This window comes from Periophthalmus magnuspinnatus, chromosome 12, assembly GCF_009829125.3.
Source record: "Periophthalmus magnuspinnatus isolate fPerMag1 chromosome 12, fPerMag1.2.pri, whole genome shotgun sequence".
In the NCBI taxonomy this organism is placed as follows: domain Eukaryota; kingdom Metazoa; phylum Chordata; class Actinopteri; order Gobiiformes; family Gobiidae; genus Periophthalmus; species Periophthalmus magnuspinnatus.
Genome location: NC_047137.1, coordinates 3998415 through 4121307, shown reverse-complemented (window position 1 = coordinate 4121307; position 122893 = coordinate 3998415). Strand labels below are relative to the sequence as shown.

Here is a 122893-nt window from a genome sequence, read left to right as displayed (position 1 = left end):
TCTAGATAGCATAGATTGTACAAGTCTGTTTTTAGTCCATTTTATCAATGTAAATCAGCCACTATAATCGGACTCCAAATGCCTGCAGGCTTAGGACACAACTTTACTCCAAAGTGGAACTACATGGGTTATATCTATTATGCAACATAAGGTTTTTAGAATTAAAGACACCATTTTGCATTCCCTCAAACTAATACCATCTCCACAGATTAATCTAATATTATCTTAGAAAACATCTGCACAGCCCACATTTAAAGTAACAGCACATAAATGTATTTCAGTAAAGATTAAAAAACACACACATATATTAATAAAAAACTTTAAGAGATCAACATTTCATACATCTTATTAGGTATTGTTACATGTCTTAATTCATTCAATTTTAACATTTTGATCTTATTGGAGAGATTTTAGTGTCATTATTTTTTGTTTTCTTTATAGTCATTATCAAAGATTTTGAATCATTTACTGGCCCTTTCGTGGATTATGCACAGTTTACTATGTGTTTCTCACTCATTCAAATTAAATGAGTCATGCATGTTTGTGAGACTGATGAAACCAGAATTGACAGTCTGTCTTTGAGATTATTTTGATTTATTTAAAATGCTAGGCCACACTGATGTGAACAGTAGAGAGGGTGATTTGAGGCAACATGCACGGTCCGTCTATAATGCATTTCTTTAACAACATCAGCCGCCTACATAAATTATTTAGATACAGCAGACACTGAGTTACAGTCTAAAAAGCTTAGGGTGAGCTTCATAATCTGAAATTAACTAGTTGGGAAGAAAGCCTGATTATTTGGGTCCTAAAAGACAATTTCAGGCTCCAGTATGTTGTGTATATACATTTTATTTTTACTGTTTCTATTGTAAATTTGTGTTCTGGCCCTCAGCAACAGCACTATTATCACATAAAACTGTCTACACCACTTTTTTTAAGAGTATTCATTGTTTAATAACTTAAAACGGCTGTGTTCATATGTAAAGATGGTAATAAAATCCCTTCAATCTAAATTATGTAAACTTGACACTTTAGTCAAGCCAGCTCCATGAAGACTTTATTGTCTTAGCTCTACGGAAATGATAAGACATATGTTTGGGTTGTAATGAAAACCAATGGTCAATCTAACACATAGGCTACAGTGGGCCTACATCACTCACAAACCATGCTCTCAAATGGGTTACTATGTCAACAAAAGTATAGATCTGCTTATTGTGCACACTTGCAAATCCAGCTATTTCATGTCAGAGGAATCCTTGTTTTATTTGACTCAAGCGTGGTCCTTTTTCAATCATAAATACCCTTGACGCGTTTGTTCTCTGGGTCAAATGGAGTCTTGATGTGGGCTTTGGCCTTGTATGTCACTCCCATCCTCTCCAGAGTGAACTCACCACTCTTTATGAATTCAGCATTCACCTGAAATAAACAAATAAGATACACAGTAGAGGCATATTATGATGACCAGCTACACAGCTGGATGATATGACCATAGAGAGACTGTAAAAGTATATCACGGTAGAGAGAAAAGAGAAGATTTGTAATATACTGTAATATGAACGATAATAGACATAATCATTCATAACCATGGTCTTTATCTTATAACAGCTAACCTTTTCTATTTAGGTATTAAGATGTACAGTACTGTTAATAAGAGATGGCCTAGGACTACTGTGTAAAGCAAATAATAGATCTAATATTCCTTATTATTAGTTTTGCTGTGGGTGCCACTGCTCCTGAAAGGTTGCCCCAGCTCCAGTGGTACTGAAGGACAAAAGTTAAATTCAGAGGACAAATTGGGGACAATAAAGTATACCTTTGTTTACGCATTATTGAGGAAAAGTAATGAATTGGTGGCAAAGTACATAATAGTTGATTGCATATCAAATATTATAGCCAGCAACATAAGACCTGGTTCGTGTATGAATTGGTAAATACTGAAACTGAAAATTACATGACCATTTTATCCATTACCTTTTTTCCCAAATGACCAAACACTTTAGAACAGACAATTTGGTAGAGTTCATATTTGACAGTGGGGAACATTAGAGGGAAGTGCGAGTTATAAAAGGCTGACAGCTATTCTTTGGCTCATGACTCAATGTCAGCTCCAGAAACAGAAGGAGCTAATTTCCTCCGACTATGTTCCTGCCTTCAGCCCCTGCACTGTTCTGTCAGTCTCTCTCTCCAAGTCTGCCAAACGACGCTCAAAGTGATCAATGTTTTTACAATACAATGTCTCAAACCAATATTTCTGTTTACTGCACACTAACAACATCACTTCACAAAACAACTTCTAATTTGGATTTGGTTTTAAGCTTTTGTTTTATAGTTATCATCTTTGTGATTGCCATCTTTCATCCACAGAATAGAAGAATAGAAGCTGCATATAAAAAAAAGTCATTTTCTAAAGAAAAAAAGTGCTTGATATGCACCACTGATTCCAGCACTTAGCCAGGGAGAAAATGAAATGAAATGATAGGAACAGTAATAATAGTCTACTCGTTCTTACCCTGCATGACACATAGTGAAGGAGTGGTAGCTTTCTGTGTGATGTTATAATTATAAAACAATCCAGTGGAAAAAGTAAGGCAACATACAATGAGGATCCAAGTATTAAGGATTAAGTTATTTATTAATATATATATTTTTTTAACAAATTATTCATATTGATATTAAAATGGTGTAATGTAAAGTGGCATAATCAATGACAATTTTATATCTCGTAATTACAGTAAAAATAATATTACCCTATCATTACACAAAGTTTACAAGAGAATTCAACAGCATAAGTGATACACACTGTGATAAAGAGTGTGTGTTCTTACCACTCCTCCATTAGGGTTGCGGATGTATCCATAACCAATAGTTTTGTCGATAAAGAAGCCGTAGTCAGAACGTCTCAGATGACCTACAGGGACGCCATTTCTGAAGATGGCCTCTAGACCAAACATGGGCACTTTCCTGTTTCAAAAGCAATGTGAAACTTAAAAAAAATATGATAAGATACAGCAAACAAGCACATATTGAAACACATACTCATCAATGGTAAAGCAAACTATTTTCCTCTTCAGGCCGTCCTTCTTCTGCTTTTCCAGAATGTCCCGCCCCTGAAATGGGATGGAGCTCTTGAGTTTGCAAGTGAAGGCCAGACCTGCCTCTAGAGGGGTGTCATCTGGACGGAGGTCAGCATGCCAGTGTCTATACCCTAAAAGACACAGGAAAATTTTATTTTCAACCCCTCATTATAATTCCAAAAAAGTATTGAATTGATTGAATTAGTCATTATTGGTTGTGCACGCTACATGACATTAATGTTAGGGTTGGGCAATTAATCAAAGAGAATCAGTTATGTCTAAATGTCAGTGATATGCTAATCAATCATCAATCCTCTTTCAGTAAAAGCATGTGGTTTGGAGCAGATTTCAGGTTTTGCAAGAATAAATTGGGTTATTTTTGTATTAAATGTCCATAAAATCAATACTCTAATTTTATTTCACTTTTGGAAAAGCTAAATTAGAAAAAAAATCAAGATTGATCAATATGAGATTTTTTTTTGCCATACGCCCAGCTCTAATTAGTGTACTGTTTAAAAGAATTACCTTTCTCTATGCTGAGGGAGTCGATGGCCCGATAGCCTGAGTTGATGATGCCATATTTAGCCCCGGCGGCCATGACAGCGTTATAGACTGGAATACAGGAATCTTTGGGAATATGCAGCTCCCAGCCCATCTCACCCACAAACGACAGGCGCATGGCTCTCACCTGCCGACAGTAGAGGGTTACAGATAAGAGGACATGGCTTTGGATCTCCTTTTGAGCCCATATCACACAAATACCTTATCCTCAAGGACTAACTATACTTGTCGTGAATCTTAATGCTGCCCACTTTGGTGTGCAGCTAGTGTGCAAGCCTGTGTGCAGTTAAGAATAACAATGCAAGAGATGCAAGAGCTAGATAAAGTGTACAAAAGAGAAACATGAAAATGCAATCTAGCCTTAGGAATCTACTCTAAAAGGTAAGAGGGAATATGGGGAGGCAATATGAGACTTTTCATTAATAGCATAAATAAGAAAAAAGAATGTACCATTTACTCGAATAAGCTTTAAATCGTTCATTCATCTTCCGCCTGTCTGGTTGGTGTGTACTGGTGGTTTCTATGTATTCGAGCCAATGTGTATCAAAGGCAGTACATTTTGGACAGAGTAGCATTAAGAAAAAGATGAGTTTGTGGTTTAGTTTATAATTGTTTTCATAATTTGACTGAATCTTTCAGTTTCAAAAGAACTTCTGAAGGCAGGGCATGTAATTATAAGCAAAAAATCAACAGAAAAATCCCGAAGTAAACATGCTCTCCACCAGCGGGAGTTGTGAGTGTGGAGAGCCATCCTGCCAGGCCTGGTTCACTCTAGGCCTTGTGTTAATGCCAACTAACAGTGGCAGTGCATACGGGCTTATGATTATTCACAACATTCACTTGAACAAAGAACACAAATGCAAGCAGACAAGACAGAGACAAGTAAGCAGAGAAATACTTTAACACAGACACTCATAACCAAACAAACATGACACCAACAATTGTTCCAAGTTTGAAACATGTGGAACCGAGGAGGAGTGGGGCTAATGAGCTGTGAGGAGAGTTGGGGGCAGGGAGACGGAGGGGGTGCTCTGTTCTCGCAGCAGTGCAGCCATTAAAATGTCACCCAGACAAGGCCAGAAAGCCAGCAGGAACACATCCGCGCAAACACAACCGAAGATACGCTCCACAATCACTACACTGTGCATAATTCATGCAACAGTGACTAAGAAGGAACAAGTGTGCATGTGGACATATGTGTCTCTGCATGCGCCTGGACATAGAGGACAACATGCACACTTTGATGTACAGCCAGGAGCAGTGTGAAGGTCAGTGGCTGTTACAACAAACATTGACTTTGGCTGAGGCAGTAAGCTCGAGATAAACCTCAGTTAAAACCAAACTGTTACAAAAACACACTAGGATTTTGGTTAACTCATAAAACAATAAATCAATGAATATAAGAAGTACCCATCTTGTTTCTTTCAATGGTTCATCTATCCCAAGGATTATACTCACAAACATGTAGGAAGTCTGCGCAAGCACCTGTGCACTTTTATGTTTAATTTGCCTGTTCATTTCTTTTTTTTGTTGTTTTTCTTTTTGTGCAAAATGATAAAAATTGATGCATTTCACTTACGCCTACAGTGTGGTATTAAAATCAGAGTACGTTCAACATTGTTTATGAAACTTTCCATTAGTAAATACAATGTTGCCTCACCTGATGCCCGGCTGCATTTACTACTTTATGAGAAGAGAAAGGGAAGGCTTCATTGCTGAGGTCTGTGTCCAACACCTCTTGAAGTACAACTCGACTGCAACAAAATAAATGATGGTATTAACATTAAATACATTGATATTGCAATGCATGTGAATGTGTACTTTTATAAACACATAGCTCTATGAAGCAGCTTTCTCTAGTCCAACCACCATCATTACATAATGATGAGTCAAAATAAGTCTATGTATAGCACCATTATCTACTGTCTGTGAGAGTGGGCAGGGATTACAATGCGTGATGTCTTTCATGGGATATTTTTCACATCCTAAGGCTCTCAGCCAAAAAGGGGTATATTTGAAGAACAAGTTATGCTTTGAGTAAAGGCTGCAAATGTCTGTGTAGGTGTTAAATCAATAATAAAGTAGGTACTATAAATGTCAATGTTAGAAAAGTATCAAAAGATTGTACATTATTGTATCACTGTAATTTCAGCAAGACTAAAAATGTTTGGTTTTTTTTGGCAGATTTTTACATGGAGTGAAATAGGCACAGTAACATGATTCTTGCCTCATAAATTCTAAAGTCTCTATTTTTCTTATTGTTATTCTCTTTACTTTTTTTTTCAAGGTTTATAATAAAAAAAGAACGTTCTTAGTATGTATATAACTCCACAAGTCAATGTTTTTCTCCAGACTGGCTTCCAATCTGCCTCTCCACTGCTTTGTTTGCTCAACTCAAAAGCCTGAAAGCAAGGCCAATTAGCTAAATATAATCAGGGAACAGCACTGCACTGTGTATGCACTATGCCTGCATGTGAGTCTGTGGTGAGAGGCTTGCAACCGCCAATTTGTTTTCCTAACATGCCACTTAGCAGAGGTTCTCATCTCTATCCATGCACACTCAAGAGGGGCTCGCTCAGAATATATCACAGTCTCATGTTTTATAAATAAGGTTCGTAATTAAAACGCAGACAGCTCTCAACCAACTGAAGTGACTGGCAAGCTTAGTGCGCGACAAAAAGCCAGATCTAATGTCTCAGGAGAATTTGAATGAGACATATCTGCAAGGGAAAACCAGACAATCAGATTTTTCATAAACATGGTAATTTCTGCTGTGCTTGAGCTGGAAGGAGATTAAATTACTTTATGAAAACATACAAATAATGCTAACTTGGCTTAGTGTAATCCTCATAGATGACAGAGACCAAACCAATATTTAAAACGCTTATCAGCTAAAAAGAACACAACTCAAAGAGGTTATGATACTCAATAAGCACTAGTCAACACAAAACATATTACAATAATGATTTTCTATTTATTGGTAAAGTATCTGAAGATTTAGTCATCATGTTCATTTTAAATGGTGTTTTGTTTTTATATCACTAATCATACACACTATGCTATCAGTGTATGAGTATATATGTTATAAAATGCTTTAGGAAGTTTGCTCTGATTGAATAATAGAAGGCAAGGTGCAGTTACAGTATAATAAAATCTATACATGTGTGTTCCACATTGATTTTAGCTTTGACGTAAGCAGCCTTAAGAAAAAAAATCCAAAAAAGGAAAGAAAACATGGGCTAGAGATTGTAGAGCGGAAGGAGTGGGGAGAAGGAACTCAATAGTACGAACACAGAAGTTGAGAAGAGCCCGGAAGGAGCAGATATCGACCCAGCCCACACAGAAAGGAGATTGGCCTAACCCTGGTACTGCTGAGGGGGAGAACAAAGACAGAGGAGGCGATAGAGAAGGACAGGAGGTGAAAGGGGAGGAACAGAGAGAGAGAGATGAGGACTGTACAGTCAGATCGGTGCCAGGTAAAGGTGGTCCGCACTGTGCTTTGTGGAAAGAACAACAGAAATAGCGTAAGGGGGGAAAGAAAGTGACAAACATTAACTACCTATGCTACTCTCTCATCTAAGAGAACAGGTATTTTCACAGCCTCTGAAAATTCCAGCTTAGACATCCATTAGCAGATCAGTAAAGATTATTCCATCATTTTGCTATTTATGTAGTGTTTCTATCAATGTTTGCTGTACTGTACTAGACTGTATACAAGTTAAATCAACCAATACATATTTCCCAATCCCAAGTCCAACTCCATATAATAATTAAATCTACACTGTATGCCTGCTATTACATCGTATTCTGTAATATATTCATTGTTTGATGGTGTGTGCTGCCATGTAGGTACAGAGACTAAAGGGTAATATTTAAAAACTTCATTAAAATATATGCAGCATCATTTGTTTGATACAGTTTCACATTTGTTTGGCAGCAAAACCATTCGCACTTTGTTTTTTGTATGTCTGCTTTTAAACTATTCTTGGTTCTGAGTTGGAGCAACGTGTAAGAATTAGGCAAGGCAATTTTATTAGAGCACAATTTGCTACTACTCTACTCTCAGACTGTCTAGCATACAGTCACTGGGGTCTATAGGAAAACAATAAGATCAGGGGTAGCTTTTGCGGCCAGCCACCAATCCACAAGTTTTTGTCTCAATGTCACTTTAGTGATAAACTTTACATTTCATATGTCATTTGGGCCTAATTACATGCCTACCTCTTGGGTCCCTGGATGCTGATCATGCCCATGTCTTCAGAGTGGTCTGTGAGCTGGCAGTGAAATCCTTGGTCTTGGAGAACTGTAGAGATATGGTTCCAGTTGTGTTCCGCCACACCACCTCCAATTGCAAGGTAGTAAGCATCACCTACAGAGAGAAATGCCAAAAATATTATTCCAAATAGACTGTGTAGAGAATAATAATACCAAGTACAATTCTTAAACTGACATGGAATTTGCTATTTTGTTGTGCTAAAAAGACACAATGTCTCAGTATGAATCATTTTACATGTATATTACACACAAATCTTGACAAAAACTATTAGTGTTTCTCACCATTGGATTCAGGTGCCAGAGGCAGGTTGGCAGCACCAGGCTCCAGTCTGCTCACAGTCAGGTCAGCCTCAGATCCTCCTCTCTTGTTCAGCATGCAGGTGTACACAGTGGACCCTGACGTACACATAGGCCATTAGTGTGCTGCCATCTTAAGTAATTAAGTGTGTTTTGTGTCTAGTCCCTAAAATCCAAACTAAAATGTATTCTGACAACAAACAAGAACATCTTGATTTAGTCCCCATGTTATTCTGATTACATGAGAATGCAACTGTGAATGCAGTCCTAAATTCTAGATAGAGCTGCACTATGTAACTTATCTCTGTGGAGATGTTATTGCTTTGCCAGGGATGTTCCACAGTATAACAATACAGCTGTCAGCCTCTCTACAGGTCTGACCAGTAATTTGGTCTGTCTGGTGGCATCATCTGCAAGCCTCCATGGAAATAGATGCATTTTAATGCCATACTGTAGAACATTTCAGGCAAAGTAATAACATATCCATGGAGACAAGTAGGTGAGGAGCAAGCAGACCCTCCATCAGAAAAGTTGCATTTAAAAACATTTTCAATAAAGACACGACAATGCATGTTCAAAAATTGTCCAGCAAGTACAAAAAGGAATGTTTAATAGACATAGCTTACATCCAATAAAGTATAAATGTTAAGCATAATTGTTAAGTACAATTCAGGAAGGAAAGTTAACATTCACTTTGCAAAAGTGACCCTTGATGTAATATTACTGATAGGAAAGAAGACTGCAAGATTAGATTCTATACCAGGTTAAGAGTTCAAGATTTAAATGACACTTGCTGAACTAAATATGAATGTGCTTCAATATGCAATATGTGGATTTCATTTAAAAAAAGACAAGCTTGTTTTTCTCTTTGAAAAACTGAGAGAAGTCACTCAGGTTACGAGTAAAGCTGGGCCCTTCAGTACTGCAGTCTGATTCAGTTCACACTCCTACTGCCTCAATTCCTGCCAACTCAGGTGAGACTGCCAATCATAGCCCGGAGTGGGTCTGGCTGTCAATATCACAGTGATTCACAAGGTAAGCATTGTAGAGTAGGAACTGTTACGTGTTCATGCCTTCAGAGTGCATTCCACCTGTTTATTATTACCTGACTAAATTTTCAGGCTGCAACCGGACCTACCTGGCTTTTTGTTGACATCAGCAGTAAATAACCAATCTGCTGCTTTTTTGGCATCTGGCCCAGTAAGATAGAACTTCCCAAAATAGGACATGTTGAACACAGCCACACCATTTCTACATGTAAGGCACTCGCTTTTTATCTAAAAACAAACAATAATGATTATACATTTTATTAAGGTGGCAGTGATTTACAACTTGGTAACAGTAGGCCAATGTTTTGTTTTGTGTTTTTTTTATCTTACCACGTTATGATGTGGGGGGAAGTCAAAGGTGTATTCTTTTCCCAGTAGTTCATTGTATTTGTAGTTAACATTCTTTGGAGTATCGTATGCACCATAGTAATCATAGTCTTTAACCTTTGTGAACCGGAGATATCATATTAATATACAACATGTTACAGAGAAGGACAAACTGCTTGGGAATACAAGTACAACATCTTAACAAAAATCACAATTTGAATTTCCCTTTACTCACACATGAATTAAAACATTTTACATTCAGAAATTGAGTGTAGATTTAGTGGTGTACAGAATATGTGTAACTTACAGGAGCAGGTCCATCTTTGTTGAACCACCCTGGTCTCTCCCAGCCGTGCCTCTCCTGGAATACACAGCCCTTCTCCGTCAGCACCTGCAAATGAGACAACAACACCTAGTTTAACCTTTTGCCCTTTAAAACTTCATAACATTTAGCAGTTCATCATGACGTGCAATAGATAATTACGCTTACACTATGTAATATTTCTGGTAGAGGTACCACCACCTGCTTGTTTCCATAGATACGTTATTGATTTCCACTGAACATTTTTATTCAGTTACAAGTGCTTTTATAGCTCAAAATACCATGGTGGTTGCCTTTCTACAGATATATCATCATGGATACAAGTAGATAGTTCACCAAAGAAGTTACATACTGCACCTTTAAGTTTGGATACATTAAAACAAAATATCTGTCATTCCTTAAGCTATAAATCAACTGTTATGGCATTCTTTGCCCTAAATCTTTACTTGTATTGATATATATTGTCATCTATCTTTTTGACCTAATTCCTAAATCCTTACATGTATTGATATGTAATCTTATTTATCTCTTTAACCTAATTTTCACGATAGTATCTATTGTTACGCACGGGCATATCTCTTGTTTGTTAGCGTACAGGACAATGTGTCCAGCAGTCTGAAGTCTCTTGGAGTACATTAAAACTGGTAGGATTATTTTTATGGTATAAATACACTGTATGTTCATTTCGAGGCTGAGGGTGAGATGACACTATTAGGGACAACAGCTCTTAGACAATTGTGCACAATTGATTCAATAAATCTGACTTTTTGACTCAAGACAACTTCTCTATTGATTTTATATTTTTTAAGGTGTGTTGTGGAACTAATAGTAAACAACTCACATTAGCTAGTTCACTCTTTTAGTTTTGCATATTTGCATGGCTTTCGTAAATAGTAAAAACACATATTCTGATGCAAAATTGGTATGGTATTACACCTAAAAGGCATTCTCTGCATTTCTCATTACTACCAGACTCATTGTTTTGTGATTTACTCTAACAAAAACTTTCTTCGAAAGGCGCTCTCTACAGGGAGGTTATTGAGGAGATACACCATAGATTCTCTTGAGGTAAAAAGAGGAGCAGCGTAGCATGAACATTCTCTGCGGTCTAGTAGTCAATACAATCATTCCAATTTGATTTGAAGCTAATAGAATCGCATTGATCGGTGCAGATTAAACACTTGAAATTAACAGCGCCTGATACAACACGATGAAAGGAATTGTCCGCTCAATGACAACAATGAAATTTAGCTATTTTTTCAAATTAACTTTTTTCTTAACAACAATAAATATAATATACTGTATTTTAGTCTTGGCACTGGTTCTTGCTAAATTGACAGCCGCCCACAGTTGGTAGGTATGCTAGGATCTGGCTCTATGTCTCCTGCCAGAACTTCCCACACAAACTATATTTACGCTCGGTGGTGCTGAGGTAGAGAAGGAGTGTTAGCTGCGATGTCAAAGATGCCCCGATTGTCCTCTGAAATAAATACACAGGACACACATACTTTGTTAAGTGTAGGTCTCTTCATTATTAATACAGGGATTTGCTTCCTCTGTGGATTAGGGCACTTATAAGCAGCACTCAAAATCAGCTATAATATATGTCGTTATGATTAGGGGCATTCTGCTGAACAAAAGCCTAGAGAGGACAGTATTTTGAAAAATATAAATGTGAAGACCAAGTATTTTGGTTTTCATATCTATAGAAAGTGTACTTGAGGCAATTTATACAGTATGCATGCAGACAATAAGCAGCATAATGCCTGTTTCTGTGGCCATTACTTTTGGAGCAACAATTACTCAGACTTGGTTTTGACTTACTGTCTAGTTTAGGAGTAAATACTCAATTGATACTATATGCAATAAAGATATTAGACAGTTGTCACCATAAAAAATCCAGTTAACCTTAAACCAATCAACCAAACAATGTTGCAAATAGAGGTGGCTATATTAAAACATTGATAGTACCAGAATTATTCATTGGATAAACTCAGCATTCCATATCTCCTATATTGTATAACTATTAAAATGACAGCAAAAAGAGCTGATTTAAATAAATCGATCAAACCTAATTTTCAAAACAAAGGTATAAAGTGATATATCTGCTTAATTTTATGCTCCATTTAGGTTTTGTGTGATCCTCAACCAAGATATATACAGGTACATTTTAACACATTCTTAACGCATGGTTAAAAAATTGTCTAAATACGGTTATTGGGATAACCCCAAAAAATATCGCAATATTCATTTTTGTCAATAGTGAAAACCCCTAGTTGCGAATACCTTTACAAACAGACTTTTCAATGACAAATGTTTCATTTGGGTGAAGTCTCATTATTCCTTACACCCACAAATTATTTTGAGCCATTTCAAGCATTTGAAGGTTTTTAAAAGAAGGACATCTATGCTTATACACTCACAAAATACAAAAAAATTAAAAAATTAAAAATCACATTTTGACCATTCATAAACAGATTAAAAGTGTATTCTGGCATATGAATTTATTTTGAAGGCTATTTTGTAGTTTGATAAATCCAACAGACCAGTGAGTCCTTGGATGGTGACACATAATTTTGCAAAGCCCATTTCCAAAATTCTACAAATATTCAAACCAGGGTTTCCACTCTCATTAAAAAGATTCAAGCTACAAACATTTGCCTCATTTATGTCACACTTTTGACAGTTTGCTCAATACAAAATCAGGAAAAAAGACCCTAAGAGGAAACTGATTAATTATGTATGAGAAGTGTCAGCGAAACTAAATAAAACAAGCTCTGGAGGAAGATATGCTCTACAAAACATATTGACGACATCACTAATGCACCGTGTGACGGTAATGTGTTTGGAAAGAATGGCCACTTGCATATGTGTACAGGAAGAATGAACAGTTAAAGGTAAATGGAGTAGAGAGGCTGGAAACCAAAGCTTAGTGGATCATTAATGTGTAAAATATAGTGGCAGGGCCCATTAGGATTTAGAGCCAACTGAAACACATCAAAGGCCAAAACAACTAGTGCTAAGTGTATCATTTGTAGTGATGTTGGCTGGGCTTGCATTAATAAGGTTTGATAATAATAAGACCTGATAGACGACATTGAGCCAATGGTCCCCCTTAATCAGCTGTTGATGGAACAGACAAAGGAGACTTGGACAGTTACATGTTAAATCAGATTAATTACGTGTGAGACTATTATGATAATGTAATGTAATGTAATGTAATGTCTGTTACATAAACTCCAAAATAACACATTTCTGCTGGATTTACTGATGTAATATTATCTAAATATCATTACAAGATACACCCAAAAAAACCTGGAGACATTCGGTGTTGATAATATTGTCCGCCCCTACAGTAGTCACTGCTGTTCATGGGCAAACTGACAGATGTGGCAGCCAGTTAGTGTCAACTACCTCTCCAACCATGATAGGTCACACACCAGATTCATAATTAGTCAAAATGGGTGAAGGGTGTAACTGTGAAGTGGCAAAGCCTCATTAGCAATAGATCCACATAAGGTAGACAGATATGATAAACACATGTACCTACTGTAGAATATACTAATAACTGTAGTAACAAGTAGCAGTTAAATCTTGCAGCACAGTGGGACATTAAATATAATTACTTTCTTAGTATTTCCAAATACTATGGTAATGTCACCATTTTCCAGGGAAACGTAACACCTTATAAACATATTTTTATTTAATGTGGGTACTGGAATCTAACTGAAAAACTTTGAACCTTTGACAGTGTACAGTCTGCAACAGGAATCGACAAAAACATAATTTCTGTAAAAAGGTATGCATGTTTTTGGACGGTAACACTGGAGGCACATGCAAGCTCCATGTAAAGAGATAAAGTGATGGCCTGACCACAAAAATAGTAGTAAAAGAAGAATGATCCAAACAAATCTTTAAAGTCAACATGACCAGTCCTAGTCCTTAAGCAGAAACACCTCTTCATGCATCATCACATTGCTCTCTGAAATATGAGCTGTGGACAGAGCACCAAAGTGTACCATCAACCAAACAGAGGACATTTGAAAGGGACATTAGGAAAAATAGTGGTGAAATGTGGCAAAAATAGTGTTGTTGTTGATGATAATGATGCCAGGGCCAGAGAATGAGTCACAACAAAACAATAATGAAAGGCAAAAATATGAGTCACACAGGTCTGAGAGTACAGTTGTTCAAGCTCAGAAAAGTGAGACTAAATGACACATTGACACATAAAAGAATAATAGAAATGACATATAGTATTCCAGGAATACCTCAAGCACTTTCTGATTGTAAACTATGAGTCACAATTAAACTTCAAATATGTAGTCATTATCCATGTCATGATCAATGAATATGTAGAAAATAATATGTATACATTCAAGATTGCATGTCTGTGTATGTCTCCCCTGGTAAGACTTGCTTCATTACGGAAAAATTAATTACCTTGATTATTCTAATCAGACATGAAATCAAGATTATTTACACATTTTTTTCTTAGAGAGAACGCAGTGCATCAGCATGCATAACATTAAGAGAAAAAACATATTCAATGAAAGCTAAGGACGTCTTTTGCATGAAAAGGGCATTTAACAGTGTATTCTACAAGTAAAAAGCTCCAACCTACTGCAACCTTTTCACTCACTAACATCACACCACTAAACTGGAGACCAACAGAATAATAGTCTCTTAGAATCCCTAGGAGAAAGTGATTCCTGCTACACGTGTCTTGTGTACCTGATGGAAAGGGTCTCTCCTCATGTTGCGACTGGCCAGCGGCTCATCAAAGGGGAACACCACCGAGTAGTTTTTGGCGTAGGACTCATGACTGCGCTCTCGAATCCATCGGTTGTTATCTGTCAGGGAGTGATGGAATCGCCTGCAAAAAGGAAGAAGGGAGCCAACAGCAACTGAAAGTTCACAAAAGCTAGATTTAACATGATTTTGCATCTTATCTGAAATCTGAACTACATTTTCTTGCTCACGTTGTTTAAGGTTTTGATGTTGTAGGGTAGAGGGGACTAACCTGATGTCATATCCATACATGTCCCTCTCAGGGCGCCCGTGAATGATCCAGTGAGCCAACTCTCTCCCACAGCCACCACCCAGCATCATGCCTGCAATCATAACATGAGGATAAAGCTGAGTGGATTATAAACAGGGTTTTTTTTGAGTCAATTAAACATATATATACACACACACAGCTCTGTTTGTGTACAAGTCTCTCCATGGCCTACCACCAAAGTACATTTCCAACATGTTAGTGCCATATGAACCATCTCACTCTGAGCACCTCAGGGACAGGCCTCCTGCTGGTGCTCAGAGTGAGGATTAAACATGGGGAATGAGCGTTTCAGTTTTATGCAGCGAAAACCTGGAACAATCTTCCGGAAGATGTGAGACAGACCTCTACTTCGACAATGTTTAAATCCAGGCTCAAAACGGTTCTGTTTAGCTGTGCATACGACTTTTCTCTTCTGATGTTGATTTTATGATTATTATTTTTTTATTTTTTTGTATTGTGATTTTTTTGCCTAAACTACACAAATTTTTTATTTACATTTTTAAAAAGACAGGAAAGACAAAACCAAATCCGAAAGCTGAGGAAATGTTTGGAAATTCTCAGAAACCTCAAAAATATATCAAATGTTTAAATGCCGAGAATCAACTATTTTATAAATAATAGTTTATTTACACAAGGTGATAAGGCAACAAAAATAAATAAATGTTGCCGTGTCTTTTAAATAATGTCAGCAATGTTTTAAGTTATATTCTGTTGTATTTCTGCCACTGTACGTCACAGAACGTACAGATAAGTGCTTTGACCTCCAATCCATCATTTGACCATAACTTACAGCTGCCCTTGGGAGAGATGTCTTGGATGAGATGACCTCATTCAAGGCAATCCAAGCCTTATTTATTACATACACATTCTCACAAAGCTTGTCTTCTTTTTTGGTAATGCAAACTTTTTTTTTTTACATTTCCACTTCGTGAGCAGATGTAAACAGACTGTTCTAGGGTTAAGAGCAGAACACCATTATTGACAGCTGTGTCCTTGCATTCATTTTTCTTCTCCATCCTCCACAGTTCACTTCACTTGTGCCAGAGAGGACATTTAATGTTGTATGGCCTGGCAATGGGGTTGGAGGTGGGCTGGGAAAAACAGGCTGTAGAGAAGGTGGGAGGGGGTGATGGAATTGTCCAGAGACGCGGTGAAAACACTTGGCGAGGCAGAGGTGGCACTGATAAATGTCAGGGGAGATAACGGCTGGGATGTCGGAGTGCAGATGTGCGTGTAAACCTCTTGTTTCATCTTGTCACTCTTCTGCTCTATTGTGGATGGTTTATGCTCTGCAAACACTTTGACCATCTCAGCCACTATGCATCACATTTACCTCGGCATAAAAAAAAAGATATCACTTTAAGGTCCACACATGTACTAGAACAACATGGGATTCGTCAACAGAAATGCAAAAACAGTCCAGTGTAGAATGAGGTCCATCTAAAGTGAATCCAAACTGAGAGAATGAGAACAAAAAACATTCTAGGCAATTCATTTTTACAGTGACATTTGCAAAATTGTTGATTTGGTTTGAAGATGTTGCAGTTCTTGTCTATCAATGTGAAGATCAACAGTTCAAACCCCATACTGCCATTGTGTACTTGGAAACCTCATCGAGCTTGCCTAGTAAGAATGATAAGTACGAATAATTGTATTATCGTGTGATAGTTCATACCTTTATTTGCTAAATTGTCAAACTGAACGGAAAATATTTTATAAGAGGTATTAAAACTACACACATGATGTTAACTAGTAATTGTGCAGACATACAACCACCATTTTAAAAATAGTACACACAAGATGCAACTTTACCAACTCTTTGTCCCTTTGACTTGTATGAGGAGGAATATAAGTTTTAATAGGCTGACTGAAAGAAAGATAGCCCTCCTTACCAAAGCCCAGTGGAGCTCTAACATGATATAAATTCAAGTTTTTGTCCTATATAGAGTAAATAGATGCTACACAGATGATGAAGCCAACATAAGGTGCAGATGTTAAGTGTGATTAGAGAATTATCAAAATACATAAATAACTGCACTTCACCAGTTGCTAGGCTACAAAAATCTGGTTTTGTCTGTGCTTGGCAACTAAAATGAAACACCAAAATGCAAAATGAGTTTGCATACACAAAACCTTAATTACAAATGTTTTTAAATATGCCATAAATAATAACACATATTAATCAACTTATACTAAAGAACTATACTATTAAATGAATAGAAATCTATATACATATGTCAAGTATCATTACTCAAGAGGGCAAATGTCTGTGTTACATTCAGTCTTTTGTAAAGCTTTAATCAATTTATTCTTAGACACAGGAAAAAGTATGCAGTTATCCGTGAAGAAAAATAAGACCAGGGTAAAACTGCAGACATTTTTTGATTACATAACACTCGAGACTTGACTAGGCTGGCGGACAATAGGTCTGTCGACTGGCCTTTGACAGACTTACAAATGGTGAGAGACATAAATTGGGAGGACCTGTGCTGAGGAGAAATCATTAGCACTGCAGCTCTCTGTGCCCACTGAGACTCCACGTACAACACTTACACTTGACCTTCAAGTCTATATACAGTTCTTCAGCTGAAATCCCACAACTATCCATTAACATCCATTTACTTTGCCATTTATGCCACCACTGGACTGTGGAGATAATCACCTTTTCACTATGTAACCTTAGCGGTGACAGTTTACAGTTGTCTGTATGTCTCTGTGTTCTCTATGGAGCAACACACTTGGACCATCACTAAGGGCTTGTTCTGCACCTCCATTCTTTTGACTCAATCCCCAAATTGCTCTCCCAGTGAAATACTTTGAAGTGTGTTCAAGGAAGAAATTGTATCTTACAAATTGAAAAATCTGGCATTAAGTCCACAGTTTACAGACACCATTTGTCCCTGTCATTGACTGATTGATTTCTAGCACTATATTGAACTTACCGGCACTGTTGAAACCGCAACCCAAGAAGTACCCTCTGACCTCTGGAGCCTCTCCCATTAAAGGCTTGTGATCAGCCGTGAAGGACTCTACCAAACACGCATGAAGTATGTGATTAATAAAAATGACAGTAAACACAGTCTTAAAAATAAATGCTACTACCAGCATATTTTTCTATAATCAGATGTTTGTAAACAACATCTGATTGATTTGACATGGTCTCTTCCTCTATGAAATCAAAAACTATAATCTCAACATTAAATCATCAATTTGCATATCTCAACAACAATTAAACATAATTTCAGAAGACTTGGCAGGTTTTTGAATTTCTAAGCTTACATTTCACTGTAACTGTTTACGAACTACTGACAACCCAGTATGCTGCAATATGTGTTTGTCCAACTGCTGTATTTAGGTCTTATTTTTTCTAGTTTCACTGTCTGCTACTTTCTTTTATAATTGATGAATTATGCACAGATGGATTGCTGCTTGATTACAGTAGTATTTAACCAACATCATACAGCAACATTACAAGTGTATATCTGAATTATATTTTCTATTTCTTCATAAAGTATTCTGTACTCTGTTCTGTATTCTGGTCTTCTCATCTTCCCCACCCTGCTCTGTGATGATGAAAACGGCCAAAATGATTTTGTAACAGGGGCTGTCCATTTGAGCCATGTACTGCTGACAGATTTGTTGCAATCAAATTCCTTTATAAACATAAACTATAGGATCCTAGTTTATGCATTCATGGGACCTTGTTGCAATAGCAGGAATAATAAAATATTTAATAGATAGATTCATATCACTTTTAGATCAAAATGTTGTGTGTTGCTTAGTTAGTAATCCTTGGTAAAGTAGTATGCAACAGCTCCCACCCTGTCAAAAGTGATGCTATGTGTGTGTGTACCTGGTCCACACACTGTGGACTTGATGCCAGTCTGCTCCAGAACAGGAACTCTGTTGATCGCGCCCTCAATGTGTTGCATAAACACATCCCAGTCCAGGTCAAATAAACTGAAGGCAAATTTATCGGAAACCTGAAAAATGTAAAACATACAGAACATGCATGATTAACAACCCTTTTCCAAAAGTATAAAGATAGATTATTAAATAGAAACATGGAGGGAGACTACTACACACAGTTACCTGCTGCTTGACTTCAACATAATTCTTTGGTAGACTAAAATGTTTATCAATTTGCATTGGTCTACTGACCAATGCAAATTGAAACATATTGTAGAGATGGTCTGACTACATCCTCCTCAACTGAGTCTTACTAAACTTCTTACATGAACTTAGAGAGCAAATTGTTCACATTCTTTGTTATTATATGCTATATGTTTTCCAATCAGTAAATGACCCCAATTACTAATTCAAACTAGGAGATACTTCTCTCAATAATTATGACAAGAACATGATCGTTATTACAAAAATGGGTATTAAAACATAAGTGAGGATTAATACTGGTACAGTCCTATGGCAGCTGCAGAATGGCCCCTCATTCACTAGAGAATAAACATCTGTCAAAGAGGGCCAGCCCTCTCTGGTCTGTGTCCAGGCTTTAATGTGCTCCCATCTGGATTGCTTCCTGGTCAGCTGGGCCAAAATGCAGTCTTTAGCTCCTCCATCTCCTGCTGTGGAGTGTGGATCGCCTTGCTCTAAAGCACTCTCCTCCTCCTACACTAATCTAAGTGACTCAGCAAGCTCAGATTAAAAAAAATCCTCCGCTCACCACCTTGTGCTCTTTGCAGGATTTGGTAAGTCACGTACTTCTCCCATTCTTGGCAGCGCTATGGTCCCTGCTCCTCTTGACACCCTCCTCCTGCCCAGCTCCTACATTTTTCTTTTCTTTAAAGAGGTTTTCTTTCTGAGTCATGCCATACCTAAGTATCCACAGCCTGCCAACTTAGTGGTTAAAAATACTTGCACAATACAAAGTTCACTTCTTTGTTTATGATAGCCACTCATCAAAACACACAAGCAATATTTCCATTATGTATTAACAGCATAATTCATATAGTAAATATTGCTATTGCTAGCCAGGATCATTGCTGCATTCAACACTGTAATGCTTGTAGTTCAGACAATTAAGTTTATGAACTGATTTTCATCAAGAATGCATTCAGAGTAGTGTGACAGCCCAATACCTCCTGAAACTTGTGTTATATAATCATAAGACTTCAGTAATACACAGCTTTATTTTGACAATAGAATAATTGTTAAATATTTCTCCAATACTCCACAGGTACATCAATGCAAAGCTATCAGTGCTTATCCTTACCCAATAACATCTTCTGCTCTTTTATTTTCTTTGAGCTAATACTCTTTTCAGTATCCCCTCTCTTCTGCATCACATTCACTTGAGGACATCAATGCAACACTCTGCTGCAGTACATGAACAAAAGAAGCTACTTCCACATAAAGAACTACGGTACACTCACCAAAGAATATAAAGACCAGCAGAAAGAGGAAAAAGACGGTGAGAGCCGCTGACTCAAACTGTCTCAAATTGGGTCGTCATGGAGATTATTCGTGTTCATGTTTACAGATTGGATGATCACAAACAATTGTTTAGGCCAGGAGGCTGACCATAGATTATACTGAATACAGACAAACAATTCATACAGAACTTTGGAAACTATCAAATTGAGCTGCATTAAACCACACCCCAAAGTTGTTCTACAAAAAGTGTTATTACTGTTATAAAGCAAATCATTACCTAAAGTAATCTTGGAGGTAAATTCAAGTATATTGTGTTGTAATTTCACACAAGAGAAATCGGACTCAAAGAGGCAAAAATAACTTCACTTTTACACAGACTAGTAACTGTCAAAGATCTCTTACCTCGTCCCAGAAAATTGGGTTTTGCTCATAGCCTCCCACAGACAGGGCATCACCTTGGAGACGAAGATAGACTGATGCATCATGGTCTCTGACATTTGGCATGTTCTGCAAGTAAAGGGTGTATACATTACCTGAAAATATATAGTATTGGTTGTAATTCCATGTAACTGTGAGGATGCAAAATTGCATTCATGCCATACCAGATTAGCACAGTTTGTTTATATACAATCAATAATGACATCGCTATCTCAATCAACTATGGGGCTGGGACTGTTACAAAACCTTCTTGGCTGGCCAACCTTACATGACAGGGTATGCAAATCAGGTCAAAGGTATAATGCTAATCAACAACACTGTTACATACAGTATAACAGTATAACGGCTCATCTGTATGTTTGATGTAACACGCATACAATTGTATTTTGTAGAAAGGTAAAACAAACTAGAGGGGACTATATAATTTACATGTAATTTATTCAGTTTGTCACAAAGTATTTTTCCAAACCACACCTGCAGTGCTTTCTGAGAACAAAAGCAAGCAGCACAGATTAGATTCACATTGGAAACCTACTTGATACACAATAAACTTGTATTTCATGTTCTATTTCATGTGCTGACTACAGACTAAGCAAACCAAATGACTCTGTCCTTTATTCAAGCCTCCATATGTGAAGACACACCTAATACAATCAGGAATCTTGGATATTTGAATTACAAATCTCCCCATATATTTTTCACCACTACTGGGTTGAAATAAAAATATCTTCAATCTAGCATTCAGGCTAGATACAAAGCAAAAGCCACTTGTTGCAAGATCTTGGACTTTTTTGTTATTGGGAGTTTAAGAATTAGCCTGACTGCAAAAGAGCACTGACATGACATTGCATAGTCTAGGAACATATTTCCCACATTTTCTTCTTCAGATTTCTGACATTTTCTTCTAATGTGAGTTTGTGTCTGTATAAATGATGAAGTAGTGAACCTTGTTTAGCTGCTCTTAAACTGACAGCATAGCTCTGGTAGTGCAGCTAAATAGCAGTTCTCTAAGGATGATAACTGTTATGCAAGAGTGAGTGAAAGCTGTAGTTTGTACAAAGAAGAGGCAAATGACCTGACACATATAATCAACACAGTAATAGATAGTCTCAATCTCACACAAGCAAGCAACATCTCAGTACAGCATATAAAAGATTCACTTTTAGAGGAGGTAATTCAGTGTTTGCTGATACTGCCACCTGTTGGTTAAATAACATAGTACACACTAGAAAAACAGATTTGTGCCTGAACATTACTACTATTTTACTGTGAAAGCACAGATGAACCATTTTTTAACTTACACATGTGCATACACAGTGTAATAATTTTACTCTCTTTGATGAAAATAAAAAAATTACTACACTTACTTGAATTCCTTCTATTCTCTCTGTGACCACATAGGCATGATGCATTGCAATAAGAGGCACCTTAACCCCAGCCATTTCTCCAAGCTTAGTAGCCCATACACCTGAATGTAAAAGGATAGTTAGAGAAGCAGGGAGAGCTCAAAGGTTGTTGTAATTTGAAACAATCTTTTTGTACCTGCACAATTTACAACACATGGGGTTTCTATGGTTCCATGAGCGGTCTCCACAGCTTTCACTCTCTTCACTCCAAGATCATCAGACTTGACTTGGATACCAGTTACAGGGCAGTTCTCAATCACCTATAAACATGATTAAAGATTATTAAAAAAATAAATGTGGCATTGTGATACCTATGAATTGTATATAATTATGGGTTTCAGCTTCTTGTTATATGCAACGTTATGCAACTTTTAACCATTCAAAACATATTTAGTTTAATGTTTTATTGCTATGACATTGAGCCTAACTTTTCATAATTGTGAAACCCATGGATAATTCAGCACAAAATCCAACATTAAATGTTTTCAAAATCGGCATTAAAAATAATATTGCACTGTTTAAGCAGTGGTTAATACACTGAAGAAGACAAACGTAGTTACCGTGTATTTCAGATTAATACCTGTCCCAATGGAACTGAACCATAAGGAACTTTACCGTGGCTCCCCGAGCTGAGGCGGCCCTCGTCAGGGTGGTGCAGGTGCCTGCAGGGTCCATGGTTCCATCTTTGGGTACATACAAAGTTCCATACAGATCATCCACATTCATTAGAGGGTACAGGTCCTTCGTCTCAGCAGGTGACAAAACGTGGGATTCAATGCCATAAACTTTACCCAGCTACAGAAAAGAGAGGAGAGCAAATGTGTTTATTTAAGTGTCTTTACTAGTTAGCCTTTCAGATTTCATTTCAAGTATTTTTTTTTTGTTTTTCATTTGTTGTATAAAAGATAATAATAGCAAGTTTTTTTGGAAAACTGTTATTGAAGACATATATCAATCTGTTTTAACCCTCAGTAAATGGACCCCCATAGGCAGTACCCTGGCACTCTGTAAACAACTTACTATGTGAAGTCAACGTATCATTTTGGTAATTTGGAAAAAAAAAAAAGGTATGGTTGATCCTCACCGACATGAGGCGCTTGTACTCATCCAGCCTCTGTTTATTAGAGGCAATAAATAGGCCTCCATTTTGGATCCAGCCAGTGTGGAGGCCAGTCTCTTCCTCCAAGTCTCTGCTTATCACATTTCTAGTGTGTGCCAGCAGCTCAACTTCAACATCACTGGGGCGAAGCTGCCATAGTAGACCTTACAACAGGATAAAAAATATGATCAGCTGGATTGTTTGGATACTGTAATATTCTGGAAAAACAGGTCACAGCAAAAATAAACTGGTGATGAGTAAACAATTTTAGCCTTTCATTTCTAACTTCAGAAATGCAGCAAATTCAAAAATACTGATGATGGAGAAAAGGAAATGATTAGGATAAACCAGAGATACTGACCGATATTGATAAACTGTGTAATAACTAATTACATATTATAATATTGAGACAAACTTACTCAAACAGCACTGTTCATTACCTGCAGTGTGCCAGGTGGTACCAGCGGTTAGTCTGTCCCTCTCCAACAAAACCACATTGGTCATGCCCATTTTAGCCAGGTGGTAGATCGTCTGACAGCCCAGACTTCCTCCTCCAATTACCACTGCATCTGCCGACCTGCAGCAGTGAGGTGGTAAGCAAAAAGCAGAAGATATTTGGGTTTGAACAGAATGACCGTATGCTAGATGTTAATTATCATAATAGTCTTATATGATGATCTGAGAATGCAGGAGAGATTGGGTTGATCATAAGTAGAGTCTCACCTGGGGAGAGGTTTGGTGGGCCCGGAGGAAGTCCCATCCTGCTGTTTGAGGGTTGTCTCATAGGGAACACTTTTTTCTTTGGTGGGTTCTGAGCTGTAGGCCCGGGATGTAGTCCGGCACAGAGGAGACAGAGGTGGCCGGAGTGATGATATTCGACGAACTGCACTCCCTATTAAGGCCATGGACTGGACAGATAATCAGAAAATAAATATTACATGATGTCTTACTATATTGTTGCAAGTATAATTGGTAAGTACATTAAGGTGTGACATCAAATACCACTACCTGTAGTTATGTGTAAGTGTAAGGCAATCTGATCTTTTGGCCAAAGTTGAGACAATGTTGCAATGTTGCAATGGGGGGGTAGAGCTGATAACACAACCACTCATGTTATCTAAGGGTAATGGTAATAATAGTTTTAAATAGTCAACTGTGATCTTGTACTTCCTAGATTTGTGTTTCTGGATCATTCATTCCACAACAGACCAGCTTGGTCACATTTGCTTTTTGTGCAGGACCTCCCTATTTCAGAGGGACAGTTTGAAACGAATTAAAGCATTTCTAAAAAAAAAATTAAAGCGGTAGGCTACTAAAAGTGCTAAGATTTGGTGGCTCAATGGTGGCTGTGAGCGAAGCTGTAGAGTTCGACTGTAGCTTCTGTGTGAATGGAGTCAGTGTTGGATATAGACACATCAGTGGAGTTTTGCCCGTCTATCATGTGCAGAATACTTACACAACCAACACGCCACGACTTCGTCAACTTGACCCAAACATAATGCATGGGTTTGCATGACGTGTCACCGTGTGTAGGCTAAATATATTAGGCTGCACAAGTAAACGTAGCAAACATGCACGGTGGAAAGTTTAGCAGCGTGTGCAGCAAGTTCATCGCAGTTGTGCAGTTGTTTTGCGCATACCTACGGTTGATCCAATCGCTGTGATCCCAAAAACACACAGCCGAAGTGTATAAAGAAATGGCTGCGTTTATAAGAGCTCAAAGTGTTCCCCAAAGCGTGGCTCGACTGAAGCAGCAGCACGACTGTCTGTACGGAGAGGCGAGTTCTTTCGCCGTTTGGCCCTCCCACTACTACTATTACCACCACCACCACTACTACTACTACTACTACTACTGCTACTACTACTGCAACTACCACCGTCAAGATCCCACCCGCCTACCTCAGTTACACATGTGTAGGTTACATCAGAAGGAGGGAGATTTATATCAGCCTACAGATTTATGTCAGCTGTATCAGTGCGCTTTAGAATATTATTAATAGTTTAATAATAGCATAATGTCTTCTAAAATTATGAATTTGCTGTTAATTTTGTCCTCGAGTAAAACTGGCCGCATCATCATGTGAGCAGAATCTACAGAGTAGATCCAGACTAAACATTTATATATAGTGTATGAATAGATCACAGGCTAAATATTACGATATGATTATAATACTGTAAATGTTAAACAATCCAGTTAAAAACCTTTATCAAGGGTAGGAAGTGTTCAGAAATGAGGACAGACGGCTGCAGATGTCTGCAGGCCTGTGCCATGTCATGCAGAAGTAGAACAGCTCACGCTTTACGCACAAAGGCGGCACATTCTGAACCTCACGTGGTCCTGTCTGTATACAGCTCCTGTTTTGTCAAGTTCACCTCAGATCAGAGCTCTAGTATCAGCCACTCACAGGCCGAGTTAGGTGAGGAGGAGTTCACTCCGGTTCGTACAGCCCTGGCGAAGGGAAAGTTGGACGAAGGTCTGCAACACGTGAAAAACTAAAAAATGCTTAGACCTACCAACTGACGCACAGCAAGGGTGTCTAACCGAGCCTGTTGAATCCTCCGATCCGATCAAAACATATCCTGGCCCCAAGTTAGATTTATTTAAACCCTCAGTATGAATGTATAGCTTTGGTGGTAGTTGCACTATGGTTCCTCCCTGTGGTGGATGTTTGAAACTACAACCGATATTACACAAGCATTGTTTTAAAACGTTTATATAAACACATTCTATACATGCAGAGCTATCAGCCAAACACAAATAGCCTATGCTTTAGGCCGACACAGGTTTTGGAACAAAAAAAAGTTTTTGTCATGTCAACCAGAATAAACTGTAAATAAATTAGACAGAGAATACCATACACAGATCACACCACGAAATACAAGAAGAACAATACAACAAAAATTATTCGTTGTTCTTATTGTAAGCATGGCTGATTATTCGGTATCATCACCCATTCATAATTACAAAACTATCAGCTTACATTCACTGTAAACCTTTAAAATGTACAAATATGTCTAAAAAATTCAGAAAATCAACCTTGAATGAATGTTCAGTCAACCATATTTGTAGTACTTCGACTGATAAAAGGCAACCATTTAACAGAAGAAAATAAAACAACAAATATTTAAAATGACATGAGACCCCTGCACAATTAGTATTGTTGTGCATTTTGTTGTCCTCTCACATCAAAAATATAAAAATCTCTTGAGCTGTGCAAGTTCCTTTCAAAAGAATGTCCATAATTATATTTGAAAAAACATTTCTCTCCATAGAGCAAACCACTTTTACATGTTTCATCGATGTCCAGTTGTAAAGGCTATGTGCAAACACATTTTCTCTTTCCTCTTTAGTCTTTGCATCCCTTTAACATTTAGACTCTATGCTCTTCCCAGCGCTTGAGGTTTTCTCTAAAGTTCGTCCCTGTAGCCACTGGACAGCATCTCTGGTGGTGATGATCCTTTGAGCATCTTGTGTGAACCTCTCCAATCAGTGCGCACTGAATCATCATCCCATAAAGTGGACGTCTCCGTGTCACTCACCCACTCCGGATCACCTGCATATTTACTTGGCTCAACCAGCAGGGGGCGTGTGCTGAAGGCTTGTAAATTTCTATTGAGGAAATGGGATTTGTAATCCTCACTGCAAAAAAGAAAAAAAAGATAAGTAAATACATTTAAATCACAGTTGGAAAATATGACAATATAAGGTTCAGATTTGTGCCATAATATATGTAAATGAAGCCATTTAAAACTATTACTGTCATTTTGAATGTGAGGAACAACAGCAGGTCTCATGCGCTTCATCCAGTTGCCCATTCTTACCAAACCAGTCAAGCATATAAAATGAGAGGTGCAGCAGAGAAGGAAAGTGGGCTGGCTCTGAGGCCTTAGCCCATGCATGAACACACATGCACTACCAAGTCTTCTGATTTGTAGATTCTTCAACCCAACATGCATTTCTTCTGCACTGACTCCTGTGTCACTACTGTGTTATAATAAATATTCTTTTAAAAGGAGCAAAGCCTAACTTTTCTGCTGGAGGTCCGCCATATGCTTGTTTCTATGAAGATGTTACTGCTTTAATCCGATTTTCCACAGTATGGCATACAGTAAACAAACAGTTCAGTGGTTGATCACATAAGTAACCAACTAAGATTGAGAAGTATAAGTACAGTAACAAACCAGCCAAAGAAATGGTAAAAACGTAGAATTGTGCCAAAAGTTGTATTCATATTGCCTAAGACTTACTGAAAGTCAAGGAACTTTTGGACAGTGACAATGCATGCAGGAGATCTATAAGAAGACTTAACAGATAGCATGTGGTAAATAGAAGCTAAATAAGGCCAGTTTATTCACTATGCACACCCCTGAAAGAAAACATCTGAAGGAAAAGGCACAAGACAATGTGCACATTTAAACATGAATAAGATGCCTAAATCAAGGGTTGTCAAATTGCTATTATAATCCAGGCAACACAAAATCTAATTAGGTTTTCTGTTTTAAGAACAACACACTAAGTAACAAGTCTAAATTGTATACTTAGCAAGTATGCACTACATGGACTCTATAAAACAAATATATTTAGTTTTAATTGGTCATCTTAGCTGCATAGTGATGGCTAAACTGGAAGTATACATTTATGTGGTCAGGAAAGATGTGTTGTGAGTTATATACATACTTGGGATGCTTGTCATACATGATGGGAAGGAATTCATCAACTGGTAGCATTTTGGAAAGTGGTTCAGCATTGAGCAGTTTTTGTGCTCCTTGTAGAGAGATGGCGTAAGACAGAGTCCAGAAAGAGTAGTCTGCCCACACCAAATTATGGACGTGCTCCACAGGCTCCTCTTCTCCAAGGATGACCTTCTTTCTGCCCAAGTATCTGTAAGAAACAGCTGTTCAGTTGACAGATCTAACTTCAGCTTTGACTATGTAAGAAACAAGATAAAGATACAGGAAAGTTGAAAAAACAAAACTGTAATTGTCAACAATAATAGGGTGATCTGCATTATAGTTAGACTTTTAATTTAAAATGTTGGTAGTTGTGAAAGGTACTTTGTGCTGACATTTGTTTATTAAGAGGAATAACCCTTTGAGATTAATTATCTTGTTTTCAACCTGTTACCTGTTATCTGTCTGTAGAAACTTGCCCCACTCAATGCAACAAAAAAATATTCTTACATAATGTCCCAGTCCAACTCTGCCTGCTCCACCTCCTCCATCAATCTGAGTACTCTGCGTTTGAAGTTAGCTTGGAATCTGATGTCATCTTCAAAGATCAGAGCTTTGTCCATTTGAACGTCCACAATCTGGAGGGAATTGCCAGAAGAACAGTCAGCAACAAATAATAAATTTTTGTCAATATTTTTTGTCAATTATTCTCTTCAATTAGTAGTACTATGCACTGCATAGCTTTATTACTGTACTAAGCCAGGAAGTCCTGCTAGTCGTTGTTAGCTTTGTCGTGAAAGCAAAACTCCTGTCTGGTCTCTGTGAGTTGTGAAAATTGCTTATAAATTCATCCCAATTGGAATGCATAAGGTCAGTAAGGAATAACTTTGTACTCCTACAAATCATTTAAAATGAACTAGTTCTGTTTTTTTTAAGAAAAAATTACATTTGTTATATGTTTGGTCTCCTGGGGAGCCATTTTCCTCTCTATATGTTACATATGCTTTCACCATAACCTTGTCATTTCTAGCAGCACTCCTAATTACATGTTACACAACAGTTAAAATAGATTATAACTTGTGTATATGCTCCTACCTCCTTCCAGATGAAGAAATGGCTCAGAAAGCAGCCCACTTCTCCTTTGGTTAGAGTGCGTCCAGAGAATGGGTCATGATAACCAGGCAGGAGGTCCACTCCCAGAATCTTTATATCACTACTGTTCAAGGCACTAAAAGTACATGAAGACATAGATGTTTTATTTCACTGTTCGTAAAGAACTGTGTGTTTTCACACAACATGACAAATACAGTCATCACTCACTTTCCATCCACAGCAGGCACCACCTTCACATCAATTTCCAACTCATTCAGAGAATATAACATCCTGTCTCTGCGATCAGGGCGACGCTGAAGATTTATGAGAAATATCTGAAACAGAAAAAATGAATTATGTTACAATATTAGAAAAACGTAAATATAAATTCCACCCAACAATACAAATGTGTTTCTCACTTCATCAAATCCCATGAGGTCTCTCTGTTTGGGGAACATGTGGACGTGACGAGATGGCGACATGGGTGGACCATCAACTGAAACAGAGAAACATTTAAGTCGCTAGTACTAACAGAACAGTATGCATTCATTTTATGTGAGAATAACATGCAATAAAAATGAAATGTAGCCCTTACTCATAGATTCTAAATGGAGATGAACAAAGTTGAGCCGGTCATCTTCCAAGGTCTGGTGAGGTTTAGGTGGTACATTCAGATAACCATAACGCTCCTTATTGCACAAATACATCTGGATTTCTATAAAGCAATGCCAACCAAAACATATAAACCGGTGAACTATATTTCTTTTTAATTAATGCTCCATAGTAAGATTATTACATTTTTTGTTTGGAAAATTGAGATGGGAAAAGCACTGACGAACCTGCTGCCCGACAAGAGAAGGCAAAAACAATGATGTCATCATAGGGCCAGGAGTAGTCTTTGTGTGGAGGGAAGAAAGCCAGTTTCTTCATGTCCTCTTTCCTCAGATCCAGGAGCATTGTGGAGTGGACCATGGGCACTGGGAAGCAGCCGAGTTTATTCCGGTTTCTGGTGGGAAAATACTCAGCAGTTCGGCGATAGTAGCCCTAAAACGGCAGGTTAGACAGAATAATAATTAGTAATTTGCTATTAACTTTTATTGAGCTTGTGGTTTGTTTCTTCAATTTAAACTACACATTTAGTTTGTTTCTTCTTGCCCCTGACAAATATCTGTGCCCATTGTATTTTAAACTGATAAACCTTCAAACACTTTGAGACAGAAACTAATTCACCCAAAGGACAAAACCCTGAGACAGAAACAAAGCGAAGTGGTCTACTCCATTCAGTGTAGAGAAGACTGCAGTGAGTGTCTTACTGGGGGAAAAAAACAGCCACTTCATAAGAGAATGTATCAGCACCGTTGCAAAAGCAGCATGGGACCTCAATCAGCTGTTCATCTCCATCTCAAAGCCACTAACTACTCCTTAGTGAGGTACAGATCTTAGCTAAAGAAAAGAAATGGAGTTAAGAGATGTTAAAGAGAGAGGAGTTAAAGAGGGGAAAAACAATCCCTATCTGAACAGGTATGGGGGGTTTAGACATAATTTATCTCCTCTTTATAACTTCATCCTCAGACCTAAATAAAAACAAGGAAAACAATAGTGATAATCAGTATGCTAATAGGTGTGAGAGCTCATTAGGGGCCTGAATGATTATGCAAAAAATGACTCAGGCACAGTTCAAACTTAGTGTAGATCAATAGACCCAGGTAACAAAAAGAAACTTTAAACAAATAGGTGTCTTAGCCCCTCCCTTCAGATAGATATAAGGCAGTGTACCAGCAGATGCAAGCTGATATTCTACAGGTGTTTAGTTTTATTAGATTTTATAGTAACTAAGATCGGGGGGTGTATTTCTGTAGTTACCAGTAATACCTATGGTGTCTGAAGTAGCGTAAAAAGCCCGAATAATGTATAACTTAGTATACAGTATTTCAGGTTGGGTTAATGTAGCTTGCTGTGTTGTGTTTTTATTTACCTGTGGAGTAATGCCACACCAGAAGTTGGAGTATGCTCCCTGTGAGTCCAGCATAGGGGCGATAACTGACTTGTTCTCAGCTATCATCAAGTTGAGTGTTTCTGGGTTGGTGAGGATATTGTCTGTGTCAGCGTACTGAAGGGAATTTATAAAAAGAAAATGTTAAATGATATCACTGATTAGATGCGTATGATCCTGCTGCTAGAATGCGGCATTGTTACCAATATGTAGTCAGCCCAGTGTTTCCTCGCAAAGTTCAGTGCTGCCTGCTTCAGCTTCATCACGTACTCATATCTGCTGATTGGCCAGTGTTTAGGACCCAGTTCACCTGCATAAGACCTGGAGAAGAAACCAAGACCCTGGTAGTAACTATACCCCTAACAACCTCATGAAACACTTTGATAACTGAATGAACTGAATCTTTATTTTAATAAGCTTTTAGTAAACTTGGAAACTAGGAAATGCAATTTAGAACAATGTATTGTCATTATTTACATGTGCCACACCATGAGTAACCTCTTAGTAAAGCCATACAAAATCAACATAAAGGTATTTAGTGGGACATAATTTTAAGGTTGAAAGAACATGATTAGGCCTCGTTGACTTACTTTATGCTTGATGACATGTGGACAGTTAACTTACGTGGGCTGGTCCATCGGTCTCCATTCCACATAATGGTAATACTTCTGCATAACAGTCAGCCATTCTTTAAGTATAGCTGTGGTGTTGTCAGAGTTATGGTCTGTGGCTGCCCTGTTAAACAAATAAAAGATCAGACAGACAATATATATTGCATTTCAATAGGTGGCAAGTGTGGTCATAGCTGCATGTATCAGTTTTTTATAAGAATTAACAACATTATTGTTAAATCTCTTTACACTGAATCGTTTTTTTTTTCTATATTTAAGCCAGATATCATCATTAGACAAAAATGTATACATGCATAAGGGAGCAGAGTTATTTCAGTTCCCTTAAAATTGATGGCAGTGAATTTTGGCCTAAGACTGAGAGAAAAGGCACAAATGTTACAATACTCGCTCCCATGAACAGAAGGAAGGCTGCTAAATTGTCTAACTGTAAGACCCCAGACAAAAACTCACATTTATCTACTATTACAGTGCGTAGATCCCTCCAATGTCAACAAGTCTAATGAATATAAAGAATCGTAGCCCTAACTTCAGCCCTCAATAGGAAGTGACTGGGGTGCGTGAAAGGCTGAGAGGGAGCAGCTGGGGAGGGCTGGAGCCGTATTCACAAACTAATTTAAATACCATTGACCTTTTGAACGGCTACTAAAGTCGGATGAAAAGAAGACCCCTCCACTTCCATAGAAACAGAAGGAAATGGGCTATAGTGCGCGCAGCTACCCACCATATTGAGATGCGTTCTTTAGGATAGGTCAGTCTTTCCAGTGCTCCGAGGTAGAAAGGCAGTGAGTGAGCAGTGTTTCGGGCAATGATAGCGATGACCACGGTGGGAGGCTGCATTTTAGACTCCTCTGGGTACTTTTCCTCCGAGAAGTATCCATCAGTTTTAGTCAAAAGAGTCCAGATCAACAGACAGTGAAGTAGCATGGCTAAAGTAGACCCACGAAGCTTGAGACTCTATTGCACGTTCCCCCTGTACGCGTCAGCACTTGAAGAAGGGCTTTCCCAAAACTTCAACCCCCCTCTTTAGCGTTCTGCCTACACCGAAAAGTCATCCAAAATCTGTAGCCTCAACTTCCGCTCCAAGAAAAGTTACGCATTAAAGTATCCATAGAACGCAATCTTTTTAATCTTCATAATTCCAGTGGCTGCAAAATGCTAACTATGACGTGTACAATGGTAAAAATCAATTTAAGCTGCATCCTACTTACAGTTCTAGGGTTTTAAGAAGCTACAGCAGCCTATGGATCAGTAACCAATGACATGCGTAAAGTTGGTGCGTAATAGTAGGATTAGGATACAACATTGCGAGAATAATTAACACACACTTGGCACCTATTTACTTTTGTGTACAAATGAAACAATTAAAAAACAGCTATCTATCATGCAAACTCCGGTCCCAGTCACTGTATCACGTCAGTGTATTTCTATGTAATGTCGAATTGTATCCAGCAGAGGGAGAATTTGATCCAAAAGGGGCGGAGAGAGACCAGCTGTTTCAGAGATGAGATGAATGAACTCAAATTTTTCCCACTTCTTACTTTGATGCAAAATATTAATTAAATTGCATACCACAATTTGTGATGATGATGTAAAGCAGGTTTATGTGGATTGTGATGTCAATAAATGCCTAATTAAATACTACTACTACTACTACTACTACTACTACTACTACTAAAACTATTACTACTACTACTACTACTACTACTACTACTACTACTACTACTACTACTACTACTACTACTACTACTACTAATAATAATAATAATAATAATAATAATAATAATATCACTTTTTTATTAATAATAATATCACTATTTTATTAACATGATATTATTGAATCATTTTGAACTGAAATTATAGACAAAGATCCCACTCAAATAGATTATTTGCAAATACAGTACATATAATGTCATCTTTAGAAGACAAATTTTGTGAGCAACTGCATATGAACAATAGCCTCCTTTACACAGGATCAGAGTGCTCTCATGAGGCTTTTTGTGTTATCTATCTACTATGTGTCTTTATTCTTCTTTAACAGTCTTATATAGGACACTGAGCAATGTGGCTGTTTGTTTATGGTCTGTACAGTGTGAAACAGTGCACAGTGTCCTTGTGTGACAGTTATTGTATACATTTTATTCATTTCAATACAAGACAACAAAACACTAGTATACCAGTTGCACATCCTGTGTAATACTGCTATTACAGTACTGCGAATACTGCTACTACAACCACTACTACTATCTTACTATAACTAATACTAAGGCTGTGTAAGGCCTGGATTTTAAGGCCTGGTTACAAAACAACATTTCTTTCCATTTTTAAAAAAATATTTACTTACTGTTAGTTGTGTTGTAGTTGGACAGAGGTGCATTTTATTTGTATGTATTTATTATTTCCTTTCATGTTGTCCAAATGCACAATAAGCTACAATTTATTTGTGCATTCTTTATATTTAGAGTCAGATTCAAATAGGAGGCCATTAAGAACTAATGACAATCAAATGATCAGAATTTGAGGGTGTCAAAGGTGGTTCAGCAGTTGTAGAAGTGCATGATGGGAACAACTTCAGCAGTTGTGGTTGTGGGAGACAAGCAGAAATAAAGCTTAGCATTTCTGTGGGCGTAAAATAATACGCAAATGTCCTAAAATGAAATTCAACTGTTTTGGCGGGCTCCATGAATAAGCCGGGGCAGCCATGGGTGACAAAGGCCATGTCAGGTTAAAGGGGTCATTTTTGTGGACAGGTCATAGGTCGAGGGTCAGATCTGGCCTATTCATGTCTCCCAAAGTGTCGCCACAGTCACACAAATATATATGCTGGCTCGCAAACTTATTAATATGTAAGGGCCACTTTCCCAGCATTTGCGGCTGCAGGGTTCAACCTCGGGTGCTCCAACTTTTCACAGAGAGGTCAAGGGTGGGGCTGGCGTCTGTGTGCGAGGGTGTATGAACGAACGGCAGTGAGACAGACGGAGGGATGGAGTGGAAGATGGGTAACATCCTAAAGTGCTGCTCTAGAGGGTAAATGGATCAGCTCTTAATATTGAGAGGTGGAATGCTCTTAACTAGGGCACTTGATGAAACTCTAGCTACTAATATCAACTACAAGGTCAAGAGAGTGATATATTGTTTTAATTAGTTCAGATTTTAGATGTCAGATTTTACAAGAGTGACAATATAGTAGTTTTTGGTTTAAAAATTGACAGCAATTGTACTGTCAGGCACAGAAGCAGAATAAAATATAGCCTGTAACCTAAGTCACTGCACTTACTCCAAAGCCTTCAAATTACAGTAGTGTACCTCTTAAAGAAGACGTATTGCCAGCCTCATAGCAAAACTGCTTAAGTAATTTTTTTTGTCCAAATTGAGTTTTGTGTTTCATTCTACTCTCCAGACCTTGTTGCATCTGTCAGTGTCATTGGCTCCATCTTCGATGAATCAGAAAAATTGTTACCACCAAAAATGTACAAAGCAAGTCATCTTCTTAATTTGGGTCGTTTTTTCTCTATTTTGTCTCAAAAATGACATAGGCGATAATTATACTCGGAGGCTTATTATGTTATGCCTTTTAGTATTTTGTGTCATGTAGATCCTGATATAAAAAAAATGTGTTCATTGTTATCCTCAATATTGGTCTAAAACGACAAGTGCATTGATTAGACTTTATAGAGGGATTTCACCATACTGAACACTATATTTTGGTTGTACATGGTTAAAAGCTTATAAAAGTACATTTACATAATATATCCCCCTAAAACCATCACATATCATTTATTTAGTGACCAAGCTACTGGGAAAACAGAAAAGCCTTGGAGACCAATGATATTCAATTTGTGTGTACATACAAACATGTTGCCAGATAAGAAAAAAAAAAGAAAAGTCAAATTTAACCAAGTAAGCATATGAGAAGAGCAAGGGGACTCTACTGGAGATGGTGGTGTGACCCTTTATCTTTACACTGCCTTGGTTTCTCTTTCATCTTCAATCAGTGAGAGAATGCCTGTCTATTGGCCTCGATGTATCACCCTCACAATGTTTCTGCCTTTGTGTTTATTTGCTAGGCATTTTTAAACGCAGTGGAGAGTCGTGACATTCTCTTGAGCTTCCGGGACCTTTATTGCCGTGGCGATAATCAATAGCCTTCCCACAGAGACATCTTTTGGCTGAGAGGGTCAATACCTGTCACTCAGGGTCTGGGCAGCACCCTCTTACTCAGCACCTACTCAGGGTGCTCTGTCTGCATGTGCTGCTCCTATGTGGGCCTCTGGAGCATATGTTTATTTTACCTTTCAGAATGTGGGGTTTAGTATTATTTCAGGGTACAGACGAAAACAAAAAAATAAGAGCAAATATTCTCAAAGTATATTATATCCATTCCAACTTACATCATATAGAAATGTTGTTTAAATTGTTAACGCTGATAATTATGTAAATACATCTCACACGAGGAGGACGATTCAATACGTTTTAAAACTTCTTCCTAGTCCTTTTAAGCAATTATTCGTTTTTATTTGTTTTTAGAACTGATGCTCAAATTAATAAATAAATAAAATGGTTGGACTATTAACTATAGTGCATAACCGTTATATAATAGTAGAATTCAACAATGCAATACAGTTATTTATAAACTAGATAACAATACTAAGGCAATGAAAAGTTTGTGACTTTGCATAGATTCACGTGCACTTTACAACAATCTAGGACCTAGAGAATGAAGTCATTATTAAATGCTGTAGATCAAAATGTTATGGTACTGTAAATAAATGACATTTCACCATGTATTTTAGATTATATGTTAAACAAGTCAGTTTTTAAGGTTTATTCCAAAAATTCACCATGTTAAATAATAGAATGAGGTCACTAGCATAATTTTCTAGACAGCAGCAAAGCGGTTTGTTTCAGCTACATTTTTGATTCTATTGTCCAAGCTCCATCAACCTACAAACATTTTTAAACTGTCATAAATGAACCACAAATTCAAATAAACAGCCTTGTAATGTGCCCTATGCTGTGGTGTGTGTCTTATACCCAGGTGGCCAATCTCCAAGCAGCACTCAGATAGGATTGCTTCAGTAAAAACAGGTCGTTCACTTGACTGTAATTTCTTAGTCAGCACAGTGGACCGATCCTGGTCTAACTGCTCTGCCAATGCCACATGTAATCGGATTATGAGGTCCGTGATAGCACTATGATTACATTATCACATCTCATGAATATTATATGGACCAGTCTTTAAGCATTTAAAGCAAGAGATGGGTTCCTAAATATTTCTGTTCAAATTCACGTCATCTGTTAAGATATTACGTAATGTGGGTTTGGTGATTATGATGTAAAAATGAGTGTTGTTTCATTACACAGTATTACTATGTTTAAGCCACAATAACATAACAATCTGAGCAATCGGGCAATCGGTCTTATCAACTTGAAAAGCATTACATCCATTAGAAAGGTTGGAGACTCTGGACAGTGATGTGCACAGACAGCCCTGGTTTTAATTGACAGTTGAAATGTCAGGTGAGCCAGATAAAGCAGGGGAAGTGAAAGGCCGGGATAGCGTGATGTGATGTTGTGGAATCGGGAGAATATTTGTGGGATGATAATAATACTTGAACCTGTACAGATGTGCTGCCATCCATCTGTGTTGAGATTTAAGCAACAGTTTATTCATTGGGTGTTTGTGTGAAATGGGTGTGCAACGATCCCTGAAGCAATGATTCCCAGTGCAGAATGATGTCAGACCTAGTGGAAACCTATGCATTAAAAACAATATTGTCTTTAAACCAAAATTCATGTAAAATGTTTCTCTCTTTTTCCTACTAAAACTGTAACTTGTTACTGTGGGAAAAAAAGTAGTTGGGAAATATTTTATAACAACTACACTTTTTTATTTTTATTTTTTTAAGAAAGACTTAATTTATAATGAACAAATTATGATCAAAGTATAATTCCAAAACTTATTATTTGTAACATATTCCAATCTGAAGTGTATTTTACAAATGATCAGATACATTACCATTTGCATACAAAGTGTTAAATCCTATGTGTCTGTCATGAAAGATATGATCTGAGCACTCATTGGGCCTTGTTTGTGTCATTTGCGTGCGATGCTTTTAAAGTGAGTGCAGATTATGGAGACTCCTCTGCCTCATCTTCTCACTGCTCCCTGGATGACGCTGTCCGTCGGCCCGTTGCCAGGCAACAGTGCAGCCACTCTCAAAGAATTCTGGGGGATGTTTAGGCAGGAGCAGGGCTCGGGGGGAGGACTGTGTGAGTGTGTGTGGCAGAGAGACCAGAGGAAACACTTAGTTCTGCGTTTAGGGGAGATTCCTCTTTTAATCTTTTAATCCCCACTATTATACTGGTGCGCTTTATCACTATGAGGCTCAGGAGCTGGCATTTGAGCTGCAGCCAAAGCAAACTTCTGATCAATGATAGGGCAACTTTCATTTCACTTGTGGACATTTAAATACAGTGTTTTGGCAGGAATAAGAAGCCTGGACAGTGAGACTTCTTGTTTTAATTGACAAAGTAAATGTCAAGAGACAACTGTGAATCAAAATGACTCAAATGACATGCAATTTTGTTGGTCATGTCTGGGAAAGATTGAAACATGCACCGCTATGAGCTCTCAGTGTATGCCATACTGTTATATTGTACACTTTGGAACAAGCACTTACTTACTTTTTATTGTGCACTTTGGCACCATCTCTGCTACATTACATTGTGTATTTTGGAACTACTACTACCTCTCAGACATAATTTCACTCTCTTGTAGACACATCAATGTAATAAGGTGGCCATCTTTTGCAGTGGCTTCAAACTTGGAGGTGTCAGTAGAACAAATGAGAATTATGTGCACAGGAATATTAAGTGTGCTCCTATTAGACTGGAGGCAAAGTGGAGGAATCTTAATAAAAGCTAAAAAAGTGTCTATGCTGTCATGGCCTTAAGACTGGTACAGACAGTGCAGTGGTTGTGGGCACTCTGCTCTGTAATTGGTTCCTTCCATTCTCTGCTGTCTGCTTCAATGCTGCTGCTAGTGCATCACGGCTCACTTCTATCACTGATGTTCTCTCTAAATATTACAGGCTCTTACAGCAATGAACCAGCTCTACTATAGAAGCGTACTTAGACAGTGTGATCAAGTTTATTATTTTAGTCTCTATGACATAGTGTTTAAACAGTTGTGGTATCTAGAGGCTACTTCACGGTTAAGCTTTTATTTTATTTTTTATAGCAAGATGGTCTCTATATATATTTTTCCACTGCTATATTGTTTTGAATATTTGAGTATGGAGCTGAGTTGAGATACTGAGTTATTGGTTTAATGTTTAATTTGCATTTTTACCTTCACAATGTAGCACAGAAAAGCAGAATGCTAAGTCACCGGGGCTGTAGGCCTTCAGTCGATTAATCGTTAAACGGTGTCTTAGTCAACCAAAATTTGAATTAGTTGACTAATAATTTTATTTAAATTGGAAGGATTTATATGGGACAACAGCAAAAAGGAGAAGTTAGTGAGGGAGTGAGTTAGTTGAAGAGTTGGTATTTTTGGTATATACATGTAGATTCACAAGTTTAATCTGTCTTTATATGTAATTTCTTAGTGATTTTTTTCTGCATAAATAGTTGTTTTTACATGAAGTCCTGTGCAGGTGTAGTCTTGTGAGTACAGTTTGGGTCAGATACATAGATAGACTAAACAACTGGCATGATATGTCTTCAGACGACCAAGAATTTCTTTGGTCGACTACAGCCCAACAAGTCACATGTAACATACAAATGATATCCATATCAATTACAGCCACTTACTATTAACAAATATATGCAACTGTCACAATTTTTTTTCCTATTTTGTATCTTTCTAACAAATAGACTAATAACAAACAACAAAGGTTATTACAACTAACAATAATACTGAAACTGAATCAAAATTGAATCTGATATTTGTGATTATTAAATACTGTTTCGACGTTGTGACTGAACTTGGATAAGTGATTATTCATCTCTGGAATATTCTTAGTATTCTTAAATATCCACACCACAGTAAATAGCCTTGCACATTACTCAATAACACACCCTTTCCCTCACCTCTGTGCTTTGCCCCACATATCAGCAGGAGGACATGCTTGAACCACCAGACCTCTGCATGCTGGCAGGATTCCCCAGCTCCTTTTGTCCCGGCTCCCCTGTGCAGTTCTAGACGGGACAGTTTCATGCAAGGCCCACCCCTCCACCCAAGCCTTCTCTCCCTCCTCTCTTCTCCTCTCTCCCCTGCCAGGCCCTTTTAGCAAACGGGTTAAACATTGATTTGTGAATGGGGAGAACCACAGTGGCCCCTGCTGCGTCTGTGTGTCCACTCTCCCCCCTGAGCTATACACCACCAAGAGCTGCGGCCAACATGAAAGCCACGCTGCTAAGAAGGCTGCAAGGGCCCAAATGGAGATATTGTTTGTGATGGTTTGAAAATGTGCCCATGTTTACTTTGAGCTCCACAGGCCCAAATGAGGCCAATGACAATGAAGTATGATATAAGGAGTAGAAAGTTATTTGAATCTCATACATAACGCCACTTCCTACTAGCTTCTTATTCAAAGCAGGTGCAAATTAGCTTGTGTAATGCAACTGGGAGCTGTCCGAGTTTATATGAGCTGAAGTTCAGTCTGGTACAGTTAGGAATAAACAGTATAGTAATGTGTGCAAAAACATGTGCAGACAGAGTAATGTAGTATATGGGTTAAAGAAGATATATTGCATTTATAAACGTCCCTTTTCCCTGTATTTTTTCCACTGTTTGTTTGATTATGCTTCAGATTAATGTGAAATGTTTGCAAAAAAACCCCAAATTGAATTGTTTGTTGGAAGCAGGTCTATATTAGATTATAGCAACTGTTAGTTTGGCCTACACTGCAAAAACAAACAAGTCAAATTAAGCTGATATTACTTTTTTTTCTGATGGGGTCCCCCACCATAGAGATTTCATTGTTTTGCCTGAAATTTTCCAGGAGCATTTTAACATTTCTGAAAGTACGGCATTAAACTTAACCATCCTGTGTGTGTTTTTATTTCTCAAAAAATACACTGAATAACATGCATACTGTGAGTGGGGTTTGCCTCTCCACAGATCTGGCCTCTAACTTGGCCTGGTAGGTTTGTCTGTTGTCTCCATGGATGTATTAGTTGCACAAAGCTATCTACATATCTATCATGGTAACAAGAGGTAATATGAAGTAGGAATTATTGTAGGCTATTGTATCAACTACCTTTGCTTACACTCTTTTCACTTTTGTCTGCTCATGTAGTAACATCAGAGTCAGGTGAGAGTCTTGACTTGCGTTTCCCGCCATTGAGTAAACGAGGAGGAGCACCAAGACAGAGGGCCCGGTCCTGAGCCATCACAAAAAGAGCAGTGAATGAGTGAGAGTGGAGTGAATGAGAGGCGGGCCACGCTGAGAGGGCACCGGCCCCCGCTCCAGCAGAGGTTAACTCGGCTTCTTCACATCGATGAAAGGGGGGAAAAACGGATTGAGCTTTAAAGAGGAGGACCCCCTGTGCCTGGGGCGGGACCAGTCAGGATGATTTATTAGAGAAACACTCAGAGATCCACAGAGAGGCTGAGAAAAGCAGAGAGAGAGACTGAGAGTGAGAGAGTAGGAGAAAGAGAAGGGAATGAGAGAAGCAGAGAATCAGGAGCAGAGAGGGGTAGAGAGGGCAGAGAGAGAGAGAGAGAGAGAGAGAGAGAATCAGAGAGAGAGGGAGTGAGCAAGAGGCAGTGGTGGGAGAGTAAGGGGATGGGAGCGACTTGCAACTATTTTAGAATTTGATATAGAAATGATATATTAAGTATCCAACAAAATGAATACAGAACTTAAAGTGAGTGCTGTTGGAAAAGAAAAGTTTGATAAATTCTGGGGGAACACTGATGTAAAAATTACATTCAATTAAAATAAAAGTCTACTTTATAGAAATGACTGTGAACAAATGATGAGTCCAGTCTCAGTGAGTTTGTAACACTGATTTGTATTTGTTTTGTTTTGTTTTTTACTTGTATGTGCATAATTAAATCTTTACAGTGAAAGCATGGCTGTTTTTTTTACTTTTATGGCACAATTCTCTGCGGTGAAAGCATGGTTTTATTAGTGTATTTGTTTTTGAATACATCCAATAAATATTTCAATAGGTCAGAGGTTATTTGTTGATATAACATTATAACAGTGTTGCAGGATTGAAAAGGTCGCACAGTGAGGCACTGTGCTTTGCTTGTCAAAGGTCCCCGGGCCCCACTGCACTGTGCCTCGTGTCATATGTTACTTTAGAGCTCCAGTCAGAGGCCTACAGTAGCCTTCTGCAGAGCGGCACACGGCGCGAATAGCACCACTTTATGCCGAGTGCTGTCACGGCGTTGCACCAGAGTTTACTCACGCCACAGAGCAACACTGCGCGTCATGCAGCGCGCACAGAGAGTAAACAGTGTGGGGATTGTAATCTCTTTTTGGGGAGAAAATGGGGCTGTTGTGTCTTTAAGAGGCGCTGCTGGTCCCCAATCGCAGCTGCTGGCGCGTGTGTATGTGCGCGCGCACGAGGCTGTGTGACACAGAGGACAGCGCAGATTCATTACTTAAGCAGTACAATGGACATTTATCACCCCGTGGTGTTATTCAAATTCAGTACCAAGCGAGGAGCGGCTCCACTCCTCTCTCGCCTTTTTGTGGAGCGACGCAAGAAAAGCAGAGCGCAGAGAGATGTGCGTCCAGTTAGCAGCCAGTCTGTCAGAGAGCGCCACGGAGCGAGGATGGCAGCAGAGGAAGAGGACCGATGTGAATGGACGGAGCATCGGTTCGGAGGGTTATAGCCCAGCTGCTCTCTCGGTCCTCATCCTTTTTACTCGTTCCATTGCTCACTGGTGGTGCTGGGTATCGGGGCGAGCATCGGCTGAAGACCGGCGATGGAACCGAACCAAGGACGCACCAACGGAACTAATGTCTTTCCTCCTTTTCCATTACTACGGGAAAGAATATCAATGTTTTTTTAATCACGGGTTTTGTATTTACGCGCGTGGAAAGCCATTGTGTGTATCCCGAGGCATCACAAGTGAACACTGCTTTCAAGATCGATGTCACTACACACAGGTGCAGAAATGGCTTCTCTGGCATCAAGGACTTTGAAATATACCAAAGTAGTTGCGCTGTTTGGTGCCATAGCTTTCACTCCTTTCCAGACACTTGAAAAGTAAACGCTCTTGAGCGAAAGAGGAGATGACATTTCATTCAAAATGCAGTGGCCATCTTAAGGGCCCAGAGTTGTGAAGAGACTCCCACTTGAAAGGCTTTAACTTTACAACTACAGGCACTGGGACAACAAAGGCCGCAAGGGACATGAGAGTCAGTTATTCGCTATTAGTGTCCATGATATAGCAAATGTAGACTTTATGTGCGTTTATTGTGTTGCAAGTGTCCTATTTGAAGAAGTCGTTGGGATTTATTATAGGCCTACTTGGAGCCTAGATGTAGCTGCTCTATCTTGGTTTTTGTCTGTATGGCGAAGCTATTTTTTGTAATGGAAAGGGCAAGCCAATGCTGAGCGAGGTGTCCAAAATAACGCACTGTTTTGCAATAGAAAACGCAAGAAGACGTCAGGTGCTCCAGGCAAACGCTGAGGGCATTAATAGTCTCAGCAGGTGCACAGTAGGCCTATACGGTCCCTGTGCGCCTTTAATCACTTAATTTCTTCTTAAACCAACGCGCACTATGCACGAGTCTTTAGCTACTGATTGTCCAAACGCAATTCTTGTGTAAACTCAAAGTAATCCCCAAGAATTGTGTATGGACATCTGTTGCTGCAGGCTCCCATTCACCACTGTGGCTTTGGCCAAGCGCCACAGCAACAACGAGGGCCTCCACGCACAAAAGAGCCAGTCTGTGCACGGCTCTGTAACTGTTGCACTCAGGTAAGACTCAGCATAAGCCATGTTTGCATGTTGTGGACAGAATCCCGAAGGCAAGGGCCAATAAAGTCAAGTCAACCTGATCCTGCTTCATGTATGTGTTTTTCAAGCCGAGCGTTGTGGTTGGCCCGATTGGTATTTACACTTTGTCGAAGATCTAATCAAGAGTGTTTGTTCTAAATGGCAAATATCGACTTAAAGCATCGATGGATCGACTGTCTTTGGCAAATAGTAGAAGCAGCAAGTTGAGTGGTCCCAGAGTGAGGCCTGCGTAAACGCACAGCACACTCACGAGCACAGAGGAGTCCATGAGGAAAATAGGATCTGGAGCTAACATTTAGGCATTTATGATGTAATATAAGAACATTCATCAGATAAAATACAGGCAAGCAAAGATGTTGTATGAAACGAACAAACAAACAAACAAACAAAAATCCTAACTGTTCTTAACATGTAAGTACAAGTTGTTATTCAGAGCAAGCTCAAACACAAACACTGTAAAACGTGCTGGGAAAATGTGGAGGACAATATAGCCTACATATGTTAAATTAAGATGAAGCTAGAATAAACTAATGTCAGACAAATAAAAATAAAGAACAAAACAACACATGACCTATTTGACCAAACCGTCATTATGCTATAAAATAGAATGAATCTGAAGAAACGAATTCAGCTGTTTTATAATAATAATAATAATAATAATAATAATAATAATAATAATAATAATAATAATAATATATTCGTTAAATTCCCGAAATAACAATGAAACAATTGTTATATAAGCATTGACTAAAAAATTATAATAAAGATTTAAATTCAAGTTAGCGTCAAACATACACGTGCGTAAAATAAGTCATGTTTGTATAATTTTGTGCGTAAACATTAAAAGCTGTGTATCGGACAGATGCAAAGTCAACAGTGAGGGACATTATGAACGCTTACATGTGTTAAATGTCTCAGAACAGAGTGTGGGCCTATTGGCACGCCATGTTTTTACTCTAATGAGTCAAATTTTCTTTAGCTATAATATAAATGTAAGGCCTATTAAAATAACATGGCGTAGGCACAATTAATAACTCTAATACTCCGAAATAATTTCGTTTATTTTTAAGGATAGATTAACAGAGTTGAAAAGCTGTGTGCATCTTAAAAGCATTAAAAGTCAGAAGAGCATGGGTTAAAGAGGATTACAAATATAATGTGATTTTTATTATTTTTTTTTTTTAGCAAATTATCTATCTATCTATTTATATATTTTTTGCATAATATAAGATGTGAAATGCCTTTTTTAATTTTTTATATATATATATTTTTTGTTTTGTTTTTAATTTCCAAGCAGTGTGCAGGATAAAGCAGCAGGTGGGTGCCTTGCTACAAAGAAGGTTAAGCAATAAAGCTATTTAACCAACATTCCATAAACAGTGCACTATAGTGGCATTTGCTGCATTTTTATCTTTCTTATAAACTATTACAGTATTTATGTTTATGAATTGTTGCATTAAAACAACCATGTAACAAGAGATATTTGGTACCTGTGTAAATAAGGAAACTCTCCATTTGATCCAAAACTTCCTTACTCCCTTCCTCACTGTGTCTCTGAAACTCATGATACTGGACATTTATTTTTATTCAGCAACTTTGGAGCGTCCAAAGACACCGCAGGCCTAATGTAGTAGCTCATTATGAGAGACTCCCTTTAATCACCTCTGTCATCAGCACCTCCTCAGCGCTCGTTATATGGACGCATCATGTTCAGGCCATGGATGGGCACGCAGAGGGGAACGTGTTTTGTGTTTGTTTCTATTACAAATACATGTTAGGATTGGTCTAAATGCGGTTGCAGGTTACACTAGCTGACTTAATGAATGGGTATGAAAGATATAATAGCAACAGTTGGGCATCATTCAAAGCTTCCAACCCAACAAAAGTTGAAATTGTAGATTGACTGTATGAAGAGCAGAATGATGAGGCTGAGTTCTGACCTCGCCCTCAGATGGAGAGGCCTACAGTAGGATGTGCACGCTCGGCCTGCACCAGCTGACTCACTCTGTGTATTCTCCCTCTCCCTCACATTCTCATTAGCATTTCTTTTCTAGCGCCATTATGGTTCAGTTTCCCGTTGCAAATCGGACTTCACAACCGAAAAAAGGTTTTAGGTCGCCCCGGGCGTTCAGGGGAGGGCAGCCTGGAGGCAAGACCTCGACCTCCCGCAGCGGTGCTGTAACACACACTTCACCCAGCCCATACACACGGATATACACTCCACCCCCCTCTTATGAATATTCGAGCTTGGTAAAATCTCCCTTTAGTCCGCTCTAATCAGCCTAAAACTGCGATGTGATCACAGAGCCGGCGCACATCGATCAGATACAGCCAAGGCATCACCGTGAATTATCCCGGCGTCGTGTCAGATCGTAATTGAGTCAAGCGTTTGGCTGTGGCCCTCTCAATGTTGCAGCCCAAACTGAGCTACATCTGTTCTGGTTACAGACACTGTGGCCTCTCAGTGGGCCACCTCGTTTAATATGGGGAGATGTTCTGCAAGTTAGAAGGTCCCTAACTTGAAGACACGTGATTAAACTTCAGTTATTCTTTGTTTTTATTTATTTTATTTTTTTTATCATTGAGACATAAAAATAGAATAGCGTAAATCAACCAAGCAAGACTCCAAAGTAAAAATTTAGAATACAAATTGCGTGTGTGTGTGTGTGTGTGTCTCTTTTGCATTTATACAGTACTTGACCAAAACAGAAACAAAGCTGTGCCTCTGCAGCTAGGTCACCCTTCAGGAAAAAGCTCTTTAGTCCAACATAATCAGCATGTCTCACAAAGTGCATGCCTTTCATGGTAACCGTGGCTGAAGTCATTCCTGTAGACAAACATCTATTAGCTCAGTGGCCACAGTGAGGCCTGGCACTACGCCGCGTCCAATCAGGAGGCAGGTTGTTACGATGCCATTAAGAGGAAGTGAACAAAGACTCAAGTCCATATTATACACATGTTAATGCACTAATTTCTTGTCTATCTATCCTCCGTGAAGTGTTGAAATGAACACCACGTTGTCCTGGTCTTGCAGTTGGTACTTTAGCTCCCCCTGAGAAAAAAAATAAATATTTAGAATAGAAAAAATGTATATATTTTTACCAATACTGTGAAAATGTGTGGATCTCACAAGAACTCAAAGGGGATCTAATAAATGACAAGCATTTCATTTAATTTGCATGAACGTGTGGAATATAGTAATTGAATCAGGGGATGTGAAGCTTGGAGTGTGTATTCAGTGATCAAACCCTAAGGACACGTTACTCTGAGGAACACAGCAGACATAAGAACTAAATAATGACCACAAGAATCACTTTCCATCAATTTATATCAGTCAAGAGAGAGAGATTTGTGCATAATCAAGCTCTTTTGTATACTGTGCAATAAATCCCATTACATTTATGATTTGTTGGCACCTGAACTAAAAACCTTTTCCATGGCATGATACAGGTGACAGCAAACATGGCGTAGATGCTCACCATTAGCTCCCAATCTGCATCATTGATAAGTACCAGTATTCCTGGCCTCCTGTGGAAAAGACAACAGCATCAATGACACACTGTTGCAATGAAATTCACCCAAAAAATAAAATGGCTTCTGAAAATAAGTAATATGGGAATACAATGTACCTCAGTCTGTTATTAAAAAAAATAAATAAAAACGTTTTTTAAAAAAGGTTAATCTATGTATCAATATGTTTTTCCCAGCAGTTATTTAAAATTGGTTTGCATAATATAATTATTTAAATATTTAGGTTTGAAGAATAATAGACTATTAAATATAGAGAATAAGGAAATTTATATGTAATAAAAATATTATTAACATTTTTTAGTTTCACAAGAAACTGTATAGGTTATGTTAACTTCTACAAAAAAATACAAGTATAATAAAATAAATTAAAGTGTTAATAATGTAATTTTGATACATTATGTTTAAAATAGAAACACTACAAAACTAATGAAAAACAAAGCTTGATATGTATAGAAACAGTAGCTTTTCATAGAACACATCTGTCATTACTGTTGCATTCAGGGTGCATAATTCTTTTATACAGCCCAAAACTAGAAATGAAGATAATTTTGTAATAAACTAGCAGTAAGGTATAATAAGGTAAAACTGTCAGTGGGAATTAATGAGGGTCCAAAAATATCTCTCGTTTGCAAAAAAAAAAAGGGGGGGAAAAAAAGTCATCTAAGAGCATAATGGGGTAATGGGGGAGGGTGAGAACATGGCCCCTACCAGTGCACACTTTTAAAAGGTTGTTACGTTTGTCTTGAGGAAAAATAAACTATATGTGGAACAACATTAACGCAAATATACATCAACATACAAAGCAGATTTGGTAAAAAATCTGGTTTAAACAATCGTCTGCTATTGCACCTTGTAGTTGAAGTCAGTGAAAACAAGCATTGCAAACAGTCAAGATGATAAAAAAAAAGAGGAAAAGATACCAAATAATGTTCAAAATGCAGCTGTTAGTGATGGTGTTGATTCTATTGTGTTTTAAAGACAGCACTGCCTCTCAGTGCAGCACACACCCAACGCACGTCTAATCTATAGGGTTTATAGGTAGCCCTGCTTTTTCTCCATTCATTGGTGGGGTGGTACTATAAATAGTCGTGCACAAAGGCAGCTGTAAAAGTCAGCCAGTCCTATAAGGCTGCTGTGTGCCCCGGACGCACACAAACACACATGTGAGGACTAAAGCACACTAGCACACGGGTAATCATCACACTCAAACCTATCAGCTGAAGGTTAGCCCGTTTTTCAGCAAGCTCAGAGAAGTGGAGAAAGAGAAGGTAGAGAGAAATGCAGCTTGACCTATAGCCGCTGATAAAAAGTACCATTTTTTTTTTTTACATTATTCTTCATGATGGGTGTAAACAAGCGATTATTAGTCTTAGGGTTTTGCAAATGATTACAGTAGGCAGTGGTTTTATAGCCTTTTCAAACAGTCAAATGTTGCCCAATAATGGCAAGGCAAGCACAGTTCATACACACAGTAATTCAAAGTGTTTTATCAATAAACAAATAGTCAGCATTGAATTTTGCTGAGGATATTGTCAGGAATGCATTGTACAACATCATAAATGCATATATTTTTATTTAATTTTATACTATATACTTATTATATACAAAACTTTATATTGGATGAAAATGTTTGACGAGTTAAAGGGTTGGTTTGATTATTATGTGCAAAATATGCTTGTGTATTAAAACTTTTAAATTAAGACCAGTTCAAAAGAATGTTTTTTGTGTCATTACAACACACTCTCAAATAACACATGTTGTGATTCTGTGATTATCTACAATTATCAACTAATTGCTGACCACTGACTTGACATTGCAAATTACATTTCAGATAAACAAGCAGGTTTTTGAAATTGAAATAAATGAAATAAATAACACTCACCCAAACAGGCATTATAAACTATTATAGACCTGAACATTTAAGGAGTTTGCCTTTTGTAGCTTTTCAGAAAGTTTTTTTTTTTCCTCTTCTATACAGCATAACAAGTTTCAGTATAAAAGACTAAGTCTATAATGGCAATTAATTAACCAATTAATCACAAGCAACCTAACATCAACCATTCATTTTACACTATTTGTTTATCATCTTCCAGGTAATCCTATCATTTGATGTAGTGCAATATGTGTGTCATTGGATTTTTATAACAATAACAAGTCCTAAACCTGAATATATGTCAAACTTTCCTTCAGAGATAATATGTATGTAACGTACAGCAGATCAAGTGTCTGTCAAGTGCAAGCTCCTCACTTACACAGAGTCTCCCTGGACAAAGAGCTCGGGACGCTCCTTCAGCAGGTTCTGTTGGATCCACACCAGCAGCTGCTTCACGTCCCCTGCACACACACAGGCACAAAGCCGGGGCAGACAACAGAGGGCAAAGATCAGAGGTCAGGGGTCAAGGTGCGCAGTTCCAGCCTCCTGGTCGATGTGACGCGCCAGAAGCGCCAGGCGGGACGAGGCTGGATATACATGCATCTATACTGTGTGTGCGTGAGGAGATGCATGTATATGGATGAGTGTACGTTTGGTTGGGGGGGAGAAAAGGGGGAGGGTCGACCGATGTCACATCCAAGACCGCCAACGTTCACCTTGGATGGAGAGAGATCAGTCCAAGGATTCAGGATACTTCATTTCATACTTTTTTATCATTTAGAATTTATCATATTTATGGGCTTCAGATTCTTGTTAGACATAATATTTTGAACATTTTTCCCATTCAAAAAGATACATTTAGTTTTTTAATTGTTAATTGCTAAGGAAAAAAAATCTATGGCTTTCATCACTCTGAAACCCATAAATAGATTTTAAGACCTACAATGCAGCATTCTTCAGTAAAACACACATAGGCAGGTGGTAAAATTATTCATTTTCGACTCATCCCAATAAGAAGCGAAATGAAAAGTCTAAGAATAATATCCTTTGTCCAATTCAAACCCTAATGTGTCCAACCTGCTTGTGGATATCAGCGATGCTTGAATTTTCTATGAGTCTGACCCTTGAACAATCAGATTGACCCTGTCTCAACAATGGCTTGAGCCTCGCCACATCAGACTGACAGCCACAAAGGCAATGACAATGAGAGGTTTTAGGATAAATCCCCACTAAACATCTAACAATGAATATATTAAAGTTATGGTGCACATTAACGCTAAAGATTCGAGCTGTTGGTGTGTGAGTGTGTGTGTGGCCTTATGGAGTTTTTGTTCTAGCATAGACCAGGCAGCTATGTATAGACTTCGAGGCGTATATAGGTGGAACATTTTCCCTCGGTCATTGCTATCCTTGTTCATGTGTGAGGTACATGTCTGGAATCACAGGTGTGAAATATATAGAGGGGGGACGATCTGAAATTGTGACTCGAGCACGGCAACTTGGCACATACATATACCTATGAATAACCAAACAAGATGCCATAACAACAAATGACTAACATTAAAAGTCAAACACAATCGCAGCGGCAGATGGAGGAGATTCGAGGGGAACCATTGGAATCAGGTTATAGAGAAAGCAGAAGTCTGTGGGCGTACTACATCACATACACTCACGAGTTCAGCTGTATCAAACAAAAAGCTAATATCACATTAGCTGAGCACGCTGCTATGTGACCCCCTGGATAAAGCTGCAGACATGCTAGTCATTACAATTCACAATTTTATAACATATTGACTGCTGGATGGCTTTATATCCATTGTGATGCAATGTATAGAATTATCACTACTGTCTGTGTACTGTATTACTATGGTATTAGCTATTTGTTAGCTGTTTGTATATGTTTTTATTTATGTTTTGGCAATAATCTACGCATTATGAAAATAAATAGATGCTACTTAAAATTGCAGTTTACCTCATATGCATTATGTTTTGCACCACTTTAAAAAATCTACATCAGACATCAGACGAGCTTAAAATGCTGGTTAAGATGCCTGCACTTTCATCATTCCAACTGTGCATGTCACTGGAGGGCAAATACACCTTTGGAGACATCTGCTTTGTCATTGTGGGAAACATACCATTGGATCATATAGTGTGTAGGTATTTTTTTTAAAAACACATTTGACTTTGTAGGTAATACATGTGTGTTGCCTCGCTGCATCCTGCAGCCAGGTTAATTGCACAGCTGTCTGCGGGTTTGTAGTATAATGATAGCGCCAGGTTTCTGGAGGGCTTGTGAATGAAAGAAAAAAATATATACAAAAAAGAAGATGAACAATTTGCTTTAAAAGACATGCACATAAAAAAAACGACAAAGCTGTGAATATTGACCTGTCCCTCTGCAGGGCTAAAAACAGAACTAATCACTAGTGCAGTCATAACTCCTTCTTTGCAGAGACTCCTTTCTGCCTCGGACTATTGGTATTTTTCTCCACCATTACCCCTTATTCGCTCTTTCATCCCGCTGCCCATTTACTTTTTCATTTGCTCGGGCTCTCTTCCTTTCACACACACTCATAAAACCAGCCCCCCTCGAGTTTCTCTCTATGCTTCTACCTTTTGCCCTCCTGATTTTATATCCTTCTTCCAACATGCTCAGCCGTCAAGCATGTAAAAAGTTGCATGGTTTAAATAAACTGGTAGCCTTACGAATTCCAACTTTGGCAAATAGAGCAAGCAAACCACTGAGAGCATTCCCTGCATAATGGTGAACACCTGCTAATGTTTTAAGTGAAAAATTGAATTCTATCACAAATTAACTAATTAAATAGTGTATGGCTCAGGGAGTGACGTTAGATGAAAATACAGAGTAGATCACGATAAGGTACAGATGGAGGGGCAAAAGGATGAGGGTGCATAGAAGAAAGAGTGAAAATGCGTCACAGGCTCCAAGTGCATTCTGGGAACGCCTGCGATGCGTGGGTGGGAAAGGAGAAACCAACGAGGGGAGGGAAAGGGCGCCATTTTGACGCAATTTAAAACCCTAGCCGCTTTGCAGTGTGGTTAAAAAAAATTACGAAACGATTAGCTAGTTTCTCCTTTTGGATTTGGAGTCTGTGCATAATTATGACGGTTGCTTTGAGATGAGAGAGGGGACCGGGTGAGCGATCCATCTTGCTGGTGATGCGTGGGGCGAACAGTGTGCGTGGCGTACAGACCAGGGGGTTTTGTTGTGGATATGAGTGTCTGTGTGGGGGTGGGGGCTTTCAGTCGAGGGTCATCAATCACCGGGCTGGGGTCAAAGCGAAATGCGAAGGATTGAGAACCAATTATATCTGCCTGCTCTGCACCCGCCGATCTCTATGGTCAGACATTTACTCGCCTATTGGAAAGAAATATATATATTTTTATAAACAATTCACATAAGAATGAACAAGAGTTAAGCTAGTATTGAACAGGAAATAAGAATAACAGAATCAAGCCTTTAGTAATCATCAAGTATGGATAATGATAGACAAAGCTCTGCTAAATAATACAAATTAGCTTATGAATTTGAATTAAAAAAAAAATACTAAACAGAAATATGTCTATATTATTCAAAATTTGCTGATACAGGATGAAGTTACTGGTACTCAACAGGGGCAAAGCATTCTCCTTTTCTAGACCCCATAAGTGGTCATATATTTGACTGAGGTTGGTGCAGCAAGGTCATTTGTGCCTTACATTCCTTTTTCTGCTAACTTTTGTCATTTTGTCGTCCTGGTAACAGAGCATAGCATCATGGATGAAACCCTTTTGTTTGTTCAAATAACAAAAACACATATTTTACTTTTTGCAGGGACAAGCAAGACTGCTAAAACGCATTAGCTTGAGGCAATTCCAACTTTTGAAATGTATAGCATCTACAAATATCGGCAAACAAACAACTATCAAACTACCAATTTTCAACCCAGTCGTTTGCTAAGGTTAGGAAATGAAAAGAGCTGCAGGCAGGTCTCCCTTGGCACCGCTATGACTTGTTAGTGACCCGTGATAGAAGAAACCTGGGTTCACAGTCACATAAAATCAAATCAATATGGATCCAGGGGTGAAGAAGTTTTATGTATTGACGAGTAAGCAGACGTCACGCAGGAAGTGAGCTGGAAAAGTCCAAGCATTTGGCTTCTCTCAAAAGGACATTACATTTTTTCTCTTAATAGGTGTCTCTCTGTCCCTCTAAAACTCCAACATCACTAGTATTATTCCCATGGACATTCTGTGAAGATATATTACTACATTTATTTTCTACTTTAGTACCAAAAGGAAATACTTTCTCAACTCCTCATACATTGATTCAAGAAAGACTCTTGACCACGTTGAGGAGCTCACTCCCCCTCACACCAGAATGTCAGTTCTTGGACTCTATGAGATCAGTGTTGAATTTGTTCCCCTGTGTATGGGCAGGCTGGGCATCCATTAAAAGCCCTAAACATGCAACAGCTAATGCTGCTGCTAGGTGCTTCAGATTAGCAGCAGTGTGCTAACATACTGGTTTCCCAGGGGCAATGACTGAGGGACAAGACTATCTAATGGAGTGAACAAGATGAGTTGTAATAAAAACACACTCACATGCTCCTGCTAAGAACTACAGTAAGGTAACTTCACATAATTTTATTCATTTTGTGTTTTTTTTTGTGTTATTTGTGTTTCTGCCAATGAAGAGTCTTCTTATAATAGTGCTAAATGGTCTGTCTGGTCAATAGACCTTGTGTTGTTTAATTATTGAAAAAAATTTAAAAGTAAAATTGTATTGTTTTCAATTCAACAAAATCTTTGACAATCAGTTTATCAAATCATACTCTCCTCTCTGGTTACTTGATTGCAAAAGAAAGACAGGACAACTATAAGGAAGAGCAAAAACATTCATCTGAAATAATCAAAGTGAAAATTAAATATATGATATTAAAGGAGAATGTAAATGCATTTATTTAACATATTAATCATTATATTAATTAATGTATTACACCTGTAAACTGTGTACTCACATGGTTCTGATTGGCTTGGAAGAGTCACAGTATGTTTCTTTACTCCATCAAAGAGCAGTTCTGCGCCTCCCCTAAGAGACTCAAACAGTGATTATGGCAGTAGTTTCATACCATCACAGATCTTAAAGAAAAATTCAGGCAACATAATCATGTAAATAAAAAAATAAAAATAAAAAAAGATTCACATAAAAAATGTATCTTTTGTAAAAAAAAATATTCTTCCATCAATTAATGCCCCCATAAACTGTTTGTGGTGAAAATTATTTCTAAAAATAAGCTTAACTGCATTAAAAAAAAAAAAAAAAAAAAAAAATCTATTCGCATAGGCTAGCTTTTTACGTAGCCCATTCTGACAAATAATCTCGTATTCTAGGACAGAAATTCGACACATATATTTTAAATGTGCATGTGTACTGTTAAAGTTGTCGCTGTAAATCCGTTTTAGGTCTACAATGACACTAAAGCAACAAAATGCTTAAAAATCTAATTACACATACCCAAACTCCAGGTTTATAGATAAGGGCGCTGCCATGTTGTTGGTACATGTGAGAGGAGACGGAACAGGAAGTGACGTCAAGGGTGAGCTTTTCACATTACACTGCTGCTGAAGATGATGGTGAGGTTTTGAGTTAGTGTTATTTATACATTTACACTTTTAATATGGTACATTCATGCATCAAATATATATTTAAAAATATTAAAATAGTAAAATATATCTTTAATCTATGTGCACAGCTGTAAATACTCCTCACTAAGAACATTCAAAAAGCCTTGAAGCCTTTTGGGGGCATTTTACTTAGCTTACAATTAAATGTCTTCAGAAACAATAACTTTAGTAGATTAGTTACTTCTCTCTCACATTTGATCTCTAATAGGAGCATGAAAATACAGGGAGCATGTCATGAAGTGTGTGTGAATGCACATCTGTCTGTCTCTCTCCCCTTTCTCCACATGTATAGATCCTCAATCATAGCAGTGACAGGTCCAGTCCCAGTATACTTGGCTGGGATGATATGGGTGGGGGTAAAAAGGGGGTCGGTCAGAGGTTTGAATTGCAAATCTCCTGCCTTCTGTTGGCGTCCAAGCCATAGCAGGCCTTTGCCTGTCTGTATTCATGTGGTAATGAGGAGTCAGTGCAGGGGCACATAGACAGATCGACCAGGGGCCTGGCAGGGGCCAGTGTGATGCGTGGGTGAGTGAGACAGGCGGGAAAATCTCAAGTCTCACAACGGTGCACATGGCCGACGAAAGTTTGAACCATAATAAAGACATGCTGACATGTTAATTTTGAGTGTCTCAAATAGAAAAAGACATAAGCAGAAAACTGGAAAATGCAAATGTATATAGGAGAATGTGAAGAGCCATATGTTTCATGGTTGTAGAGTGACATACTCAGGATAACTGTATCTGGACTGTCAGCTGCAATTTGGTGAACTCTAGGCTAGAATATGCACACAGCAATGTTTAGAAGTTCTCATGAAATGTTTTATTTGTATTTGTAAATAAAATTATCAATATATGTATGCCTATGATTTATCGTTCATGAAAACATAAGAATTGTATTTAATATAATTATGATACATATCTAGTTAAATAAATTTTATTCACACATTTCTTCTTGTTGTCTTCCTCTGAATAGCTTGTTGTGCTGAAAGTCAGAATTGTCTGCTATGCTGCCAGTCACTGACTCCATAGTTCAGGGTCACACATGACAGGTAACAATGACCCACACAAGCGAGGGATAAACTGGCACTGGGATGGATTAGGGCTGAATGATGAGGCTTGGATGGCTGTTTGAATGGCTGCTTGGCTGGCCTGCAGGCCTGAGAGGTTTTTGGGTCTGTTTCAATAAGAGACATAAAGCACTGAAATTAACATGTACCATGATACCAAGCAGAGAGAATCCCCTTAGAGATTACATGCATTACATGTTACGCCTATGGAACTGTATGGAGAGAGGAGACAAAGAGCAGTGGGGATGATAATTTACCATTGTAGCCCCATCCTATTCTTTCTTCTTTGTCCATTGTCCGCTGACGCGCTTTGGCTGCCTTTCTCTGTTCTGTATCAAAGCCTTTTCATATTCTTTTACTTTCTATTTTAGGTATCACCTGGAAAACACAGTGTAACAGCTGCCAGGCCGCACTACTGCATGAAGAGGGTCTAAGCAGCAGCAGCACTCCAACATCTGTGTAGTGACTCTCATATACACACACACGGTGACAAAAGCACAGGAACACACTCCATCTGTCTCTGTCTGCCTCCCGCTGCCATCGCCATAGACCTGTCTGCACAACAATGTCAGATGCTTTTTGCACTAGCACGCATGCCCAGTGCACCTCACGCTGGGTACTTCTTCACAAGGTAGCACTCGTAAACTGTCACCTATTGGAGGTATAAAACACTGTCAGGAGAGAGTGCTCCTGGAGAAGATGATAAAAGAGGAACAAAGGACTGTGGAACAGTGCAATACAAGTCAAGAGTAGACTGCAGACACCTATACACGCATATACTCATATACAATGGACCAGAGTCCTCAGGCCTGATGCTCAGGATTTGTACTGCCCCTGCTGGTTAATGTGACACACTAGATATTGTATGAGTATTTGGCAATAATGTTTTATCTGTTGTAATATCTATATTTATCAGACTGTATTAGAAACCAGTTATATATTTTACATATATAATAATTACGATAAACAAAGTCCATCCATCCATTTTCCTCCGCTTACCCGGGGCCGGGTCGCGGGGGCAGCAGTCCCTGCTTAGACGATAAACAAAGTTTATCATGTTATTCAGCGACAGAACTCTAAAATTATGCAAACACTGAAGTGTTATATAGTTTATATTCTGCAGTCTTATTCAATGGAAAGGCTTTCTCATTCTGTATTGTTCCTGTACTGTATTGTTCTAGTAAATACAATTACAATACTGTTTCAATGTTCTTTAAACACGGACAACTAAACAATCATTTGGGCATTCATTTTATTTAAAAAAAGTGAACTGCTATGTACAGTACATAAAAAAACATGACATACAGTATTTTATCATCTGTCTTTTTTTTTTTTAGGTTTCCATCAGTCAGTCCTGTCTGAGCACTTCTGAGCAAACAGCATTCAAAGGTTAAAACAAATAAAACGTTTCAGCATCAAATACATTATTACCATTGTCATAACAAAGTCAAAACTTTTCCCACCTAAAAAAGAACGCGTTGTGCAGCCACCACTCTATTACAATTGTGGGTTTACAGTTTTCTAACTACAGGGCGAACTCTACTGGGGAGAAATGGGAATGACACCATTTCTACTTGCTTTTTGCAAAATCCGAATTCAATAGGATAAGTGAATGACAAACTATCATATCAAGAAATCTGTTTAACATTGCCTGTATAAAATTGGGCCTTGTTTTTAAATGATTGATTGGCTTATCATTACAAATAAATTTGAGGGAAAAAAAAAAAGTATATAAAAAGACATTAATTTCCTAAGCTAATGGGGATTGCATGTGGTCTTCAGGGGTCGGAGCCCTTTGGTTAAAGTGATTGTACAGTGTTGGTTATTTTCAAACAAATGCTGAAACAGAACAGTGCAGTCAAACAATGACAAATGGGTGGGATCAGATCAGAATCAAGTATAAAATAATTGAACTTTTTTGGAAAGCTTTAACTTAAAATACAAAAGGCTAAAGCTGTTCAAAAAGAACACACAAAATAGTACTTTAAAGCAACATTCCACCTGAAAACAAACAGTAGTCCTCAAGGTAACCAGACCCTTATCTTGAGACAAACCTGTTTCATACTGTCTGCAAGTTGTGTGGGATCATACATTTTCTTTTATTTTATATTCAGTGAATAAAAGGTTGTACACTGAAATATTGCTTTAGCTACAAGCCGAAGAAAATGCAATGTCTTTGTGTTAGTAAGAAATCCAACAAAGCAAAGTTTCTTTGTCTTAATATTTTTAACAGCTTGCAAAGCCCTCATAACTATGTTGCTGCATTAGTAGTATAAATGCTTCATTTCTGATACATTTATTAATGCATGCCTAATACATTTTTGATGATATTCAATGGGACTGTCTGATACATATTTAATGTGTTTTTTTAAGTCAATTCACTCTGAATGAGCACTGCCAGATGAAGCAGCTGTGTAAATGTCCAAATTGTTTTGTTAATTTCATAGAAAAACTATATAAATAAGACTAAAAAGCACATAGAGAATTGATGAGAAAAAGTAGGAATGTAAACATATAAAAACACATCCACGCACATTCACACTCACAAAACACCTTATGAGCTATGTACGTTATTGTCATATCTGCTACAGTACGTGACAGCAGTGGGTTCAAACAACAGCGTTCTGTGCTGCTTTCTGACACATGTAACAGTTTGTACCGAGCACAAAAGACTGTCTCCTCCTCTCACTCTGTCCATCATCCCTGCTGCGTTTCATTATTTTGCACTAAGTGAAGAAGTCCACAGAGAGAAACAGATCTGTGCCTTAAAGGAGAGCACAGTGAGTGCAACACGATTATTATGAATCCATCTCCTCAGGGTCTATTGCTCACACCACAAGCTCTAGCTGCCTCTTAACTTACTCCTCTCTAAATGTCTCTTCAGGTGTCTGCTCTTTGCAGATGCAAAGCAGAAGCCAGTTCAGTGTTGAGTGTCCACAGGGTCACACAGGGTCACACAGGGTGCAGTGGTGACAGTATGGAAGGGCAGGTGCTATAGCTCGCTGTGACGGACAGGAGGCTCCAGCTTGTGTGACAGCGCAGTCAGGACTTTGTCAAACTTCTCGTACCGCTCTGACTGACTGCCCTCAGAGCCACGGCTTCCCCACAGAAGACGCATCTGAAACTCGGTTTGAAAGATTTCACCAATCTCTGCTCGCTCCTGGAATTCTGTGAAGGGCGAAATGGGAAAATAAAGGCAAGTTTTCATTATAGTTTGAAACATATACTATGCACAGCAATAATGTTGATAACACATTAGTCTTGTGCATTGTTATGATTATCGAGGACATGTTGCTAAGCCATATCTCTGTCCTTCATCAAGTCCAAATGTTAGTGGTAAACAATGTGTAAAGGCATAGCTACAAGCTTGTAAAAACTGGCTGAAGTAAAAATAATTTTGAGTCACACAGTCTACTGCTGCCCTCCAGGTAATGTGTATTCATCTGTAAACATTAATATTACAGTTCCATGCAAAGTACAGGAACTACAAAGAAATATTCATAAGGACTTCAATAATATTGTCCCCCACAGTCATTTAAATAATCTAAATGCCATATCTAATCTGAATAATAAAACACAAAATATGAAGCTGAACACATGTGAGCATGTTTAAACAAAGCAACAGGAGTAATCTCAGGTCAGCTGTTCAATGCAAACTGAATATAAAGACGTGAGCTGATAGATATTGACAGGCTGTTCGATAAAGCAGTAATGGGCTAAAACTGAGAACCGATCGGGGAAGGTTAGGAATCAATACAGTAAACACAGTAGCCACAGGAAAACATGACACAACCCTGACACTAATCACATCCGGCGTTATTGCACATATCGCAGTGGTAAAGAAAGAGTTAAAAGTTGGTTGAAGTCAAATAAAAAAAAGTACAGATGTTGGTACCTTGCAGTATGGTGTCAGTGTTGCTTGTGTAGATGCCTCCGTGATGAGCGATGGTCCGAGCTGCTTCCAGGTGATGCATGACCACGTCCACTCCCACTTCTGCACTCTCCCAGGCCTCCAGCCCGTCCCCCAGAGCCACGCCCCTCTCCAGTAAAGAGAGGACAGGGATAATGTGTGGGAACGTGGTGTTGGACAGGACACTGGATTCTGGAGACAGAGTAGATTGTTCAGTATTCTTCAGCAATAATGGAATATAGTAATGCAGTTCTGATGCATGCTTTGACAGATACAATAGACATTTTTTTACATCTGCAAACATTAATATTAATAGTCTGCATGTTTTTTTTATTTATTTTAATGCGGACACACCACACCAAACTAAACCTGATGAAGGCCAGGACTATGTATGGTCCAAACCAAGTCCTAGGATCAAGCACAGATGAGAATCAGAATGCAGCATTAATCTACCAATTTGCTATATTTTTCATGAGGTATTACATCTGTATTTTATCTTGTGAAACTCTTTGATCAACTCTTTGATTTTTTTTTTCACTGACTTGAAATAAGAGACAGTTTTTCCTGGTCTGCCTAATCTATCATGTACCTATACCAAGATCAAAACATAGAAAACTTTCCTTAGGACTTGACAAACGTTTGGTGAATGGTGTGGTGATAAGTAATACAAAAACTTCAACATAAGTATATTGTGTTAAAATTGTTGCGGTTGGTTGTCTTTATGGATAATCATCAACAATGGCATGTGATATGAGGTATCTCCACCAACCTTTGCCATCGTTGATATTCTTTAGGAAAGGCTTGAGTTTCTTCTCATACAAAATGGCTCCTTCTGTGTGTCTCTGCCTTAATGTCATCCATGTCTGCTCTAAACGTGAAATCTGAAATGAGACAATAAAAGACAACACATCTCAGTGAACCTGTAGCTGTAAAATGATGATTTGTAAGTGTATTGCTGTAGTTTTACCTGTGGAAGCTCTAGGGCTCTCATTACCGCTGCAAACCCAAACATGTTCCCCATGTTGCTCTTGAGCTCAGCTGCTAATTGGATGGTTTTATGAAGCAGTGCAGCCCGTTCTTCTGTGCTTCCCGTACAGCCCAGCAGATCCACCGCCATCATTATGGACATGGTGTAGAATCTGTTATAAGAATGGAATATAGTAAATAGAGGAATGCTATTGCAACAGAAAAAACACTAACTATCCACAGTACAATCACTTTTCTGCTTCTACAGAGCAATGCCGAACAAGCAAACAAAAAAAAAGTTGCAAAAATTCTTATATTTTTTGCACATTCATAACTTTTCATTGTATTTCTGGAGTTATGAAAACATAACGTTTTGACACAGTAGGTAAAGTAACCAAAATTTTCTAGTGGTTGCATGTCACCTTCATGATTCCATTGAAAGAAAGTTAAAATAATTTGGAACATTATCCATGGAGATAGATACTATTTAGTCTGCAATGGCATTCCTCCTGTAAAATATTACAGGACACATGTTTTTTTTTATGTTCGCAGTGCAAAAAAAACCAAACTTCCAAAATTAGTAAACATACTTTTATTTAAGTCTGTTTATTTGGTCAAAAAGTAACATGGTGGGGCTTTAAGTAAGAATAGACCTACTATTTATACTTTATTTATGTCTATGATGAGAAGTATTCCTGCAAAAGGTTACTCAAGAAAAATGTTTTTAAGTATATACAACTATACACAACCAAATCTGGCCAATGATAACTTAAAAAGCAGCAGGAGATACAAGAGAGGAAAAGAGAAAAATAGAGCAAAAGAGGACAGAGGCATACTGAGAAGACTAAAAGGAGGATCAATAGCTGCATTAATGAACCAGCTCCTGAATGATGCATTAAAAGAGGCTGCAAGACAGACTGTGTACCTCTCCAGCAGGTCCAGTCTGAGTTGGTGTCCATGAGGCAGGGTCAGTAACTCCAGCCCAGAGGACACTCCCATCATCCTTTGCTGCTCCACGGTGACTCCTAATATTCTAGCAACCTATAAAGAAACTAGCTGTTAGTTTTGTCTGTCTGCCAAATGAATGTGTGATACATAGATTCATAGTAGAGGAGAGCTACCTTGCAGTCCACCATAGTGATGTGTTTAGCTGTAGTCCGAGCATCCACCTCAGCCAGAAGCTCTTTGACCTTCTTCAGCACTGTCATTTCCAGAGGTTTATTCTCAACTGGTAAAAGGCATGACTCAAACCTATGAACAAGCAGAGGTTTCAGTTGAGAATGGTAACTTATGTTGCTCACCACATTCTATATAAAGAATTGAATTTTTGCTGATTGGTTGATGGTTGATTGCATTGTATAATTGAATAAAACAGGTGAATCCTGAGATCATCATCTCTAGCTGATCTTTGTAATAATAACAATATTTTTGTGCTTTCAGCTGTGCCATTACTTGCTTTTATAATATCTTCTCTTTCCCAAACAATGCATAATTGTTCAAAATGTCTATCAAAAGAACAAACTAGCAAAAAAATAAATAAATAAATAAAATTACCTAGAAATATACAATTGTCTCTATAACAGATGTATTCTTTGACAGCACAACAGGACTAGTACAATTGTCTCAAATCTGCATCTTATTAGTTTAATCAAATTAACTACAGGCCTGGCCTCTATGCAGCAGTAAGTCCCATCACTCTCTCATCAGTACAGTGTGTATTCACAGTGAAATCCTGCCCCCAGGCCTCCTCCCACGGGAGGGCCAACTCTATGTCCCACTCTGTTTGACAGTCTGGGGTGCATTTGTACTGTAAAAGCATTGGTCTAAGCTTCGTCACCCCTGTGCCCACAGAATGTCACGAGGAGCAGTGACCTTTGAAAATAACTGTATTGTTCTGAATGTGATACATGAGCAATTGTCAGGTACAGTCAATCTAAACAGATGTAAGGTATCACCAACAAATGTGAAACCAAAGCAGAAATCTGTCATATGACATCAACATTTATAATGGGATTTGGCTGATGACCACATGACTAGATGTTCACAAAGTATAAATGGTGACACTGGATTATTGACTGCACTCTCTTTTATTACTGCTGGCTCAACACTTGAAAGTTGTGTTTGCTTTGATTTTAAGTCCTGCTAAGGCAGCTCATTTTGATAATGTAAAACACTGGGATTCACACTACAGACAAACTAAGAGGTCAGATTTTGTTCTAATAGTGTATGCTCTTGTTTGCCATACCTGGAAGGCCTGAATGAAGACGCTTTCTCCACCTGTGGCGCACTGAACAACCCCTCTCCATCTGCCCTCAACCCCTCGTCCCTTCCTTCCTCCACTCGTAGCCTCTCCACGTAGCTCTTGGTGGGGGGCTTGGGTGGGGCGCACGGTCTGAGGTCGCAGTAGCTGCCGGCCGTCTCGGAGGAATGTGATTGGTAATTGGCGTGGTGGGCGGGCGAGGAGTGGGCGGAGTGAGAGGTATGGGCGGGGTGTTCAGGTGGGTTGTTACAGGCGGTGGGACTTAGCTGTGGATCACTGGAACGCCGCAGTACAGGAGAAGGTGGGACTACTGCAAGGGCACGCCCTCCTGAATGACATCTCTGCCTGGTTACTAAGAGAAAGAAAACAAATCTTAAAAGCATCAATGGATATATGATTTACACCATTTTAAGTGGTTTATAACATACTGGCTGTGTAGGCTGGAGACATGGGGGTTTCTCCGACTGGTGACAGTGGGCAGCGGTACTCCTGGATCTGGTCCATGCTCATGGCACAGTTGCGCATTGCGTCTTTATGGTGGTGAATAGTGGACGGGCTGCAGACAACATAGTAAGAATGTTAAAATGTATTCAAAATCTAACCAGAGAAAGCTGTCAGTACAGTGCAATGAACCTTACAGGGTTCACAGGGTTCACCATGGGAGGAACAGGTGGTTAAGGGTATGAATGCTAATTACTGTGAGGTTAGAGAGTTCTTTTAAAGGTTTTTAAGCATCATAAGTAACACGTTAGATTGTGTTATTTATGAATCAACAGTTTAAAAGCTAATGTGGAAGGAGCAGAAAAAAATAGAAGATAAACAGCCAAATGATCATTGATTGTTTGAATTAGATGGGTCAGTGTACCAGACTCTACAAGCTGTCAAATCTACAGGTTTATGCTTTAATATCTTCATAAAATATTTAATCATATAGTTACTGTATTGTGCATTTATAGGTAGTGTATTATTGTGACTTTATCTCGATGCATATTGTATTACCCTCATCAGGCAGAGCAATGTGCTATTAACCTAAAAATACTTAGCAGGATTTATACATTATAATCTATGTACTAGCTGTACATGGTCATATTTTGTAAGTATTGAGAAACCTGAGAAGTTTTCGTTGTTTGTAATCCTGTTATATTCATACCATGTCTGCAGAGTAACAAACATTACATTAATGACTAAATATGGGTGAATTAAAAAACTACAGCTCACTACTACTACGCTAATCTTACATTGTCTATCTGTGAGTTTGGTAGGATTTACACTTTGTCTGCTCCTCTGATCTGGACGGTACCTTCTAACAGAATGATGGATTAAGTGCACAAGTGGGAGAGTCAGTGTCAAGCGCTGCTGTGAGGGGACTGTGAGGGGATTGATGTTCACTACACTAGAGGAAGTGCTGATGGGGCTGCAGAGTGAGGGGTCGCCAGTGCACTTTATAGGGCCTAAACAGCAACACTACCACAACACCACCTGCAGCTGGGCACAGGCTCTGGCTCAGGGTCCACTGGAGGGGCCACTGGAGGGGCCAATGGAAAGGCCACTGGGATCTCAATTGGACTGGGAGTAGTGGAGCTGTCACTGATTTTGTAATAAGAAACATAAATTAAAATTGCTAAAAGGAATCGGAAACATTTTAAGTTGGGAATGACAGAAATGATAACACTTTCTACAGTTTGTAATTAAGTAAATATGACAAATCAAAAATGTAAACTTAGTTAGGCTAAGTTAGGTTAGTCAAGTTTGCTCCTTAAGCCACTACAAAACCTACTAACAGTGTATAAAACTGTAGAATAAAATAAAACAATTGACGTAAGAAGGTAACATATATAGCTTTCAATAGATGTGTGCCATTTATACCTAAGTCATAAAAAATAGATGCTAACAGTGTACAAAATATGGCTTGAAACTAACAAATTATATTTAATATTTCGGTTGGTCTAAATACAACATAGGAGTTGACCAGATTACACTCGTCTCACCTGTGAGGTATCATCTTTTCTGTGGTCAGCCCGTCGGTCATTGTCACACTCCTTCTCTTGATGTAGGAGCCTCTCTGGCTGGAGGGGGAGTAGGCGGAGCCCTGCTTGTTGGACAGGGTGAAGGTGGCCTCCAGGTACCTCAGAGGGAGTGTCCGACTGACGGGACAGTAGATGTGGGCCCCACTGGACTGGGACACCACTTTACGCTGACCAATGTAATATCTGACCAGCTCCTGGACTGAGTCAAAGCTGTCCGACTCCAACACATACTGCACCTAGAGAAGAACAATGTGTTATTCTCACAGATATTATTAATGCTGTATATAGCTCAGGACTTCCTCAAAGGCCTTTGCAAAAGTAGAGTGCAATTTCAGTCACAACTCTCAAAAGGTAGCCCTACATAGATTTACAATAGTTTAAAGAAATTGCAGAATAAAACTGAGACAATGAGACAACAATTGCTCATGCTTTTATTGTGCAATAATACACCCCCAATTCCAATGAAGTTGGGATACTGTGTAAAACTTAAAAAAAATACTCATTTTCAATTTGATGCCTGCAACACGTTCCAATAAAGCTGGGACAGGGCGGACAAAAGAATGGGAAAGTTGAGGAATGCTTAAAATATACCTGTTTGGAACATTCCACAGGTTAACTGGAAAAAGGTGAGTGTCATGATTTGGTATAAAAGAAGCATCTCCGAAGGGCTCAGTCATTCACAAGGAAGGATGGGGCAAGGTTCACCACTTGTAAACAATTGTGTGAGCAGTAGGAATTTAGTGATTTCCATAATATCATCATAAGATTTAGAGAATCTGGAGAAATCTCTGCACATAAGCGGCTTTCAGTGTTGGTTTTCGGCCGAAAACCAACACTGAAAGCCTGTGACCTTTGATCCCTCAGGCAGTACTGTATTAAAAACAGACATGAATGTGTAAAGGATATTACCACATGGGCTCAGGAACACTTCAGGAAATCACTGTCAATTAACACAGTTTGTCACTATTTCTCCAAGTGCAAGTTAAAACTGTACCACACATTGTGAAAGCCATATATCAACAACACCCAGAAACGCCGTCAGCTTTTCTGGGACCGAGCTCACCTGAGATGGACTGACACAAAGTGAAAAAGTGTCCTGTGGTCTGACAAGTCCACATTTCAAATTGTTTTTGGAAATCATGGACGTCGTGTCCTGCGTGTCAAAGAGGAAAAGGACCATCCGGATTGTGATCGGCGCAAGGTTCAACAGCCAGAACCTGTGATGGTCTGGGGGTGTGTTAGTGCCCATGGGTAACTTACACATCTGTGAAGGCTCCATTAATGCTGAAAGGTACATACAGGTTTTGGAGCAACATATGCTGCCATCCAAGCAACGTCTTTTTCAGGGACATCCCTGCTCATTTCAGCAAGACAATGCCAAGCCACATTCTGCAAGTGTTACAACAACGTGGCTTCATAGTAAAAGTGTGCGGGTACTAGACTGGCCTGCCTGCAGTCCAGAGCTGACTCCCACTGAAAATGTGTGGTGCATTATGAAGAGCAAAATACGACAACGGAAACCCCGGAGTGCTGAGCCACTGAAGTTGTACATTCAGCAAGAATGGGAAAGGAGCAATAAAGTTTATCACTTTGAACATTAAATATCATGTCTTTGTAGTTTATTCACTTCAATATAGGTTGAAAAGGATTTGCAAATCATTGTATTCTGTTTTTATTTACACAGCGTCCCAACTTCATTGGAATTGGGGTTGCAAAAATAACATATATGATACGTTTCCTATTTGTTACCTTTGTTTCACTGGATTTGACAAGGACTTTGCTGATTTTGAAGTGAAGAACCTCATTGTCCCATCTACATGTCAGGACATAGTCTCCTACACTGGTCAGGGAGTCTCGCACCAGGAAGTCCCCATTCCTTATAACCAGTGTCTCTGATACCTGCAACAGAAAAGAGCCAAATATTAAATAGGTGCATTAATTTTATTACACCTCTATTCTTTCTTTTCTATGAGACCTTTCATTTTGACTACACAGTGGATGAACTATTTAAAGTATATTTATAGAGCCTTGGGGGCAATAACGAATACAATTACAGAGCCACTGGCATGGCTGTATGATATGGCAAATATGAAAGTTATTTTAAATGTATTGACAAAATGAGCAATGCAGAAAACAATCTCCCATTCATGGTCAATAGATCCGCCTGAGGCTGTGCATCCTGCTGATACCAACCGCTGCGCTGTCTCTGGTTTCTTTATGAGAAGAGATCACAAATATTGATTGTTATAAAGAAGCTTCACAAAAGACAGATATCCTCTAAGACATACCAATGAGTTAAAAACAAGAGAAACATTCAGAAAGGATTGAATTTACTATACAGTGTGAAAATTAAAAAATGTTACTGCGCTGCATTATGCTATTCACCAGCAGGTGGCAGCACTTGCACACTTAAAAGCTCTGAGATGGCGTGCCAGTGGTAAACATTGTAACAAGTTTTGCCTTGTCTGTCGATCTGAATCTTGTCATCATGATGACCTGTACACAGTGCAACAAAAATACTCATAATTTAGTTCATTAATAACCAAAAAAAAAAAAAAATATTCTCTGCAATCATGACTTAGCATGAAATAGCATGTTTACATTAAGCCATTGGAAATTAGCTAACACAAAACAACTACAGGGGGTGACAGATGCACTCAAATATCCATTCATCAGTGCATCAGGAAGGGCATTTGAAAACCTTGTCCAAAATAATATGCAAAAAATAAGAGGAGCAAATCCAATATGGTTTTCAATAAGTGTACGATGGAGTCCATAATCATTGTTGTGGTAGCTGAGGGGCTGTGGGTTCCCCCAAAGTTTACACTGAAGCACACACATGAATACATGAATATTTTATGTAAATTAAATGAGGAAAGCCTCCCAGATGGTTTTTGTTGTGAGCATGCGAGAACACAGAGCCTGATCAAGTGTTGGGGGACTGGCTGTGTTTGGGGGAACAAGGGCCCTCCACATGTGCACCTAGTGGAGGGAGGGGCTCAGGTCTGCCCCCTGCCCCTCCATCTAGTGCGTATCTGTGGTTTAGTCACCAGCTGTGAAATCCAATTGCGCACAGGGGGCAACGCACGCAGCTGTCTGTTTGGCACGCTCTCCCACCTCCACAACGCTAAAGCAATTTCTACTGAGCTGTGACAGATGATGGGATTCATTAATCAGTGTCATTCTGTGTGTAAAGTATTTAATATGTTGCCCGCAGAATCCACACATCTTGGCACAAGTCACGATGGCTGGGTGACAATCACATCAACTAGAACTGAAGGAGAAAGTAGACTTGAAGCAGATTCTATGGTTAAATATGATGATATGGGTAAGCTAAAAAGGTTCAATATGTAACTTTTTTATTTTAGATTTTTAGAGCTTCTAAAGCATTAAATATATTTATCTTCATGGAGAAAAGCAGACTAAACCAGGCAGAGTTACAGGTCAAATCTGCGGAGCAACAACCCACTCATAGTAATGCATGCTTACAATTTTGTACAACAGCAATAAAAAAACTGCAGTTGCATAAAGGTTAGAGTTTAATGGCATACTGTATAGAGTTCAGGCAAAGTAACATCTCTATGGAGACAAGCAGGTGATGGACCCGCCTCGAAGTTACACAGTACACCTTTAACTAGACATGAATAAACAAAGGAAGATGAGCAAAAATGTATGAAATTAAATAAATATTGGGATAAGATGTACTTCAGGATAATGATCATTTGTCTCATATTCAGTACCAACAATGATTTACAATGAAATATTGTAGTTAAATATTTTACTTTCATTCCTTACTAAAACTTTTCCATTCAATCTAAAATATCCTCCTGTTACATGGACTTCTAAATTTATATTGTCTGCCCTTGACCCACGCTCTACCACACTATAAAAATCTGCCGAGCTCAGTGAATGATGTCATTTCATTTCTTAAAGTTACTGTATATGACCATAAGTAGTAATTTCAGACTTCATATACACCAAATTATGTTCTTATAAATCATTCATTGCAATAAGATAAAGCTTTCAAGTTACGTTGCAAATCATTTTTACAGTGTAGTGTTTGCTATGACCCGTTCAGTCAGTGTGGATGGTATCTAATGACAGCAGGACATGCATGCATTTAGGGGATGTAATAAATGTATATGGGTGTGTTTCAGGGTTAAGGATAGCTTCATTGCAACTGAATCACATGAAACTAGAATTAGGAAACAACTGATAGATCAAGTATATAACACAGATTTTCTTTTATATTAACTTCTGTTTTAGACTGACTATTTTGTCCAATTTTGCCAGACCACAGTTTGCAGTATGTATATCAACAGTAGAGAACCAATAATGAGCTACAATGGATAGGTTAAATCTAAGTTAAATCTAAAATATGATTATCAAAATACAAGCTTATATGGTTGAAGATGTTTGTAAGACCAACAATATATGTACTATATTAATGTATGTGTTTTTTATGTATAGGTTCAGAATTCCTCTGACATGCCTCACACCTCCTGCAGAGTAATGTTCCATACTGTTCTGTTCTGTGGCAAACATACCTCTCTGGGTATGTGTCCATGGTACCAGCCATGGCTGCGGATGTCAGTAGGACTCAGCTTCAGTTCCTCCTCCAGCTCTTTGCGCAGTTTCTCAGGGGGAGACTCCAGCAGGTACTTCTCCTTTGAGAACTAGAGAGAAGAAACATAAAAAAAAACAAACAGGAAGAAAGGGGATTAAAAGGATGTAAGCGCAGCAAATTCACCTAGAAACCTACTTTACAAAAGACTAAATATAACTTTAACTCATTCAATACAGTAAATCCCATGGAGATTTGAATGTAATTTTCGATGCAAATCTGACAACATAAAAGATATTACGAGATTTCATTAAAAAACCTGTGTAAACAAGATTGTGAGATACACTATTTTGTGTAGCACTACACAAAATAACATACCTGTGCTACAGAAGGCAGCACTGCAGGATGCATTGCCACACAAATACTGCATGTTCACATGAAGTACACATACACAATACTGCATACTCTCAGAGAGAAGAAGCAATCCAATCGACCCTGACCTGATTACTAAGAGCCAGAAATCACCGGGAGCAATCTCTTATTGTGCCCAACTGCACTGGAGACTGGACTCAAGCCCTGAGAGCGGCTACTCAACATGTTTACAATCATAGGCCACACAAACAAGCCACACACTGGCAGATTTAGACCGGACTATTTCAACTTATATTGATCTTTCAATAAAGAACCAGAGTCATGGAAATTGTGTGTGTATAACTATGTTATACACACACACTATATGTGTTCTATTTGTTATAAACTAGTAAGAAGTGTCTGTATTACGTCTTCCTTACATACATACATATGTATATATATGTATATACATACATATGTATATATATGTATATACATACATATGTATATATATGTATATACATACATGTGTATATATATGTATATACATACATGTATATATATATGTATATACATACATGTATATATATATGTATATACATACATGTATATATATGTATATACATACATGTATATATATGTATATACATACATGTATATATATGTATATACATACATGTATATATATGTATATACATACATGTATATATATGTATATACATACATGTATATATATGTATATACATACATGTATATATATGTATATACATACATGTATATATATGTATATACATACATGTATATATATATATACATATATATATATACATATATATATACATATACATATATACATACATTTATATATACATATACATATATTTATATATACATATACATATATATATATATATATATATATATATATATATACATACACATATACATATACATATACATATATATATTCTTAATTCTATAACACATATTACATAGCATAGACTTTTCCATCTTAGTTAAACAGTACAATAGGTGACTACACCAGTGGCATTAAAGAAAATTGTTGAGGCTGAGGTTTAAAATGTGTATTTCACCTACTACAGGGAATCCCACAGTCCTGTGATAGACACTGATTGCAGGCCACACATGCGCACCCCCCCCCCACACACACACACACACCCACACACCCACACACACCCCCACACGCACACGCACACGCACACATAAACACACATTTTACTATGTTTTTTCTTTTATCTTTATTTCTACAGGGAGAGCCCAATGAGAGTATAGACTCTCTTTTTCATGAGTCCCCTGTTAAAATACAGAACAATATAAACAAAAACAAAACAAATGATAACATGACTTTTAAGCATTAAAAACAGGTGCAGGTTATAAATATGTATCACTACATTATTAAAGTGCATTAGTGGCCCCAATGTATACAGTTTTGCATGTGGGAAGCAAAATAGCCAAAAGCTTTTTCTCCCATTTCAGTTCTAATGTGGTCAGTTTTTAAAAGTAGACAATCATGAGATTTTGTTTTAAAAGTTCCTGCATAAAAGTTCAACAAGCAAGAGACATATTCAGGCACTCTATTAAATAGTCCCTTACAAATACATTTTATACATTGTTGTTTTCCTCTGACAGATAACAATGGCCAACCTACTTTTTTGTGCAGTGATGGATTTTAAATTCATTCAATTCAACATTATTTCTTATTTTACTAGATTCAAACCAAAGCAAACCTATTAAGTTATAGCAATTACTTCTTAATTTAAAGAAGGACTGAATGCCTACGGGATATATCCTTGTTCACAACACAAAACAGAATTGTCAAAACTTTTAACTTAACTATGTCCATAAATATGAATATATTTGATTTTATAAATAGCTCATTAGTAGGATCACAGAAACCTGTTTTATTAATTATTCTTATTACCCTTTTCTGTAGTTAAATTATAGGATGTGCAGGCATTTCCCCAAATTTCCGAACAATAAGATAGATAGGGAAACACAAGTGACGAATACAATATATACAGGCATTTCTTATTCAATATAGATTTGGTTTTATAAAGTATACCAATTTTTTTTATATTTTACTTGTGATGTACTGTATATTATGGTTTCAACATATCTGATGATTTTTGAGACAAGGTTCTTGGGCGGGATAATAGATCATGAATTTTATCTTCTTCTTGTTCAGCTATAACTTATTTAAATCAAACCATTTTTTAAAATTGTATCAACTCTGCTTCTGCACCAACACGCCATCAACATGGGATGAACATGCCTACATGTTTAGAAAATAAAACAGTACCAACACGGGCCATCTGCTTTTATTTCTTCTGAAAGCTTTTGTCGTCTTTTTACACAGTTCTTCCCGCTGCCGCCTCCAACGTCACAACATCAATTCATTGATACAAGCTTACGTGCAGTGGCTCTATTTCCTTCTTTGATGGCCAGATCAATTGTCTTTAACTTAAAAGCTGCATCATATTATTCTTTGTGTATTTTCCATGATGAGGGTGTGTGCATGATGCACAAAATGACAGTTCAAAATCAAAACTATTTCTTCAGCACATAATCTTTTCCCATGTATATCTCACTTTACTGCTAGAGAGTGCCCCCCGGTGGCTGTTAGCCAGTAAAAATCTATAAATTAGCTGCACCGTTGTATAGGTTGCAGGGTTCAAAGTGTGGAAAAAAAGTAACAACTTATAGTTGCCTTGATATTTGTTTTAAACCTCCCTAATAGTATGCTATAATAATACTGCTTCTTTATGTTTAATTTCAATTATGTTTGACTTTCCTCACTGTACAATAATAGCCATACAATGACATAAATGTGTCAACAAATGCATTATAGGAAACATTTGTATCTTCAGCATAGACCTTATTCCAATCATGATGACCAAGTTCGGCTTTAAACGCCTCTCTGTAAATTATACTGTATGTATCTACTTTATTTTTCTTTAACTTGATTTCAAACACCACAAAAACGGCAAATTATCTCTTATATCAGCCAGAAATAATCCACTTTTAACTTTTCTCTCCATTAAGTTGAAAAAAATGTTGACAAATCAAAGTCGCACTATCCTTAGTTATTCTACCTGGTCTTGTCTTAATATGTTCACAACAAATCAATGTTAAAATTTTAAAATGTTAAAATTGTCCTTATATTTATGAGATTTGTTTGATAAGATTACATCAAGTTTGTCTTAAATCTTGTCTTATTTAAATTTCTAAGGTCAGATCTACTCAGAATAGAAATTACTGAGATTCAGGCCATTGCATTGGTCTTTCAAAGATTCTTTCTCCAGCCAGTTAATATTTATATTGCCCATTATTACGACCTCATAATTTTCCAGTTTAGAAAGTATCATGAATAGATCATTAAGAGCATTTTTGGGTGCTGAGGGTGCATGGAAAATATCAGCAACAGCCTTTTTTTTTTTTTTATTAGGATCATTTACACAGCTAACAGACAGATCAGATTTGACCAGGAGAATAGACATCCACAGACAGATGATCTTTAACATAAATGGCAAAACACCTCCTTTAAATTGCCTGTCAGAACAAGAAAATTTCAATATTGATTTCCTTATCACTGATTTTATTTGATAGCCAGGTTTCAGAAAATACGAATATATCTAGATCTGTTTGATTTGCCCAGACTCTAATGTAATCTAATTTAGATGTAATAAAATGTACCTTCATGTATAATTCCCAGTTCCTTCCTTGTCTTGAAGTTTTGCATATTAAATAGGCCTGACTCTTTAGTGATACTAGGCTTATTTGAGCTGGGCCAGGATCGATTTGACCCTTGGGAATTAGGTTTGTTAGTAGTATTGATATCAGTAATCTAAGCTAGTGGGCGCTGATTTTGTCAAAGAGTCTGAGATGCTGTTTATGCAACGTGTAAGGAGTCACTCAGTAGGCCTATTAGGTGCATACAGAAAGCTCAGCAGAAAGATCAACATAATATAAACAGAGAAAGGGAATCATCTTCTGCACTGCCAATATGAAGAGTAATGAGACCTGAGACGGGAATAAACAGCCAACAGTGGTGTGGCTAAGGCTGGCCTGTCAGTGTAGCTAACACGGCCGCTTCATCTCATCCTGGACTCTCACACTTCTATTCATCCAGGCTCCCCTTGTGTCAGACAATCATCACTATTTTCACATTTCCATCCATCAATCTACTTGGGTTTGTGACAGCTGCTGAATGTACTGCAAGACTGTATCCTCAGTTCAGCTTAAAGGATGGTATCTAGTATGTACACAAAACTTTTCGTTGCATGACTTAAAAAAAAGAGTGTACAAGTTGTTATATATTTCCACCAATACTATAAGCTAGAGGCCCACTGTTTGCTTGTAGATGTTATTGCTTTGCCTGGAATGCTCCACAGTATGGCATTAACCTTATCAATGTCACATTTATTCAATCACAGACATATTCATTGCTCAAAAATACCTTGAATGACATGCATTATTTCAGGGGTGGCTTTCTACAGATCAGATCTGACCTGTAATTTGGCCTGGAGGCTTGTCTATGAAGACAAGCTGGTAGCCGACCTTTCTCTTCTGACAGTTTGATAGTTCTGTCCCCATTTTTTTCTCACTTTTTGTTGCTTTGTCTCAACTATTGACCTAGTGATTATGTCACACAGCAACACATTCCAAGTTGGCTTAATAGTTGTCATATATGACAAATGAAACAATAATATTTGAGGGTTAATTTTTTTTTCTGTGTCATAGTGGGGAACCTTGTTATTTTTATGTTCTACAATGAGATTTGAGCCAGTAGGTTGAATAAATAACTTCAGTGACTTATTATATATAACTGCTGAAGATTTTAATTCTGCTGTTTTAGTGCAGTTCCTGTTATTGACCATATCATACAAGTGATCTACCATAATCATTTTGCCAGGACACTGCCAGATGAAATTATTGACTCCTACACCTCCCGATATCCCTTGCCTTGTCTTTTTTTTATCCTGTTTTGCTGAATCCTCTGGGGCAGATGGGTAGATATCACTTGGCGGCCTACTCTCCCAGATTAGATTTGAGGTGCGAGTGTGCGAAGAGGCCGCCAAAAGAGCACCGGGGTCAAGTGTGCCGTTATTGCTTTCTGCCCTGTCGCTATGGAAACCAAGCAAAGACCTATCCCTGATCCCCAACAATGAACTTGCCGTGTGTGTGTATATATAAATATATATAAATATATATATATATGAAGGGTTACAGGGCAAATTGAAATGTCAGTGGGGTCTCTATTTATGATACACTGTGTAGAATGGGCTGACAGTGACAGACAATAAAGAAATAATGAAAAGAAAAGAAAAAGGGGGGGGAAATAATTATGCCATTTGTCAAACCGAGCACAACAAACTACATAAAAAACAATGTGATATCTGCTCTTCTAGACATAATTCAAAAGTCAATGTAATGGCAGACATTGTGTGAAATAAGAAGTGAATGTAATGTGCGAATTAAACAGTACCTAGGTCTATTCAGAATAATACAAAGGAGGAATCGTACAATGGGAATGGTTGTAAAGGGAATTCCTTCATAACACACTAACATACAAGGATAGATGGAATAATTGCTTTATTGTTAGTGTCAAGGTCTTGGTTGCCATGAAAACATTTTAGGGTATTTAAGGAGCCATGAGCAGTGACGATGCAAACACAATTATTATACAAATATTAATACAAAGGTCAAAGAGCTATTGCATGTGCCTGTAAAAATAATGACTTTCCTTTTGTCAACAATAAGCCATAGGGCTATTAAGGATAAGAGCAAAAAATATCAATACAGCAATAGCATTTCCTCTAGACATACATTAACAATATCTATACCTCCTGCTGACGTCTTGGTATCGGCCCCAGCTGGTTTGACTAACTACTTGGAGGTTTTCTATAATTGGTTGCATTTATCATAGAAATGGGCATTTGGTGAAGAGAATCAACTCAACTGGAAAAGGGGCTGCACAGTTAGTCTTAATATGCTATTTGTGCATCAGTAACTTTAACATCAATATAAGGGGGTGTTTTAAATTTCATCTGGGTATTTTTTCAGGCTTATCAGGCTTAGTGGTTATAATAAAATGTACAATTACTTACATCTATTCATTACCACTTGTCATTTCTGGGTCACTTAGGGTGAGAGGTGAACCCCGCTATTCTTCAGTTGGAATGGGGGCACTTCTGAACAATAGCAGCAGGCTTTGAGGTCAGTGGAGACAATTATGGGCAATGGTATAGATAATCATCCACTACTAGACGTTACAAATGAAGGATGCTCCAATCACGAATGAATGGAGAGCTGAGGGAGGGCATCTGGTAATACTCTATGCCAAAATAGCAAGGGCTGGAGAAAACAAAATGTGATTTTTCTGACAATTTGTGGTTGCCATTAGATTTGCAATTAATGTTTAAAAAGAAAATTACAAGTACAACGAGAGTTTTCTATAAAATGACGGGTTAAATCATTCATTTCATGCACATTCTTTTATTTAAATAACTGCAGCCTTTGTGACTTGATAATTGTGACTTGATTCTGATTTCATATTGCGATATTTTGCAGGCAGGCCAATAACTGTGAATGCTAAAGCCTTTATTTTGTTTCACCTTAATATGCATGCACCCAAGTACCTGGAGGCAAGCCACAATAACAAACACAAGGGCAAGCAGACTCCACAATATGGACGTGCAAAGTCACTGTTAATATTTTATGATGCAATATTCCATAAATTCACTGAAAACTCCTCATGTATAAAGAGCGTGTGAGCAATTTGGGAATCACAAACAGCTCAAGCCAGATGGACAGACATGAAAAAGCAGACTTGGAGTAGTTTAAGTCAAAGATATATCTAGCTGTAGACATCTGAGATCACAGGGAAACAACAGGAACTCGTTAAAGTCAAGAGAGGAGCCGCCACGCTGGAAGACAGGTAGCCCATTAGCCGATGAGGGAGTTTAGGCAATTTAGCAGCTGAGGCCGGACTTGGTTCCCCAGGGAGGTTAGGAGAGGCGAGCTGTGTGCATCCCTGTGTGCGTATGTTGGACTTGTAATTGGATTGGGTTCTATTTTGACGATGGCCAACCCAGACAGACTGAAGCGAGGGGTCAAAATATGGGCATAGGAGAAATATGGAGAATGATAGTGGGGATAGCATGTGTGAAAACCTGCTATAGATATCAGCCCAGTGTGATTCCTCACCTAATTTACACTAACATGCATCTGATCCTGTTAGCTTACACAAAACCAATTAGACACTCCCATACTGTGACATCCGTGGTACCCTCCCAGCCCCCATAAAAAAGAGAGGACATCAGACAAGTACAGCATAGGAAGTATGAAAATATATGAAAAGGATGATAATGGGCAGGCAGCAAATATATGCACATATTTGGATTAGGCACCCACCGAAAGAAAGTGTTTGTAATCCGACTTTGATGCTGGTTCCTTTGTTCTGATAGACAGCACAACATCAATTTGAATATTGGAGAAGTACTTTTATTTCAAGAAATTCAAAGTGAAACAGTGCCCATAGCTGACAAGCACGAGATTTTGCACATAAATCAGTATGTAAAAAAATAAGCTTGAGAAATGGAAATATTTCACTGTAAATATGTCTCTGAAAATTTTACTTTAAAATTTTCCACAATATTCTAAACCACTGTGTTTAAATGTTGTGCATCTTCAAGACATCCAATTTAATTATGAATTTACTACTAATAAATGTAATAAATACATTATAAACAACACATTCACAGCTCATTAAGTAAGCTGCACACTGAATGACAACTGAGCATAGACATTTTTCATGCCATTGCCTCTATTGTTTGGCTGTCTCAAAATGTGTATGTTTTAATCCTCTTAAAATGTTGGTGCATTGTATTCAGTGTCTGTCTAAAAATGTAATTTCTGACTTTGCTTCACTGTTCACACTGTCTAATGATAATGATAAATGAATGGTTATTGTGACTCTGAAACAAAGCTAAATCAAATTGTGCCTTTAACAGAACCCACTGAATACTAATGACATAAGTGTGGTTCACACAGGCTGTTGTGTGATGGAGTTGAAACAGGTTATATTAAAAAGCTAACCAGAAGTAACAAGAGCTTACAGTTACTGCACCAATATTTATTCTAAAACAAGCCTTACAAGACTCAATATGTCTATTATATGAGTTAAGACCAATGCTGTGAAATTTCTTTGGACAACTGACATCAGGTATTCAAGATTTATAATTGTATTTATCAGTCTATTATGCTGCCAAACAAGGAGCTCAAAATGCAATTATTATCAGACAGGACAAAACTTGTGTGCCTTAACTGGCTCCAGGCATTTTGTATAATCATATTCAAACAGATTTGGCATAGCACAAAACCAGCTCCCATTTTTACAGTTACTGCACAGCACATCCACGGAGCAACTAATAGTTTGTTTATTGTAGCACACTGAGTACTAAGCTCTGAACCAGAAACACCACACAGTCCAAGTGGAACAGCCGGGAGAACCTTAACTCTGGCATGAATCAGTATGTTGTTATTTAGGCTACAGCTCTGCCTATCTGCACCTTAAGCCAATTTAGCACATACAAAAAAACACAGGGAGAAAACAAGGAGAAAATAAAGATAGGGCAGCAAGATTTTGGGAAAAAAAAAAAAAAAAATCAGTTTTACTATTTGATTTGTGATAAGTTTTTAAAAATAGGATTCTCTCCAGGAGTGTCACAATTTGACGGAAGAAAAATATAAATAAATAAATGAATACAAGGATCCAGAGAATTTTAGAACACTGTTTGCATAGGTCTAAACTACAGAACAACAAGATTTTTCTATAAATTGACATGGTATTTTCTTTATAATTTTGTTTACATCCCTCCTTCCTGGAATAATTTACACAAGGACAAGAAACTAAAAGAAATGATCAGATTAGTCTAAATTAATGCAAAAAGCTGTGGTTTGTGGTGGTGTTTGTATTCTGTCCCAGAGATTCTATGATCTCTGGGACTTCCATTGTTAAATAAATGATATGATGATATTGTGCCAATTAAAACAGTGATTTTGATTTGACTGTGATATATTGTGCAGCCCTGTGGATGAGTTCAACAAACTACAGGCAGGACACTTTTATAGCACAGACGTAACTTGGGGAAAAAAGTAGCCCATTCCCAGTTGTGAAAAAAGCATGCACAAAAGAGAGGAATGCATTTGAGCAGCACTTTGAGCTTGTGTCAGAATGCACCTTCTTTCTTCTCCAGCTGCGGGGCTAGCCTCTAACCTTGTCACCATGGTAACGTCCTAAGTGGTGGTGGCAGAAGGAGGGAGGGGCCAAGTTTGTGTGTGTGTGTATATGTGTGTGTGGAGGTTAGGTCTCATCTCTTTCACCTTCCAGTCACATACGTACACGCAAGCCCAAAGGTCAAAGGTCGAATCCTTAAAGAAGACTTCTATCCATTGATCTGGTGTCTCTTTTTCTCACTACCCTCTGACTCCATGTCGTCTTCTTTTGGACAGATAGAGAGCAGGATTATAGCATATGGGTGAGTGGATCCTGCTATCTCTTATTACACGCCCCACGCATGGACATGGGGATACTAGGGGCCCATGGCGGGCGGGGACGCCCCTATCAGTCCTCTTCAGGCTGAGGTAATCCCTACCTGCCCTCCAGCATGGTTCTCATTGTTATGGGGACTCACAGGTTTACACGAGTCATTACCATTTAGACACATGTAGAGCATTAAAAGTGACAGTAATGTAAGAGCTCCTATGTCTTATGTTCTCTAAGTGGAAAGGCAATTAATTAGTCAATTGTCAAATAACACTGTTTTGTTTTTTGTTTTTTTTTATAGCTTTGTTTACTATGGTATTCTAATTTTGTTTTTGGTAGATTATTTTGTAGTAAAACAGTATTTGAGGATAAAAGTGTGTATATATTACTCCCTGTTTACACTTAAATCATTTCTCCATCTCTTCTGGGGAAAAAAAAAAAATTCCACATAAAGCCAGGTGTATATAGGGCTCATAACATACTATAACAAAATTCAGACCATCCAAAGTCAACAAAAAGATTGTGACATCCATCAATATATTCAACTTACATTGACAAGTTTATTCTACTTCTAAGACACTTTTTTTGTCTTGTAGATACTACTCTGTTCAATTTCATCCATCCCTCTGGGGTTCTACCGTAGTAACATTCATAGCTTTCATTGCTATAGAAACATAAAGTTTATTTTAATGTAGTTTATCTAGCGTGCATAATAATAAAGTCTCACTAGATCCTGTATTGAAACAAAGAATTCTAAAAGACACAACATACAACTAATAATAACTGTGTGAACTTAAATATAATCTATTGTGTACATACCATCCTACTTGTTCAGGCTGATAAGATGATATTACGTGCCAAGAATCATTTCATTCAGCCTGGTATATTTATCTTCATTGTATCTGATATTTATACAAGACTGAATCCTGATTTGGTTTTCAAATAACTACACATTTTTAATCAAAATTAATCTGAGATTGTGGTTTCTCAAATAAATGTTGAGATGATACATTGGCCTTCAGTGTAACTTTTTGAATCGGTCTCTTGCATCCAAATTAAAACTGTCATTAAAAGAAAAAGCTTAAAGTTACTCTCAACTAAGGCAAATTACCTTTAAATCTATGCAGACTTGACCTATGCTGCAGTATCTAATGAGCCCTGAGCCAATTAAAACCCTTTGAAATGACCGTATCTTGTTAAGCATGGATCTATGCATGGAATCTGTGAAGTTTTTCTGCATTTGAAAGTCTTCCAGCATCAGGACATTTAGTAAAACGTGCACACAGTGTAAAGAATGCATTGATGAGCAGTTTAATGAGCCTCATATCAGTAAGTGTCGACTTAAGAAGTGCAATATTAATAACTGAAAAAAAAAATCTATGCAAAATAGAGGACGCCTTGTAAGAAATGAAAGTAGAAGGTGGGAGACAATTTGATATTCATGGATTCCTGTTATATGAGACTATTTTGAGGTTGGTTAACCATTTACAATATATAATATTGAATAATAATAATAATAATAATAATAATAATAATAATAATAATAATAATAATAATAATAATAATAATAATAATAATAATAATAATAATAATAATAATAATAATAATAATAATAATAATAATAATAATAATAATAATCATTCTGGACCCATGAATTGATAAATGCTTTGGTTAGGGGTTGAAAACAACATTTACAAATATGGTCCAAACTTTTTGTTTTTTTTTCCAGTCGATAGCGATATTTGCTTTTATAGTAGCTCTTCCATTTTCAATATCAACTCATGCTTAACATTTGATACAATTTTATAAACTGACAATGATATGCACAGAAGATTGCTTATAAAAATATTGGATCCATACCAATACATGCAAAAAAATCAGTCATTATCACAATACATATGCACAACTCGGAAAAAATAAAGAACCTTCAAAACATGTCTAATATACCTCCTCCACTATTTATACACTGCGTTAGGGGATGCAATATACCCTTGGTTGAAAACTCAAAAGAGCAACCGTAAAAACACTAGCACTGTTTTCTGACATGATCAAAGCACATCTTAGACAGGTCTCCTCCGACAGAACCAGGAAAAAGTGGTAGGAAAGAGAAAGGATGAGAAGACAAGAAGGAGAGAGAGAGAGAGAGAAAGGAAGAGAGTGAGAGAGCAGTGAGAGAGAGAGAGAGAGAGAGCAGTGAGACTGATAGTGGTGACCTTCTCCTGTCATTAGAAATCACTGTCTCATCCAAACACACAAATACAGGGCATCCATCCATCCCTGGAGGTCGACCTGGCACAGAGGCTATATATCTAACTGCAGCATGCATACTCCCAATAGCAGCAGTGATAGTAGTCATAGTAAATGTACACTATGTGGTATAAACTGTCAGTCATAGATAAGACCACCTATACTGAGTGACAGGAGGTGGACAGAATGTGACACTGCACTGTCCTCCCAGAAGAACAAAACTATAAACCACAATATAGGATTTTGAGTAAACTTTAGTGCTTGGTCTATGCATCATTGAGTAACGATAGAAGAATATTTTAGTTCTAATTTCATGAAAATTCTAAATATAAGTTTCATGAAAAAAGGCCACAAACATTTATTAAGTCTGAAAAAGTCAGACTTAGATAAATTATTTGCTGGAAAATCAAATTAACTGCTAACTTCATGGATAGAACAGAAGTTTGTGTATTTTAGTGCAATGTATTATGCATTGGCCTATATAATCCAGCCATAGGGGGTCACCAGTCCATGCTAAATCAATATGTAAATCATTTCACACCAGGAGGCAAATTATCTGTTCCCTGTGGGGAACCAAATGAGAGAAGATAAGTTCAATTCAATTCAGGTTTATTTATATACCACATTTAAAACTACTTCAGCTGACCAAAGTGCTTCACATAAAAATCAACAAAAAACAAATATACAGATAACACAATAAAAAACAATATATCGTGCAAAATTGGTATTAAATGCCAGGGAGAAGAGCTGGGTTTTCAGTCTAGGCTTGTGACTGTGTGGATATGACATGCAGAGGAAGGTGCTGCCGCAGAAAAGGGTCTTTCACCTCTGGTCTTGAGCCTAGCTTTGGGCACAGCCAGCAGGAGCTGGTCAGCTGACCTCAGGGCTCTGGGTAGAGTATAGGGCTGCAGTCACTTCCTCAACTAAAGTGAACCCACAAAGTGAACCCATTATCTCGATCTCAATTCTTAGTTTTTGTCAGCAGACGAGCTGCAGTGCTCTGGACATTCTGTAAGCGCTGTAGGGAGCCCTGGTGCAGCCCCACATACAAAGAATTACAATAATCCAGTCCCAAATTCCTCACTGCAGGGCGACAATAAGAGGACACAGGACCAATCACACTGTCATGCCCAAGCAGTGGGCTTTGGCAGTTTGACCAAACACCACAATCTCAGGTTTATTTTGATTTAAGTTCAGGAAGTTTGTGCTCAGCCAAGTCTGCCCATCCTTGGACAGTCCTGCAGAGTTCTGATTGTGCTTTGGCTGCCATTGGTGGTCACTGGCAGATATATTTGTAACTTATATAAGTAACATAAAAAAGTAAAAAAAAAATAGCACATTGGCAGGTTATTTTTAACATTTTAATCATAAAGAACATTTGAAAACTGTACTTTAAAGGTGCATTATGTAGGTTTTCTTGCAGAGGCTCAACCACCTACTTGTCTCTAGAAGATATCTGTGCATTGCCTGGAAAGAAAAATTATTCTCAATGAAGCCATACAGGTGACACCACCAGGCCAGATCTGTGCAGTGGCGGCACAGCTCACAGTAAGAATATATGTTTTTTCCAGGTATTTTTCAAGCACTAAAAACAAATATATGGAAGATTGATAAGTTTAATGCCATACTGTGGAACATTCCAGGCAAACAACATCTTGACAGAAACAAACTTATGACTGACTCCACATAAAAAAACAAAACAAACTATGACAGTCCCAAAGCCCGGAAAGTCCTTCGATGTAATTTTATGAATGAAAGAAAAACTCATTGAAAATAATACTTTCATACCATTTCTCCCCCATCATTTATTACAGCCTTATCAAGCTTAATCAAAACCACCCAACTGTCCCAGCGCATCACCATCACAGCAGGGGCTCTGTTTAATCAGGTTTCATTTTCGATCGGCAAACACTTCACCAACTGTCACTGTATTGTTCCTCAGATGTTAGCTGTTGGAACCCAAACTGTGCCTCATTTACGACATTCTACTTGTCATCACTATAAAATCGTGCAATATCACTTAAAACACACTGAGATTCTGTTCATAGCGACAATGACAAAGTGATTCAAAGTCTTGGGTATACTTCCTCTATAGAGCGGTATTACCCTGCTGTGACTGGCACACTATTCATATTTTAATGGTCCTATTCACTCTGATGTAGTCTCTTTTAAATGTCTTTTGTCTCTGGCTCAAACACCAGTGAATCCATTTCCTCACTGTGTCTGGCTCGCTCTAATCAACCTGGCGAACAGCATCTATCAGCGCTTTGATGAGGTGCACATTACGGAGATATACGGGCTCGGAGGTCCTCTCTGCGTGTGTGTTGTTGAGGGAGTCGTGAAAGAAGAGCTTATTTACCGACGTTTACTTGGGGCTTTGAAAGCTGTGGTGCGCAAGGGCTTGGCTCGTCGGAAGTGAGAACAGAAGTGTACGAGACATCACAGGAAAGCAAAGAAAAACAAAAGGGTGCAGACTTCAAAAAGTTCAAATAGGGCGGAAGACTATTCAGTTTTGGAGCAAGGAGACAGGTTAACATTGTAATATAAGCTGAAGTTAGTTCTTGCTCAACTGTTTGATGGCATTGGAGTTTTGTTTTTGTCTTGGACCTAATTTAGTCATTGTGTACTTGTGCAAGACTCTTCACCTACCTAGTAATGTGGTGTGTGTGAGTGATAGATGGTGGTCAGAGGGGCCAATTGCACAGATTGGCAGCCTTTGTTCTATCAGTCTACCGCAGGGCAGCTGAAGCTTGTGGAGTGAAGGAATAGCACTTTGAAAGGCTTACTTATTTAATACCCTCTCAAATGAAGGAAAAACTAATAAATGCTGGAGGCCATAATATTATTCTCATGTTGTCATACCATTTATTTAAAACTACAAGTAAAAAGAAGACCTCTATTCCATTCAAATTTGTACAATGAAGAGTGATACATTTTAGTGGATGTCAAGCGTGACAAAAAAGTATTGACCAAAAGCTCTATTTTCAAGTTACTCTACTAAACACACCGTAGTTTACACAGTCCCTATTTTAGCACACATTCTCAGATAGGAGGAAATATGCTTTAGCTGCATCTTATGAATGCAAACATGCAATCTTATTTCCTTTAACAAGCACACAACACTACTAGACTCCTGAAAACAAGCCCTACACCCACACAGGAGATCTGAATGCTACTGATAACTATTCCAGTAATTAATGTAACAAGATTGAGTGTTGATGCTAGCTGGCGCGATACAGACACTGATTACCGATTACACACATTCAATTAGGCTTTCCTCGAGATGGAATCAGATAGCTTGGTTGAACCTACTCAAATCAAATTACTTTAATAATTGTGCTAATGGGAGGAATGTTGCCCCTCGCATTAAGATGTAATTGCAGAGCTAGGAGTAATTGCACACACCGACAGCGCTCTTTGAAAAGTGGCAATTTGTGGGTTGGTTCTTGCAAGCTGCATTAGAAAATAGTGGTGAGAAGGAGCCAAAATGTGTCAAAAACAATGTCAGGTTATTTTTACCATAGGACACCTCCATGTGACAGTTCCTTCACCCCTGTCCGGTGCTTACCAGATGGTGCCGCGCCTGGAGCATGCTGGGAAACACGGCCATTATGGTGGATATTAAGTTTGGTTAGAATGATGCATGGAGGTCAGCGTAAAACGCCTGGTTGACTGGTTTTGTCTTCCATTTATATTTTGAGATTTTGGTTCTAATTTTGGTGGCAATGTTTAAATGGCTCACAAACCACTGGTGACTAATACTGGTGTAGATTTTAGGATCTTGCCCCATCTCGCAATGGTACAGATTTCTTTGAATTCTTTCCTAATTCATTTCAATTTTCTTTTGGGTTTTATGGACACAAATATTCAACAGCTAATTGCAAAAAATTGGAAACTGGAAAAGCCCAAGCCATGAATCAAACATGGGTTATTCATGTGGGGGTAACACATTGTGTGTGAGAACTTCCTAAATATGAGAAATAAAGAGATATGAAGAGTATGGTATACATAAAGTCGCAATAATGGCTGGCAAAACTATATATACTGAATTATATAGAAGACATTTGTGCATTAGCTATAATGAAGTAATACATGTTTTTATTTCTTCCCAATAACATCATGCCACATGTGAAGACACGGCTCTGGATTAGCAGATATGGTGATTTTCTGTTCAGTGCCTGCATTTGACTGCATTTCCACTGTAATAAAGTTGCTTTTTGGTGACAGTTCCCTCCTCGACATCTGTTCACACGCAGAGGAGACAGAGACTGAGCCTGCCTGAGCTGACAGCCTCTGCAGGAAGAGACATCTGACAAACAACGCTGTATAAAACTGTTCCAGGGTGGTACTAACCACACAACCGCTGCAGTGAATCTATGGAGCAAGCCTGTTTAAATTACAAATATGTAAACATAAATGTTAGTTACAATGCAGCACTAAGTGCTTCTGTCTTTGCAGATACACATAGATTTTTATAGTTCAATAAATCATTATGATCACCAATCGCTTAAGATGCACTGCTAAAACTGCAGGTAGTTAATCTGACTTTGTAACCATACAATGCTTGTTGCTGAGAGTAGCTGAATGTCTATTTGATTTGACTACAACTACAAATTTAAGTTGTTTTCTGATGACTTCCCGCATCACAACAAGCTAGGAATCAGCTTAACTGAGTGGAGTCGCGACAGCAAATTATTCATGTTTTTAGGTCACAGTTTAGTAAACTGGTTTGGTCACGTTTTTTTGAGTTTTTCCTAGTTGAGAAAAGAGGGTCTAAGGACAGGCGTCTGAGACAGTTACCCATTTGCTTGTTTCCTGTGAATGTTAGTTAACCTTTTAATGATCAATAACTGTTTCATGTTTTGTTTTTTGTTTTTTTATCTTTCTGTTGGTTAAATCAACAACTTTGTAAACCCCTGCCCTGAGTTGGGCTCTACAAAATAAACTGAATTGAAACGTGACCATTTTGTACACCATTCTGCAGGCACACCAAAAACTTTCCCCAACGATGAACTATACATCCATCTAACCTTTCTCCACATTACAAGGGCACTGTATCAGTCCACTCCTTTAATGTTGACTCAGCAATGCCACACCTATGGATGCTGTTTCCATGGTAACCTCATAGTCGGCATGCCCCAGCTGGTGTGTCCCTCAGGAGAAGTGTATGGGCGTACATCTATGTGAGGGAGGTTAATGTGCCCCATGTGTGCTCTGCTTCATCATGTGCAACCGAGTGGACTGAGGAGGAAAACATGGCTGGTCGCGAGCAGTTATCAGAACACCATTGTCTGCCTGATATGATTGTGTGTTATCTTTGGAAGCTGATTTATACTGCAAGTCGTCAATTTTCTTCTTCCACAAAGCAGCGGTTTATCCTTTGGACAGAAGATGAAGTAAAGATAGAGCTGTTTTAGGAGATAATGCACAGCTCACCTGAGACAGTAGATTGAATGTTGTTAAATAAATTGGCTTTTTAGATTGGTTCTGAAAAATTGCTAAAACAAATCAAGTGAAATAAAAGAGCCCAATGGGGACCGGTACTTACAATGGTGTGACAATGACAATGCTCACAGTTATTGTAAAGGGATTCCAAATGAAATGCATTTGGTTTTCTGTAAGGTTTTTAGCATAACAATTACACCATCTTGGGTTTAATATTGTCAAGTACTTCACAATTTGCAACCCGACACAAGGTCTACAGCAGGGGTGTCAAACACATTTTCACCGAGTGCCACATCAGCAAAATGGCTGCCCTCAAAGGGCCAGATGTAAAATAAACCTAACTACTTTTTTAACTTGTTAATGAACTGTTACAAATATTGCATATGCATTTGCCTAGATGTAAAGATATGGCTGTGTAACTGAATTTTCCAGATAAAATGACATTTTAAGACCATCATACCTTTTAATTTACCCTGTCGAGGGCCACATAAAATGATGTGGAGGGCCGCATTAGGCCTACGGGCCTTGAGTTTGACACATGTGACCTACAGTATGTATTCTGTTATGTATCCCCCAAAAATTGTGTGGAGGACTATGTGAAGGTATATTGAAAGCTGAACCGGTCAGGTGGTCTTTGGTAGGTGAATTCTTGTATTACAAAATAAAGGTTTTCGTTTTTCCTTCATGTCCACAATGCCTTAATATAAACGATATTCTTTTTGCCAAGACGTTTGTCCAGACATATTACTGTCAGTATTTTGAGTACAGTGCTAGTACCATCCTAATCAAATGAAAAGATGTTTAGCAAGCATATAGCACAATAACCATGCTTAAGATTTCTTGAATTATTTGAACACAACTCCTTATACAACTCTATAATATCTTGGCACTGGTATAGCAGCATTAGCCAGTGTGCCCTCCAACCACTACACAGCATTAAGTGTGAAAAACCTGCCTCACAATCTGGCCATGATTTTCAAGTTCAGAAACATTTCAGCTCTCTTTATCCCTATTCTTTTCTCAATCCTAACAACAATATGCTAAAAGGTTAATAGGGTGTTGTTGGCGAATGACACCAAACAACAGTGGCACCTGATGCTCGTATCACAACTGTAGCAGTGTAAACAAACACTTTAGCCCACTCAGTCACTGTGCACTGACTCATACTACAGCACAGCTAAGTACTGTGTCTGTGGTCAGCATGGCCCTGGGGTTTCTCCTTTCACTTTTACTTGACATTTCACACGAACAAGACCAGGAACGTGAAGTCAGTCCATAACAAAAGCACTTGGGCACAGCGGTGACATAGCACCTCAGAGCCCAGAGGATTAAACGGTGTCCTGTCATAGGCTTTATATAGGAGATGAGCTCAGGATGGTCTTATGAATAAGTTATGGTGAGGGAGGGGCCTTACAACTCTGCTTTGCACAGAAACCTTAATGCAGTGCTGTTATGGATTACATATATGAGTCATTGCTGGTTTTTGTAGTTTAAAATAGAAAATGAATGTGTTGCCACAGTTGAAAAAATTGAAGATTTGCAGTCAAGCCTGTAAGAAATCAAGTAAAAAGTACAACAAAAAATATTAACAAGATAAACCTGTTTACCATTACATAAATACTTTGTGTGTATACATATAAATATATAAATATAAATATATATATTATACAAAATTAACTAAAATATAGATAAAGGTTTCTCATGACTTGACATTTGTCAATATTATAATAAACTCAATTCACAATAGTGCTCTGGACATTGTAAAACACACATTCCTCAAATAAAGCTCCTGAATTGAAACTATACATTTGCTTTTCAGACACTATAAAATATTGATGTTGTTTTTGACTTCTTGACATTTGTTTGTCTCTTGAGATACAGTCCATACAAGTAGTAGTAGTTCAGCGAGTCACCGCTATCTGAAGACACACACTTCCATTGTTGTATCCCACACTCAGAGCTGAGAAAACACAGAAGGTCAACAGTGCTACTTGAGCATCATTTGACTGTGTCCATCTCCATTTACTTTGTTGCTAATGTTTCTTCCTCTCTCACTCCCTCCTCTATCCACTTCCCTTATACCCATACTCAGCACGCTCAGCTATTATCTGCTCCCTAAGTAGTTGTCCAAATTGCTATTTCCATCTTCCCATTGCAGTCTCGTATCTCCCTCCTGCCGCTGTATGTGAACCACAGATGGTATCTCTTCCATCAGCTGGGTAGCACGCTGGCTGTGTCCGTGTGTGTATGGATGCATGTCAGTGTCTGCTAACATGGGAGATAGACAACAGTATCCTCGACAAGGTAGACAAAACAGCAGGGAAAATGGAAGGGGAAAAATGCTTTGAAATATCAATCAAAACATACTGTGAATAAAACATGAGATGGGAAGGCTTCAAAACATTACTTAGAAGTAAACTACAAGATTCTATTTTGAATTTGTAATGTTAAATTAACGATAATTTTGCAACAACTTGAATCTATCTGTGTTGCACCAAATAGAAAACGCTGGCTGAATAAATTCTCAACGTAACAGTTTTAGGTTTATTCATGGAAAAATAAATCAAGAATATTTCTGGACCCGTGCTCAAAGTAAATGAATGCAGGTCTCAACAAACTGGTAATTCTTCAAGGTGCAATCTGCCTAAGGCCCATGTTGACCCACCTGTGTGACCCTTACAAACGTACAATGAGAGACCACTGTTATTATTGCTTTTATTTACTACAGGGGAGATTGGATAACATACTTTACTGATCCCAGTATGATACAATCAAACTAAATGTTGCCCTTGGACACAACTAGAGTACTGACCTTATCCTGCCCTGCCCACTTTTGCCTCTAAATGATATTAGACTGCACTTTCTTTGTGGTGGCACTTCCGGTTAAGCAGTATGATAAAATATGATACAAAGTAAGTTGATTTGTTTAAAAAGTTTTATGTTTATGTGCACCAACAAGCCAATAATGCACTGACTCTCTGGGATTCAAACTGACGGTGCCAAACATTTACTTGAATATCATAGAAAGGTGATAAGGTGCTACCGAGAGGTTGAATAAATACATCACTGGCCAGTCCAAATCAAATCCCAATGATCAGAAGCTAACCACTCTGCCACTGTGTATCCCTTACCCACAGTCTTAACTATAAATCAGTAGGAATAAAGATGCCTGTCAGTTTATGGTAACAGCTTTTAAACATATATACTCCTTCATAATTCTTTACCTTGTCTTTGACTGAATTCCATTCTAATAATTTACAACACAGTTCAGGTGGGACAGTTAAATAACACCACGTGCCATTTTTTCACTGGAAACACAAATCTAACCCTTCATTCTGGCAGCCCAGCGGAGCCCATGTGATTAGCGCGGCTGAGGGCCGGGAATAGCACTACTGTCAGCACATTTCAAAAGACCTGCTTTGGTATATGACCTCAACTTGACGAATATGTTAATCAAGGCACGTTTAAGCCCTGCCACCTCAAAATATGCAACACCATTTGGAGTTCAGTTTTTTTCTTAGACAAGGCAAAAGCAGCCACACACACAATATTATCCAATTCCCCCAAGGGCCCTGCCACTCTCTGTCACCTTGCCTTCCCCTGCCTGGAACATTAATGGCTAATTTGCTGGCTTTTTGGGGTAAAAGGTCATCGGGTTGACGGATAGGAGGTCTGAGGACTTGTCAATACTAACCCTCTTTTTAACACACATATACACAATTATAGACACATTGAAGCAGTCTAGCGTTCATGAATTTAAACAGATAAAAGCAAGCACATGTGGACATCCATTACAGGAGTGCGACATAACCGCAAGACCAGTGCCATTACCATCCATATAGTGCCATTTATCTTTACAGTGACAGGGTTGAGAGAAAGAAACCACAGTCCCACAATGCATTGCTTTAGCGGTTAAACAGGAAGGGGGACACAAAAAAGGAAGCCTGAAGGACAGACAGTAAAGAGCTACATTAGGTTGGGGGAGGCAAAGACACAACATCTATAGCATTAGGTGCAATAATGCTGAGAATTTAATGTAGCAACCAATTAATCCCCGCAAAAATCCTTTGTTCTAAATTAAATGAAACTGTGGGAGTAAATACAAATAATGCCGCCTAAGATGTTTTATCAATTAGCAGCGTTACTTTCATAATAGTAATTAACTTGAATGCGGCCGGGTCAGTTGCCATGGAGACAGGCATATGGTGACACAGCATGTAATTAATTCATCAGTGAGTGACAGAGAAGGATTAATCAGCTTTGCACACTACAAAAAGAGTAAGCGGATAAAAGCAGAAAAGACAGAAAGTTATGTTTCTAATGAGTTTTCAACTTATGCCATGCCTGCTCTGTTCTGGTGGCGCTTTAATTGGATGTTGAGAAATATAAAAACAAAATTTGCGCTGTATATGTAATAAGGCAGCACAGTTTTGGGAAGAAAAAAAAATGTGATTGCAAGTAGATTTGTGATGTGCATAAAAAGTAGGATTTTGTTCAAGAACCCAACGTAAACAACATTTGAGAGAAGACTGAGTTAGTACAAGAATCACATGAATTTCAGATCATGTTTGCAGAGGTCTAAATCACAGGTACAACAGGATTTTTTAAATAAAAATCCAGGATATGTTGTTCTTTGTAGAGGACATTTTCTATTGTCTAAATAATTGCAGGTCATACTGCAGTTTTATTGCCAATATATTAAGTAGCCCTACTATGTAATGCTTCAAGTTCTGTTCAATTGGACTATTTACTATATGTAAAGAAGATCACACCACAGCCTTCCTGTCACATGCATGAGGGAATCACCCGAGGCAGGAAGAACAGCAATGAGACCCATTGGGAATTCAATTGAGCAAAGCATCAATAGCAACCAATATCATCAGATTGATTAGAATAAAAAATTGACACACAGGAGGAGCTATGGTTTAGGTGGGGGTGTGAGGTTACTCAATAGCATCTCAATTATGTTGGAGGGCAAAGAATAAGGCACATATACCATCTAAAATCTGGTCACATTTTCATCACCATAGATCTAGCCAAATTTTTAGAAAATATACCTCAATTATTATGACTGTGTTTAGATTTGCAATATATGTTTTAAAAGCATGATTCTGTCTGAGTGCACATAATAAACAACTCTGGTTACAGAGAGAGGACTGAAATACGAACAGCAGTATACCATGAATTTCAGAACATGTTTGTAGCTAAAAATACAAGATTTTTTCTGACAAAATATATAATTCTTTACAGAGGACAATCTATTGTGTAAATAATGTAGCTTTTGCAATTTGATAATGACAGCAGTTCAATATATATACACTTATATATACTGTGCAGCCCATTAAATGGCAAAGTTTGCAAATTTTATATCAAGTAATTGCATCATCACTTTATCAGACAGGTTTTGCTGTCCTTGCTAGTGACATCATCCTCTCTATTGTACTGTGATGTACACCACATCTTTGCCCAGTCACCACAGCACAAACAGTGACCTATCGAGTGGCCTTGGAACATGACACACATACGCTCGCATGGGAGGAGATGATGATGATGCAGCTGAAGAGGCCATTGTAGAGGGCAGGGACAACAATGTGTCAGGACAGGGCACGTATGAATACATAGGGTAGTATTTATAGGTTTTGTTTCAATATATACAATAGAGTAGGCCAAATACATGCTGGGGTGATGGACATGTGACCCTCAAATGGGCTTTACATTCTGAACATATTTATCAGTTGGGATATGAGATAATTTGTACAGGAGATTCAATTGAGTTCATAAACACCCAATTATATTATCATATCATTACACAGTACCTCCATTTTTATTTTTCATATCTTGTAATGCAAAAAAAATAAAATAAAATAAATTCTAATAGAGATTGAGATTCCATAATCTGTAATCATCAATGATATATTTGGGTCTTTGGGAGGCCTACAGCCAAATCCCCTGTCATTTAAAAGTGGTTAGGAGCTGAATTCAGACTATGGAGGAAGACATTTTTTTGTGTAGGCCTTGATTAAAAGTCAGAATTGTTTATATTTACTGAATTTATATCTAAAGCCATTTTACTTGTTTTTAATGAGGCAAAATAAAATACAATTATATACTGAGATCAATCAATACTTTTTTGTGCATGTTGCCCAGCCCTAATTATTATATTGAAGATGACAGAAAAAATATGATACGTAACAAATAATACTAGCTTTTCGAGGAGAAAATGAGATAAATGAGCGATCAGTCATGATTTAATGGAAATCCGTAGCCATTCTGAGCAATAAGTGGACCACAGCTGCATATCAATCAGTTTTATCGCCCTATTAACAAGCAGACACACTCCTCACCCGCTTGTTTTTTTCCCTATCACCCCTGTTCAGCACAGTGGTAGAAAAAAAGCACACCCTACAGCTATACTGCCATTGGCCAAAAATGATGTCATCGCTTCCTGGAGGCTGAGAACAGCACCATGCTATTGGCTGGCATCAGCAGACAGTAAGAGAGCAGCGCTGAGGTATGACTTCCATTCATACACACACAGCAGGGGGGGAGCGTGCACGTGCGGCCACTCTCCATAGGACCAGGGCTGTTACGGTTATGCCCATCATCTGAGGCAGACACTACTTGCTGGGACCATCCCTAATGGACACAGAGACACTTTAGGATTTCACTCACGCTTGCACAAAAGAACACTATCAAATATGCAAGTAATCAAGCATGAATCCCAACGCTAACTGCTGGTGGGGGTTTGTAGGCCTGAGATGGGCGGTGCCTTCTATGTTGTTACCGTCCTGTTGTCATGGTGATAGAGTTTTAACATTTGCATTTATGTTCACACTGCACGGCAAAATGGTCTGTTTGTGGTGCAATATATGCTCTGAGTATTATGGCCTATAACACTCACTCACATCACGTAAAAAAAGACTCCAGATGAGGTAGATGCGAAGCTAGTATTTTTTATTTTATTTTATTTTATTTTTTTGAGTTTTGATGTTCATATACAGATATAGCAACAAGTGGAGTCCTTGAAGGGTTGAAGATTTTGAGTTTTGTGGTTTTAGACTCATGAGAAGGTTAACACATCAATGATTACTGGATTCTATGTTATTTATCCACCAACTTCTACAGTCTTAAATCCATCTTTCAATAAAAACTATTGGAAAAAAAAATCAAACATCATAAGTATTCCTTGCATTTTCCTTCTGTATGTAGATCACAGACATGTACCTTTATGTTTGAAGCCATACATTACTACTCCTATGACAAAGGCACACTCCACATAAATTATTTGCCAGTGCGGTCATCTATTTTTGGACCAAATCCTGTATACAAGATAGACTTGTCTGCTTTTATATGTTCTGGAGCTTTCTGAGATATTTATGTCTAGGTCTTTTCTTCTAGTTTTTGCACTACATTCAAAATGAAATTGTAAAATATGTCAAACTCTAAAACATCTTGACACTGTACAGCAAGACAAACAAAACCACAAAATAACTCAATTTTGAATTAGATCTCAGATATAACCTTATTTCAATTGTTCAACTTGAGACCTGTATCTTCTCAAACCATTTATTTTTTAACAGCTTGATAAAAAAAAAAAAACATCTTCAGAATCCCCGCAGCCCCAAAACCAAACCAGATCAGACACACATAAACAAAGCCATTAGCCCTTTAAACCAGTTGAATTTAACCTTGGATTTAAGTTAGCACGTGCATCTTTCCCAGATTTCTGCCCTTGCCGCACCAAAAAAAGCAAAGAGGATATTAGAATGAGTGTTGAAGTGTTTGAAGGTGTCAGCATAAACACTCCCATGAGACCTCCTCAGCTTCCAGTGATGCTCCGGGGAAATTAGCCACTGATCGCCTGTTATAAAGTCTACGTTCACTCCCCTCCATCTCTTCTCCTGCATGATTCTACCACCTGGACCTCTTTTCTCCTCTCTCTCCCCTCACCGCTCTTTTATTTTGACTCATATCATCACTTTATTTTCCTGCCTGTATAGCGCGGGGTCTTTCTCTTGAGATTTCAATTGTAAAAGATGCAAAATACACTCTGATTCTGACAGAGGTTGCATGTTTATATGTAGAAGAGTACATCACAAGCCCTTTTGTCATAGCACAGTAGCGTACTTTGATTTTTCCAATAAGCAAATTATTGACTGTCTAGATGATGTTTATTGCCTGCACCTTGTCCATTAGTCTTATTCATGTGGACATTTCTCTTGGCTGCAAATTACATAGAAGACAGGCTGCCCATCCATCTCCTTCTGCCTCTATGTCTGGCTAAAAAAACAAAAAAAACATGGCAATAATGTATATTCATGGCGTATATGTGTTAGGCATGATATGTGTGCCCACGCTGCATGAAATCTCTCTCATTAGCACAATATTAATCTACACACATGAATTACGTTGAACCGATATATCCTATTTGAGTCTAGTAAATCTTCAGTATATATTGTCGTTGCTGTCAAAATGGTTGATTTAAACGCATCAGTGTTATTAGCATTTTAAGATTTCCTATCAGGATTACAATGATGCAAATTAGTTAATCTACTGCACTGTTGTGTGTTGACTGGAAGCCCATAGGAGCCAACATAGGATCATAGTTTCCATTAGGTTAATTTTAATGTGCCTACACTCTCCCAAGAGGCAAAGTGTAGGAAAAGACAGGGATTCTTAGGAAATATGAGATATGATTCAAGGAAAGGAAAAAAAAAACACATGGATTTAAAACCATTATGACCACTATGAGGAATCTTAATGGACATAGGATATATAATGAGAAGAGTACGGTAACTACTGTAATCTGCCAGATGGCTGTATGGGAGATTTGACATTTTTTAAAGAAATATCCAAAATTCTTAAGAGCAGAACTCTAATAACATTTGTTTTGGATTGGCTTGGCATTTAAATCTAAAGGCCTTTCACCTAACAACTATCACATATTTGGGGTTGAATAATGGCATGGCCGCCCTGGGGTAGGCTGATGGAAGCAAGGCTGCCAGTCTGTGACATCTGAACCGGCAATCACTCACTCACACACCATTGTAGGCAAAGTTGGTGAAGAACTTGGTCCAAGCAGGAATTGATCCTCTGACCTTTGGGTTGGTGGATGAGTGCTCTAACCACTGACCTACAATGACAAAAAGCTGTCTGAGGAATTTCACTAAGAATTTCAGGGCAATGTGAACAAGTATTTATTTTAGTATCCGAAATTTGCAACTTTCTCATGTCTCCATTACACTCCAGTGGCCAATATTATTTGTTTTTGCAGCTCTAAAAATGACTACCCTGGCTGTTACTGTTTTATTTCTGTGTTGCTTGTTCACTTCTATTTTAATTATACCAATTGGAGTTGAATAATTTCCCTGCTGTGGGGAGAATAAAGTGTCTCTTATCTTATTCCCTATTAATTCAACAACACTTGCTATATCCCCATATGCCAGTGCACGGTAGACCTGCACAGATGGTGACGGTAAAGGCAGCTATGATATGACACGAACAATTTACCACTCGAAAAATAAACAAGTAAATAAGCCAATATCCAATTAAGGTTCCACTTGGCTTTCAATTTTAATAACACAAGACTCCACAGCACCATTGCATGACGCTAACACAGAGCCATAGAGACAATCCTCTATAAGTCGTGGCTAATCAAGCAGTGCATGTGTAGCACTGCAGTGGAATGAACATATGTGTGAGAGGGAGGCTACAGGAATGAGAGGGAAGGAGGGAGGGAGAGAGTGCATGTGCAATTCTCAGCTGCTCTATCACCCAGAGACGCTTTAACAGCCCTAGGTCTTTTCATAAAGGAGGATGATGCATTTAGATCGGCGCAGAGGTACCAGGCCTTTTGTAACTCAAATACAAGACGTCGCCCTCTGGGATTTGTAAGAAATTAGAAAAATACAAACCTTACATGATGGGGAACTTACTACACACTTGATCCAGCCTTCTGTCTTCAAGTACAGCCATGGTACTTTAATGGCTATGCATTTATCATACATGTATGAAATATATATCAAGGGTTCATGGTTGTATATCAACATGCGCTATATGCATATTGCTGGCAGCTTGATTATGGTATTCCATCTCCCAGACATTCAGCACCTTGGAAGTTTTTGTTCTACGATTTAACAAAGCATACTCAAAGCGGAAAGGCTGTTGCACTTGTTCCATGATTTTCCAGTGGATGAAAAAAGGCTTTGACGTACATTGCAATTGCTTTTCTTCTAATATATATTTTTATGATGCACTGTTAGATTGTCTACAGTGGCTTGAAAAAATGAGAGAGGAGAGCATTGTTACTTGAAAACAATGTAGCAAAGAGCAAAACTACTCAAAACAGGTGATTCATTCTTTATTACTACCATATTTTACAAGTACTTTTGTTATTGCAACTGTTACTACTATCACTGTTAATACTACTGTAAGACTAAGATAATTAAATGAGGTTGTAATTTAGGAAGACAAGAAAAGTTTCTACTTATTTATCAGTAAACAGTAACAGTATATATATGAGAATGCAGTCAAACACCACACCACCACATTATTTTCAGTGGACTGACTGGGCAATGAGCAGCTGAACAGCCATAAGTGTTCCTAAATGCACCGTGTCACTGCTTTGTTGTTGATACTTTTGTGGTGTTGTAGCCAGAAGGCCTGTGTTTTTGTATGAGACAAAAGGCATTTGGACCATGTGAACACACCTCTCCTCTCCGTGCTGGAGGAGCTCGGACTTTCATTTAGGAGAACTTAGCATTTAAAGCCGGGCTGTTTCTAAAATCTCAGGGGTCAAAGATGAGGACAGAAAACAATTGGGTACCTCCTGCTCTAAATCCCATCGCTATGCCACACTGCCTCTCAGCTGTGAAAGTTCCAGCTGAGTTTATGTGCCCCTATTCTGCAGGAATTCAGAGAACACTCCAAGTGCACCCAAAATGTAAAGTTAGATCCATTCTCAAAGTTTGTCGATAAAACTAACAGACGTTGACATGAAGCACACTTTCATCTGAAGAAGTTGAATAAATGCAATAGACCCAAAAAGCTGCTGAAAACTGCATTTTTTTATCCATCCATAAAAACCTCCACATAACACTATATGAATCTGACATATAGAGACATTTAAATATTAAGAATAGAATATAGAAGATAAACAGGCCTATGTAATCCTATCAACCGATGTATGGAGGCTTGAGAAATGAAAGTCAGTTCATTTCATTATGATAAATGCAGATTTAGAGAACATTTTGTCCTTAAAATGGATGTGTTAAAAGCAGGAAAAGTGGTTAATGTTTTAAGGAGAAATATTTAGAGTGAAAAGAGCACATAGCACTAAAACAGGAGTTTTGGGGAATCTTCTCTTTAGAAATCTATCAAAATTCAATAGAGGACGTTAATACTGGTTGCTTATTAACAGAAGATAAAGCTCCACCATTAAAATAAAGACTAAACACATTCGGAACTGAGTTAGTAGAACCAGATTTTAATTTGTAATAATAATAATAATGCTTTGGATTTATATAGTGCCTGCCAATCAGCTCCACTGGCCCCTGGATCCAACACTCCCACACATGACATCTCATACTAGGCGTACTAGGGTGAAGTGTTTTGCCTAAGGACACAACAGTTTCCTCTAGAACCACTGCTGCCCCACTGTGGCACCTGGTATTACCAGCAGTCTCCCATCCAAGTATTAATCACGGCTATGACCTTATTTAGCTTCTGCAATCAATTATGTTGTTTAATGTTGATCATATGCAGCCAGTGACACAATTCCACTCAAATATGCACAAGAGCATATCATTTTTGCTAGTCTCTTTTACTACTCTACATATCAGAAATTTTTTTGACTAATATTGCAATAACGCATTTGCAAAACATTGCAACCCTAATTAGTAAAATAATTATTACATTTTGCATATTTAAACATAATTATAATATTCTTCTTCTCCATGACCTCGGGGCAGGATCTCCCCCCTCCCCTCTAGGCTGTGAGTAAAAGGACAGCAGCCATAGCCATAGGTTGAATGTGCTCCTGAAAACATGTGTCTATGTGAGGAGACAGAGCAGATGATTGCACGGAGCACTCAACTGGAAAGCCCTGTGATCATGGCTCACTGCTAAATGTATGGATACAAGGTAACTGTGCATCCTCACTTATTTAAATAGTGATCATGTTAAAAGCTGCAGTTCACCCAGCTACATGCACCGCCTCCAGACTCTACTGGTCTTTTCACCTTTGGAATGAACCAGGGAAAAAATATAGGTCTGATGGTTACATTCACTTACATCAAGTACTTATTTCATGCTCACAAGATAAAAATACTGTTGTATTAAAATTAAGCCACTTGAAAGTCTATGATCTGTAGAGCTGCACAATATTGGAAAAGATTGTAATATGTAATGTTGTTGTAAAGTGCTGCGATGACAATAATTTCAGTTATGTTGAAACTAAATGTGCATGTCTTAATTTACTAGTAAAAAAAAACAACCTTTAATAAAAAAAAATAAAAACTTTACATAGATTAAAGGTTCTATATTATGTAACACTGGCTCTCATGAGCTTTAAGTCCTGTTAGAATGTTGTTACCTCCTCAGAAACAAACCTGGAGTTGTGTTTTGTTTTTGAGTAACCCTTTATTATTAGTCTGTCTAGTCTCTAAAGCTCAAAATACTCTGTTCCACTTTGTTTAGTAGAGATCAGAAATTCCAGGGCTGAAATTATCCAAATACTTATAATAAAAGGTGTATAGAGTTTAAAAACATAACACATGGTAATACCAGTGGCATCACAAAGTGAAGTGTTTTCTGTTTGAGAGAAGGACATAGCATATGCAAGGTCTGTGTATTTAAAATTTGTGAATGAAGCAAAACACAACTGCAGATGTGTTTTTGATGAGGACACAACATTATAACATAGATCAGAAAATAGCTTAATATGGTATGGCCCCTTTAAATTAAGGCTAAGATTTAGTAAAGATAAATAATTAATACAATATGCCTTTTTCGTTTAAAGCACACATTTTAATAATAATAATAATAATAATAATAATAATAATAATAATAATAATAATAATAAAAAAACTGTACATTTCTGTCAGATGGAGAACCTTAGTGTTATTGCGATTATTAAATTGTCATGATATTGATTATTGTATGCACCAATATTGCAATATCAATATATTGTGCAGCCCTAATGATCTGTACTGGGGGCTCTTCAATTCTAGCACCCTCTTGCTCTTACGGTATGTGTCAAAATATATTATACAGTGTAAGGTAAGTAAGATAAGTATTTACTACCAGGGGGGCTAAAATAACGACAGGCATAAAAGTGTCAAAACAACAAAGTCTTCACAGTGTTCAGCCTGAGTGACTAATGCAGCAGAATCACAACTCAGTGCACAAATGGATCTGTCAAACACAGCAGTCGGCACCAGACATGGTTTTAGAGTCTGGAGTCTGACAGCACCAACTGTCACTTCTTAATTGTCAGATGTATTTTCATATATCTCAAACGGCATTATGCTAAATGTATATCTTTGGGTTAGTTCTGCTCTAAAATGGCTTTTGGTGTGTCCAGGCTAAACTGGATCTATTCATGATTTATAAATATTGAACTTATGTGCACTTGAATCAGTTCTTTCAATACATGAATGTACCAAATATTTATCAGTCTATAATAAAGGATATATTATTCTTTTGGCTGCCATCACATGGACATTTAACAACTTTAAAGGAAAAACCCACTCAACTGCTGCACTGATTTCACCCTGCAGTGCATCAACATAGATATAATCAAAACAAATTTAACTTCAATACAACTTTGAAAGGATGCTTATCTATGATCTACTTGATTTTTCAGAATTTGAACAAAATTTTAAACAAATTTTCCTCACAATTTACGCCATAATGTCTTGAAGGACTAATACAAAAATCTCAAAACTGTTGGAAATTCTCCACTTCTGAGCTGCACCGTATACAGCCTGTACACAATTAATTTCGCAAACATGTCATATTTTTATAAAGTCACTCAGTCAGCCATATGTCAACACATCTGTTAACATCTCATTACTAAGACAAGCCCCATTTGTTCCTTCAAAATGAGCTTCCTAACAGTGACCTGCTGCTCAAGGACCACTCCACTTCGCTGCTGTTCTCCCCAACTTTTAGGAGCCAAGATGCAAGTGCACACAATCTATCACCGAGACAAAAGACTGCCAGAGAATAGAGAGGGTAGTGGACTTTGGAGGACACTGTTAAAGCTACAAAAAGACTTCCTTTACCACCAACCCCTAATGCTTTCTGTCACTTTATGTTTTATAGGTTCAAAGTTGCATCCATAGACAGCTTGACCCACAATTTCTTAATGGTTTGGTTTTGTGGAAGTTAGAAGGAAGACAGCACAAGTTGGGACAGTGCCAACCAGCTCCCAGCCAAGCAATAGAAATTCTGCTGTGTAAAATGCTGATCCCCTGGTTTCTGCGACGGAGCCTATGGTGTTAAAGTGCTCAATTAGTGGAGTACTTCTTTGGCTAATGTCAGACGGAGACAAAGAAGTTGTTTTTTATTTTATGCTAATTGAAAGAGTGCAGATCGTTTTGTGTTGAAGGATGAAATGTACCTGCTTAGCCTTTAAGATTAGTTGCTGGCTCAATAAAGTTTTCATCAAAGGAGAGCGGAGCGGTGCAAATTCAGTTCATGATTTCACCTTGAGGTCTCTGTCAGAAAGCTTATTCCATTTTCCAACTATTTTTACTGAGGTAGAAATAGGTAAATCATAAAGAGAAAGTATAAGTTCTGTGCGACTGCATGGTAACTGAATATACCGGCATCAAACTTTCTAGTCATGCCCCATCAAAGCATAACATCCATTTTTTCTTCATAATGCTTTGTCCATTGGCTTGTAGTTTGAGTTTATTCCACTATGGGTCTTAAGCAAGAAACGGTGAACAAGCATTGAGATTATACACACAATTATGCACTATTATTCTGTGGCCAGCACTCTCTTCTCACATCAAGAAGGTTCCGGGAACTCTGGTTTCCCCCGTCAAGCCCAAAACATGCAACTAAGATAAAATTCTGTGGTAGTCCTGACCAAGACAAGATCAAGATCTAAAGATGGGTCCCTGTGCCCTGCACTTTGGCACCAACTGCTCCTCATAGGTTGCCCCAGCGGCATTAAAAGATGGATCAAATGCAGATGGCAGATTTCCCTATGTGGATAATAAAGTGTACCTTAAAACAAACAGTATGGTAGAAGACTTTGACATATGAAGTATATGTGAACTAGCTGCAATTATAACATGTTTTCACAAAGAGCTTTCCCCATCACACAGATTAACTTCCATATAATAGGCAGCGTTCCCTACAGTGTTACTTTTGCTGAGGCACAGGAAATACAGTAATAATATTTGAGCTATGAAAATCTTGTGAAAGGAATGCGAAACAACATGTCAATCTCTCTGAGCAAGGTGGAGCACAGACGCCAGTACCAAATGTACATGCACTTTATGTTAAGCAAAGTTTGAAACAAAATATCAGATCTATATTTAAGCAAGTATGTACACTGACATTTAACAAACTCACTTGATAAAGTTATGTTGATTTATGCATTCATATTCTGCCCAGACAGCAGTATGAGCAGGGGACCAAATGGAGCACAATTTGTCACAATGGAAAACACACAAACACACACACTGGTACACTGTCCTGCTTACGAACTGGCTCTTCCCTTGTTAATGCCAAAAACATCAGCGCGCTCTAATGAGGATATGGTCTCTGGAACAAGGCAATTTAACCACACACATTTACAATCTTCCACACACGCCCAGCTGCCCTTCATACTACACCAGCCCGTGGGGTGTGACAGGCGGGCATGCCAAAAGAGGATTTGCAGCAAAAGCTCTGGGGTGGAGGAGCCGAGTGCGTGAGATAGCCGGAGTGAAGAAGAGGGGATTACATGGTGAATATTTCAATGCTTAAAAACATACAGCCATTGGCCCGGACTCTGCTTTTTTCCGGCACACATAATGGCATTAGTGTGGTCGTATCTTCCACAGCTAGCTAAGCACTGACTAGACACGGTCAGGGGTGATGGCTAGGGTTATAATACTGAAGCGCTGGCTGGGGGACCCCTGGGGAGAAGACTGACAAGCTGATTGCTGGTTAACCTACTGTGACTGACTGAATGGGCTAAAAGACTCCAAAGCGTTCCTTATTAGTTGCGGATTGGAGCATCGTTCTGGAAAAGCAAGCACAAAGTAAAGTCTACAGAATAACACTTATATTAGCTGGCTTGTCTGCCTGTAAAGTTAATAATAAGGCAATTGTAGACACAGACCAAAGACATTATGAACGCCACAGACTTGAGCGAAAGCAATAAAGTTGTAGTTTAATATGTATGGTGCATTGTTAGTGGGGAGGCTTTAAATAAAGCGCAGCTTGTAATAAGAGTGGTCCTTTGAAGATACAGTGTTCGCACCATGGGCCTCCACTTCCACAAGAAGAAGTCTATTAAAAGTGCCATTTTCTTTTCAGTGAAAATGCAAAGGCAACATTTGATGATATCCCAGCTTTACTTTTTGGTTTAACTGGAACAATACTTATTGAAATGCAGACACCCGGTGGTCTGAGCGGATCTTGTTTATGATCTATGAAGCAGAACCAGCAACTGATTAACAGAGGCTTCTTGTTTTCCTATTTATTTTATAATGAGATGTTATCAACTTGGAAGAGATATGGACACAGAAAAAGTGAATGAAGCTCTTTGTATTTTCGGGGGCATTCAGTAACTTTGAAAGGTTTTTGGAGTTCAGAAGCATGAAACATTTTTCTTAGATCAATGCTTTCATAGACACTTCAAAATGAAAAAAAGTCAAGAAATAATCTTGATTTATAATGCTGTGGTGGATGGTAGTTTTGTTACTAGTCTTTTCTCACAACAGGTAGGCCCCAGGTTCAACAGAGGGACTGCTCTGTATGGACTTGGTATGTCCCTCCCTATCTAGGTGGGTTTTCTTAGGGTGATCCAATTTCTCAACAATAGGCAACTTCTCCATCAACGAACTCTTGACCAAGACTCTGGTTTAAGATCTGGACATGTAGATTATTAAAATGTCATTAACGATGGCACTATGGCTACTCACTGTTCCTGCCCATTTGGATTGGATTTTAAAGAAGCATAATATTGTCATAGTGTTAGTATATTTTACTCTTTATCCCTTCAGCCCATGTAACCGCACGGGCCTTTTTCACTCTCTTGTAGCCCTGACCACAGACACTGCCCTCCATTGTTTCTTATACCTATTAATATCTTCGTGTATAACCTAAACACATGGGTTATGTGTGTATACATTCCAGCAGTGCATTTTAAACACTCACATGCTGTCGTACCATACTGTGAGATCAGGGGGCTACTACAGTACAGGGGTCTTCTGCCTGGACACTACAGCACAGAGGTACCAGCTGCTAAGGGAACACACAGGCCTGCTGCATGCTGCTCAGGTCAGCAGGGAGGCCAAGAGGGAGGAGACCAAGACACAAGAGATGATCAAGCAGTGAATGTGCTTATTTGAATCTAACTACATCTACCGGAGTTTGGCATTTGTGTCTATCTGCAGGGGTGGTGCAGGGGGTGTAGAGGGGGATGGGGGTCTACTCTGCATTGTCCCAGTTTGTGAAATGCACTGGCAGCAATCACTTTAATACCACTATCCTAAACAATGTTGAGCTGGACAGATGTGTGTGTTAGTAGTTAGCTTAGTGGAGTCTAGACCAGAGGATCAAGTGTAATCTCTTCACTGATACAGCTCATGAGCGGAGGTCACACCCCACTGTCACTGCAACAACAGCCACCATTGTAAACAGTACACGCCTGGTACTGTATATGACATGTGTACTAGTTACATGTATGTACTTTTACATACCAATATGCACAATATTCAATTATATCAAGGTTGTATTAACTTTTTTTTTTTTTAAGTATGTTACTGAAATCATGAAACTGATCAAAAAGATTATACATCAGCAGGATGAAACACAAATGTAAACCAAAAATGCATTGATAAACCCAACATAAACATTATGGATGTTTCAAAGCACTGAAGAATGTATAAAAATGGTCTTTCTTGTCTCAGTATCACCACCACGAGCAGTATTGTTTTTTGCCTATAATATTCCACACTGTAGCATAAAATATATCTATCTAAGTGGGTGATGTGCCACCTCCAGAATGTTATGCAGTGTTTCTTTAAAAATTAATTTGAATTTATTTTAGTTGAATGATAATACATCTTTCAAAAGTCCACATATTTTTCAATACACTTTGCTTCTTACAATACTCTCCCTGTATTGTATGAACATTGATCAGCAAAGTGCAACTTTTTAGTTAATTTGAAGTTATTGTGTTGAGTAGCAAACATTCAATAAATCACTCTCCCCTTGTGGCAACAAGAGGAGCATAGCCGAATATGAAGATATATTTGAACAATTATGTCCTGGCAGACTACAGTGTTTGGGTTGTGTGTGGAGCAGTAGTGTGCCTGACAGTCTATCTTTAATTGGAATGGATTGGGAAATCAATATTGTCTACAATGAAAACTGACTGTTTGTAAACAAAGCCAAGTTGCAGAAAATTAGGCAATTCATTTTTCTTTCACAGTAAAAACGCTTCCACTTAACGCGAACCATGCATCAGCTAATTAATTAAGGCCTCACTCACACACCCACCGCCTCCGCAGCAAAGAATCAACCTCAAATCTGATTTCATTAAAATAACTTGATTACCCTGAGCTAAGACGTACTTCACGCTAAACAAATGCAGATGTCAAAAATACAAAGTGGGTATTTCACTTGCAGATTTGTGACAGAATGCTGTTGTTGAAAAAAGTCCTCAAAAGGTGAATATGTCATGGGAGCAACTAGGATCAGAATAAGCTTTGGTGCCTCTTGTATTAACTCTTGCGAGGTGAAAAGCATATATATTGTCCCCTTTTTTTGTTTGTTTGTTTGTTTTTTGGTTGGTTTTTTTGCAATAGAGAACCAGTTGCATACAAATTTAGCAGGTTTTTAGGCCAGATGCTGTTGCTGTCATAATAGTTAAATGTCTTATGCACAATGGCAGTATGTGCTTTGAGCAGCAATGTATGGAAACTGGTCATAAAATACAGACCAGTTTATTGCTTTACTTGTTTCTCAATCCGGGAAAAGAATCTGCCTGGTTGAGTGGGGATTTCCTATATTTCAAAATGTTATACCTGCTTTAAAAGTACACAGAAGATTACACTGGGAATACCAGGATTAACTGCTTAAAGTGCAGTCAAAACCTCAAAGAAACAAGACAGATTACAAAGTTAAGCCCTAATTATGGCAATGTGGCAGCAGCAAGACACGATTTTGTACTCCCTTTCTCAGTATCACCACCCCGAGCAGTACCATCCCTCTGCTCCCTGGGGTATTATGTTTGACATTGTCTTGCCTGTCATTCATTTGACAGTTTAGGCATGTGCAATCCTTCAGCATGAAAGTTTTAAAATACCACCCTCTGCCCCTCATGTGGTTCCTGAAAGGTCCCACAACACAACAAGCATCAAATATCAACTGTGACAAGGCATATATGATACATAGAAAACAAGCCATCCATAGAATAAGGTCAGATATTAAGTTACGAGTGCCTGGCTAGAATTAGACATGTTAACTGATACACTAAGATACTGTAAGCACCCCTGTAGTCTAAGTATACACACTTTTAGATTCACACATGCATCAGATTTTGTCGATACACTGCTTTCACTGAAACTGAAAGTATAGTACTGCATCTATGAGATCATCAGTCTCCAAGAACAAGTGGACCAAGCGAGTCGACATTATAGCTACTGGGACAAGAGCAAAGTCAATAGTGAGAATGCCACTCGCAAAGTGCAAAAGTTGAACAAGGTGCATCTAAAAATGGCCAGTGTAAGGATAGTAAGGGTACTCAGAACACATAGTGAGAAATCCATGAGGACATTTGCTTATAATAGCCCATTAGTGAAAGATTCAGGGTTACTTTTATAGGCACAGACTACACTTAGCATAGACTACTACTTTTTTCAATATGAGAAGTCTTGTTTCATTTTTTAAGTTGCAAATTCTACTGTAAATGCAATACTAAATCAAATTATGACATGAATATTGGATAGGTTGTAAATTGTGACACATGATAATAACGACCTGTCACTTACATCTAGCCCAGAATGCTACAAATATAATCATAATATGAATAGAAAGCGAAATAAAACAAAATACAACAAACTTTTAGTGGTATTAACACATATCCAACTTTGGAAAATGTCCTTATTTGCAATGTAATATTCCAAAACAACATGCAATTCACTTCTGTCTTTACATTAACAGCCTTAATCAAATCGTCCGCAAAAACATATCACTGTTTTTCCAAAGCAGTTAATCAGTTGATCAGAATCCAGTGAATGTAAACGAGCCATGATCTCCACTCACCTGCACCTGCATGAAAGACCCCCGGTAGAAGCAGCACGCCGCAGCCGACAGGGCACTCCACAGACTACACCTCTCCGTCATGGTGCACCTTTCTGCCAAATATATCCTCTTCAAATATCCTCTTCACTCTTCCAGTCACTTCTTTGCCTTGACTAAGCTTGACCCAGCCCTACCTTCCGTGCCTGCCTGACTCCGTGTGTGGCTGGCTGCTCCTCTCACATACTGCCACCAGCACGCCACAACCTAGTCTTAAAGCTGTGCCGCTAACATCTATTAGCTCGTAGCTCCCGGCGTGCTAACAGTGCAGTCCGATACGCGCTGCTGGTGATCTTCCGGCTCTTGACATCTCCTCTCCTGCTTCCTTCAGCCTGCAACCGGCTTCAGTGGAGCTCTCTCTCACCACCACCCGCACTTGCTGCACTTCACACAGCCGCTATAGGGATTACCTCATTGCTTGCTGCTGATGAAAGGAGGAGAGTGAGTGGGTGGGTGGGGGGAGGGGGCGGTCCAAAGGGGAGAGAGAGAGTGAGAGAGGGAGAGGGTGGAGGATGAGAAGCGAGGGGGGGGTAGGAATGTTAGAAAGATTCAGAGAGAGAGAGAGGGAGAGAGGAGCCAAAAGAAGACCCCACCCACCAAAATCCCCCGCTACGCCAACTCTGTGCTGAGACAATGCTGACATATTGGGCTGGGGGGTGAAGCATGTAGTGGAATAAGGGGATGTGATTTTGAAAAATGAAATAATTAAAGAGGAGCCGGCAGAAAGAGGAGGTATAGCTTGGACTTCTAAAAGGGCTGCCCTCACAACCTTACAACCTTTCGTTCCAATCACTATAATGTTAAAATGTTAGGGGTGGCACAAATTTCACAAAGCAATTCCAGGGAAGTCGTGCTCTTTATTGTGTGTGTGTTTTTGTGTAGTAGAAATAATGATGCGTTTCAGAAAAAGCCATGCGGTCTGCAGCGAGACAGCTCATTATAGAAGCAGGTGCTTCACAGCTAACGCACTCCGGATTTGTGTGGCCATTCCCATACGGACACACACACACACACACAAAACACACTCAGCAGGGACCAGCAGCACAGGGGAGAGAAGGGAGGAGAGAGAGGGGGTGTGTGGGGAGGGGCCATCTCCAGAGAGGCCTGACAGTGACATCACAGAGGACGCTTCACCATGGCAACACCACAGCTAAGCCCCCCACATGCATAGTATCCAAAAAAATCTGACACGGCATATAGCGAGGGTCCGCACCACTGCAGCAGAGAAAGGAAAAATAGGGCAAGAAATGAAAAATTGTGAGGTTGTGTTCTAGCTCCAACCAATAAAAAAGAGCAAAATATGGATTTTAAAAAAAAACAAAAAAGTGGTTTAAGGGATACTGTTATTCAAAAAGCCCACAATATATCTAAGTATAATAAACAAAAAGGCTAAACATGCAAAGCTTCAGCAGCAAACCTTTACAGAGAGGTTAACAACTGCAGTCCCATTCTGTAATAATAAGATCATTTACTTTAAACAGCAGTTCTGTTAAGACAGAATTACATCATTATGTTTGGATAGACAGACTGATTCACAATAGGGTACTTTTAGAATACCACAAAACAACAATATATATATATATTACATTCTAAAATGTCATCTCTGTTTGGGGAAATGGACTCATGGACAATTTGATTTGTTTTCTGGAAACACAAAAAGCTTGTTTTATGCACCAATTTTTCCTGTCAAAAACGTTCTCATACACAATGTAAATGTAATTTGTGGTTGTCTTGGTGGTGATTAAATTTATATCAAGATGTAATATCTTTTACATTACAATACACAGTCTAATGTCTATTCTTATTTTCTTTCAGGTTCTATAATTACATGCATGTGCAATGATATTCGTTTACTTGCATGGTACAGTTTTTATGCCAACAATTAGTCCAAATTTTGGACTAGCCCAGAGAATGATCAGTGACTCCTTTTCACTGTGTTTTCTATGCCATAGTTGCATCTTCTATTTCACTCTCTCCATTGGGTCAAGAGCAGAACAAAAGTGGTCTGCTAAGGTGAAACAAGTCCGAGCAGGGATTAATTCAGCGTCTCCTCTTTGTCTAATCTGGGAGCATCCTTTGTGGGATTAGACAGATTATACAGTTGGGACACATATAATCTCATAAGAGGGGCTCTGTTCTTCTCCAACATCAATCCTCGCTAAATCAAAGCCAAAACTATCACCGCACAGCACCGGCTACATCTGGAGCTGCCCCCCATACTTACACCCCCAAATCGTGTGCTCTGGAAAACACATGTGACAAAATGATGGATGCCCAAATAAAGACATAGATACAGCCAGTGACAAATATGGCTGGGGTCAGGACATGTAATTTCACTCACTTGGAGAGATTCGAGAATAGAACATTTGTACAGTAAATTTGTTGTTGTATTTACACAAAAATACTATTGACCTCAAGCTTTTATGATCTAGATCCACATTTTCTAAATGTAATAAGCAGAGGTGGACAGATTCTTACAATGCAAAACCCACTTATTCAGTCTTGGAACAGCATTCACTGCTAATGCACGCATATAACAGGGTCTGGGTCATAATGTAAGCTCTCATGTTAATTATTCTAATAATCTTTTTCATGTGTGACTTGTTTAAATGTACCTGGTGGAGCCATTTTGGTCATGGTTTTTATTTAAACTGTTCTTCCGCTACTGCCTGGCACTACAGAAGTGGGGACAATACTTAAGTATTGCTTTGTGGAGGTATACAGTCTTTTGAAAATGGTTTATGGAGTATATTTGTGGATGGCAAAAGGTATGCCAATAAACTTGGGGAACACAGAGAATACTGTCTTCCCCAAGTTTATTGGTGTACTCTTTGGGGAAGGCTGGTCTCCATATATTTATCACTGCAAGCACCGGGACTATGTCATGCAAGTCAATACAAAATGTCAGCACTCTCATGGTCCTCCCAATACTTCTGTATTTTGATTTCCTGTCATAGTTTCATGTCTCTTGTGTGTTTCCTTCCTCGACTATACCATTTCTTCCAGTTCATTGTATAAGTTCACTTGTATTCTCTCCATCCTGTATCTCTCCTGTATTGAATTTCTTCCTTTCCTCACTCTATCAAATATAACCTTTCCATGACCCATATCACCTGTACCTCTCACTCCTTCATCATTGCTAGCAGCTCTCATGACTATACCTTTCATCCTTTTTCAAACCCCCCCCCTCTCGCTCCCCTATTCTCTCTCCTATGACCATCCCTCCGCTTCCCCTCCTTTCTATCAGCCCATCTCCTGTTGGCTGAGACGCAGTCTTTAGTTAAATATTAATTAGCCAGCCCCATCCCGCAGGCTGATAGGGGCACACAATGGAGGATCACCGCGTGTGCCTGGGAGCACCCCGATTAATGAAAGGCACGTGTGAAGGACGAGGGATAAAAGGGAGATAGAGAGAGGCTGCGGGCTGGTCCAAATGTTACGTGCACATGATTGGGGCTAAAACAAAGACGAGGGCCTCCACTGGGGGTTAGGTGGAGACAGCTAATGATCTGACTGATTGAAATCGCACAGAAGAGACCCTTTCAACAACTGGTTAATCGGTATCGAACCAAAGAGGCTGTTTGACACAAAGACAGCACAGAAAGGATTGTATCCAAAAAAAAGAACATTCCAATTTTGAGAGGGGGAGTGCACAGTAAAAATGTAATGAACACTGATATTTTAGAACTTTTTTCATGACATTTTGTAAACCTGTATGCCTTCTCAAGTCTTCAGTGCAAAGGAGTTAAGTGTTCACATTTAGTCATGATATGAAGCTGGAAAATGAGAGAGATGCAGGTGCTCTATGCCCAACTTTATTTTTCTTGTAGTGGGCTCAGCCACCTGTTTCTCTCCATGGAGATATTATTGCTTTGCCTAGAATATTCCTCAGCATAACATTAAGTTCAAAATTTTCAAATACAAATGTTTTTATTGCTGAAAATATACATTGAAAAACTTCAATTCTTACTAAGAGTGGGGTCAGAGAGGCTCTACAGATCGACTTGCTTGTCTGAACAAAGACAAGGTGAGTCCCCACCAATTACATATAAGACCTTTTATTACACAGGAACTACAAGTGGCCCAACACAATAGGAACAACTTCACATAACATCAGCAAGGGAGTTTTAAACCAACAATTTATTGAATGGCAGCTCTACCTTTCATTTAATATTACCACGTATCTGTAGAGGTTATCATTTCTCTTCACCTGTACCATCTGCCCTTGGCCAATAACAAATCAGTGGCCCTGCTTTACTGGTATTAAATTGACTAAAGCTTGTGTAACTGTTGCTGTGGAAACTAAACAGATTTTTAGTTCAAATAAAGTGGTGTGTAGGACCATTGTAGCAGATCAATGTGTTGCTCATTATTGTGGACCTCCTGGGTGTGCTTCTCTGTGGCGGTGCACAGATAACAGAAGCTGACCTTGGAAAGGGATGGGCAGGTACCAAGTGCAATTCTGTGGAATAAAAACGCACTATCACACTAAAGCACAGATGGAGATGCCAGAGAGCAGGCGGAACTCTGCATACTGTATGTTCAAATAAAGCTTCTGCCATTTTAACCTGAATAACACTAAATGGCATCTTGAGTAGAATAACAGCACAAATCATCTACATCTGCAAAGCTGATGTCCGGCTAAATGCAGTTGGTTATCAATGGTGCTTATTACTTAAAACTTGACAGCCTGCTTGGTACAAAGACTTATTCATTCTCTGCTCCTTTCTTAATCACTAAGGGCCAAAAACAGAATGACAACATCCATTTGGTCACAGAGCTGACCCATATTCACACAAACAGGGCAGCACACTTGCATTCATTGTATATCAAACACAGCAATAATTAGCCCAAAAGTGAACCTACAGGATTTATGTTTTGTTTAACACTGCACCGTGTGAACTAAACTCCCACTAAAAACACTGTTAATCAAACTATACTCATTCTTTATAGTTGGCCCCACACAGATTTTCTATTCTACTTTGCCATAGCAGAAATAGAACTCTAGGCTATGACTTTTACAAATCTTAATTACAACGGCAACTATGCAATTTCCATAAGCGTTATGACTGTGCTGACACTCAGCATTATGAATTAAGTAAAAATGAAAGTGAGGCCGAGATATAAGGAGGCCGGAAAGCAGCTGCTCCAACTGCCGAGGCACCATGTACCAGCAGCAAAATATCACCTTTATGTAAAAATCAAAATGACTCTTATTCAACAAAAGTGACTTTCTATTTTTCAACTTTCCCCAAGTCATAAAAAGGCAGGTTATGCAGGTCAAATACAAATGTTCTGATTTGGGATAGAAGAGATTATGTGTAATCATGGATTTCTCATACTTACATATAGGTTGTTTTATGTTACATGGAATATGATTTAAGGCTACATATGTATTTTTTGTCCGATTACTCTAACATCTGCAATACATTCATATTCTTGAGCCAGACATGTGATTTCTTTTGCTCACATTGCACCAACAGTAAATAGGACATCTTTAATAAAACGCCCCTTTGTTATGGCCAAAACATTCCCCCTGCACATTGAACATTACACCAACAAAGGCACTTTCATTTTGGATTTTGGAATGCAAAAACAATTGTATAATCAAAAACTCAGTTATGCATATAGCCCCCCATCCAGACCCCTCCTCTTAATCTAACACTAAATAGGACAGGAGACAAAGCCAGGCTGAGCTGTAGGCAAAAATCAAAGGCACAATCATGAAAGACAGGCACATCCAAACGAACCACTTTCAAATAAGCTTGAAGTAAAATTTTACTTTAAAAAAATTAAATAAATTAGCATAATGTGGCACAAAACAGGCAGCTGTTTCATGTCACTTTTATTTATTTTGTTCAGATTTACAGATGCATTATGTAACATTTCTGGGGGAGTGTCCATCTTCTGCTTGTCTACATAGAGATGTCACTGATTTGCATGTTTTAGAGTGTGACATTAAACATATCACCTTAGAGTCAAGCAGCTAATGGCACCAGACCAAGTTACAGGTCAGATCTGTGGAGAGAGACCTTGCTCACCAGTTTTTGGCATGTTTTTCAGGCAATTTTTTCAGTCATAAAAACATCTGTAATATGATAAATGCAAAATAGATCAGTTAAATGCCAAACTGTGGAACATTCCAGGCAAAGTAATAACATCTCCAGACAAGCAAACGGTGTACCCTCCACCAGAAAGGTTACACCTTGCACCTTTAAAATTGTGGGCACGTGTGTTTGCATGCATGTCATAAGCCAAGTGGTACGAGGTGAAGGGGGTCAGTGCTGTGGTCTGTTCCATTATGAGACGTTACACTGAGGCCAACTCCTGATTTAAACATCAGCTGCCATAAATGTTTCAGAGAGATGGAGGGAGATGGAGAAGTGGCTGCCTGCAACTGAGGGAGGAGGAGAGAAGGGGGCGGAGGGGGAGGGTTTTGTGGTGGGACAGAAATGTACAAATAAAATAGGATAGCTTCAAGATTAAATTGGATTAAAAAAAGAGTATAGATTGATTAATTTAAAATATATACACATGTCACATTCCTCAAAGAGCTGTGGAACAACCCCATTAACTGTTCAATCACTAGGCCTACATGGTAAGTACAGTTATCAGACAAATTCCACCAGTTAGCGTTAGTTAGCATTTTAAAATCTCCATTGGTTTAACATTATGATAGAACCATACAATTGTCCAAGGTGTGATGACACACACCTGATTTCCATATCAAAAGAATGTATATGCCTATTTCTTTTCACAAGCAGTACTGTCTGGTACAAGTCCGAATTTCCTTTTAATACATGCAGAGCTGCTGTAGTGGAGTTCATATGTCAGAAAAGGTTGAGAGCGTTTACACACAGCGGCTTAGTAAATCTGATGTGAAGGGAGGCGCACAGGGATTTGACTGTAGTCAATTTGTTATGGCCATGGGAAATGGTTGTATTTGTTTTACAAAAGAATAGCAGACCAGGGTCATAGGAGAAGCCTTTTACTGCCTGCCTCTGATGTCTAATCAATAGCACAACAGTTCCTAAGAGCAATGTGGACATAAGGTCTTCCTGTCCACTCCACTTGCTTCCAGCTTTATGATCTACTGTCTCACTTCCTTATATGAGATAGTGATGAGATTTTGAAGTAAGAGGTGGGTAGATTATGTAAAAAATATATAATATTGTGAATGTTGTTTTGAAGATACGACAGCTCAGTAGAGTACATAATTTGTGATTTAAAAAAAATGCAACTTTAAGAACATGTGTCAATCTTCTTAATTAAGTAGTACATCAGCACTTTTGTGAATAATTGTACATTTGTCTGATACATAAACCTCAACTTACCCATACTTTTAAAGACATGCTTAATGCATTTATATTGGATTGACATAATATTGTCTGAATATTATCAGGATACTGTACATAGCTCTTCTATAATCATGAGACAAGCATCTTAAAAGCAGTGCAGTTGTACAATCACAAGTGAAATTCTATTGAGACAGTGGCGCCACCTACGGGAATTAACATGCAGGAACATCTCACTGCCACTGGTGCCTGGAGAGCTGCTTAAGTTCAAATTCAATTAACTAAATGGCAGTGCATATTAGAGTAAATGCAGAATGAGCCTGCTGAAAAGAAGGTAACTGTTGTGGACGAGGGCTAATAATCAAACTCAATTATTTCTGAGAGCTCACATTAAAAATCGCATTCAGAGGGAGATCAAGGAGGGTCAGACTGCTGTAACTCATGCTTAATGGTATCTCAAGCAGAAAATGGCTCCCTTATATACATACAGGAGAGGTAATGGAAGAGACGGCCTGCTTGTATTGTGCCCAGGATGTAACTGGTAAATGGTAATGACTAGCCTGAAAATAATATGTTTTACCCTGGAAGACTACACAAGCGACATGGGCTGGTACAGTATATAAAAACTAAAATTATTATTCTGTTTTTAGAATATGCTTGGAAATACTGAATTCTGTGCAGTAAACATTGCATTTCAGAAATCTAAAATTTGTTTTTCTTTCTTTTTTTTTCTAAAATTTTTGCATCGGCCACGAAAATAACTGTTGATTTCTATTCTAATTAATCATGAAAAATATATATACCATTAAAACGAATAGATTTTGCATAATATTTACTTGGTGAATTTTGAAATCAGTGCTTCATTACAAAACATCAACAGTGGGATGGTACTCACCAGGACATATTCAGGATGACACTGACTGGACTCCATGTGGCTACAAGACAGACAAAGAAAAACATGAATAGATTCAGACGCAATACTGGTCTGGGATTGCAACATCAATATCAAGAACAGGTTGCATTCATGTGACATCACAAGTTCACAACATCTAGAATCCCTAGTTTAACACTGAGCTGGAGGAATTCTAAATGTCTTCAGAAATAAATAAACACACAAAAGAAAATTATGCCAATATTTGATGCAAAAGACGTGATTATTGTCGGTTGAATGAATTTTTGTCATAATTTTAATATTGTTGTGTTTGGTTTTTTTTAATATCAGGTTTGTGGAGCTCTATGATTATAAAGTTAAACATTTGTGGCTCATAAGTTTGGCTATGTTTTCCATGAAGAGTACATGTGCCCTCCATCTGAAATATCTTATGACTTCAAATTCTAGAACGTCAACGCAACCTATTGTAACAGGTGCAGGGCATTTTACACCACCACTTTGAGCTTGTTTTCCCACGGCCCACTTCCCAGCAGCCTCTCTCCAGCCTTGATATGATATACTCCACTGAGCATTAAGTTCAAATCTCCTGGGCACCGTAACTCCACATATGATGGATACAAATCACATGTCAAAAAGCCCCCTTGTGGCCAGCGTGGGAAGTGAACAGGCTCTACTACTGGGTTCCCTTTGGACTAGAAAGAGAACCAGCTTAAAGAAGCATGGAATTATACACAAGGTTTGAACATCTTTCATACAGCTTCCTAATGTGAGAAGTGGGCGGGGCTCAAATCTATGTCTCACGTGAGTACAACAAGAATAGATCAAAGTGCCAACATAGAATCAGCCCTGTGAATGTTAATAAGTTCTACTGTGGGGCTACAAACTACTGCAAAGCAAGAAAACTGATCTGATATACGCACACATATGATAAAGTGGTAGTCAATAGAGCGACACACAACACTGAAACAACAACTACTACTACTACTACTGCACTGGCTTCCTGTAGCTCAAAGAATAGACTTTAAAGCAGCTCTGCTTGTGTATAAGTCTCTCCATGACCTAGGTCCAAAGTATATCTCTGACATGTTAGTGCCATATGAACCATCTCGCAATTTGAGGACTTCAGGGATCGGCCTCCTGCTGGTGCCCAGAGTCAGGACTAAACATGGGGAATCAGCGTTTACGTTTTATGCAGCTAAAACTTGGAACAGTCTTCCTGAAGATGTGAGACAGGCCTCGACTTTGACAATGTTTAAATCCAGGCTCAAAACGGTTCTGTTTAGCTGTGCATACGACTGAAAGATTTTTATTCTGCACTCTTCTCTTTTAATGTTAATTTTATGATGATTATCTGTGATTATTTATGTTTTGATTTGTGTGATTTTAATGTCTTTCTTATTCTGTAAAGCACTTTGAATTACCTTGTGTACGAATTGTGCTATACAAATAAACTTGCCCTGCCTGCCCTACTACGCAACCATAACACATACACCAGCCCAAACATATAGGCAAAATACAGGATAGTCGCAGGGCTGCCACAATAAATACTATATCGACTTATCATTCAATATATGTTAGAAACCACAATCGTTTTTCAGGCTCAATAATTATTGCAAGTATCTTCTTTTACGCTCTTAATAACTTTTTTCTTAGTTTTTTGTAGTCTTAAACCTATATGAAAACCGTTGAGCTTTAACAACAAACATCTATGACAAATCATAGATACTAGAACTAACTACCAGTGAGTAATTGTTCTGTTTATTTACTGCCACATGCATTTCTTACAACATACTACAGCAACCACTTAGAAAAAGACTTACTCGGATTATCCTGTTCTAGGGGTATAAATAGTTTTAATATTATCGGTTATCATGTCATTTTTCTGTGGCTATATATCGAAGTAAACTGTGGTATTTTGTTGGCATACTTCATGCATCAGTGGATTAAGATTTATAATTTAAATGAATGTTATTATGATATTATGTTTTATTAAACTCAATAACTACCAGTAAGGGGACTACAATTTTGCTTTACAGATTATCTTTAGTAATATCATGTTCACTCCTTGTACAGTAATCTGTCAGACAAAGAAAATGAGCCATATCATATCAGTGGTGCAGAAGATAAAGCATGACTCATCGTGCGAAAACAAATCAACTCGTAACATAACAAATTCTAGTTTGAATGTTATTTGTCCTCCTTTGTTTCTGTCCAAGTTCAATGTGTATTCTGCCTCATTGTGGCACTGACAGACCACAAGAGTCTGCCACTAGTATCTTCAGATGACAGAGTGTGATGCATGTAAACAATTATTCTGTAAGACCAGTGGCACTCCCTAAAACCACAGTCTCAGGCCACACTTGCATTTTGTACATTGCAAACAGAAGAAATCTTTGACTTAAGAGTGATGCAAGATCTGATTAAAATGATGAATTTTATTTTCAGAGTACTTCAATCTATTTTATATAAACTGACATGGGCTATAAGATACATGTGTCCAACCAGGGTAATGTTCTTTTCATACTAGTGAGGAGTTTGGACGATTGAGCTGAATGAAGATGCACTATGTAACTATGTAACCATAGTGGGGATGGGGTCCACCCGCTTTTCCCTATAAAGATGCCTGTAATTTTCCACTGTGTAATATTAAACTTCCATCTTGTTTTCTTTGCAACATGAGCGGAGTCACGTCCCCAACGTTAAATGCCATATTGTGGAACATTCCAAGCAGGTGGCGGACAATCAGTGCCCCGAGTACCACTGACACTTTTTTCCTCAAAAACCTCCACGTCTGGCAGGGACAAAGCAGGGGCAGTTACGGACAGTTGGTCACGGAGATGCCCGGACAGAGTGCATGATTTAGGGCAGCACAGACAGAAGAAAGGGTCTCTTTGATGTCCCATACCGGGCTGATTGTGCACCACAGCACTATTCCCACGGTCCCTATGCTGAACTAATGCGCGGATGCACGCTCAAACACGCACGCCCGTTGTGTTGGCTTTTCTACAGCTTTCAACCAAACTTTACGCATAAGGTGAAAATCCCCCACGTAACGCGATATGGCTGCGTTGTGATGAGGCTGGTCATGTCGTGGGAAATGGCAGAAAATGCAACACAGAAACTGAGGGCACTGAAAGCCAAAGGTAAAGACTGTCTTAAGGTATCCACGTATCCACACTAACACTAACACGTCGCTGCGTAAAATGCGTAAAGAGACTGTCTCACCTTACATCCATCCGAAAGAAGACCAGACTATGACCGAGGTCCACACAAACTGCACTCAAAACTTCAGAGCGCAGCAAGACGCGCAAGAGCCCGCCCTGTTTATACTTAAAGGTATTGACCCATTAACCTTATGTCCCTGGCTTGAAAACTTCCGGAATTTAAGTTGTACACGCCATCCATGGACGTACAGAAATAAGTTCAATTGAGTATGTCTTGTAAATGTAAGTGTCGCACATATTAATTGTTTACAGCCAAATATTTAACTTTAACAGTTTTAGTTGCAACCTCTGCTCTGATTACAGCATGTGGTGTTAGTCTAGTTGCTTCAGATGACTTCAGTGACTTTTATTCGAAATGTGAACTTTAAAACGTTTTATAAATAGCCTACCTTGGGTCTTTTTCTCTCTCTGGTGATTGTTCCGTTTGCTCACACACAGGGACAGTCGTTTGGTCGTTGTCTTCCTCACTCATGACAGACACGCCTGTGCTACAAGATCCAGGTGATATTTTCTTTTCCAAATCTATTTCTTCTTGCTTTTCATAATTGGTTGTTTTGCAGGGCTCCGGTTGCGTATCTGCGCTGGAGCCACTAGGGGGAGACAAATTCTCAGGTACAGATTCAGTGTGGTCTTGTTGAAGGTCTGTGACACTTTTTTGTCCTGTGTCTTCATGTGGAGTGATTGGACTTGGATCCGGAGGAGAGTCGGCTCCAGGGTCAGCTTCAGGTCTCACCTCTTCTGGTCTGCTCTGTCTGGTTGGACTGTCCCTTGTTTTTATTCGGTACTGGACTTGATCATGGCACTGACTCTGACTTCTGCGAAGGCTCCACTTGTCTTTAACCTTCTTACTGCTGCTGGGGCCCTCTGGGGATTAGACAAGGGGAAAAATACAAAGTAGGACTGTGTGATATGGGGAAAAAATATATCAGGATTTTCAATTCAATTCTCACAATCAAACATTATAATGGCTCTTTGTATTGATTTCATTTCTTTCTTTATTTTATTTTATTTATTTAAAAGGGACAATGCACATTAATAAATACCAGTAAAAATACGCGCTAATTTTCATTCGCAGTCCCTCAACATCTAAAACGGGACAAGAGACAGGACAACACAAACAACAATCAAACAACTACACAGATCACAAAAAATTCACACTCCACACGGTCTAAAGTGCCTATTTATAAAGTGTGTATGTGGCTAAAGTGCTTCCAGTAATTTTAAAGTGCTGTAGTGTTCTAATAAATAAGTTAATTTAGTTTAAAGCCAGTTCAGTCCAGACGTGTTAGTCATCTCTGTATGTATCATGTACATGAGTCTGAACAGCTCCAATGGAGCAATGTTGATTAGATTTGAGCCATTTTTTAAGGTGAGTTTTAAAGGTGTTATACGTAGAGGATTCTCTTATTGTGTGAGGGATGTTATTCCAGATGTTACAGCCTCTGACTGAGAGGACTAACTGTGCGAAGGTGGTACGTCTATAAGGAACCTCACAATCACCTCTAGTAGTCGCTCTGGTCCTGCCAGTGGGAGGTTTCTGTTTAATGAATTCTTGTAGTGGTTTTGGTGCAAGTCCATTGAGGATTTTGTATATTGTACAAGCATACTTAAAGTGTTTGAAATTTTCAAAGCTCAATAAATTATATGTTTCAAGAATTTGACAGTGGTGATATGAAATTGCTTTCTTAGCAAAGATTTGTAGTCCTCTTTTATACAGTGATTCAATCTGTTTAAGTGCAGTGTCACTGGTCAGGGTCCATTTAGTGAAGCAGCATTTGATATGTGAAAAGATCAGAGCATGCAGAAACATTCTTGCTGCCTTTAATGTCAATGACCGTCAAATATGTCGGAAGTTGTGAAGATTAAATTTAATTGTTTGGAGATTTTTTTTACGTGTTTTTTGAAAGTGAGGGAGGAGTCGAGAACTACAGTGAGATACTTGAACTCTTATACCAACTCAAACTCATGCATGAGGAGCTCATGAACATCAACAATACAGACTTTTAATTAGTGTGGTGTAACTCAAAAAATAATAAAAGAATCCATCCAGAGTTTGAACTCTGAGCTCCAAACCATATGTTTATAGTGACAGAGGACTGGTTGTAGAGCAGACCACTTGATTCAAAAAACTCAACCATATCATTGGCAATTAAACATGACTAATTCACTATCATTCAGTCTTTTGCTTAATTGTTCAGCCCTAATACAAACTGTTGTCACTTGATTTCTGGAATGAAATGTACAAATGTGTTTGCACTATAAAAAGCAAATCTAATACAGCTGAAAAGTGTTTGTATTGTAATTTAGAAATCTAACTTAAATCTATTATAAAGGTAAAAGCCTATTGTAAATAGGTGTGTTCTGAAATAGGATATGTTGTTCTTGCACACAAATTTAAAGCAGCTTGGATGCCTCTGTTTTCTGACCTTGATTGTTCTTGTCCCTCTTTTTCTGGAGAAGTCGGGGCAGTGTGCCCACATGACTATAGCCCTCAGTGGACCTCACGTAGCTGGATGTTCGAGGACGCATGGCCTCCAGGTCGTCCACTGTGGACTCCGGTACTTTGTCCAGTCCTGGTTTGTCTCCATCAAAGGACACACTGCTCCCTCCAGACCTGGACTCAGACTGCGATTTGTCAGTGGAGCGGCGGAATGACAGGTTGGTGAGGCTCCCGAACCATTTAAATGCTTAAGACAAAGGACAGTGTTTCTTAGTGATAAAGAAATGTATAACCAATGGTGAAATAAACATTATGCTGTTTTAATTCTTTCGCATTTTTGCTCTACATTATAATGCAACTCAATGTGCAAGTACTCTAAGTACTCATAATACATACATTTCCAAAGTAACACTGGGAGTGATGTTGTTGTTATTGCAGTATCTAAAAATTAGTTACTTTTCACTTTGAAATGTTTGAATGTTAAAAAAAAACAAAAACATTTTTGCACCTGCAGATAGTCCTCTATTTTTGGGAAATTAGCTGAATACAGTTCCTTTTACAAAAAAAACAATAACTTAATTGTTACTTTCTATTATTTTGAAGAAACTCATTTAAACACATGGACACATGTCCTTTAAATATATGTCCTTAGCAAACTTGCATTCCCATGCTTAATTCTCTTTAAGAGTGTCAGAGGGTTGTGAATTAGCAGTAGTAGTATTAGTATCTAACAATCATTGTAATTAGGAGTGAACGGAGCTGGCAGCACTGCAGGTAACAGCTGCAATAAATGCGACATCCTCATGTTTGTGCTGGTACTACATAACACATACATAATCATAATAAATACTCACTGAACTTGCGCAGACTCATGTTGTGGCTTCAGTGTGGGGTAATATATAGACCAGTGAAGATTCTGTATTTGTTCTGTAGCAAACGTACGCAAGAGCTACAGGAACACACACTAGTTGGTACACTGAAGTTTGACAGAAGTGAGAGATGGAGAGGAGCTACAGCTGGGCCGCTCTACTTCCTGTCACTGATCAGCGGCGCTAACAGGAAATGAAAAGATGAGATGACAAGAGCTGTCAGTGTTCAACAAACTCTCACTATAGAGGAAGTCAGGGTAACACAGGTTTAGGTAAACACCAATGGGGTGGGGTGTGATTCATATATATATATATATATATATATATATATATATATATATATATATATATATATATATATATATATATATATATATATATATATATATATATATATATATATATATATATATGAATTTGAGTGTGATACGGTGGAACATTCCAGTCAAAGCAAAATATCGTTT

At 38.3% G+C, this 122893-nt stretch overlaps 4 protein-coding genes across 9 annotated transcripts; all 4 read right to left on the bottom strand.

Moving 5' to 3' along the window:
- Positions 1-848: 848 nt before the first annotated feature.
- Positions 849-25835, bottom strand: sardh (sarcosine dehydrogenase). Of its 4 annotated transcripts, none has more exons than XM_055225725.1 (22): positions 25816-25835; positions 24025-24209; positions 23742-23878; positions 23287-23465; positions 22818-22997; positions 22339-22462; positions 22164-22264; positions 20761-20865; positions 18824-18953; positions 17913-17999; positions 14932-15022; positions 14643-14784; positions 9894-9977; positions 9590-9703; positions 9349-9487; positions 8196-8309; positions 7860-8007; positions 5299-5392; positions 3603-3765; positions 3040-3208; positions 2829-2964; positions 849-1419 (listed from the first exon to the last, which is right to left on the bottom strand). In XM_055225725.1, the coding sequence occupies exons 2-22, from the start codon at positions 24204-24206 to the stop codon at positions 1291-1293; spliced, it is 2748 nt and encodes a 915-aa protein (XP_055081700.1). In that variant the 5' UTR covers positions 24207-24209; positions 25816-25835; the 3' UTR covers positions 849-1290. The 4 variants fall into 4 exon arrangements, with proteins under 4 accessions (XP_055081700.1, XP_033832011.1, XP_055081701.1 ...); XM_033976120.2 differs by lacking the exon at positions 25816-25835 and adding an exon at positions 24942-25155; XM_055225726.1 differs by lacking the exon at positions 25816-25835 and adding an exon at positions 24942-25054 and having other exon boundaries at positions 2832-2964.
- A 698-nt stretch (positions 25836-26533) lies between these two features.
- On the bottom strand, positions 26534-32742 carry cercam (cerebral endothelial cell adhesion molecule). The gene is made up of 12 exons (XM_033976143.2): positions 32411-32742; positions 31682-31792; positions 31261-31378; positions 31040-31174; positions 29904-30108; positions 29660-29779; positions 29484-29560; positions 29293-29399; positions 29068-29200; positions 28483-28610; positions 27980-28183; positions 26534-26941 (listed from the first exon to the last, which is right to left on the bottom strand). Exons 1-12 carry the CDS (start codon positions 32611-32613, stop codon positions 26710-26712), a joined length of 1773 nt encoding a protein of 590 aa, XP_033832034.1. The 5' UTR covers positions 32614-32742; the 3' UTR covers positions 26534-26709.
- A 13892-nt stretch (positions 32743-46634) lies between these two features.
- Positions 46635-54690, bottom strand: urm1 (ubiquitin related modifier 1). The gene is made up of 5 exons (XM_033976190.2): positions 54604-54690; positions 54107-54177; positions 49462-49543; positions 47158-47206; positions 46635-46730 (listed from the first exon to the last, which is right to left on the bottom strand). The coding sequence occupies exons 1-5, from the start codon at positions 54636-54638 to the stop codon at positions 46662-46664; spliced, it is 306 nt and encodes a 101-aa protein (XP_033832081.1). The 5' UTR covers positions 54639-54690; the 3' UTR covers positions 46635-46661.
- A 2385-nt stretch (positions 54691-57075) lies between these two features.
- On the bottom strand, positions 57076-122484 carry sh2d3ca (SH2 domain containing 3Ca). Of its 3 annotated transcripts, XM_055225724.1 has the most exons (15): positions 122415-122484; positions 121547-121807; positions 119510-119984; positions 115900-115939; positions 69550-69678; positions 66752-66901; positions 64964-65238; positions 63404-63531; positions 62961-63327; positions 61837-61966; positions 61641-61756; positions 60717-60888; positions 60519-60630; positions 59735-59941; positions 57087-59007 (listed from the first exon to the last, which is right to left on the bottom strand). In XM_055225724.1, the coding sequence occupies exons 1-15, from the start codon at positions 122431-122433 to the stop codon at positions 58832-58834; spliced, it is 2757 nt and encodes a 918-aa protein (XP_055081699.1). In that variant the 5' UTR covers positions 122434-122484; the 3' UTR covers positions 57087-58831. The 3 variants fall into 3 exon arrangements, with proteins under 3 accessions (XP_033832029.2, XP_033832028.1, XP_055081699.1); XM_033976138.2 differs by lacking the exons at positions 119510-119984; positions 121547-121807; positions 122415-122484 and adding an exon at positions 119122-119170 and having other exon boundaries at positions 57076-59007; XM_033976137.2 differs by lacking the exons at positions 115900-115939; positions 119510-119984; positions 121547-121807; positions 122415-122484 and adding an exon at positions 107674-108059 and having other exon boundaries at positions 57076-59007.
- Positions 122485-122893: the final 409 nt, after the last annotated feature.

Excerpts from the sequence above, each read along its gene's own strand:
- sardh (XM_055225725.1), bottom strand. The coding sequence starts at position 24,206 with ATGGCCTTAATAGGGAGTGCAGTTCGTCGAATATCATCACTCCGGCCA. Across the intron at positions 22,998-23,286 it reads AGTACAAGCGCCTCATGTCG|CTGGGTAAAGTTTATGGCAT; the intron begins GTGAGGATCAAC and ends TCTTTTCTGTAG. Across the intron at positions 9,978-14,642 it reads GGAGAGACCCTTTCCATCAG|GTGCTGACGGAGAAGGGCTG; the intron begins GTACACAAGACA and ends TCTCATTTGCAG.
- cercam (XM_033976143.2), bottom strand. The coding sequence starts at position 32,613 with ATGCTACTTCACTGTCTGTTGATCTGGACTCTTTTGACTAAAACTGAT. Across the intron at positions 29,780-29,903 it reads CTTCTCTTGTCGGGCAGCAG|AAATCCAGATGTATTTGTGC; the intron begins GTTCGTCAGTGC and ends ATTGCTTTATAG. Across the intron at positions 29,400-29,483 it reads ACCTCATGGGATTTGATGAA|ATATTTCTCATAAATCTTCA; the intron begins GTGAGAAACACA and ends TTTCTGTTTCAG.
- urm1 (XM_033976190.2), bottom strand. The coding sequence starts at position 54,638 with ATGGCAGCGCCCTTATCTATAAACCTGGAGTTTGG. Across the intron at positions 49,544-54,106 it reads TCCAAGCCAATCAGAACCAT|GGGACGTGAAGCAGCTGCTG; the intron begins GTGAGTACACAG and ends GTGTGTGTGCAG. Across the intron at positions 46,731-47,157 it reads ATGCAGATTGGGAGCTAATG|GGGGAGCTAAAGTACCAACT; the intron begins GTGAGCATCTAC and ends TTTTTTTCTCAG.
- sh2d3ca (XM_055225724.1), bottom strand. Across the intron at positions 115,940-119,509 it reads GAGAGAGAAAAAGACCCAAG|CCACATGGAGTCCAGTCAGT; the intron begins GTAGGCTATTTA and ends TCTGTCTTGTAG. Across the intron at positions 59,008-59,734 it reads CACTGACACCATACTGCAAG|AATTCCAGGAGCGAGCAGAG; the intron begins GTACCAACATCT and ends CGCCCTTCACAG.